The sequence below is a fragment of the Melanotaenia boesemani genome, chromosome 10 (genome assembly GCF_017639745.1).
Source record: "Melanotaenia boesemani isolate fMelBoe1 chromosome 10, fMelBoe1.pri, whole genome shotgun sequence".
NCBI lineage: Eukaryota > Metazoa > Chordata > Actinopteri > Atheriniformes > Melanotaeniidae > Melanotaenia > Melanotaenia boesemani.
The window spans coordinates 16,837,950-16,959,845 of record NC_055691.1 but is presented as its reverse complement, the minus strand read 5'-3'; the positions used below and the strand labels follow the sequence as shown (position 1 = coordinate 16,959,845).

Below are 121,896 nucleotides of genomic sequence, written 5' to 3'. Positions count from 1 at the left end.
TTTTGATCTTCATTTTTTTTTTACAGAAGTAACATCCATCCATTTCTATTTGAACTTGACTCTATCCCAGCAGTTCAGACAGCTATAAGAAAATAACCAGGATAATGCAAAATGAATCACTTGATTTAATAAATAACTAAAATAAATCCTAATTTCTGACATTTTCAAAGGGTTTTTTGCTCCTTGTGTATCTCATTCCATGAGCCGTCACATTATTGGAGCAGACTTGGTGTAAAGACACGGATCGCCTGCACTAAAACCGCCAAAAGGTGGCGTCAGAGTAAATGTAATGCAGAAGGAGCCAACGGCGCTTACACCTCTGACACGAGGCTGAAAACTCTGCAGCGCACCATCACTGACAAAGAACAGTTTGAGTTTACCTTCTTTCTCATGTGGAACCATTTGTTTATTCACCACAGGGAATCAATGGGATTATATTTTCTTTTCAATAAAATTAAGAATAACTAAACTTTACATATCTCGACAGTGGGATAAAAAGATAGGAAATGTTTAAAAAGACAAGTCATGTTACCAAATTTAATTCCAATATTGACTGTAAAATCTGTCATTTCCCCCCCATAATACATTAGAACTACTTAAGTATTTAACAACTTCTTAAAAAATAAATTAAATTTGTATATCGTTCTGTTTCAGCAGTTTCAAAATAATTTCTTTCTTTCTTTCTTTTTTTTTTTTTTTTTTTTTTACAAAAACGAATTAATCTGCAGTTATTTTGCATGTCTTTCAGTTTGTTGTTATTTCTGACACTTTTCCGTTTTGACGCACGAACTTAAATTGTCTTTAATAGTGGAACTTTTCATGAAGGTGCCACGTGCACGTTCACGCTTGTGCTCCTTGTCTAACTTCGAAAAGTAAGAAAAGGGGAAAATAAATGACAAAAAAATTAAACAAAGTACTTGTTTTTATGTGTTTGCAGAGAATGAACTCAAAGAAAGTGACACCGACGGGGAGAAAGATAAAAAAGCCAAGTCAGAAAGGGAGGGCGTGAGAGAGGGAGGGAGAAAGAGAGGCAGAGGAGGGGTTATGCTGCTTCTGCCTCTTTGCCCGGCAGTGCCCTGCACTCTCATCAAGCTTCTACATGCCGGACGGGAAATAAACCCAAAATACTTTTTGAATAATCTTCACTGACAGCTCCTCGGGCTCAGGGTCACTTCTGACACCGACACCCAAGTGTTTGATTTTACTTTCAGATCCCTGGCGGAGCGCAAACAGAGCAGAGGAGTTACCAAAGTCCCCCCATTGCACGCTCCAGCGATGGTGACTTTACGCACGGGAGTTGACGGCTGTTTGAACTGATTCCTGTCTCCGTATCTCCACTGTCACCCACTCACTGACAATCTTCACGTTTGGAAGAGAAGCGCAAGCGAATGTGGAAGAAGTGAAAGCAGGTAAGAGTCCTGTCGCATCTGTGTAGAGCAGCCCCGGGACTGCTTGTTTTTGAAAAGTAGGTGCGCACTCCGCTTATCTCCGCTTCATAACAAACAGCGGTGACAGCAGCAGATTGGGGCTGCATCACTGCGTCTGAACCTGAACTTGGGGACAGTGATTAGACTCGCAACCAAACCAACTCTAAGTTGTTTTAGACTTTTTCTTAGAAAAACGTGTTCAAAAAAAGGAATTAATGGCCTTTATAACTGACTTCAACTTGGATCAAGTCATAAAACGTCACCAAAGCAATTTTTAGAATAAAAACAATCAGTAATAAATACGACAAGTTATTTGGGTGCACGCACGCGTTTATTCTATTACACTTGCAAATAATAAGAAACATGGGTAAATTTTTGTCTGTGTTGAGCCAAAATGAGATTCAAACTGCACAACGTTCCAAATAAGAAAGAAAGAAAGAAAGAAAGAAAGAAAGAAAGAAAGAAAGAAAGAAAGAAAGAAAGAAAGAAAGACAGCTTTTCTAAAAGTTCTGATTTTGCTTAACTTTCATCTTAATGTGGCAGCTAAATAAAATAAATCTGTCAAATCGCACAAACATGCGTTGTAGTGTAACTTCAAAATTAATCCCATATCTTTTTTCCTTTAATGACTTCAAAATTAAAGGTGGTCAATTTAAGGATTAAATGTTTGTAAATACACTGAGCGAGAAATGGAGAAGCATGTCGTCCTCCGCTACATCCATTCACTGTTAACACAAAATACGCGAGTATCTCACTAAAAATGTTCAGTGGGTTCAGGGCGCATTTCAAAAAAGTTCCTGCGCAAGACTTGTTGCGTGGACTAACTATAGACCATTAAAAAGACATTTAAAGTCCACAGAACCTGTTTAGAATTTATTTTCAATACATCAAAGATCTCTTAAGTCATCCTACACTCAGACCCGCTCTGATCTCTTCAGTTTCTTTTCCTCTTCGACCACGACCATAAACACCAACGGACCTTTGTGGTCCTCTTGCATATCTCAGCCCACAATCAAGCAGTGGAGCCATGCGCACACACATGCATACATAAAGAGAAATAAGGCTGCAGAGGAGAGAACGAGTTGCATCTTCAAGGCCCAAGTTAACTTTCCCCTCTGGGGTCAGCGCGATTGACCCCAGAAGAATGCACGAGTCATAAATTAAAATAGACAGGAAGTCCTATAAGAGACAATACAGGACAGTGTCCAACGGAGCAGAGAAACTCGGCTGTAGTTTAATTTTTTTTACCATCTCACTTCTGATTTGCTTCATGTTGGACCTGCATGGTTAAATGTTAAAGGTGTCACTTCAGCCTCGCAGCTATGCAGCCTCTGAGCGGCAGCGCTGCTTAAGTGTGAAGTTAACAGCGGGTGTTTGAACTTGAGCCATGCGTGCAGGGACCAGATTGTAATCCCATGATTGTCCAGGCTGGACAATCAGCGTCTCCCGTGAGGAGGCTTGATGGGGCAGAGGGTACAAGAGGACAAGGCGCACGACTACGGCTTGGAAAAGAATGATAAAGCCACTTCAGGGTGTTCCCCATATTTAGAGCCACGCTACACCTCTTAGATAAGCCTCTGCCCGCCCGCAGATAAGAAGCTTTTGGAGTAACAGCGAGAGAGAAAAAGAGAGAGCGAGCGACAGAGATCACACACGCGTGACAAAAAAAAAAAAAAAAAAAAAAAAAAAAAAAAGGAGCCTGAAAAACCACCACAGAGGAAACGCAAAGTCTGGATATCTGTTTCAGTGATTTTTTAAATGTGTGTGTGTGTGTGTGTGTGTTTTTTTTGGCTCATCCACTCTAAAAAATTGCGCATCAAATCCCCCCTCTCTTCAGAGTTATGATTGCCCGACATACAGATCCTCCAGTTGCCATTTCGGGCCTGCCCACACCGGCCCTGCGCAGTAAATCACTATTTCCAACAAGTACTTTAATTGTTTAGACTCTGGCAGAACAATTTATAGACAACCCCCCCCTTTCCCCAACCCCCCAACCCCCCCCTCAACCTCCTCCTCTCTTGTAAGTGAGAGTATCTGTCTGAAAAACAATCCGAGTTTGGGGGGTTCGCTGAAGTTGATCTCCTATGGCATTTTGTTTTGAGCAGGTGGTGCGGGTTGTCCTTCCCTCATAAGGTAAAGTGGCATTAGTGTCCAAATGGCAGACTTATATATAGGCTGCCAATTCAGCACATTGTCCTGGGCTGCAAGGCTGCGCTCTCTGCGGAGAGACCTGCAGCCACCCCCCACCCCCCTGCTTTCCTCTTCTTATGGGAAGCAGCACTGACAACAGAACACCGGTCACTGTGTGGTCCATTACTTTTCTGTCAGTCACATAAAATCACTAATATGAAGTGTGCGTGAAATTTCCATTACATCTGGATAAATTTAGCCAAATATAAAATTTAATTAATTACTTGAAATGGTTGAAATCTTACTCATTTGTAGCCTTTGGGCCTGTATTTCCATCCTCTTTTTTAATGTTTTTTTTTTTTTTTTTTTTTTTAAATGATTTCATTTTATTCTGTGATTGTCTCACTTTGAATTTTCGAATCAATATTTTGTAATTCTTCGTATGCTCAGCATTCATACATGTTTAGATGTGTTAAAAAGATTTATATATATATATATATATATACAGTGATCTAGGATATATAAATTTATATATCCTATATGACTGAATCCTTTTTTGAAAAAAAATCTTCTTCGCCCCAATATAAAACTTTTCACATTGGTGTTAATGTAGTACAAGGCTAACCTCAGGATCTATTTCCCTGGTATAAAGCAGTCTCTCCGAGGTTATTCTTTTATGCCATATGAATTCTCTAAGAAACTAGGAGACCTTTTTCCTGTGCAGTGAAGTGGGGAGACTCCTTAGTACTAGAAATAATAAAAGTAGTACACATAAAAGGGGAAGATTACAGCTTCAACAAGAAAGATAGAGTTAGGTGAGGAGAGAGGCATGTTCTGGATCCCAGTCCATCCCGATGCACAGAAAAAAAAAACAAAAAAACAAAAAAACCTGATTTGACCAAATGTGTAGATGCACTGTGATGTTAGCAGTACTGGTGGTTTATTTATCCTAAATATTGAGGTGAACATATCTTTTGTCTGACTATGGTGTTGGAGATTTTAAGTGCTTCCAGATGTTGTTTTTGTGAGGATGTCATTCACCTTCATTGCAAAAAACTCCTCCGATCCACCATTTTAAGCTTGTGGCCGACCCAAAGAGTCTTAATTATTTGTTGTCGGGCTCTTTGAAAAAGACACCAGCCCCCAAATTGGACATGTGTTGTACAAACACAAATTAAACATTTAGCCCTAAGTATTTCTCCCTGTACCCTAAGTGCATATTAGTCAGCCTATACTTATCTCTGGCCAAACGGCACACCCAAATTGCAGTGTTGCTGCTGGAAAAGAAAGGTTGGGGCCTGGAGAATGAGCACTTGAAGCATGCTGGCAGATGCCCATAAGTTTCTCAACCACAATGCAAGCTTAGGTGTGTTTGTACAGCACAATGTGTGTGTGTGCTTGTGGATGTTTGCATCTTTTATGTTTTTTTTGTGAGTGTTGACAAAGGAATGTGACAAATGTGTGACTAATTGTGTGCTCTCGCTGGTTTTTAGTGCTTTTACTTGTACACATGTACAAGTGTTTACACGGATCCTGCACACACATCCTTGTGCACAGTTAGATGTTTATAGGATAAAAGCACTTCTTGGAGCGTCTTATGTTGCATCCTTGTTACAGATGTCAATGCTGAGTACCTTTTTCGCCTGCATGTGTGTGTTTCTTCTTTACTGCCAGTGTGTTTCCTGCTGGGTGGATGTGTTGCTCTGTGGATCCCTCCCCTGTTCTCAACCAACACTCAACCTTGGAAACAGCTTCCTCATTTTCTCCCACAGTGGAGAAAACGGGCCTCCATCTTCATTCTCCTATGTATTCACTCTTTTTTGTGGGTGTTAACCTTTCCTTTCTGCCGCACATTTTCCAGCACCTGCTCCCCACCATCCAGTTTCAAAGCTTAGAATTAGAGTTTACTTGACACACCAGCTCCTAATGACACCAGCGTCTCCTCTGCACACACACACACACACACACACACACACACACACACACACACACACACACACAGAGGTTTGCTCTTCAGTCCTTTTCATTTCTTAGCTTCACATACAGTATTTAATCATTGTTCTACATCATGGTGTCTACTCTGGTTAATAGAAGCAGAGGTTAATTCAGTAAAGTTTATCTTCTTTTGAACTATTTTCTCACTTTTAATGTCTTTATGTTTCAGCGTTGATATCCCTGTCTTCAGATAAATGCAGCCGTAACAACAGCTATCTTAAACTTGCAAAATATTTAGTATGCTTACTATTGTATGGCTCAGACTAGAGTCTTTGACAAGTGGTTGTTGCACTGTTAACACATTTCCAAATCTGGCATCCTGCCCGCAGAGAAAAATGACATGAGTTGGCTTGAATCCACATTTAACCTTTTTTTTAATCTAACATCAAGATCACTCAGAATGACATCTAAGTATCATATTTCTGTTTGTCTTCCTTCTTTACTGATTGATGTGCGTGCTGCTCGGCATGGCAACCTGCAGCATCACTGGCTCTGCCCTCGTGGTTTTTCTCAAGTGGAAAAACTCATCATCACACTCTCCACCGAGCTCCCGTCCTTCTGTCGGGTTGAAAGTCATGTTTGGAGATGTAGGAACTTAATAACTGAAGTAACATTAAATAAAAAAATCCTGGAAAGCGCTGAAAAAAAAGATCCAACTCATGGCGCTGTGGGCATGCATCTTAGAGGCAACACAGACTGGAGTTTTCTTTTAATGCTGAAACACTTCAGCCAGATCAGAGTTTGTTTATGCATCGTGAATGAAATCAACTGTATTTCTGAATCATTTGCAAAAAAATAAGGATGAGAAGCAAAGAGGAATGTGCTTCAAGAAGAAAACACTTTCATGTTGATCTGAAATGCCCCAAACAGCAAAGATGGTACTCAAAACTTTTTCTTTTAGTCTTTAAAACAAATAAAGGAAATATGTCCAGGTTCTGGTAGACTTCATGTTTGGTTGAAGAAATTATCTTGTCTAAATAATGAATGTTAACATTTGTCTCTAGACGCATATAACACTTTGGAAAAAAAAAAAGATCAAAAACTCTTTATATTCTTTAATGCTGCATGTAAAAGAGATTAATAATGCAAGTTATTATTCATTGCTGATTGCTTATGTAAATCTCATCTCTGTTACTGTATTGTTTCATTTTAAGGAGGCATTGTAAAAACACATAATTCACTCTCATTTTTTCCCCTGTTGCTCTAAACTGACTCTCATCGCTTTGCCAGACACAAGAATAAACATGAACTAAAAGGAGTATGCTACTTTTGATTCTCTATCAATTCATCTACATTAATTACAAGATTGAAGTGCTGTGGTCGCGTCTTTGGTCTGACCAATCAGGCGGCACTTTTCTTTTGTCTTTTCTACAAAGACTACAGGGTGACCGGGTGACTAACACAAGCGCTCCTCTGAGTCTTTTCCACTGTCATTCAGCTTGGATTGCAGCAGCAGCAGCAGATGCTTTAACAATTACACTGCTGCTGCTGATTTTATAGAAAAGAGACATTACATACGAGCATGTAACCATGTCCGGACAGTTTTTAATCCATTGATTTGGTCTCTCCAGTTTTTCCTTTTAGACTGTCATTTTTCAACTTTTACGTTTTAGATTACACTGAATGCATCCAAACTGAAGACAGAGAATATTTTTATCAAAAAATTTTTTTTTTTAGATAAATAGTATTTAAATATTACATTGTTCTAAACATTTATAGTAGCTATATTCACTTTTAGGGTAAATAAAACAAAAAGCTAGAAGGGACTAGACTGGCAAACTAGACCAACAAAGTTGGATAACTGTGTGTTTGATCCCAACACAAGGCTCAGATATGTTATTGCTGGTCTGTGTGTGAAGCAAGGGATCTGGTCGAATGCTTAGAAACAGGGCCGGTCTGACTGTTTATGGGGCCCAGAGCAGAACTTGATTTGCCCCCCCCCAAACTACCAGGTGCTTTCACTTTTACCAGCGCTTGATCATTTCATACACTATAAATGTAAGACACTCATTCATTTATAATATTTGTCATTATCTTACATCATACTGGTGCCATTCTGGCTGTTGTAACAGAAAGCATTATCAGACAAAACAAGACACATTTAGAGTAAACAAGAAAACCAGCTACTTTTTCTATCTGTTTTGAAAATCTGGTACAAAAATATGCAAATATGCATGAATAAAGCAATAATGCGGTTGCTCAGTTCGCATATACCCTGGGCTTTGCTTAGAATAGTTCCTGAGTGAAATGATCTGGAAGTATCTAAGAGGCAACTACAATAGTAGGTGTTTGAATTCTCTAATAACTTCCTTTATTATATCCTGTAACAAGAAGCACTGAACATCCCTAAGGAGAGGAAAGGAGATGCTTCTGTTCTACATCTCCTTACAGTGAAAACAATTTTCAAGTTAAACTCAGTGTTTTCATACAGCCCACTTACATGTAAGTGAATAAAGACAAGAGGGTGTATAGTTTAATGTAAGTGAGGTCAGATTTTTGTTGCAGCATGGTTGTCTTTTCCAAGGTCTTTACACATTTCTCCAATCAACTTTCTTCATCTCATGACACTGTGCAACAAGGTCAAATAAAAGTGCTTAGTAAAAGCCAATCGTATAATTCAGCAATTCTGTTAAAATTAGATTATAGAAAAAAAATCTTTGTGCTCCATGGTTATCCATGTGATATTTTCTGTAGATTATCCAAAACCTAAATAGTGATGACTCATCATTTAAATAACTGACTTTTCTCAACATAATGACATTATGCAGGTAGTCGGTATTGAAAGTGGGTGTTTTAAGCAAACATATCTTATAGTTTTATGCTGTTAAAAAAACTGATGGGTTTAGTTTCATAGAACAAGCAATAAAAGTGCAGGGAAGTTTTGATAACTGAATAAAGTATTTAAAGATCTTTGTAACAGTTTTTGTCTGTCCCAAACAGCAAAGATAAGCAAAGATTGTTTGACAGTCAAGCTTGCTGTCTCCGAATTGTCATACTATACCAACCGCACCCTTAAGGCACTCCCGGAAGGTTAACACAAATGAAAGATATTATTTGCACCCACTCTTGATTAAAGTTTGTTGTTGATGTTGTACAAATTACACGATATTGCCCTTGTGAAATTGATAGTGTAAGTAGTATAAGTTTACATGTAAAAACTCTGGGTGTTGTGAGTTGATCTGTGCAAAGATGGAAACAAAAAGGAAACATGTAAAAATGTTAGTGGCAGTAAAAAAACGTCTGCTGTGCTGTTCATCTGAATTTTTCTGAGATTATTTTAAGACAGCTGCAGAAAGTAGCAAATAGAACCCCTAGCTTTGGTTAGCATGGTGCAGAAAAAACTGTTCCTATCACTAATAAAACTGGTAGATTCCTAATGCCACCAACCAGTCGGGACTTGCACTAGCCAACTTTTTGAGGCAGATTATATGAGCAACATTTAATATAAATATGTCTTTAAATTGTTATAGATGTTTTCCCAAACAACAGGAACATTCTTTCAATAATCGCTCTTCTAACAAGGTACAAAATAACTTTAATAAACTACCTGATATTTCTGTGTTGCAAGGTATTTGGAAAATATACAAAACAGAAAAACCAACAATGGTTAATTAATTGTTTAAATCTGCAGTGTGTAACAAAACCAAAGGTTAATGACAGAAAAATTTCATGTATCATTAAAAACAGTTTCTATTGGTATCTAATCACTTTACTAAAATAATCGTTTTGCTTTTATTCTGTTATAATTGCTTTTCATATCTACTTGCACATGGCAGCTGCTATATTTCTGCCACCATTTTTACTATGGTGTCACTGAATGGACAAACACCTCTGTTTGTGAAATGAGAACTCAGAGCTTTTAAAGTCATGCCTTAAAGAAGACAGTACACACATACACAATTTTGAAATGGCTACCTGTAGTTCATTGCTGCAACTGAGGACATTGGATCCACTCACAGATGAAAACATTTTTATGTTTTGAAAAATTCTGGCCACCGATGGCCACCGTCCATTCACAGCTGTGCTTGGCATTTGAAGTCATTTCAATGTCCATCTTTACCACTAGATGTCAGTAATTATTACACACTGTAGCTTTAATTGTTTACTCTCAGTTTGTTTTATGCTGATTTTACACTAGGATCATTGTTTATGCAGAATGTCATGAGTCCTCATTTCAACTTGCACGCTAACAGTGTCCACATTGGCTACATGAGATGCACATCTCCGCTAAGCAGTGTCCTTTGGAATTTCACCTTGCTGCCTAATTTGACTGTGAAGTAAGCAGTTCTTGTCGCTTAGACATACAGCTTATCTGGTATGATGTGATCACCATCTGACCACAGACTACACAAAACTCTGTGTATTCATGGCCATTACCAGAGGCATTCTGCGTTAAAAACAATTGTGAAAGCAATTGTGGTGCTATAGCAGAAAGTTTAAATACAAACATGCAGCTTTGACAAAGGAGTTTAGCAAAACACATGCAATGCATGCACCATATTTCTGCTATAGTTGGCCTTCGGCCTTCACAACAGGAACCTACATGCATATAAATATATTCATATTTAAATAGCATTATTGGCATTTCTAGGTTATAAACTGCACTATTCATTATATATTTTTGCATACTTTGTGTTAAATCTTTTGCACAAGTTGCACTGAACTTAAAAAATTGTGATAAAATTTTCATTTTTGTTCAATTCTGACAAAAAGCTGATGTTTTTAAAAGCATGTAGACATGTTTTACTGAAACCACACTATTTGAAAAAAAAGTAGTCAATCATTCAGCACTTCCAACATTAAAAGAGCTGTATAGATTATCAATTTGCAGCAGGATAAGGTACCAGTTTCCTGCAAACAACATTGTCTCTGTTTTTTTTGTTGTGTGATGTAATAGGTCAACTGTAAAAAGCCTAATACTGACAAGCTGAAAAGGGGCATATTGCTAAATGTTGCATTCACACTTCTGTTGATTAAAAAAGCCATCTTGCGTCTGCTGATAAAGGACAGAGCTCACTGTTGGTAATTAGTGAAAACTAAGAAAATGTAAGATTTCTTTCAAGATAACCTTAAAAAAACTCAATAATCTCTTTCAAGTCTGAACAGAACAGCTGCCCAGTGAGCCTGTATATGGACCTTATATTTGCATTGCTTATACCTTGCTTTTTTACTTCTCCTCCATCTATAGAAGTGTCATGGTCCTCTAACCTTCACTTTACCACTTGTAGTGGTTTGGAGTAATGGGGCGAGGCAGCACGGTTAGGGTGCAAGGCCTCTGAAATAATCCTGTGGTCAAGTAGTGATGGCCAAGAAAGCATGTCCCACCCACAGGGCCAAAACCTGAATTCAACTGGTTGTCATCCAGCTTTTCTACGCAGGGCGTTTCCATGGTTTCCACGCTGTAAAGAAGTCTTTAATCGAGCCGTTGTCATCATGAGACAGTGGTGAGTGTTTGGACCCAGTGTGAATATGGACCGTGTGGCTCAGAATAGAAAACTATCATTTCATGGTTCTGCAAGCAGCACATCAGCATGAGATGCATGCATCAGGTTCATCCCCTGTGACATGAACATAGCCGGAAATGCTGCTGACAAGCCCACCATAGAACTCGCCTGTTTGCATATGGCATACGGTGTTCTTTACATGCTGTTGGAAAAGAAGAACGGTGTGTGATATACTCAGTGATGTGACGAGTGGCACTGGGTCGAGCATCCAGTTGACTGTGCTCAGACCTCAAGTTTCCTTCATGTGGTCTAACATACTCAAGATGGTCAGACAGGCAGCAGCATTGTGGCCTATTGACAGTTGTGCTTGCCTTTCTTTTTTTCATGTATTAGTGACATTTTGGTTTTATGTTTTAGTCTGAAATTATTTAACATTTGAAACAACCAAACAGGTCAGTCACACTGCTGTATTGTTAGAGGTAGTTCATTTGTCTTGGCCCGCAGCCGGTGCGTAACCAAATAAAATGGCCCGTTGCCACAGTCCCTCAAGTCGATGGTTCCTGCTGCTGCAGGAGGGGAAACCACTGCCTCAGCGGGCTGTTTAGTCTCATTCTCAAGAAGCTTACACTGGGTCTCCCTGTTAAATATGGGAAACATACGTAGACTGGCCTGTGATGTCAACTGTTATTGCTTGAGGCCTGCTATAGGAAAAATCTTATTTGCCTTTGTAAAGTACTGTAGTGAAAAGGAGCTTTTGTCATAAAGACCCTATTGTGACTGCTGCTGTGCTGAGTGAGTGTGAGCATGTATGTTTAAGTGTCACTGCTTGGACTCTTACATAGTTGATCTCACGTGTGTTTTGGTTGTGTTTGTGCAGGTTTGAATGGACAATAGTTTCCATACTTTTTGTTCACGGTGTGCACAAAGGGAGTTGAGGAGGCTTTTTGTGCAGCGGATTTACAAATGACAGATGCTATTGTTGTTGCCATGAATGATTACATATTTCTCCTTCTTGCCTCCCTTTGATTTAACATGTTCTTTGTTGTCGTGCAGCTCCATGACTTGCAGGAAGACAAGGTAAGATGATAACGGGAATGAGAAATGGAGTCATGGTTGGCTTCAGTGATGAGAGAGAAAAAAAAACCAACCAGCATGGTTCAATCCAAACACTTCAATTTGAAAACAGTTATTTAACATTATCAGAATAATAATGAACAATTTTTAAACATGCCTTTTTCCACATGTAAATAGGATTCTGCTACCAACAACCGTTTACTGGGGCAGCCGCACAAAGAAGGAACACAAAAATTTCAAAGGGCTGCAAAATACAGCTTAGTGGATTTCTGATCAATAACTGCTTCAGTCTGTACTTGAAGTCTTCAGCTGTTTAAGACCTTCAGTAAATGTGTACATGATTCTCTAGGTGCTGAATTAAGTATATGTGCATTTATTCTGCAGAAAAACAGTCACCACAAGAGCAGAGTGACACTGGGATCCAGCAAATGACTTAAACTGTATGTTTGATTTCTTATGAACAAATTGCAGAGTTACGGGGGGGTGATGGGGGTGGTAGAAGATTAAAATAATACAGATAATATTTATTGCCACCACAGTTGTCCCCCCCCAATTGTTTTTCTCCTAACGACCACCTCCTCCACCTCAACAAGTCTCCTCTCACATTCAACGTCATGGTGCTTTATAGAGCGGCAGATTTGTGCGCTGTCTTCTAAATCATTTCCCTCTCTCGCAGATTGCTCCCTCGCTGGAATATTGGCCTGACAGCCGTTTTTTTCCCTCCCTCTACTTCCCCAGTGGACTCATTTACATTTATGCACGCAGCAATTAATTACAGGCTGGCGCTGGCCTTGTAAATTAGAGAGAGCCGAGGTCGCCCTCATTAATTGCCCCTGACAGTTAAAGCCTTGTTTGGGTCGTGACGGTGTTGACTCTCGGCTGGGACAGCGGAAGCTGAGCTGAGGTTGGCCGGCCTTCATACATCTGATTTGACTTTATTGTGAATATCTGAACATGTTTCTCTCACTCAGAAAGAACACGTTTCTTTGTACTATTCTTCTTTTATTTTATTTTCTTTTTCTTTTTCATTTGGACTCAACATTGTTTTTGCAACCTTTATGTTCTTGGCAGCTTTAGCTCATCATTTCATCAGTCTTTGTGTTTTGTCTTGAGCGTAATGCCTTCTGTGTGCTCCTGGGGGTCTTTCATCCAAATATTCACAGAGGGGTTTTTTTCTATAGATCCAGGAGTCAGGCAGGCAACTTCTCACGGTACTGGCCTTTTCATGCGAAGACGCTCCAACTTTTTTCCGACTCCTTCCTTCACAAGGCCCTCCTTTCTTCTCTGTCACGCAGTGATGTGTTTGTGCATACCTCACCAACTTGACAAAAGAAGGGAGAGATCCTATTCACTTTTGCCTTTGACATTCACCTCTTGTTTTTACAATCTTTCCAAGGCGCACTGTTTGCACAGTGGAACAGGCTTTGTCTTGAAGAAGTTGGGACAATAGGGAGCACCATAATGTAATCTCTTAGGAGGAGTGAGCACAGGGGTGAGGTTTAGACGTATGTGCTGGTGCTTGCCCCTACAGCCCCACTATACCTACCTCCCTTCTTTACTCCAGCAATATTTCATGTTAACACTGACCTGGGAGAGAATGCAACTTGTCACTTAAGCCTCTTTAAAGTTCAGGTGGTTTGTGAAGGGAACACAAAGGTGCTGCATTCATGCAAACACCCCGTTCCCTTGTTCCACTTTTTAAAAGTATTTTGTGGCAGGATGCCCACCCACATGCATATCTTCCAGTATGTCTTCTTTAACTTACACAATCAGGAAACAGGATTGTTTCCGGTGTTTGAGCAGCTTAAACCCAAACACACATGGGATGCATGCAAGCCAAGATTTTAAAGGTAAATGTATTGTGTTCTGTCGGCACGATCTGACAAATCTTGTGTCACATAGACACAAACTTTGTCTGGTTCGTCTGTCCAACACACTTTGTATGTTTAGCCGAGGGGTCAGGACTTAATCCAGTAATCCAGGAAAAGAATATTTTGATGAGATGCTATTACAGTGCCTACAGATATTCAGCTGGTTGACTTGATTTGGACCAACAGGAAAAAATCAACTGATTACTGGGTTTATATGTGTGTTCTGGTTGTGTTACAAAGACTTTGCCTCCAAACTGACCAATTTTATTTACGTATTAATTTTGTTTGGCAGAAAAATAGCAAAAAAAAGGATGGAAATGGAGATGTCAGTGGTTTAAAAGGATCACAATGTGATGAAAAACTGAAATTGTTTAATACTGTTAATTTATTTTTTTTTTTATTTTTTTACTGCATGTTTGAGACTGGAATGGCTTTATGAAGGATCAATATTCTAATCGAGAGAAGCATAATTTATTGAATCAGAACAGAAACTAACAGTTTTGGCTAAAGACATGCAATTTTCCCGAGCCTATCTTTCTCTTTGCAAAAGAAATTTTGCGAAGGGTGAACTAACATCTAGAAACTGGGATCAAGGCACATAATTAACTAAAAACATGAGGAGTCTGTCAATAAGCCACAATTTCATGGTGTGAAATGCAGTGAACTAATAACTTAGTGGTAAAAGAAAGATACGTTTTTCACTCAAAAAACACAAAGAAATATACACATACATGGTACAACTTGACCTGTGGTCCCTTCTAGAGTCTGCTTGTGCTATAAGCTCATCATTTATGGGTCAAGCAAACCTCATTTTAGTTTAATTGCCCATGTGATTAATTGGAAGCCTACTTTGTTTCCTATGGTGCAAACATGGAAGTGGCAGCACAGAGCCCCATGTGGTGTTGCGTTTATCGAGGGAGCCTCTGTCTAATAGAGTTCCATTGTTCTTATCCCAGTGTGTCCGCGTCTACACAAGTGGCATTGACAGCTGCAACAAGATGACATTTGGGACTGTGCATATTTTGTTGCATGAATGCATGCATTCATTGTGCAGGTGCAGGCCTTGCTGTGAATATAATATAGCTTATCTTTGTGTCATGCATGTTATAACTCACCTTTCTCTTTACTATCTTGTAACAGTGTGATGCCACAGCCATGCTTGTCTTCAGGCAAATCGTTTGACTTTAGTCCTTACTGCTCCAAATTTCTGTTCCAAACAGGTGCAGCTAGCTAAACGGCAGCGTAACATGCTCTATTTTACAGCTGTTGAACAGCAGGCCAAGAAAGTAGCTATTCCCTACAGTTGTCAGCGGGAGCGTTGAATGGCTCTATTGCCTGGTTTCCCTCATGTCAGGTTTAACCCTATTCTGACATTTCACTGTCTGTAAATCTAAACTGCATGGATCACAGAGGGTTGATCTGCACATGGAGAGGTTGAAAATGTGAAGAAAACATGCATGCCTACATGAACAGCACACTAATAATTTAGCTGAATTTATACATGTGTGTGAACAAGAGTCAGACAACTGTCTCTCTGATTACTCTGATTACCCAGCATCCTCCAGGTGACGGACCTGCCATCTGCAGATGAGCAGTTGGGTGTGTGGAGAGGAGGAATTGGGGGAGAAAGAGAGGGGTGGTTGAAAAGAAGAGGAAACAGAATAACTGGTTCTGCAGACATCTGGAACGTGTTCAGACGGGTCAGCAAGATCTGCAGACTGCGAACAGTACACACAGGAATCAACCTCCATGTGGTTAGATTGCAAAATGTGTCTCTTTTAGTCCACGGCTTTTCAGATTTTATAGGGCAAAGAGAAAGGGAGCTGCACCTCATAGATATGTTTGCAGAGATATTCCACTGAAGTGTGTTTTTGCAAATTATTTATCATTATTATCAGAACTTCTTTGTATACAAGCCTTTGAGTTACTCTGGTCAGAATTGCCCTTAATTGTGCCCTGAGAGGAAAAATGTATCCAAGAGAAAATCATTTGCCTGATTAGAGACATGAATAAAAGATTATACATGCTTGGTGTTTGCTTTTTTCTTCATTGTTCTCAATTAGCCTCAAATTGCGGAATCAAAGACTTGTTTGTATTGCCGTTTTTGCACAACTTAGATGCTGTGTCAAGGCGCTGTCAGGATGCATAGTGCTGCTGTGCGGTGTTTTGTTGCTTGTTTGTGGGAGCACGGGCTCTTTCTTTTGAAGACTCTTTATCCTCTTTCTTTCTGGAATTAGTGACCTCCCATTCTCAATTAAGACTATCTCCCATCCTCTCTCAATTTAGGGGGCCCACAGCGGTGCAGTCGTGATCATGGTGCCTTCAAAGGGTTCCGTTGGCAGTCTGACCTCTTTGATGTTATTATTTGTTTTCTGTGACCCCCCCAGTTTAGCAAATGGCTGTTTGTGGTGTGTGCATCTGTGCGTGAGGCTATATTAAGGCTGACCCCAGGTTAGCTCTCCATGTAGGAGCGGACTGTTCAAGCCAGAGCGGCTCAAGAATAGAGAGCTGTCCATCGGATGAGAGAAATTATTTAACCTGCTTTCATTGGAATCAAGTTTTTGAAAGAAAATATCACGCATCGCTAATCATGTTAAGACCGATTGCGGCCAAATTTTTTACTTCAAAGCTGTGCGCAAGAATCAGGTTATTTGTTGTTTAGTAGGCTTTGCGTGGTATGCCGGTATGTGACGTTGTTTGCGCAATGAAAGTGCTGTCAGTGAAATACACTAATCCTCTGTTTGCTCTCCTGTGGGCTTCACACAGGACCTCTGTTCTGTCTCAAACATTGGCTACAGAGGGCTCTCAGGTGGACTGAGGCTTTAGTTCACTCCACAAACAGCCTCCATTTTAAACTTTTTAAAGATATAGTCAAATTTTAATTTATTAGCTGTTGGAATCCATCAAAATGGATTTTGATTAACTTGATGATGGCAAATAATAAACACAAAAAATATAAATTCTATTTACAATATGTGAGAAGACACTCGAGTCAGATGTTACTTGTAGATGTGTTTGCTGTGTTATAAACAAAGCTGTTTCTTTTGTTTTTCTCTTTTTCAGGTGACTTTCATGAATTTTAAAGTCATTCTTAAGTGAGAAGAGGGTGTTGGAGCTGAAGTCTCTAATTTCTGTAAGTTTCCCCCCTTATCGTCTGATACTGATGACAAGTGCTTCATGTTACTGTAACCCTGCCAGCTTCTTAGTGCTTCTGTGCCACCGTTTGGCACTTTGGATAATTGCTCCTATGAAAAGGCAGATAACAGGAACACGGCATTGTTTCTGCAGAGAAGAACAGCTACTTGTGCTGCTGTATGAACACTATTTGTACCAGTTGTAGCATTAGAAAGTGTGGGTGTGAATCTTTGTTCTTTTTAATAAAACTGTCTTTGACTCTTTGTATGTCCGTTACCTCTCGCCCTCTCCGTCGGCGCATACAGAAACACTTTTGATTTGTCTCAGAGTAAATGCAGACCTCCAGTCCGGGTAGTGTTCTGCCCTGTGCACCCTCAATAGCTGCTTTTACTTTAGTGAAGAAAGGGGTCTTTTAAAGGCTCTTGCCGGCATCACTCCAGGAACCTTTCAGCACTGGGACCTACAGTATGCCTTTTAATGGACTTTCTCTCTGTGAGCAATAAAGATTATATCTGGAGTCAAATAGTGCAGTAGGTAACACTAGCCTAAATTAACTGGCGAGTTTGAATCCGCCAATCTATAGTTTTAACAGAGACTAGGGGGAGACACTGGGAATGTACAGATGGGAGAAGTTGGAGAATAGAGTGATCTGACCATCTGGCTAATCCCCCTGTTTAAGAATACTTATAAAGGCACTCTCTGGTGACCCTTGAGCCGTGTCACTGCTCGGTCAGCAAGTGGTCTGTGTGATTCCCGATGGCATCCCTCTCTTTGACATCTTTCCAGCTGAACAACTGTGTGCTACAGAGCTCACCTTGAATCTCCAAAGAACTGTGTATAAGTCTGACTCTTGGTTTAAAACGTGTGCAGGAGTTCAGGATTACTGCAGAGTTGGTACAAGTTGTGGGCTGTAGAATTTTCTCGTTTCTTTTACATCCACCCTTTTTAAAACTCACCTGAGCTGAAAATAAAGATTGTACTGATACATTTTGCAGAATAATGATATATTTGTTTTTAAGATAATGTTTTTAATGTTCTTCGACTTTTTTTATTGATTAGTGAGTACATTTATCTTGCAAAAGAAAGTATCAGGAACGATAACAGAAAGAGAAAAAGCCGAAAACTAACTATTCATGTCACAATTTCAGCTTTCTGCAGAGAATTATAATCCTATAATTGTTGTGAAACAAATTTAGGTCCAGTGTAATGTGTGATCAAAAATTCTTTTAGGATTAGTTTATAGGTAACAATTTATCAACTGATTGGGCTGGAGTCAGAGGAGGAATTATATCAAGATTGGGGAAAATCCCACACCATTTGCACTGGCTTTTAATTTCATCACACTCCCTTAATTTCATCAGTTCTTCTGGAAACTTGAAATCATATTATTGTGTCTTTTAACATGCAATTACTTTTCAAATGTAATTACACAGGGGTAAGATAACAAGTGGATTCTTCTAACAAAATTATGGTCTTGCTGTCGTGACAGATAGAATTTATGGCATCTTTGTTTCACGGGACTTTGAAAGGAAGAGGGTGCCATGTGCTGGATGCCTTGCAAAATCAAGGCCTCCTTAACTTCCTGTACATTCACTAAATCTAAAAACAGGTTTACTGCATGTCTATCATCAGAGTGTAAAGAGTCAGGTCTTTGTACATCCAAATATTGTTATCTATATTATTTATACAATGAATGCATACCATAGCATTTACAGATGCAAGCGTTTTAATCTGAGCTATAACCTCAAAGTTAAATGCCTCTGTAACAATAAAATTAGGAAGACTTTGGGAGAATTATTCAGCCACTACATGCAAAAATCACAGCTGAATTCGTGGGTCTCTGTTGTTACACATGGCTGCTGTAATGGCAGTCATTTGCACAAGGTTAGAAAAATGAACAGACAGTAAGCAGCCGTTGGGATGATTTGTGGTAAACTAATGAGCTAATGAGCTAATGAACCCACTGAGGTTACCTATTTGGCTTTCCCAAAACAATTTCCTTCTCTGCTCTTTTTCTTCTTACTCCATCTTTGTATGTGAACTTCACTGTGATCCAGTTAATCGGCAGCATCTAACAGAATTTAGTGTTGTTTCTCGGTAGTTAACCATATGTTTACAACAATTTATCAGGTCCTCCGTTCAGTAATTGATCTGATTTTTCCATGCATATTAAATATCTACTCAGGTATACAGTGGAGAGAATACAGTGAAAGATTTCATTTTTGATCTTGGAAAATGAAAAAAGGCAGACTTTTCGTAATCTGTGGTAATATAATAGAATATATGTTCTTTTGTGTGTTATGCATTTAGTTGTTTGTCTTGTTGTGTCTGAACTAGGTTATTTGTTTTTGTGCTTGCATGCATGTTTGTGTTTTGCACACTCATGCCTCATCAACATCCCATCTGAGGCCCATCTGGTTTGCTTGAGAGGCTCATGAAGCTGCAGCGGCCTGGGTTTTAAGTCTGGGCCAAGCCAGCAGCAGTTCCTCCCCACTTACACATAAGTCCGTGGCACGAGGCCCTCTGCCAGTAACTGTATAGACCGACCCTTGTGGCTACTTCCCAAACCACCCAAGCTCATACCCCACTTTCTCTCTTCTATTGCCCTTGAAATGGGGCCTGCTCTAAATATTATCTCCCCTTGTGCTTTATCCCTCCATTTATCCCCAAGTCGGCAGCGAGAAGAAAGGAGCCGTGGGGCTGAGTCACTTTTTCCCCTCTCTTCGCTTCTTTTCTCTTCTCTCCAAAACCACAGGCAGCGGCAGCGGCTTCCTGGAGATGAGCACTTTTGTCTGTTCTGTGACCGCTGTGGCTTTAGGCAGATCCTCCTCTGATGAGGTAATGCACAAAGCTAGATGAGCAGGCAGAGTGAGAAGAGAAAGAGGTGTAGGAGGAGAGGAGCCTTAGCATGGATCAATATCCAAGCCTTAGATTTCTCTGAGAGAAAGCCACAAATGCCTTCTTTCAGCAACACCAGCAACACCATGCACGCACACACATCCTGCCGATAAGCTCCGCTGGGTTGTTTGCTGAGAGAACTTCTGCAGAGTTTAGCAACAAGTAATTAGAAGCAGTTTTGCCTTTGTTTGTGATTTGAGATAAATATTCAACAAACAAGTCTGACAGAAACAAGCTGATGAAGTTGGTAACATTTCAGAAAAAACTTCATAGAAAATGAGAACAGTCTGCAGAAATGGCGAGTGTGAAGACAGAAGAAGAACACAGTCTTTCAGGGAGGATAAACAAATTTTAAAAGCTAAATCAAAGCCCACTGTAATGGTTTATCTCCCTAAATTAAACTACATGTGCCCAAATAATTATTACTGTAAGTCTACTAATAACCAAAAAATAGACAATTTTGCACAGTGACTACATGTAAAAATCCTTTTCTGCTATTCTTCTTTTCAGTTGCTTTTAAATGCGTCGCACAGCTGACATAAGCCTATTTTTGGAGATTTACTTCAGTAGTAGTGGGAAGGGAGATGTAACGTTGCTGTTAAACATCTTTATATGATGGGAGTGAAATGTTAATATGTCATAACTTCTCATATAACTCTTTATATTTTAACCTTTGGATGGATGTGGCTAGAGATTTCAGTGTTGTGGAGAAAGACACACACACACACACACACACACACCCTGCTACACGACTGGGGGAGAAAAGTTGAAATATAAGATAGTTTGTTAAGATTTGTGCAGTGACACTATACACTGTGAGTAATCAATCATTACTTAATTACTGAGCAAATTAAGGAAACTTCTGATCCTACTAATGAATATAATGAATTGAAATTAAATTAAAAAAAGTTGTTTTTTTCCTCGTGCATTAAAGTCCCTTAGAAGTGTATCTTTTTTGCTCAAAATAGTGCATTTAGAAGTTTTTGTCATGTGAAAAATAAAGAAGCCATTTAGGGTCTAAAATGTTCTCTTTAATACATATTGATGTAATTCAGTCTTATATTTGAACCAGAGAGTGACAATGAAGGAAAAGCAAGAAGTCCACAAAGACCTCACCTTTAATGTAGGTAGTGTTTTGCAGAAATCCTCGGCCATTGTTAGTTGAGTTTTACTCATATCATATGGCACTTGCAAAAAGCATCTTATTGACAAACAAACAAGTAAAAACAAATAAATAAAAAAAAAGTCAAAAGTCACTCATTGCATTTCAGGTTCGTTTTATTTGTAGATAAAAACAAATCTAGAAGTTTTCATGTGAATTTATATGTGCACACAATGCACAATTTAATCATATAATTGATGTACTCTGTCTTTTTTTCCCCCACTATTTTGGTGACAACTGTTTTCAGCTTAGACCTCAGACCTCCTGTTGAGGAATGCCACCAGACTCGCTGACATTCAGAATAATTGCTTCCTGTTTCAAACCGTCATGGTACCTGGAGGTTAGAGGCCAGGGTCAAACTCAGCTGTCGCACTCTGTGCTTTAGAGAATGCCACCTGGTCCACAGATCATAGTGATCCAGCACATTATTGTCTCCAAACAATATGCCTCTTCACCTTTTTGCATTCTTCAACATGCTGTAGCTGGAAGAGGCCTTTTCACCAGCTGTTGAGCTTTCTTCAACACTTCATTTAAAGCATTTTTTAAGGAGACCGATTATGTTTGTTTGCATCTATCTATCTATCTATCTATCTATCTATCTATCTATCTATCTATCTATCTATCTATCTATCTATCTATCTATCTATCTATCTATCTATCTATCTATCTATCTATCTATCTATCTATCTATAGTTTTTTGGGATACACGTAACGAGAAAGTGCATCCAGAAAGTGTATGTATCTCAAAATGTCAAATGCTAGTATCAAATGAGGCCAAAGTTTTAAATAATGAGCAAAACATATGTAAAAGAGATTCCTGTCTGCTTGAGTAGTATTATAGGCATTTAATATACTTCAGCTCACAAATAACCATTGTTGGAGAAGCAACACAATTTCCACTGATGACAGCTACATTATTTTTGGTATTTCCTGAGAGCAGATGCTTTACACTTCTGTATCTTAATGCATTTTCCACACATGCACCAAGTAACAGACCAAATGTTGTTATCTTTCTTTCATTCCAGCTTGTGAATATGTAATAGTAACATTAGTTTATGGGGAAATTGTAGTAGTTTCACTATAAAGACTTCACTTTCATGTCTTACATCGTTATTTTAAAATCCCTTTAAACATGTCTGATTTGCATTTTGTGAAATGCAAAATGAAATGTGTTTATTACAAAAGTATATGGTCTTCTTAACAACCTAAAGCATACAAAATGGCCACTTTAAATCAAGGATGAAAATTGTGTCCATTTGTATGGCCAAATTTCACTTTCTGAAGTTTTAAACCAGAACTAGAATGAGGTGGTATCCACTAGAACTGGACTGCACGCTTCCAGAAATGGGCCAGTCACAAGAAAGTGAGCTTTTGGCATCATGTTAGATTTAGCAGTTTCAGGCAGACACTAGCCTCTCGGATAAAGATTTTTTAAACTCTGACTCATACAAAGTGTCTCAGTGTCCCTTTGGGCTTAAAGGCTGTGTTGTTCGATTAGTGGAAAGAAAGAACACGGGGCACAAACTCTATGAGATGTTCTCTAGTGCTGATACCTTCCCTTAATAAACTGTTGCCAGCTTTCCATTTGTGAACACTATTTAACTGACCATGAAATAAAAGCCCACTACCAAACACCAACAACATTACAACCTCATAATTACAGTATTCTCATTACTGTAAAAATCTTGGATCTCATTTTAAAGCCGCCATCAGCTAAAATTAACCGGCCTTAATGGTTTCCGATTGCATTCCTGCACTGGCCAACCCCCTCCTCCATTTTTACTGATCTGATCATTTAAGTACATGCTAGCATAATTGAGGTCTCTTCCTTGATTAGATTTGCACCAGCTTTTAACAAAGCCTGCTCGAAGCTAATCCAATGAGGCCCATTGTAGCGAGAGCAGGGGGATGACATCGCTCCTGGTTAGCTTCAAAATCAACCGTGTCAAGCAATTAGAGGCTGCAACGATAAAAAGGCTGGACAAATAAAGCTAACAACACTGTATTTCATAGCCTGCAAGATGACAAGTGGTTATTTAGTGGTCTGTATGTACAGGCTTTTTAGAATTAGCATTTTAATAATTCCAAGAATCCGATATGCTTTCAATTAGCCGAGTTAAGGCAGCTGCCTTCTTCTTTAAACTAATCTAGAACAACCAAAGAGATCATCTCAGTTCTACATTAAATACCGCAGAGCTTTAAGGCATGTAGAGATTTTACTCTGTAACAACGACATCATGGCCTCTGCAGAGCCGACCCAATAAGACTTGGAACAAAGCTGCTGGGGAGGGCATAGAAGTGTCGGCTTTCGCTGTGTCCTTTGGTGACACCTGCCCATCTATAATCACAGTTAGACTAAACCTCTTCCTGACCTGTGGCTGTATGTCACAGGCTCAATTTCCTAATCTCCTCCTTTGTTCTCTGTCACCCCCAATTAGTTGTGTACTAACAGTCATCCAGAAGAAAGTGTGTGGTGTGTATGTGGGTAAAACATGCCTGTGCATGAATACATTAATTACTCTTAGCTGCATGGAACATTTTTGCACCTAAGTTGTTAATTACAACAATGGAGTGTACATGTGAGTTGGTGCTTAAACGATTAGCCTACATAACAGAATTACTGTTTTGATGATTGGCTTATTTAACACTTTTGAAGCTAAAAAGTACCAACATTCTGTGTAAACTCAAGAAATACAATCAAACAATGTAAATTTAGACTAACAAAACTGTGATTTAAAATTTTCAAATGACAATTAGCCATTGAGAAATGGTAGTTTGAGAATGAAATGATAGCATGAAAATGTTAGCATACATTTAAAAAAGCTAATTTTAAACATCCTGATTACGCTTTGTCTTATTAATCCCATGTGATGAGTCTCTAAATTAAGAGTGAGAAGGGTTTATTTTAGTTAAGACGTTTCTTTCTGTCTGTTTGTTGTTGGTGCATGAACACTGTTCTATTCTTAATGATAGGATTTCACTATAAATAGATCGAAACATGTTGGAGCTCACCTGGTCAAGCTGTGACTAATCCAGAAATACTGTGTAGTTACCTGGATGTACAATGATCCGGACCTTAAGGTGCCACAGGATTAGCAAGCATGTTAATTTGTTTAGACAGAAAGATGTTGATAAGGGAAAATACAGAAAAATAACGGATTTTAAATTCGGGCCAAAACGTTGAAGGTACATTTTGTTAATGAAAAGCGGATGATCGTGTTATCAGGATATTTTTGCAATGCATTTCTGATGATGCTGAAGTCACTCTGCTAGCAAAAGATGTGGAGCAGGTCACTGGATTTTATGCATTTGTATACATACAACACACTAAGATGGTGTATGTGCACCACCTGATCTGGGCTCTGTTTACAAGCAGTAGTTGACAGGGAGAGTGGAGAGTGATAAAAACACTGATTTATGGGGAAAACAGCAATGTATTCAGTAGGCCAGGAACACTGACAACTATAGTAGCACTGATATGGACACAAGCCAAATATATGTGTTTGTGTTCAAGAGGGCAAACACCTTTAGAGTAGCTTTGTTATAGCTTTTGGATGAGGCTCGAAAATCCTTGGCTGCATCACTCGCTTATCATACAGACTCAATGCTGTTGCCCATTTGCTGTTATCAGATATGCATTTTAATATGCACTCAAAAAGTATGGCATGCAAGTCTTGCTTAAGGAAAAAAAATCCCAAATGAGAAGATTTATCATCTGGGTGTGATTAATTTAACCTATGGAGTCTTATTCAATAATTAATATCTATTGGCACACGACCCTATATGCCATACAGAAAAGAGAATGTCTCGTAACTATGTATGAGATCTTGTAGTCAGCTAATATATGGCTGAAAGGCCCAGAGACAAGCCCTTGGTCTTAATAAATCAGCCATATCTAATGAACCTGCTAATTGTGATTTACAGCCTGCAAGCCTGGTGCTGCGATGGAGAGAGAAACGGTTAAAAAGGAAGGAGTACATGGGTGACGAGAGAAGCCTAATCAAGTGGCAGCAGAATAAAAGAAACACTACTTTATTAAAAACACTGCTCCCTTCTAGCAACGGGGAAATTCTTGCACGGGTCTCAAGGGGTCTTTGTCCAGATATAATAGTCAATGCAACAGAAATCAAACAGTGGGACGAGTAACCGTTACACTCAGAGAACAAACAAAGAGTAAGTAGCGAGTCGTAAATCAACTTATTCTAGGTTCTTAATTCCAGTTGATAGACTGTGCTGATTTGCTTTTCTGTCAAATCAGATGTTGATGTCTCAGCTTTTGCTCAAGGTATTCTTCTTAATTGTTTTTCTACAGATCTTTTCCTATCTATTCCATGCTAAAACACATAGATCACCTGCTTCTGTGTCCTCAAGATTCTACCAACAAAGGCCGTTCAGAGCAGCAAACGTATAAGCTTTCTTATACGTTTTGTGGACTTGTCATGCTCAAAATTAGTGTTATTGGGCTGAAAAACCCCACCTAAGTTTTAAGTGTTTTCACTGATTCAAGGACTTAATTACCATTTGAATAACAGCTGCGGTGACTGGCTAGATTAACACCCTACATAGGTTGAAGTAAGGCCTTGTGCGTCACAAACAATGTATATTCTCTGTAGGACAATGGATACCTTGTGCAGCATGGAGAGCTTCTGAACCCCCTCTCTGCTGCACACACACACACACACACACACCTCTCAACACTCAAGGCTGTGGCTGTACATATGCACACTGTACATGTGTTTTCACATCCCTCGGTTTATGTCCAGATCCCAGAGAAACACTGAGCATGATTTATTCACTTTGCCGGCCTGTTTTTTCTCAGTTAGTCCAAACTGGCTGCTGAAGTGTCTCTTCATCTCCTTTTGCTCTACATGCGTTCATGCTCTCAAATGTTATCAAATACATTTTATTGACTCACATACAACTGTTTCAGATCATACAGCTTGTTTCCCAAGACACACGTACACCTAAAGCCGCTCTTCAGCACTGTGTAACGTGTGGCTTCAGTCATACCAGGGGATGCTCCGCAGGAAGGATTAGTTTGGATTGTGGCAGCTTTACATGCCAGGGGACACTGACATACCACCAACTGCCAAGCAAGACAACTGCTTCTGTAGTAGTGTTCAACAGCTGGTTCAGCAGTTCACCTCTCTCTCATCTCCACATTTAAATCAACCTTTTGGCAAAAAATGATGATTTAAACACACCTGAATGCTAAATGACATGCAAGTTTGCTTATACGTAACAGAGGATGTAGAAGATTGGGGCTGGGTATTGGGGCACAAATTGGATTCAACTCACAACGGCCTGATTTGATTTCGATTAAATCAGATTTGATTAATTTACAGATATTTATGTAACACCAATTCTTCTTAAATAGTAAAGACATTCTCAGATAACTATGTTTTTTTTTTTATAAAACACTGACCCTGATTACAGGACCATAACAATTAGATATCTTGAAGTAATCAGATAACTGCTAATGATAACGATATTTGAAAGATGGTTGTCTACATTTACTGGTCAGTGTTTCCTCCAGGATTACAGCCAGAAATGCTGCGATAAATAAATAAAAAAAAAAATTAGGACAGAAAACAGTTTTTAGACCGTTTCATTCAGTGGAGGTGCTGCAAATATTTTTAAAGCTCAAACCTTCAAAGAATACTGGATCCATTTTAAGCTGGAATACGACTCAGAAATTACTACGGTAGATCCCGCTTAGCTGTACACATTCCTGTGATGGGCATGATGATCTTGGTGTAACACTGGAGCAGGAGAAATACTCCAGGTGCTTCTCACTGGAGCGAGAGTGTTTCTAACTTCACCTCCCTCCGAGAATTTTAAAAACTCTCATAGTTTTGTCTGATGTTCAGCTGGTTGACATGTTTTCTGACGCAGTCTCTGTCCACTGGTGAAAATGTGATCACCTGTGTGTGTGCGCTCGTCTCTGTGTGTGGTGTCTTGGTGCTGTGAAGAAAACAAGATCAAAATAAATTGTCTTGAGCTTTTAGTGGGGATGATGTGTATGTGTGTCTTTTTATTTTTTAAACATTTGGTGTGGCAGAGCTTAGTGTTAGTTACTAATGTGTGAGGCGAGAAACTGCTAAATAGCTTACAGGTGAATGTAATGCAATAGCCATTGAAAAAAGAATTTGGCATTATCTCAGTGAGAGAAGCTGATTTTGGATGGAGGTGACGTGGGGAATCGTTCAGTTGTGCATGTTAAGAGCTCGCTGAGAATCGGTAAGTGATGCGGGAGCAGAGTGACTTGTTACCAGAAAAGGACAAAATAAAAAAAAAAATCTGATTTTTTATGAATTGATATTGGATTAATTAAATTTAAGTCAATTGAAATCGATTTTTTTAACTCAACTCTACAGAAGATGGTTGGATGCAAAGAGTATTACAAATGACTCACTGCTCTAAAAGAAAAGTCAGGTCTTTTCTCATCTAACTCTTTGTGAAACCAATTGGGTAAAAGTGTCTCATAAACTGAATATATTGAAAATATAGAGACTTTCCCATCGTCTTCATCATTTCTCCTGACAGGAGGCACTATACAATGCCATTACGAGTACAAATTGAACATCTGTCCACATTACACATTCACAATGGTCAATAATTAAGTAAAAATATGTTGTTTATTGACTAACCAAAAGTAGCTGGCCTCTGAATAATGCAGTCACTTCATGCTAATAAAGCTGAAGAAATCCTCAAAGCTCTTTCTCAGATAGGGAACAAAGCTCATTGTCAGAGGATAGAGAGGCAACTGGGATTACAACAGGGGCCTACAGTGAAATGTCTTGTCAAGCTTAATCTGGGATTAGCAAACATTCACGCCTCCCGGGTGCTCTAAAAGCCACCTGTTTGGATACTGCTGCACATGATGTTACATTGCAGGACTCCTTGTTTGATTCTAAGTCTTCTGTTTGCATTAAAGTTTAAAAAGAAGTTCATCGTGACACAATCTGTCACAGAGAAAGCAGTTGTGCTTTTAGATTTTTCTATCTGTGAGTTTGGGTCCTTCAATCTCGGTATTTACACTAATGTACCTTCAATACTCTTTTTAGATATTATCGTGAAGGGTTGTGACTTTCCTCTTTATTATTATTGTATGGCTAATGATGATTTTGCTGTTCAAGAACTGATATAACTCTTCTCAGACTGTTTCTCTATGAGTACATCAACTCCTCTGTGTCATGATGTCCTCTCAGTTTAATGTTCACTGAAATATTAACACATATCAGGGATGGACAAATGCAGTAAATCACTAAACATGGCCGTCTGATAATTGTTCTCAGCTTTTTTGCGAGATCCCTTGAGTTTCGTAATGACTTTCTGAAGCTCCCTTTTCCCCACCGTCTGCCTCAGGGCTGATGTGATCAGTCATGTGTGAGGACAGCTGGCACATCGCCACAAGCTTCTGTGATAACTTTCTACTGCCGACATCACCCTGAAAGAGACTTAACTGCCAATGACACTTAAAATGTAACCTTGTAAAAAATTAACCCACTTCCATCGGCTAATCTGCTTGATTTATCTAAAGTAGAACACAACTTTTTGTCATTTGTAAACATTTTTTTCCGGCACATCTTCTTCAGTCAGACTGAAATGAGTTGTTTTTTCAGTATAAGTCAGACAGTTGAAGTCGTTCTTCCTTGTAAGAAGGTTATTTATAGTTTCATCTATATTCTTAAGATAATAGGATTTCACCTTGTTTACAGCTTCTGACAACTATATGGAGACGTTGCAGCACAACAGGTTTAAAACTTGTGTAATAAGCTTATTTGTGCATCGTGGTGGAATTATGTTTATCCTTAAAGAGGTCAAAGAGCTTTAAGCTGACATGGATCAGACGGGGAAAAAGGTGACAAGAAAGAGAGTAGAAGAGAGGAAAATAGCTGATTATGCTGGCCCTGTTCTTTGCTTTGGATGCTGAAATATTTAAATGAATTACATATTTGTAAGTTTTTAAAAGTTTCATTTCTACTATGTGGTTTTGCAATTGGTACATTCAGCTGTTGGATGCCCGACTTGTGGCATTTTTACAAGGTTTTGGCTTGGTTTGGATACACACACTTAATTAATTTATTCAAATGCAAAAGTAATTATTTGTGTTTTTTTTAAATATTTTTTTACTTCTTTCTTAGCTTACTGTGACTGATCTGTCAGTTTTTATTCCACTGAAAAATTGTAACTCATGGTTTTCATAATTGTACATTGTTGTACTGATGATAGAGCTATATCACCATATATTCATTAGAATTCTTATCTGTTATATTACTATTATCTGCCTCTTTACTTATTTTATTTATTCACTTTGATCTATGGAATGATAGGAGTGCCACAAAAATGAATAAATCTGGAAAAGAATAAGAAAATAAATAAGGAAATATATAGAGAAACAAATATGAATATTTGAATATTTTTTTAGTTTATTTAATTTTCACATAATTTTATTCTTTTACTTTTATTCATTTATTTTTCCCCATTCTTTTCTCTATTTTTTTCTATGTATTCCATTATTAATTTTCCTATATATTTCCTTATTCTTCTTTCTATTAGTTTCCCTTTATTTTTTTTTTATTCTTTTCTCTGTTCATTTCCTTGCTTCCAAGCTGTCAATCATCTGCTTTGGGGCGGGGTTTCCTGTCCACACAATGATGAGAGTTCACTGTGCTCTGAGTCAATGGGATTTTAGCAGGAGAAGACACTCTAATAGACTTAACCCTTCATTTAACTGTAATCATCTACCATTAGCTGTTTTTGAAACTACTTTAGTCTAAAAGTAAGTAATATAATTGCTTAAGTGTCAGAACACCGGTACATTGCAGGATTCAGGCTGAGTCAGAGTCTTGCAGCTGGAGCTCATTTTTGCTAAAATACCTGCACTTCATTGCAGTAACAACAACATGTTGTACTTACCAAATTATGTTTTTAGTACAGTGATGAGCAACCCGACCCTGTACAGCTTGTAGTTAATTGATTTATTCCTGTAAATTTGTTAAGCTATTTATGTAACCTTTTCTTTTTCATTTTCTCTCATGTAAATTTTCAACTTGTTTCAGTGACATTTTGTCATGCTAGAAAAAGTTTGAGAACCACTGGGTTATTGTAACATTGCTCAGCTGATGATTGCAAGCAGTTATTAAAGTACAGTTATTCTGATCTAAGCTGTGCACCCTGCTTATGTAGATTGTAGTTAAGTGAATCTTTCCCTGAAATGAAATTACCTTTAGATTACACCAAGAAAGTTTTACATTATACTGAAGACTGAACCCTAATGTTACTAGAAAGTAGAGGTCCATTTGTTAAACTTCTTATTCTTCAAAAATCAGGAGGAGATTCATGACTTAGGCTACAGACTGTTTAGATGTGGTGAGCATCACTTGGTCAAAAGTTGGAACAAAGTTTGAAGGAGCAAAGGATTTTGTCAGTCAAATGCAATAAATTTTGCAATTAATATCATTGCTCAGTGCAATAAAAAATATGGGTGGTTCCGTCTTGATCTCAAACTGCAGCCCCTTTCTAGTAACATGGTTCTTCTTGTACTTTGTCTTCAATATACCATCTTTAACATCACCGGAACATGACACAGAGTCTGGGAAGTGGAATGGTGCTGGATTTATCCGAATAAATAAAATAATATAAAACTATCATTGTTGTGTAATCTTACTAAAAAAGGTAACTGCGTTTCAGGGAAAGATTCGCTTACCTGCTGTCTACATAAACATGGTATACAGATCTGCTCAGAATGACTGGACGTTCATGACTGCTTGCACTCATCAATTTTACAATAACCAGAAGTGCAATGGAGCGCTGTTTTCCAAAAGTTGGACAAAAATCTTAAACAAGGCGTTATAGGTTTATTGTGAATGACATTGCTTACTTTGGATCTAAAATACTTTCAGAAACAGATAATAGTAGATGATTAGAGTGAAATAAGTAAAGGGTTAATCTCAGGGCCCTTAACTCTGGTCCTCAAACCCCAGTGTCCTGTAGATTTTCTGTTTCATTGCTTCAACACATATTAAATTTATGGCTCTATAGCAGACTTGTGGAGAGCTTGTGAGTGTGTTGCAGCAGGGAAAACATGAAATACCTGCAGGACAGAGGGCCTTGAGAACTTGGGATTAGTAGTAGGAGTAGTAGATGCCATAAACTTGTGCTAAAATTTTATTTGCTCAGAGAACAGTGAGCTGCCACCAGCATGGGTGCAATGAAATAAATATAGAAAAGAACAAGGAAATATACAGGGAAAAAATTAGGATATATATATATATATATATATATATATATATATATATATATATATATATATATGTATATATATATATATATATATATGTGTGTGTGTGTGTACCAAATTTCTGCAAGATAATGACAAATTTGGATTTTTATGCTGTGAGTAATAACTTTATGGTTTATGCGTTAATGCACTAAAAGCAATTAATGTATTAATTCCACATCTCTTTGCATTAATGTGTTTATTTTGTCAGCCCTATTAAAAAGTATCTGTATTTGTACTGACGATACTAGCCCTTTATTTACTTAACGGATCGATACTGAATCTTGCAGTATCGTACATCCCTGAATTATATTAATTATTACACATTTAAGCCCATGGTTTTCTGAACAGATTTAGTCTCTTTCTATGATGGCATATTAAGAGATGTTTGATTATGAGACAAAATATTCATGACTTCTAACTGGTGTGAGGAGGAGGAAGCAGACAAACAGTCCTTTTGAGCCACTGTGTGTTGATTTTGGTCTTCAATGGTTTCTTCAGTGGTTTTCTCTGTATCGTTGCCATGAAGTAGATAAATGTATATGTGTGCTGTATTTGTGTTAGCTATGGGTGTGTTCACATGCCAGAAAAAATAACAAGCACAAGGGCGGGTATTTGTCAGTATGGCCACTTCTGGATTTCTGGGGGTCTGCGGTTTCAGCCCGGCAACATGGAGGCACAGAGCCTGAACACAGAGACCCCAGAGCACAGTGATGACTGTTTACACCCACTGTACAAATGATGCATTCATCCCCTTTTTTTCTTTACTGTTCCATCATTGCTTCTAATTGATATTTTTTCATCAGCAGGACTAATGTTCCAGGTGTCCAGGTGAAGGACAAAATCCTACTGATGGTCTTGTTGGGATTGGTAAGGTGTGATCCCCCCCTTTTATGGATTATGTAATCAGCAGTGGTGACTGCTGGGTTCAGTCTGCTCAGTCTCATCAAAAACTGAATAAACATATGTTTACATGTCCAAAATGTAACTACAATTCATGTTTTTTTTTTCATGTGACATGACAATAACTGTGGCACATGAATAGTAAAACAAGCAAGATTCCTGTGAAGATTTCAATAACTGTCTGACCTTTATCATCATTATTGACACAATGTCATGACACATCACATTATATATATGCTGGTCAGAAAAAAGTTAGATCAACTTTTATCGTGAGGCCAGTTTGGATGTTGGCATTTATTATAAATACAGTTTGCAGATTAAGCCAAACATTTGTTCATCCTCTCAGAAACAAACTTACTGCTCAGTTGCAGTATTAAAACATAATATTAAAAGGTTTTATCTGCAATGTATTTTTTTTAATAGTTCTTGACTAAACTCACTAAGTTAGTAATTTCTTTTGGCTGTGAAAACTTCTTTCAGAGAGGTATATACATAGAGCTTTTCAGTGTAACACACCAATGGTCATACAATGGCTTCTGTTTACCTGAGAAAGGTGGAAGGATTTGCCTGTGACAGCTGATTGATGTACTTTTCTTATGTGACCTGACAGTCGTGTGCAGCATCCGCCCTCTGCTCACCTCCCATTATTGTTCCTCTCATGTCATGTAAAGGTCAGAAATACTTGCAGTTGCCTGTGATAAGCTGCTATAGCTTTGAAACAGAGCAGCTATTTGTTGGCTCTGCTGTCCAAACAGCCACAGAGCTGCTTTGGATTTTTAAATTTCAAACATAACAATAACAAAACTGCTTTTCTGGCAATTACCTGCTGCAAAATAAGCTGGTTTTTGGGGGTGACTGGCAGTACTGGAGCTTTTCTATTTTGGGAAAAAGAGGCAGGGCAGGGAATCTCTGGGAGAAAACAGGGCAGCATGTGTGTGTTCACATTCCACATGTCTGACCCATGACAGTACCCTCTGTTTGGAGCGTTGTGTGATGACCTAATGAGATCACAGACAGATTCAAGATTTAGATGTGAGGAAAGCTGTTCACATACAAGGCCGATTTTTCTCTTTTCCCTCTATTTATTTATCCAGGGAATTAAACTGTGCACACTTATCTTTTGAGCAACGCCCTGCTATGCATTCACACCCTAGTCATTCTCTCTTTTCCATTTGGTGTAACCTACAAATCAAGCGTGTTAAACTTATGTGAGGTTTACACTAGCTGTCCTTCATTCTGCAAACACAACATGTACCAAAACCAATGTTATGATACCTGGCGTGGCAGATGCTTTGGTGCCCTTTCAGTTGGTTGTGCACCTGCAAGCTTTTGTATCCTGTAAGGAAGGAAAACATAATTAGCAATATTGCAAACGCTGCTAACAAAAAAACAAAAAAATAACTGGAGAGATTACAGAAACAAAGAGATCAGTATGCATTTTACATTTACCGCATGACTTGTTCTTGTGCTGCTCCAATGACATTTCCTCTGCGGTGACAACTATTCTTTGTGATGAAGACTGCAGCATGTCTCAAGCATTGATATATTGTATATTGTTATGGCACTGTCTTGAGATCACATTTTACTGGTTCAATAAATAATGAGGTGATCAAAATCATTGTGGATCTTGTGTCTAACCCTTCAGGACTGAGATGTTTTTACACCATATTGTAGCTGTAATCGTTATAAATAGAGATGATCAACAATACAATTAAGTTTAATGTCATTTTTCTCTGGGATTTAACTTGTGTTGCTACACGGTCTGCATGCTAATACAGAGGCCCTCTGTGTGTCCCCTTGAAACCATCAGTTTGCTCTCTTTCACTTCATTTTCTTGCTGGGACAGTCCAAAAGACAAACAATTCCAAGGAAAGTCCTCTCTTTCTTTTCCCCCCTTTTTTTCTCTCCTGTTGTTTTCTCTCTCTTTTTCTCTTTGCTATTTCCCACTTCCTTAGTTCTATCCAGCTGGGACGGCTGGAGATTTTACACCCAATTGGTCCAGTTGGAGGCCTTTGTCGGAGCCCTTCTCTCACTCCACAAGTGGCAGAAGGGACCTGGGTTGTGAATGGCGCTTTGTGTACTGTTTTTCTAAGAGGGGGCCCTCTCGCTCCCACTCTCATCTGTCACAGGTCCCTCTCCGTCCACGCTCCACAATGCCTGATTGTTTTTGCCAAGTCGCCAGGTTCCAGGCCAGATCCGAACAACGCTCTCCTGCCAAATTCCGACCCTGGTTTTCGTTTTTCTTCCACTCACAAAGGGATTCTAAGTTACTGTCCATATTTTTGAACGGGAACTTTGCTTGCTGTGCAAAATCAACACTTTGTTGAGTCTGTCTCTGAGCTGAAGGCTGTAAATATTTCCTACAACAGACGAAAGAAGAGAACTTAAGCCGAAATGCTCAAAGAGAACAGTAAGTAACGACTGAGTGTGTCTCTATTGTGATTATTAATGACAGGAGTTATGAAATAAGCATTCAGCTTAGATTTTATCATGAAGCTGTTACTTGTCGGATGACCTTACTCATTTTTAGCTTCTATATATATATAAAAAAAAGAAAACAAAAACTGTAAATTGCATGAGGGTGAAAAATGAAAACTCCTCCCTCGACAGAGTGTTCTCTGTTTAGTTATCAAGCAGACAATCTCACCAGTATCAATTTCCCTGAAATATTGTAGGCAGGACGACTGCTTTCAGGAAAGAAACCTTTTTTTTTTTTTTTCTTGATTTTGTTCGGAGAGCCTCAGAGTGATGTGAGTGAAAATGAATTTGTTTTTCAGATATCAAAGTAACATTACCGTCTCGTACCTGTTTCCTGAGACTCTCACTGCATCGCCAAACTCATATGTCTATCTGCCTCATTGGGAGGAGGTTATTCAAGCTGCTATAATCGCTCAGTTTCTTCCTACGTCTCAGTGGGGACACAGCTTATATTGTTAAATGTAAGATTTGTGGTCAGAAAAGCCCCAGCTGAAGTTATGAAATTTTTCAGCTCCAGCTTTTGATTGACCAAACATAGCAGATCATTACAATTAATAACCAATGGTTTGGTATTGTTTTTTTCCCTGCAATGTCTGATTACTCAAACAAAGAAGTCATCACAATAGCAGTTATTATGATCATTTACTTGAAGATCAGAGCATGAGGCATGCTGTTTTCCTGGTCCAGCCAGCCACAAAGGCCTTGTGGCATGCTTTACCAACAAACTCAGTGCTGCTACACGGTGAAACCCTATCAGTGGCAGCAGGTTAAGAGGCTGGGCATTCCTGACCATATGAGACACCAGTTCCAAGAAACTAAGCCTCAAGCTGTCCCATAAACACAGCAGCAGCAATATTGTCAGCTAAATATAGGCTCTCTTCTGTCGTCTCCTTCTTCCCCACTGCCTATCCATCGCTCCCATGTGGAGGTGATCATGGATTAGTGATTTCTTTATTGACTGGAGTCTTTCAATGGCAAATGTCCGCACTGCTTTGTAAAACACTAACCTCTTTTTTTTTAGTACATCATATCAATCTGTCTGAAGTTGACACCATCTGCAAGTCATGAGGTTTGATAAAAATTAAGGCTTTAAAGTGCTTGAAACAGTTAGAAGTCACAAAAGTAAACACCTTTGGCACTAGATTTTGAAAAATAACAATACCAAGTATATAGGAAACTTTAGGTCAAACCTAGATTTCTCAATTCATTGCAGACTTTTATCAAAAGATGTAATTTTTAATTGAACTTAGATTTTTTTTAAACATACTTTTGGTTTACAAACTTCTAAAAGAACTATTACGTATTTTTCCTTGTATATTGCAGCGTTTTTTTTTCTTTTAGCAACAAATTACTACTTTCACTGACATGACAGCATTGTAAAAAAGACAATAAAAAAGCCAAGGTGGCATGAGAAGTAAAATAGCACCGTTAAATAAGAACTTTAAAAGTAGATATGTTCGCTTTAATAAGCAGAATACTTTCCAACTGCCAATACTTGCAAAGTTATGTGATACAGGGTCAAATGGCACCGAATGGCAAAATTTTTCTTTGATTAGAAAGGATTTGTTCTCTAGATGTTGTTGCATGATATGTCGCAATGTTGCTCTATTAAGGGTTCTGTAACATTTCAGGTCTGCATTCCAGCAGCAGCAGTAAAAAGTGACATTCACAGAACAATCCCCCTCCCCTTTACCTTTTTCTCTCTGAGTTTAGTTCATGTGGAAATTAACTTTTGATCAGCCAGCACAGCCCTTATTAACGTCCCTTTACCTCCTCACACATGCAGAGAGATATCCAGCTCATTGCACTTTGATGCAGGGTCAGACATGTTTAAGGGCACCCTGGAGGTTACATATTTCAGACAGACTGCTATGATTTACTGAATGTTAGCGTCGAAGTGGCAATTTGTTTTGCCTCACAGAAGTTTTGTGTGTTTATGTGTGTGGAGAGAAGGGTGGTGCTGTTTTTAGTAATCAGAGCAAAAACAGATCCACTCTGATGCCGTTTTTAAATGCATGCATTATCAATTACCACCTAGCAAGTTTTGTTTGAGCTTGTTTTCTTGTGGACATTTTATATGTTTGTGTGTGTATATTTATTTGAATTAGACTCATAAGGATGGAAAGTAAAATAAACTAGATAAACTAGCTCTAGGTCACAGGAAAGGAATTTTAAGACGACAACAAGCAATGAGGAGACATCGTTACAGTAAATGATATTTTCGTCTTATAGCTCTCTCAGCCTGAGGTTTATGTTTAAGAAAATGTCACATTCTTTCACTCAAGTCATCAACTCTGTGTCTGCTTCTTTAACAACTCCAAGGTGATAAAAGGCATTGGTGCTGCTTAATAAATCAATAGATTATTCCTTTTTTATGTGTGTTAGAGTGTAAGTAAAAGTCTACATGGAAGCTGCAAGTTGCTCAAAATAAGTGTATATGTATATGCCAAAAATATGACATATACTTAAATGCTCATGTGTGTGAACTTTACTTTAATTATATCTCATGCCTTCATGTCTCTGCATTTTAAATAAACTTGTGGCGTTGAATTATCTATTCAAATGTTTGGTTGTAAAATCTGCAAGTGTTTATTATGTGCTGTAGCTTCTATGAGCAGTCAGTGGTGGAAACATAAACCTAAATGTTATTATAGAGAAAGTACAGCATGCTAAATTATTTGTTAGCAATGTACACATAATGATAGCTTGAAAATATTAAATATATACTGCAAGTGCCACCAGTATATGCAGCTTTCTGCATCAAAAGCATTTATAATAAATGAACAAATGAAGTCTATGGAAGCATATAAGGTACATTAAAATGTACTAGAGGTGTGTCTACATTTTTCTATGCAGAATTTTTAATCTGATTAAAAACAAGGGTCGTGTTTTTGTGTTGAGTGTCTCATAGCCAATGGCTTCCAGGAAGGTTTTAGTCTGACTGCAGTGTCCCAGTCTTTCTCATCATGAGATCAGAGGCACCAGTTTGCTTCTGTTCATGTGTCACTTCTGTTTGCATTTATCCTGGCTGACAAGACTGGAATTCACTGAGTGCAAACTGAGACCATAAAAAAAAAAAAAACTTTCATTTTTCTTCTTTTTTTCCTTCATAGAATGATGTCTTCCATGCAAGCAACGCCTCCTTTTCACCCACCGTCTGAAGAGGCGGAAGTGATAGGTCAAGACATCGCAGTCTGGGCCGGTGACGAGCGAGACGACCCAAAGGAGACGGCGTCGCCCTCTTCGCAAGATCAGCCCCACCCTGATGAACTTCAGCCAGCCAGAGAGAAACCAACGGATGCCGAGTGGGAGAACGTCGGCCCTGCTGTGATGGTAAGAAGTGAATTACGCACAGAGAAGAGAAATCGGCCATATCTTATCTTGAGATATGCTGCTATAACTCAAATCTATAAAACAAATGTGGTTGCTGTGTGTACACAGTGTACACACTTGGGCCACGCAACTCATAAAACACTTATGAAATACAGTACATGCAGGGGCACAGAGGGTGAGCAAATTCTCATGCATAATGATGATCGTGCACTCTTGAGTGCAAATGCATGTGTACAGAAATCTATTCAGTGCACACATACACTCACACAACAGTAGTTGTGTCTGGGATGTTTGCTGCAGGCAGTGCTGTAGGCAGCCCAGTGAGGGTCCTCCTCAAGAGAGTTGTACCCCTGGCTTCTTCTTATCTCCACAGTATGTGTGTGTTGAGTTACTTGGCTTTAGCTTTTGTTGGACCTTAATAGATGAGGCAGGTTTGACTTGAACATCTGAGATCAGGAAAGGTTTTGGAATAGTTTTCCATTCGTATTATCACTGTAGCAAAACACACTTCATGTTTCCCAAGAAAGAAAAAAGAAAGGGTTTTAGTGTTCGTCAAGTTTTACAAAAGTATAAGTATGTATGTACTCTTTAGCCATTTCAGAATAGTAATTTACTAACCCAGAATTTACCCATTAGTGCATAATAACCCCCATTTTTTACTTAGTCTCAGTTTTGGGGTTTAAAGTTGCCTCAAGGTCAAAATCGTTCCCAAATGATAGGAACCTATACAAAAATGTGTTTGGGGGATATGACAGTTTTTGGTAAAGAAAAATAACCTAGTGCATAGATTTAGGACTGGAAAATTATGCTTTCATGAAGGGAACCCCCTGCTCCGTCGGATAAATGGAACTAAATAGGACATATGAATTTGGCTTCACTGGATTGCAGTGAATTGGATTGATTGGACTGCATCTCTAAGAATGACTTTGTTGTAAACTAGCACAATACAAATAAAACTAAACTAAACTGAGCTGAGTGCTAACTGTATTGTTTTTCAACCTAACTAACTAGTTTTGATCTATAACCCCAAGATTCAAATGTTGTAGCTGAAACTCAACCAGGAAGTGACAAAGTGCCATCGTAACCTGAATGCATAATTAACGGTTAGTGACTGGGAGACATTTCTCCCGGCCAGTCCCATATGCGCTCATGTTTTGGTTGTATTTACCCACAATGCTCTTTGCTTTGTAGCCTGCTTTCTACATTTGGTATACTGGAAGCAGACCATGTTAGTAGTTGGACAGAATTATCTTTGATAAGAATCAGAGTAAGTTTGTGCACTCATAATGCTCCAAATGAAGCAACCTTTTCCAACAAATGAACCAGGGTTCGAATCAAAAGGACTGGTGTGAACATGTCCTTAGTCTTTTCTTTAGACAAACTTTGATGTTTGTGTCAGTGTGGAAGGCTCCATATAAGTTGTGTTTCTGTCCTGCAGCCTTAAAGGGTGGTAACTTCAGAGCACACTATTATCAGGTTGTTGTGATTGGAGGTCTGCGATTCACACTGATCAGCTTTCATCAGTATTGATAATAGTGGTATTGGTATTAGAAACAGAAATAGCCCAATTGGGACTCAAACCTGAGACCTTTACTTTTATGTACCTTGCCCCTTGCCAAACTACAAAGCAATGCTGTGGTACAAGCACTAGCACAAATTCTCACTGGTGATTCTGGGAACTTTCAGAACCTATAAGCAGACTAATTAAACGTGTACTTCTTAGATCCTGAAAAGTGATTCCTATTATTTTCTGTTCTGCCCAGTCAGTCTAGATATGCCACGTCTGCAATAAGCATGAAGTTCTTGCACCTTGTTGGCAGATTATGTGCATTGTCACATATATACTACCTTTTATATAAAAATACATTACTTCCAACAATAAATATTTAGAAACATCAATTTTAAATATTTTCCAACTCCAATCTGATCAAAGTAATTATTTATTTTTGACATGCTGATGTTGTAACCAAATCTCCAACGACTGAAAAGTGGGTAAAAAAATCTTAGGTGTGCAAACCATCTTACATATTTCCAGCTGTTTGTAGGATATAAAAATGAACTTTTAAAGTGAATAAACTGAAAAAAACCCTACTTCAGTAAAGTGAACAGTTCAGGTTTCAGTGCCTTGCTTAGTTGTCCTTGGGCAGGCATCGGGCCATCAGATCCTACTTCCATCATTCTGCTTGTCTAACTCCTTGTGTGCAGACTTAAATATAACAAAAGATATACACCTAAACAATCCATGAGTGACACACAATCTCCCAATCCTCATTACAAAAGCATTTTTCTGCTTAAAGACAAAGTGCACAACAGGTCCTGCTGGAACCATTTCAAGGGCGTCTAAGGAACCTGCTGTTCACCAAAGCCCCTTGTCTTTGAAACATAAGCCTGCTAAAGTTCTTGTAGACCCCCCCCCCCCCCCCCCCCCCCACCCCCACTTTGTAAGGGGGCGGAGGAAGCATCCAGAAATAGCACCGGTGTTAGGACACCTGTGCTGAAGTGTCTGTTGTGTTGGACAATGTGGTCATCTCGAAAAGCTTATCTTGATGATAAATATAGCCTCCTTGTGCCTCTTGCTTAACTCGTAACTCAACAGAGCAAACAGCAGCTCAAGCAGTCCAGTTATGCAGCACTAAATATATACACAAAAAACCCCATTAAAAAAGCATTTTATATCTTCAACAAGTTTAAAATTACCGACCTTTGGGTCACAGAGACAAGAATTCATCAGCAGTCTGAAGAAAAAATGTTTAAGAAAGATCATGTCTCAGATATCCACTTGAGTATTTCTGGTGTATAAAAGCTATCCCCCTTTTCTTGTGTTGTATTATTGTTGTCTTTTACTTTTCATACAAAATCACATGTTTGCCTTTAGCATCTTTAACTGGGTCATAGTTTCACCCCACTGTGGGCTATAAACAACTGACCCAAGCAGGATAAAGAGACGTAACGGGACAGCACATGATGACAGATAGATCAAATGCTGTAATCATCACATTCTGCCAGTAGCAAAAGGCAATCCTTAACTTGACATTTGGTGTGTCATGCCATTCAGCCGTGCCAACCTTAAGCACAGCTAAGCAAGCATCCGCTAAATCCATAAAAAAAAAGTACCATGGAGACATAGAGGATGACAGAAGAGATGTGGGTTTAAAAAAAAAATCAGCGATTATTTAGTAGATCAATTCTTTGTAAAGTCTAATCTTTAGAGTTTTCATTTTTCCTGTTTCTTCTCAGGAAAATAAGAGCAGTAAAAGCTGCTCAGTCTACTCCTACCGAACAAACTCTACCTCTCCGACCAAGCCAGAGGAGTGTTCCAGGGATCGTGCAGAGCCAATGATTGGCCTTGCCTTTGGGACGCCGGAACGCCGCAAAGGAAGCCTGGCAGACGTGGTGGACACACTGAAACAGAAGAAGCTCGTAGAGCTGACCAAGACAGAACAAGACGGTGAGGAAAAATCCTTAGCTCATTATGCGTGTGTATGTGTTTGTGTGTGTAGGTGTGTGTGTGTGTGTGTGTTTTATCTGCCTGTCGGTAGGGGAAAACAAGGCACAATCCAAGCTTCTCAGCCTTACCGTTAGAAGCTGGAGGTGGTACACTGTAGCCATTCTTTGACTTGACAACATCACTTGTTAACTGGAGGACAACTTTATTAGATCTAAGAATACTAGCGCTGTGTGGGTTGAACAGCAATGCACTTTTGGCTTCATTTCAAGGGCTTTCAAGAATTTTTTTTAGCTTGCTATGGGGATATTAACCTGTCTTTAATCAAGAGCGTAAATGTTCGATTTAAAAACAAGATTTCTTGTTTTCATGCTCAAATATTATTTTGCTCTCTCTCAAAACTGCTTTTACATTCAAAAAGTTCCTTCTTGCTCTCAAATACATCGCTTTTTCTTTCAAAACTCTGCTCCTCTGCCTAAGGTTAGTGTTGCAGGTTCAAGCCTGGTCTCTTTCCCTCACACTCAGACATGCTCTCTCAAAATTTCTGCTCTTGGATATTTTTTCCTTTTTTCTTGAACTGCTGAATGAGCTGTCTGTCAAACATCCTCCAGCCAATAGAATACTAGATAACTGCTGACCGAGCAAATTGTCCCCACCTTCTTCACCTTCTTTGGTTTAGAAAAAAAATGATATCACCCTGTGACGGAGCATATCACCTTTCAGTCTGTTTGGAAGCCATCAAATTAAGGAAATTTGATCAATTTTTTCATGGAAATATCACAGTCCCAAGTTTAGTACTTAAAGAGGACATAGTTTCATCGACATAAAGGGTCAGGGAAGCATAGACCTTTAGCTTCATAATTAAAAACAAAACAAAAAAAAAAAAAAAAAAAAAAAAAAAACTGAAGGGTTTCTGTTAGATCACTTTATTGCCTCACATTTGATAGACAAGATGCTTGTTTTCCTCTCTCATAAAGTAAGAACAAACTTCCACTACCTGGCTATTTTTTTTTTCTTTCCTCTTCAGAGGATCTTTGAACATCTGAAATTACAACTGACATATCCTTTGCTCGTTAGATCACAATATCAATCAGTAAAAACACAGGTTTCCCTTTCGCTCCTGCTCCTCTGATCTAATGCAGGAGAGCTGCTCCCAGCATGCCTCGGCATGCCCACCTTCCCTCCCCAAAGCGAGCCCAATCTAAAACCATCTAACACCCCTCTTTACTATAATGTGCAGATAGTAATCGCAATGATATCAGAGGATCGCTTGATCTCGCTCATTTAAAGGTTTTACTTTGTTATTGATACAGTAAAGTGGGCTTGAATGGGACAGCCGGAGGCAGAATACAGCACAGTGTTTAGTTGAAAGACAGGTAGCTCTGCCTCTTATCTGCAGCACGGAAACTGACTTGAAAGAAAAATGGTGTATGCTTGTGTGTGTGTGTGTTCAAAAGTTGTGACATCTTCTTGTCAAATCAAAGGAGAGATAAGCGGAAGTAAATCTAAGAGACCACTTTAAGCGTGGAGTGCTCATTTTTTTATTTTTATTTTTTTTCCCTTCATTTTTTTGTCTAAATACAAAAAAACTTTACTTATAATGAAATTAACTTGAAATCAGATTTAAAGAGGATTAAATCTGATTTGGGAACAAAATGTTGTGTTTGCTGCATGTTTTAAAAAGTGTTAAATCAGGATTAGTTTTTTTTTTCTCTAGAAAATCCTTCTCTAGAAAAGTTTTTCATATATTTGATGAATTTCATGCTTTTCCTTCTCTGAAAAGTATAGCTTAAAAAAAACAAAACAAAACCAAACAAAATTCCTTCACAATTTTCATCGTCTTTGAAGCCCTATATTGAATTGGGCTCTTCCTTTGCTAATTAGCGTAGCTTCTATTCCCCGAGGACTAACAAGAGGTATTGATCGAGCTGCAAACACTTAGACAAAAACAGACGAACCAAGCGTGTGCAGTATAAGCAGTCACACTGAATTGCACAGCGTTTGCATGAGTGGGGCCTTGCCAGTGTTCATGTCGATTGCTGCCACCTTGACGGCACACTGTTAAAATGTCTTTCACACAGCTCTGTTGTCATTCATTTTTAGTATAACAAAACTGAACATAAGCAGATTGACAGGCACGCCAGCTTTTTTACTTAGTCAAAGTTAGATGAGGTGATCAATAGATGGCTGATGCTGAAACCTTCATTAAGTGAGTTCCTCTTCTGTGGCTTTTAGAACAAACTCACTTTCCATCCCTGATTTCTTAATTTGTTTGAATACTGCTTCTTGATTTAATTAAGTCTTTCTCTTCTTTATCCCTCTTGTATTGTTTTATATTTTATTTTTCACCTGATGAGGGAATCTTCCTCTTGCTTACATCCTTTATTCGAAGGATCTTTTCAAATTACACTTTTTATGGATTCCCTCTTAAACAGGTGACCTTGCACACATCCTAAATTAAGGCTTTGTTAGGTGTTGCAGGTAAAGGCAAAGACTTCCAAACAGATTTGACTTTTTTTTTCTCCTCTTCTTGTCTTATTAAAAGAATGTGTAAGACACAGGAGTGCAAGGCCGACCTAATAATGGACCAATGTTGTTGTAATTTGACAGAGAACAAAGATCAAACAGCAACACAAAACGTTCCTCACTTTTTTGATCTTTGACTCTTCAGCAGCCTGTATTTTAGTATGCTTAATCCTACAATGTAGTTTGTTCAGAATACATTGATAGCAGAATTAATTATCTGAGGTCAGTTGACAAACACAGTGAAACATGAATGTTTCAACCCCGTGCTTCATCCTCAGCCTCCTCAGTCAGCTGAGTTCTCCCAGGTTTAATTTACCATATGATTAAAGAGAACAGACTCTATTAACCACTGAGCCCTCACTTAGCCTAACATGACTGATCCCTCTGTGCACTGTAGCCTAAAGCTAAACAGTGGAGGATTTCGTTCTGAGCCTTCGAACTGCGCTCACCCCCTGTCGGCACGCTGTTAGCAGTCTGCTGCTCCGAGGAACCCTAAGTGCCTGTGGCAGTTCTAATGAATAGACATGGCCTCGCTTTACAAGAGTGGAAGTTTTTGTTGTTTTTTTTCCTTTGTTTCCCTCTCTTCTTTAGCTTTTAAAAGCTTTATCGAGAACTCTTTAAGGCTGTGTCAGGCACCTGTGTTATCACATGACTGGTTTCTGAAAATATCTCCCTTTCACCCGAACTTTTACAAAACACAAGCCAAAATGGTGAAGGTGAAGGTGAAGGCCCGGCGTTTTCTTGACAATTTTTGCATTGATGCTGAGCCTTGCTGGTGTTGTGTGAAGATTTAGACACAAAAGGATGTTGAATATAAAAGGCTCTCTCTGTGCTGTTAAAGCACTTAGCACTTATTAGGCTGGTTGGTTGGTTGATGAATAAAATGCTCAAGGCCTGGAAGGGGGAACGTCGGAAGAAAAAGTGTGAGCCTGGGAGTCAGTGTGGAATGGAGATGCTTCTCCATTCTCTGTCATTTTGCAACTAAAAATAAACAATCAAGAGACTAAAAACAAAAGCTGAAAAATGAGCCAAACAATAACTTGTGTCCCATTAACAGTAATTAATCCAAATTCACCTTGTCTCCTGGAGCCCTTCATAAACAAAAAAGGGGAAAATAGACAAAAGCAAGCTCATTTAAGTGACTGCCAAACCAAGCTGCTCTGGGATGCTGCCCGATGGACTTTAAAACCAGTGAAGGGTGCAATCAGGCTTCCTCCATTTTGATGAGTAAATTATGATTATCTGTATTGTTGCGCCTCAAGAGAGCCGACCTGCTGTTAACTGGGCCTGGCAGAGGCACTGTGCCCTCATGCCAACTTAGTCAGCCATCTAATGTGCCTAGTGTAGCTCTGGCGCCTGGCAAACACTTAAAATCACTCTAATCCCTGCTTACTGCAGAGCCCAGATGAATTACTGTACAATTCATGGGTTTCATTTGCAAATGAGATCAGGCTCAATTACAGGCGCAACACTCTGCTGCAGAGACACCTGTGTGACTTGTTTATTAGTTCAACCTAAACTGGAGGTTTGAGGAAAGAACCGTCTTTCCTCTACTCTGAAATGAAGTACTCATAAAGTGCTCACTCAGGTCAGAATTTTTTTAAATATTTAATCTTCCATTATAACAATATAATCCTTATATATCTGCTTTAAAAGAAAAACAAAACCGATTCACTCAATTCCTCAAGGCACACATTAGTTATTCATAAAAACCCACACCACTGATGCTATTTCAGATTTTCGAATGCCACCAAGTGCCCCTCCCATCATATGGAAACAGGCAGAAGTGCAGCATCCAATCTGGCATTAGTGGTAACGGGATGATGCATTTCTAGGATCCAACAAACCCAGTGTCTTTTCATAAGTCATCATGACTGTCTTGATTGACTCATTTTTGTGGAAACTTGAACTTGTAACAGCTTCTAATTAAGTGTTAAGTTTAAAACACGTTCCATTTTTGTTCAGCTGAACTCCTGCACGTTTCTGTTTTAGTTTAAGCGACAGCTTTTGTCCTTTCATCTGAAATGTCTAATTAATTTATGTGTTCTGTTTGTTACTGGTTTGAAATGATTTTGCAGTTTAATATACAAAATAAAAAAATTAATAAATAAAATGAAAAAGCAAACAAACAAACAAGCAATAAAAGGGGGTAGGCCTCGAAAAAGCCTAATTTATGCCTACTTCTTTTTCTTTTATTGACCATGAACTTTGATTCCGTTTATTGGAATTTCCTCTGCTCTTTTTTTATGTTAGAAAAAGAAAACGAAAGACTTTGACAGCTGAGAAGCTTTTCTGTTTGAGCCATTTGAGTGTTAAGCTCTTAATAATATTAATAATGAAGACGGAGGGCACAGGGAGGCCTTCCCCTGATCCCCTTTCTTGGGGACAATAGAGACATTCTGCCAAGCTTTACTTTCCTCTTCTAAACTGCTGAAAACTCGTCTCCGTGTTTCTGCTGTTATCGCCACTCAAACTGTCGGATGTACAAGACAATCTCCTCTTTGGGGCTTTGAGATTCCTCTTCTGTTTCAGCAGCAAATACTGAATTCATCCTTCCTCCAGTTTGTAGCTCACCTTGGTCACCTGTGTTTTCTGTCTGTACAATCTGTAGCCCCCCCCCCCCCCCCCCCCCCCGGTTCCAGTGAGCGAATCTATCAAAGCTTTGTGTGACCCACTCACCTGGTTTGTGTGTGTGTATGTGTGCGTATGTGTGTGTCAGTTAGTTGCGATGACAACTTAACAGGCATGCATGTTCAGCCCCATGAGTTAATCTAATTGGCTAATTAACAAAGCCTTGGCGGTGGCACTATGTTTGCCTTCCTCTATGGGATTGGCAGCTTGAGCTGTGATTGTGTGCAGGTAGGAACTTTGTCTGTGTGTGTGAAGATTTGCATTTGAAGGCTGATTAACAAGTTCTGACTCAGTCTATCTTATGGCAAATAAGACATTGCAGGCAGAATTAAAGCAAGATGTTTCATCTATTTTTTGATGAACATTTAATTTGTTTATACATTTATTTTTTTGCTTTTCAGGCTGAAACAAATTTTTTTTTAAAATTAAAATGCTCTAACAATAAAGCTTTTATGACTTTGATATGTTGTCATTATATAATGATAAAATACAAATACTTGTTTGCCATTGAGGACATTTTCATATTTGCTTTGGAGCACAATGTGCTCCTTGCATCCTTGACTCATATGTACTAAGAAGGGCTTTATATTACTTTGATTTTCTCATGTTTGTTGACAAAGTGTCCATCTTGTGTGTTTGCATTTTCTCCACCATGACACCTTTTTTCTATTTGGATTTGCATTTCATCTGAGTTTTATGGTCAGTTCAGATCTCCTCGGCTCCCCTCTGGGTGTCTTGTGGTTGCTTTCAATCTATTACTCTGTAATTGATAGGCGCTCTCTTTACTCATGATGAGCTGCAGCCTGTGGGTCAGTGGGATATGCCTGGTAGTCCTCTCTCTCTCTCTGGCTGCAGGCCAACCAGCATATGGTACGGCAGCATGCAGTGCGATTTGTCAGAATAGTTTTGAACGTCATCCAAAAGAATCACATAAAAAAGTGATTTTATCAAGTTCTCTTTTTAGTGCGGGTTCATTGAGAAGTGAAATTGCTCCATCACTTTGGTGAAGGCCAGAGTGATGTAGCATAAATAAAGATAAATGAATAAATGAAAAAAACACTCAGACAGGTCATGTTTGAAGCCAGAGGAGTGTGTTTGACACAGCTGTTCAAAAATGATGACTTTAATTATTTAAAAGATTTCAATTAAAAAAAAACCTCTACTGAATTTTTGACAATCATATACAGTATTGTGCAATATTTACTCTAATAGTTAATTTGCTTAAATCTGTTACTTTCACTTGTTTAGAAGAGCAATTGAAAATGCGTTAACAATTTAATAAAAAGACTGGCACTCCATTGCATTTCTATTTATTTTGCTTTAATGACAATGCATTGTTAACTGTAACTAAGGCTTTAGACTCCTGTCAACATCCAATAGTTTTTATTGTTTGAAGAGAACTATGATTATGCAGGACTTTTTTTTTTTTTTTTTTTACGTGCACTGAATTAATTTTTATGATAGAAGTTGCATTATCTGATTCCAGCTGCGGCCTGACTATAAGACTACATGTTTATTTTGGCGCTACGACGTCTGGATTCTCAGCGATTCATCACACTGCGCTGATTTTAATTGCAGTCATTATTTTAATGCCAAACTGTCATATGGACATGCCAGTCCTGGATGAACATTGCAGCTGAATGCTGATAGCACCTGTTAGGATATTATGATTGACGATAACTCATCCAATATGTTGGAGCAGCTATGCCACATGCAATCTCTCCGTCCCCATCTCATCCTGGTTTCTGGTGTGGAGGTGTCCACAGGATTGGGGATCAAATGTGCTACTTTGGGGGTTGTTTAGGTGGCCATGTTGCATCTGGAGCAGTTGTTGACTCAGCCCAGACCTGCTGCCGGCTGTCCTTACTGTTATTTGGCTCCCTGATCCCCCAACCCAAATCACAGGCTCCGCCCTCCCTGGCTTCCCTGTGGGCCCGACCCAAAACAACGCTTCTATTGTGTCTGAACCACACATCTCCCTGTGTCTGCATGTCTGTGTCGATGTGTGTGTGTGTGTGTGTGTGTGTGTGTGTAAGCAGGGTATGGTTTCATATTTCAAGACTAAAGTGGAACCAGAAGCTTGGGTCTTGAACTGGTGTTTTGGGAGCATGTGTTTGACAAAGAAGCAATTTTGGACCCTGGATGTGAGTGTATGTAGCTAAAAGTTAATCTGTTGTATCTGAAAATAGACATTTACATTTTTGATGACTGAAGTCAAAGTATTTCCAGCCTCAAGATTAGATCAAATCATGTTTTATTTTCTCTGTTTTATTCATGAACCGCAGCATGCAGTAAAGTTTGAGCCCCAGTGTGTCACAAATGTTGTTGGCTGCTGTTCAGCTTTACATTTTACATGGAGCGAGTTGACTTTTTGTTACTGGGATGGCTTGAGACTCAGCGGTCAGTCTTGCTAGATTGTTCTCCACCTCTGATTTGACCAAATTACACAGACACGCTGCCCCTTTTATTCCTAACAAGCAGCAGCTGAGGAATGAAATCAGTCAGTAATGAGATGTGTCATCCATCCAGGTTTTCTGCGAAAAGTCTCTGGCGTGAGAGCACTGTCATCAGGCTGCGGACATATCCTCAGCTTTGTGGACAAACTTTCACCTGGTGGTTTCCTAACAGTCAGGCTGCAGTGGTTCTTGATATCAGTGCTGTAATGCAGGGCAGGCCTGTGGCTGCACAGCAGGGATCAGCGCTCAGGCTTTTCTAGTATTAAACACACACCATCAGTGGAAACATTATACTTTTTCTGATTCAGAGCTTGGACAGCATGCTGACTTTATATCACTGAAGTACTTCACTGCTGTCATAGAGGGGTGTTTTATAACATCAATGCGACTTAAAATCTATCCCAGACAATGTTGGAGATTGTTTTAGTATGATCAGTTTCACTTTAAATAAGTAATTATTGAACTTTTGTGTTGTTTAAAAGTAAAACAAACAAACAAACAAACAAAAAAACATGGTTTAATGTCCTCCCAAGTGAACACAGAATGAACTTTCTGTTTATATAAATGTCTTTAACTATCTATCTGATCTGACTGGACTTAAAGCAAATGCGTGTGTGTGTGTATGAGGGGATGATGCATGTAAAAGGGGCTACATAGTGCTACTATCTCTCATAAAACCGAATCAGCAGGCCTAGCAGCTTTCTCAGGCCATGTTCTGTGACAACAGAGTCCGGGTGTCGTCTGACAGATGAAAATAGTGTGTGTGAAATAGACACTGTGCTAACACGCAGCCAGGCTAACTTCTCTGCAGTGTAATGGTTTTACAACACTGAGGGAGGTGAGTGGTGAAATCCTTTGTGTGTGTGTGTCTGTGTGCGTGTTTGTTACATGGGTGTTATATACCCCCTCTGCCCAATTAAACATCTCAGCAGTGTAGTGGCATTCTTTAATCAGTGTGTGTGGTGTGTGTGCGTGTGTTTTAAGTGCTTCACAGTGCACTCAGTCACATCTATGTGTGTATGTGTTTGTGGATGCGTGTATCTCTTTCCTTCTCCTGGCTGGTCTTGTCTCCTCATGTTTGGACATATGTTGAGTTTTATTTCACTGAGACATCAATCCTGCTGGCCAGCTGTTCGGACAGCTGCTCTCTCTGTTCCCCTCTTGCTGTATTTCTATTTTTCATTCGCTCTGGCTCAATCTTTCCTCTTCTTTACTTCGGTCTTTCTGTTTCTGTTGGTCTGCCTCTCATGCTTCTTTTCATTCCAATATTGCTGTATGTTTTTAAACCATTTTTTTTTTTGTTATATTTATTCCAGTTGCTGTTCCTTTGCTGTTTCTTCCTTCTTCTCCTCTCCGTCTGATGCTGTGGGGTCTGCAGCTGAAGTCACAGCTCTGACATAAATTTGGTAGTGCAAAGTGTTGCTGTCAGCTTCCATTTACTCACGTTTGGCTGCAAAGTGAAGAAGCAAAATGATTTTTTCAGCTGCGGGTGTGTTATGCAAACATAAGGCACCCAGTATGACATCGGCCTTTGTTATCTTTAACATTAACTCATTTTTCAGATTAATGCCTTTTCTCTTTACCTTGGCATTTATCTGCAGACTTCTGAGCTCTGAGCTCTTGATCTTTGGCACACTGCAATATGTTCGCTTGTGTAAGAGACACAGAAAAAATTGATGAGACTTTTCAGGTTAAATATAAGAGAACCTGTGAAATAAAACCAAATAGGAAACGAGAACTGAAGATGATTTATATCCCACAATACATGTAAAAACAAACAAACAAGCAAACAAAAAACACTTAATTTCACACCACAATCTGATATAAACCCAGCTTGAAGGCTGCAGAAGAAAGTGAACAGTAAAGTGTTAATTTTGACAATCGTGGAAACAAATGACATTGCTGCTTGAAGCTACTACAGCTGTGATTAGCAAAGTCTATGGTTTAAAAACAATTAAGCAATAACCGGTGGCCAAGTTTCAATCAGAAACTGAATACAAAGAAACTGAGAAAGAGGAGGATGGAAAGAAGGGACTCAGTGTTAGCAGAAGCCTGTGGCAGACTGTATATTTCTTGGCAGTGCTTGTTTAGGACTGTTGATTCTTGCCCGCCACATGCAAAGCACACAACGGTGAAGCACACTGTAAGTTGCCTGTGGCTCATGTAAAACACCCAAAACACTGTCTCTTGGCAGGTTGGTGTGGGGACAAGCGATAAAATTTTGTTTACCCAAAACACATGTCAGCTCGCTGGCTGCTAAAGCACTGATTTACTCCAACTGTCTTTTTATTCTCTTATCATCTCCCTCACCTTCCTTTATCCTCCACTCCCTGTTTCTCTCTGCTGATACTGAATCTGTATGCATTCATTTTGAGTTAGTAAAAATAATGTAAAGCCAAAAGTGGTGCAGCATCTCATGTAAAAGAGAAAATACATTCCAAAGTAAAGAAACAGTATGCTAAAAACTAAGTGCACCCCAACTGCTTTTAATTAAAGGGTATAGCTTCAATGTGCCGTGCACTTAATTAACTGATCCTCATCAATGTGATCTGCTCTATAAAAACAGTTTAACTTGTTTGCTGGTCTGGATCATTCAAACACGTGTTAACATAATATCAAGGAGGAAAGACATCAGCAGTGATCTTAGAGAGCTTCAGTTTTTACTACATTTGGTTGAATCCAAACACAGCACATCAACGTGACTCTCAAACATGGTGGTGGAGGGGTGATGATGTGGGCTTGTTTTGCAGCCACAGGACCTGGACACGATATTCTAGAGACAAATGTGACGCCATCTGTTCTTTCAAGAAGTTTTCTTCAAGTTCTTGCTGATTAAGGAAATTATGTGTAGCTTTTCATTAATGACACTGTGTATATGCATTGTAGTGTTGCCAATTGATTGTAAGACCTGGTAGACACCTATTATTATTTTTATTGTTATTATTATTATTATTATTATTATTGTGTATGGTGTACTTTCCTTTTCAGGACCGTAAATATTCCTAAAGGGCTGAGTCTTTCTATTTAAGTGGGTCGAAACTTTGAAAACTTTGGGAATTTCATCATCAACGGTATATAAAAGATTCTGAGTCTTGAGAAATCTGAAAAAGTCTACACATGGCAATCAGCCATAAACCAATAGTGAACGGCTGTGATCTTCGTGGCCTCAGGCAGCCCTGTATTAAAAACAGACACCACTCTGTTGTAGAAGCCACTACATGAGCTCAGTGACATTTCTGAAAGCTAGAGTTTATTACTGCTTCCATCAATAGAACAAAAAACTTTAGTATTGACATGGTTTACATTTCTACCATGCCTGTGCCTGTGTTTAATATGTGTTTTCAGTTAAATGTATTCTATTCATGCAAAGACTCTGTTCACCAATTAGCTTTATTCATCCCGCCTGGGCTTTGCCTAACTGTTCCCTGTGTCACCTGTGTGCAACACTACATAAGCTCTCTCCAGTCTCTGCCTCTTTGCCAGATTAATGAGAGCTTTGTACCGGTAGATCTCCAGCACTCTTTCTTTACTCTTCTTTGTTTCAAGTTGCCAACCAAGTTCCCATCGCTGGATTGTTCTCTCCTTGCCGTGCCCACTGCGGACCTCTTCTTCTTTACGGTTACCTGGACATTGACCCATGCTCTGATTCTTGAGCACCGATTCTCTCCTATACCCTTGTTAGTATTTGGATTGGTGCTTTAACTGGAGTTTTTCAGTGTTCCAAATTCAAACTGTCCTACTGGATTACTGAGCTCTATTTTTTCTTCACTTTTTCCCTTTACTTTCTCAACTGCTTTGACTCATAGAAGTTAATAATAATTTACTTGTTAAATGAGAAACAAACATTTCCATCATCTTCATCTCAGCTGTCAGCATCATCTGTCCTACTTAACCTCCTACCTTCCCCACCTCTCTGACCACTTTTTTCCACGTGGCTTTCCTTACCTCCTTAGCCCATTCACCCTTGTATTAGGCCGTCCATCTTCCCAGCTTTTATCCCACTTGATAAAGGAGTGGACGTTCAGACGGTGAGGAATTTTTATCCACCTTCCAATCTAAACAGCACTTGAACTCTGACTCAGTTGCGGCAATGGAGCCATCTAGGGTAAAACATCTCCCTCTCATCCCTCTTTTCTTTTCTTCTTCCGCTTCCCCCTCCCCACTGACACCCCACTGTCTCCTCATCGGATCTGTTTATCTGTGGAAGGGGTGTAAATTGTGCATCGGAGTACACACACGGTTGACTTATGCAGATGCATCTCAGAGTTACAGGTTGTATTTTCCTCTTCTAAGTGCTGCCATAAATTGTGCTCTATGATTTTGTGTGATACAAAGTCACTGAACAAATGCAAATGTCTCGTAGTGATGAAAAAAAAAACATTCTGTCCCTGTTTTACAGCTTTCCCTTATATCATTATTTGAAACATTTATAAACACCTGTCTGGTAAATCTACTGTATAAAAAATGCATTACTGTACACCAGCATGGGCTACATTTCTGGAAAAACCCATACTTTTTTCACTAATATAAGAAATCACCACCAAAAATGTCAGTATTTTTTAAAATGGCAGTTTCTCTCATTGCTATTGTCTCCTCATTGTTGACATGGACCCCTTGTGATCTGACCCATTGCATTAGCTTATTTACAACAATCATAATCCGACTGTAAATATGCAAGGCTTTAATCGACTCAATGAGGAAGTTGTGCTCTGCTAGCGGAAGGCATCTCATGACCGCACAATGTGCCCGTACACACAAACTAAAAATTAAGCCATTCACAATAGACCATGTGCCGTTATGAGTGCCTATAGAGTCTTTTGTCAGGATAAAGGCACCACAAATGAGCTATTGTCTGACTTAACCATTCTAAATCAGGCAAGCCCTCAGGGGCATGTTTTCCACACATCGCCCAAGAATGTCTCCTTTTTCTCTCTCTCTCTCTGTGTGTGTGTTTGACATCCGTGGAGACTGAGGCTTTGGCACAGAGCCCTGCATGGCCCTGACACCATCTGCAGCGCGTACGCTGGCATGAAAGCCAGAGTTTGCACATATACTCTGCAGACATGTGTGATGCAGTCACAGGAAACCCTTGTAGGTGCTGCATCCCTCGAATACACAGGAGGAGAGTTAATTTCATGCATGGAGGTATAAACTTGAGGATGAATCTAGTTGAGGTGATCTCTCGTTGCTGGTGGCTACTTATAAACAGTACTAGTCAAAAATTTAAACCTATCCATTGATTTGAATGAGTATGTGTGTTCAAACTTTTGACTGGTACTGTATCTCTTGAATTTAATATGTCACATTGTTTAAATAAAAAAGAAGCAAAGGATAACTGTCAGCAAAGTTGATAGACAAAGTAATCCCATGCAGGTGTGTAAGCTGATTTTTGATGTAACTGGCTGAAGTGGAGCGGATTCTGCTTTTTCTGTGCAGGTTTTTAGCAGCACCTCACATTTATGCAGTTACACCTTTTGTTTGAGAGTCCTAATCAAACAGGTGTAGCATTAAACAGGGGAATCTGGATTTAACATTATGAAACCTGACAGTGTCTAGCTGCTTTGCCTCTTTTTGGTCCCACAGAAACGCTCCTGCTTGCACATGTGCAGTTATCTGCCTCTCTGTCTCTGTGGTCTGCTGAAGAATTGAAAAGTTCCCATTGTTTAACTGAAGTTCACAGCAGGACTGCAAATGAACAAATGGGACTTTATGAATCTTATGAGACCACGTGTCTCTGATGTCTGTTATCCTGAGGCTATGAGACACATTGTGAGAAAAAAGGACAGACACAAATAAGACCCCATCTCTGAACAATGCACACATTCTCATTCTGGTCAGCTGGATAGCTGCTGCATTTCTTTCTTTCTTTTCTTTTTTTTTTGTGGGGGGATAAAAACTAGAGGAAAATTTGTTATCTAACAACTCTTTAGGGGACCCGAGTTGTTCTTACTGTTCTTTTCCATCTTCATTTTGCTCATGTTCGGTAACAGTCTGTGGATGACAATGAGGAATCTTTAGATGCTGTAAATATTACATAAACAGGTGGCACAAAGATTTCTTTCTTTTTTTAAAATACATTCAGTAGGATATATAATTTGTCATAACCATGCAAAAATATACATTTTTCTTTTATTCTTTTGAGATTTTAAACCAGATGAACTTTATTCACAATCTAATGTTTGAAACAACTGATTTAACTTTATGTCTTCTCTCCCTCTTTCTCATTGTAGAGCCGTCTTGTATGGAAAGGCTCCTTTCCAAGGACTGGAAGGAGCGTGTTGACCGCCTGAATGCCAATGAGCTGCTTGGAGAGGTTAAAGGTGAGAGTTAGAGAGATTTTATCTTGAACAAGTTCCCCATTTGCGCACCTATCATTACATCTGCATTCAAAAACTTTGTTGAGGTTTAGTGAAAGCCGGTAAACGCTGGTTATGTTTACACAAAAATTCAAGCTGCATATAAAATAGATGGTGAAAGAAAGAAAAAAGACAGGAAAAGAAGACCATGATAAGTAGCACCTTTCTGAAATCTGCACGTCTTCAGCATCTGAAGCTCTTTTTTTCTCCACTCAAAGACGAACAGTGTTATAAAGTAAATGGCAGATGGTATGTGTACAGAAGAAAAAAAAGAAAAAAGAAAAGAAAAACCAGAGCTAAACTCAAGGGTAAGAACCAGTCAAATATGCGGTAATTCTCCTCTGAATGTGTACACTTTCGATGTGTTTCTGCATATGAAAGCCAGAGAGTAAATGGTCGCCCGGCCTACCTGTCGCGCTTTAAACACTACAAGTTGTAATTATATGTTTGATTAAAGGTTGTGTGTGAGGGGGAAAGGCTGCACAAGCTCCAATATTTTTGTCCGCATCAGCAAATAGTATTTATGAGGCTGTAAATCTCACCCAAGGGGAATGTATTCCTGATCTGCTTTAGTATTCAGATGTGAAAACAGCAGCATTGTGAGGAGATCTTATGTGACGATTTTATTTAACAGCAGCAGCACGAAGGAGTGAGATGCGTGTCATAATTTTTAATAATAGCATGAAAAAACTGCATGTTTTCTGTTCACTTTGCCTATTTAATAATATATTAAACTTTTCCAACTGGTGAATAGATATTAGTTATCTGCATTGCTTTCAATACTCAAAATCAGAGAATATTACACATGTTTATTTAATTTTTATGTTAGAGTAAAGTGCCCTAGTCAGTGACTTCATTTTAATTTATTTTGTCTTAAGTTTCCTGAAGAAAAGAAAATGAATGAGGACTTCTCTCCTGTTATGGACACGGGTGGATGTTGTTTTTATGCATTAACATTAGTCATTAATGTCCGAGCCGTGCATTCGAGCCGCTCTCAGTGAGAGGAGCTCGTTATGATGTTCTCCCGCCGTAATGGCAACTATTTTCTCTGTGGAAAGAAGGAAGAAAAGGAGAAAAAATAGCCTTCTGCAGCAGAACAGCTCAGACACTGAGCCTCATTTTAGGCCAGGTATCTGACTTCTTCCCTTTAAAATGACTACCTCCATCTACACACCCACCCACACACACACATGCACATACACTTCCATCTAGAAATATTAAAATACATTTTGCATAGCTGTAATTGCCTTTTTGTTTGATATAGTTTTTTTCCACTATGTTTTTTTTTATCTTTATATTAGAATCACAACTTTAAATTTAAATCACAATCACATTTAAATCCAAAAGAAGACACAAAACCTAAAATTGGAAGAGTTGTGGACCTATTTGTAGAGCCAAATTAAAAGTTGTGTTGCCAGTTGAAAATGCAAGAAGTCCAGTGGAATAATCTTTACTTCTTCTGTTTTCAAACCAAAGTTCTTGACATTCACTTGTGAGTATGGATTTTTCAGTATGAGTCACTTGATAGAGAAATGTGCTGCCATTATTTATTACATTAATTACAAACACAGGCAGGCGTCTCTGGGGTAAAAGTCTTGCATTTTTTTTCTTCTTAAACTTTGCATGAAGTTGCTTTTCTTTTTATCTTCGCAACTTCATCTCTTTAAATACAGCTGACTGCAACTTAGCACAGACAAGTCAACAGCATGCTTGACCTATACATTAATTTGACAGTGTCTTGTTTGTTAAAGACACTAAATGAAAATGTTCCAGTACATGAGTGCACATAAACGATCACATGCTCAAAGATGTCTCTGTCCCTATGTCCTGACATAAGCAACGCTCTGATTAAAATCAAGCGTTTCATTTCTCGATGCTGGAGAGGAGGCCCGGTCTAGCTGACCTAAATACACAAACACAACTGTCACTATGTCTTCTCACACAACAACCTGAGCCTCCTCGTTCAGTCGCAGCTATTTTAAGGGTGAAGAAAACTGATGAGCCCCTTTAATTCACTCAAACATTCATTACTGCTCCCAGCTTGCAACATATACAGCCAATGTATGTCTTCAGCCCTAGATTGTGTGAGGAAGATGTGTGCTGTATGAGAGGCCCAGCTCTCTACCACTTGAACATGTATCACTGTCAAAAAGAAAAAAACAAAACCAAAAAACAAAAAGGAGTGTACTAACTAAAGGAGCTTGAGCATGATAAATGCAAAAATTGGGTGGGATTTTAACACTTCAGTTCTGGGATTATTTGCTTTCTTAATCGTCATTGTGTTGTTTCCTGACACCACTTTTAATATAACCATAATCCTAAAGTTTACCTTCCTCTCAGACACTGGCAATACCTTTTTTTTTATTTAATTTAGCATACAGGTTTAAGTGAATTATATTATTTTTTCTTTGTTTTGTTTTCTAAAGTGTCTTTTAGGTAGCTTTTTAACTTCATGGAGGTTTGTTGTGTAGCATTGTAGCATTTTGCTGTACTTTTGCTGACTTTTTATCATCTTTTTTTTATAGTGTTTGACCTGATATTGAATTGTGGAAATACAACAATAATACATTTAAGCAAAACATGAAAACCCTTTTGACTAAAATGTAATATTATAACAGAAATAAAACAGTGAAATGCCAAAAAATATCTTGGGAGATTTTATGGAACATTAAACAAGAAGCGGCTTGCAAAATAACAGCAATGACACAAGTTACTTTTATTTCTTTTTCCATTTACAAATTATGACTTTTCCATCATGCTTCATTGTGAATTGGGTATTTTTAAGATTTGTAGCATTTATTTTTTGTTCTATTTTTTCCAATTTAAAGTGAGAAAACTCATAAGAACAGATGGATGGAGTGTGTCTCATTATAATGTTAGATTCATGAGCTGGCACATCTGGCAGCAATAATCATATTCACATTCAAGAGTCATTTAAATCCAGCATCTTTACCCGTTTCATCTTTTTATTTTCCTTTTTAATTTTCGCGTCCACATGTGCTTCCGTCTGTCTGCAGGAGTGAGATGGCATCAACATGCATTTTCAGTTATTATATGTGAAATCTTAGTAACCTGCAGCCCTGATTGGCTACAAAGGTTTTGACAGGATGCAAAGACGACGGCCTTTTGTTGTCTGCTGGTGAGGAGACGGTTTAGTCAGTAAATGCTGGAAAAAATGAGGGTTTGGCAGAAACTCACATCTAAGTGAGATAGTTTGAGCAAATGGTGTTTGTGTTAGTGTTTCTGTGTGTGTTAAAAGGGAATCAGACGAGACACCACTGTGTCATGTTGTGTGACTTCATGTCCAGTCATTTCCTTATTAAACACTGTGTGCACATCATGAATCATTTTTAGTATTAATATCCATTCTATGGACATACTTAAACCATATAAACATGAGTGGTTTAATAACATACCAATTCCAGTTAATGGTGTAACATAAAGTTAGTTTTCTTAGATTATAAATGACAGACGGCTTTATTATCTTAAAAAAATTGAACGACAAACCAAAAGAAAGCTACAGTATTAAACCACATCCTCACCATGTCCAAACTTTTTGAATATGGTGGCACTGACATTCAATTCAAGTTGAAGAGGAAAGAGTTCTGGTAAATTGTTGGCCAACCATAAACTCTCAGTTCAATTGCTCTGTATACATGGCTATAGGTGAAAACAAAAAGCACTATACCACACATACAAATCATTTTCATTAACTAGAGTCACATGCAAGATAGAAAATATTGCTGATTTATCACGATGATCAAATGAGTTTAACACAGTGTAAACAAAGCAAAGCTTCTGGGTAACTTGTCACAGATGAAAAATAAAAATTCCTTTACCCAGTTTTTCAACTTTTGTTTTGAGTAAAAAATCAGAAAATAATGGACAATGGTCTATAATTCAAGTTTTATGTTGGTTAAGAGAAATTAAACCACGTAAATCCACAAAATTACAATAATTCTGGATGTTGAACAGGTAATCTATTGAGCAAAACCCTACTTAAGTGAATGTGTTTCTATATTATGGAGAATAAAAAGAAGTTTGTGTTTTAGAAAAGAGAAAAGTTAGCTAAAACAAAGAAAAGAAAGAAAGAAAAAAAAAAACAAAGCAAAAAAAACAAAACAACAAACAAAAAAAAAAAACAGGAATAACGGACAAATGAAAACAACCAAGGTCAAAACTTTATAGGTGTATAAATGAATATAGGGAGGAGCGAAACACTAAATTTAGACATAACGTTTCAGGAAATAGAGATGAATGCCTTATGATGCTGTAAGCTGTAAAAAGACAAAAAAAAAAAAGACAAAAAAAACAAAAAAACAAACAAACAAACAACAACAACAACAACAACAAAAACCCCATACAATCTGAGTAAAACTTTTACATCATCCAAACGGAGTGAGAAAACAGTTGATGACTTTCTGTTTTGGCTGGTACCCTCAGCAGGTGTCAGGAATAATCCTGATAGATGGAAAACTGAAACTTCTCAGATGGTTTTCGGTGCCAGAAGTGTTGAAGGAACTCAAGGCGTCACGTTTGGTATGCTCAACCCGTAATCCACAAAGATGAATCATGGAGCTGTAATCGGAGTTGTTACTATTACACAATAAGTTTTGCTTCTTAGCAAAGAATGTGAAGAAATGGGAAGATGTCTGCATGTAAGTGTGTGTGTGTGTATTTTCAGACATGACAGGATTATAAACCATCTATAAGTGTTGCAAGACTAAATTGGTCAAAGACACTGGGGAGGAGTGAAAAAGTGAGGAAAAAAATAAAAACGGGGCTGAGAGAAGTGGTGATAAGAGCAGAGGGGAAGAGGAAGGAGTTGTTGAAGGGAGAAAAAGGAGGAGCTGGAGGAGAAATTCTGATAGCTGATAAAAAAGAGGGGAGGAAAAGTAAAAAAGGAAGCTGACAAGTGAAGATTAGGATGTGAATTAGGTTAGCAAGAAGTTGTAAAAAGAAGTAAAGAATGTAAAAAATGTAGCAGATACCAGTGAACAATTGATAAAAAGTTTGAAAAAATGGGGAGGAGAGCTGAGAACATGGGAAGAAACCGAACTTGAAGGTAGTGTAACTGATAGGGAGGTCTTTTGGGGAAACCTGAAAAAAAGGAAAGAGGAGAATGTTGCCTTTGATACAGGGGTGCTGAGGGGTAATTTCTGTGTGGGTGTTTTTTGGGGAGAGTAGTCTGGGGTACAATAGGGGGCCTGACAAAACAACAATGGGGACTTTGTTAGTATGCAGGTAGTGTTGGGGCCACCCTGCAATCTCCCCACATGGCCCCAGGGCAAGACCTTACACACACTCATTCAGAAGCAACACACACTAAAGAACAAGAACTTTTCAACATGATAAACTTTGGTGTGGATGTTCATGACTTTATGATCACAGCATCCAGACACACACACACACACAACTATCACAGTAACTCAACGGCTAGACAGTGTTATCTGTCCTGTATTTCACATGAATTCCTCTTCCTTTTTTCTAAGCTGCTTTCAGACAGCTAGAGAAACCTTCTATAAGGAAGGTTATTGGACATAGAAATTCACTGCCTTTAGTGGCACCAGATGGATTAAAAGAAAAGAATAAAATAATATGCATACTTTTTTGAATAAGGTTTCCTTAGAAGTACTTATGAGTACTTAGTGTCTTCACCTGCAGTAAATGACACCCAGAGTGCTCTCGCTTTGGAAATAACTGATGCAGAAATGAGACGGTGTAAAAATGCCTACATATAACAGCTATGAAACGTTTATACATTTTACATGTTTGAAAGTATGGAAATTTGCTCTTTTGATGTCTCAAGTCTGTCAGAATTTCTTCCTGATTCTCCAAACTGAGAGTGTTCTGACCATTGCTAGCTACTACATACACTTCCAGCTAAAAGAAAACTTGACTTGACTTGTCCATTTAACAAAATGCAGTTCCATTTAACAAAGAGTACCTGTTTCAAAGTTTGGACACACATATGCATTTAAATCAATGGATAGGTGTGTCCAAACCTTTGACTGGTATTGTATATTAATATGCAGGAACATCAAACGCTATGATTAGAAAGCTTGAATTGGCATCCTTGGTAACTTGTGACAAAAGGTGTGGAAGTTCCCCTGCACTCTGATGTGGAAGAAACCACAGTTATTCAATCAGGAAAAATCAAGATAAAGTTAAACAATATTTATAACGTAAAATCAGTTGCATGTGTCATAGATTATTGCCTCTAGTGAGTTCACTTTTGGATAATTTAGCAGCATTCTCTCTGTGTTTTATGACAACTTCAGTGTAATATATTAACTGCATGGTATAACAAAGATCTTAGTGGTGTCGGCCTGCAAACCTCCCAAGAATGTCTTAACTCATAAACCTGACAAAAGCCTGTAACAGCTACTTATTTTCAGAGGTTAACTCAAAACAGTTTTATTGTTCTTGTGAACAGGCACTAGGTGATGACATGTAGAGACAAGGCAGAAGATAATAAGTAGTAAGATGTAACTACAAGCCAGATGATTTATGGGAATGAGGAATGAGTTTTTCATAGGGCGTGTTTTTTTTTTTTTTTTTTTCTTAAAGTTTGTAAGCAATCATAAATAATTGCACAAGTTTGATACTATGGTAATTTCAGTAAGATCTGAATATTCATACTTTTAATGGGCCAGTGCTGCCTAATATGTCCTGCTAATTGTAAGATTTTCTTTCCTTTTTCATGTCCAGGTACCCCAGAGTCGCTGGAGGAGAAGGAACGCCAGCTTTCCACCATGATCGGTCAACTGATTAACCTGAGGGAGCAGCTTCTCGCCGCCCACGATGAACAAAAAAAGATGGCCGCCTCACAGCTGGAGAAACAGAGACAACAGATGGAGTTGGCTAGGCAGCAGCAGGAGCAGGTAGGATGAGGTCTTAGTAGGTATTTGGTGGGAGATGCTGGTAAATTTTGAATTGAAGCAGCTGTTTTAAAGGAAAAAAAATTTTGTAGGTAGTTTATTGTACAAACCAGAGCTAAATTTATTGATTGGGTGAAATTACTTTATTGCATTTCTACATTGGGAATAACATGGTGTGTGGTACATAATAATTATAAATAAATAAACATTAGTTAATTAGTTAACTTGTCTTTATTCTATTACTTTTTGGATTGATGTAGTGCAACAATCAACTTTTTGTTGATGTTTTAATTTATTGAGGTGTACCTGTGAACACAGCTGTGGCTCAAAGCTTTGTAGAAGAAAACAGAAGTAAAGCTACTACAAGAAAGTGAAAAACCAGAGGACAAACTACACTCCAACAAATGGGATTTATCAGGCTAACATCTATGCACTTACACTTCTTATATACAAACAAGGACCTCATAAACAGGCTGCAGCATAGTTGAAAAAGAACCACGGAACTGGGTTTAGATACCGAAACTATGCTGAAACTATGATGATGTATTATGATGGAGAAATACACCTTTTAATGAAACAACAACAACAACAAAAACACCACTTTTACCCATTGCACTGAAATGATAAAGACCCAGGGGTCTCATAGAAAGCAGGAATATGTGTCACCATCAGAGTTAGCCAGTGCAAACTGCAGACTTCACCTGGTTTTACTTGAGATAAATCAGGTTCTATCTGCTTAATTTTTCTTCTTCTTTTCTTTGTTTTTTCATTTTATAAATATTGCGTAAAGAAAGCAGCGTGATAGGCGGTACAAATCCTTTGTGAGAATAAATTCTGATGTTACAAACATGTTATTTACACAGCTGAGCTCATGAACAATCAACAGTTTCTGTCTATAGTCATTTTAATTGATTTGGGGAAAAGAAAAGAAAATGTGAAAAATTTTGAGAAATTCAGAAAAATCCTGTTCATAGAAAAAAAAACTTCCCTGTTTTTATTTATTTTTTTAATCTTAATCCAATAGTTACTGGTTTTAGACCACTATGCCTTTTCCTCAGCTCATTGCAGCAATATTTAATTTAGAATACTGTCAACAACACACAGTCAAGTTTATTTGCTGTTTGCTTAGGATTTGATCAGCAGTTAAAGCCTTTGTATGCAAGTTTGTATTTTTTAAATATGTCTTTTTTTCATTCAACAAAAATTGTTGCCAACAGAAAGCTTGAACACTGAGTCCGGTATGTTTCATTAGTCCATCCATTGCTCACGTTTGCATTATAACTAAACAAAGAAAACCAAACATTTTCCCAAAATTTCCCCCCTTTTTTTTTTATTAAACTTTACCTCACAACAAAATCCGAAGAAAAGTTGAGACTTTTGGAGGTTAGAGTGGATGACGTTATGACAACTATTTGGCCATAATCTAAGTGGAATTTTGAGACACGTCCAAAGAATATTAAATCATATTTTCCTCATTGTTGAAGTGTTAATCATCCTGTGACCCCCCGATTAGTTTTGTGAATTCTTGTGTGGGTCTTAACACCGAAATTGGAAACCATTGGAAGTTAGTTTGGCTGGACTGGGATTTGCATGACAAACTGTTTGCTGACATTCCTTCTTCTCAAACGGAAGTTCTGCTTTTCTGTTTCTTCTTTCTACTGGATCTGCATGTCAGAGAGTGGCTTCTAAAGTTTTGGAAAAAAAAAAAATGTGTCTGCAGATGCAAATCTTCACGTCAGACTGAAATTACAAAAAAAAAAAAAAAAAAAAAAAAATAGAAGAAGAAGAGAAATGCCAGACAGAAGGAGAGACAGAGCCTGAGCAGAGAAGTGTTTAGGTGAGCTGCTCTTTGTTTTTGCCGTTTGTCGACACGTCACTTTAGGTCGGCATACGACAGGCTGTGTTTGGACAAGTCCACACCTCCCATCAAAACACATACCACCTTTCACAGCTTCACAAAGGAACAGGCAAGATGGGGAGAGTGAAAAGAAAGACGGATTCCAGTATCAGCCAGTCATTTGGCTGTTGAGACTTGATAGGATAATGCCCTACAGACAAACCCTGAGAAATCTGCCTTTAATGAAATATGACATGTGTGCAAATGGGGCGCCGCCTCCCATTCAGCAGCCTGTAATTACATTTCGGAATAAATATACTAAACGACTCCTCAAGAAAAAAAAAGAGAAGGCAGCAGTTTGACTTTTTCTCTCTCAAGATGAGTGGGAAAATATAAATGATATGCTGCCCCTTTAAGGATTTCAACTCCTCGCTCTGCTGTCCACCATGAGATGAGGCTTATGTTAACACTTTAACATAAGATTTTTGATAGTAGACAATTTTTCATCAGAGAGAATTGGGAGAAAAGATAGCTCACCATGTTAGTGTACAGTGGATCCAGAGGCATGCTGGGTGTCGTTGGTTGGTGTAGTAAACACGTCAGTCTCGCAGTGTTACTGTCAGTCGTGAGACACACTCAAGAATTTTCCAAACTACTAAACGTGTGAATTGGATGCATCATCCATCTCACTCGGCAGAGTCCCTTTAGAGATAATAATCTTAGGTCAAGCAGACATGTCAGCACAGTCCCACATCAGAATGTGAAGAAGCTACGTTGGTACGCGGCACAAAACACTGAAGATTCACAAAACTGGAAAATTTCCACACTTTCAGGGCCAAATTATATCACACCTAAGTTTTGCATTTATAAAACTGTCACATCTGCTTAAAAATAGTATAATTGTGACATTTTAAGGCTTCAAAAACACTTGATGCCTTTCTCTTTAAAAATTTAGAAAATTCTGAAAAAAAATTCTTTAAAATAAATGAAGTACAATTTGTCACAAATGGGATATTGTTTGAATTTTCTAATATTGTGCGACAACTGATCTTTTCCTATTTTGCTATCAGTTGATATCTGTTAGGGTTAGCCTTAAAAATGCAGAAACAAATGAATAAATAAATAAAAGTCCAATTGTTAAATAACTCCTAACAGGTTTGCATAATGTAGCCTTCATCATGCAAAACAAAGGCCAATGAAAAAGATTCCCATTGTTTTTTTTTTTTTTTGACTCAAGTATGTTTTAGAAACGTGTACGGAAGCTGAGAATGGCATGCTTAGAAAAATTTTAACATCAAGATTTTGAAAAACAAGTTAATTATCTCAATAACAAAGACTGTTTTCTGTCCTGTTTTCTGATAACAGGTTAATTGCTTCCTTTTAAAATAGTGATAAAAAAGAGGTCATTCTTTTTCTTTTAGTTTGGGAAAAACCCTGGAAGTCACAGGAAGCAAACATAACATATATACCTTAATTTCTGTTGCAGATTCTGACCAGTTGCAACAATTACAAGAGAAAAACTGGTGCTAACCGCTCATTTTCCAACTCACCTCGATCACATCGTGATCTTTAGAAAACAAAACTCATCTTACTGTGTGATAACCAGTTAGAGCAGGTGGTTATCTCAAGAAAAGCAAAGACCGATTTCTCGAGCTAAAGAGAACAATGAACTTTGTGCTGCTGAGGAAACAAAATAAGTAACAGTTAACAAGTGACCCAGTGATCTAACGATAACAGCATAGAAAAAAAGATAATTGCAGAAATGTCCGCTTTAGGCTTTCATACATGTGGATAAACTTATTGCTCATTTTCTTGCGAGGCTGGGCTGGACATGTACTGTCGTTCACTGCTAGTATACTTTTCCATTTTATCATGCTGCACTTGAAACATACTCGTCTTCACATCCAATTCTTAACAGTACAGCTCAGACTTTACTCGCTTCCTTTTAAAGGGCTCTTTCGCCCTGATCATGATCTTAAGTGGCATTTTAAAGTGTTTCCACTTTAATATATTTTTCCATTGAGAAATTTTACCCATTATTGATGCAGCGTTTTTTCTCATTCTCTGTGACTGTTTCTCTTCAACATTTTCCAGTAAAATGTTAGATTTTTTAAATATTAGATAAAATTCTTCCCAGGTCAGTTGCCACCATAAATCTAAAGGTTGTTTCTGACTACCACTCTGCAAATTTAAGAGAGAAATGATAAGAAAAATTATTATTTTGTAACAACACCATATTGTTACTAGGACACAAAGATAAACAACAACAACAAAAAATCACAATAATGTCAAATAGTTTCACTAAAAATGAACAAATAAATGTGTTTATTGGCATGTTCATGCTGTCTTTTTGTGTTCGTGCGTGCAGATTGCCAGGCAACAGCAGCAGCTTTTGCAGCAGCAGCACAAGATCAACATTCTCCAGCAGCAGATTCAGGTTAGTAGACAGTCTCACCTCCTCACTCTTCCTCACTTTATACTTGCTACTCCAACCTCCTACGGATACCCCTGACATCTCCCCACCGCAGCAGTTTCTTCTGCTTTGTCCATCCCTTCTTTTAGCTTTGTGTTATCGATCTTTCAGCATGGATAATCCAACTTTCCTCCAGCTCCATTATCAGTGTGTCATGTGTAATTGGAAAACAATAATAACACAAAGGGTCATGACCTTTCGTTTGCCAAGGTGCAACACCAGTAGCCAGCACAAACACGTACAATGGTACATGACAGTGACCCAGTAATTGCCCTGGTTATGGCTGGATTATTCACTGTTGCATTGATCACTCAGTGATCAATAATCCAGTTTCCCCTAGGCCCCTAGGCCCCCTCACACTCTTTCTCTCCCCTCGTCTATTTATCAGAATGTGTTTCACACTCATCATTTAAACATGCACCACACTCATTGTTTTCTAATGCAGAGTAAAAGAAGTACATGCTGAGGTACATGTTGCAGTTTTTCAGCCTGACAAGCAAATATAGATGACTGACATGCCATGCATCCAGCTGCTCCTTCGTTCTTGCCGTATTCAACCGGCTTTTTTGCTCTTTATTTCTCGTTTTATTTGTCTTCTTCCTCTTTTTCCTACACCTGTTTCATTTAACCACCTGATGTACTGAGATTCATGATCCATGCACTGTATATACATACAGACTTACCCAGAAATTGCCACCAGCTGTGAGCCACATGCTGGCAAATTTGTGCGCTGTGGCTGAGAGTCATGTGGGAATTTAAACAGTTTTGTATTTGATCAGTTCATTTATAATTGTTTTTTTAAGAGATTGGACTGCTGCTAAATGAAATCAGCTCAGGAGACAATCTACACCCACTTGTTACCCTGTTTACCCCCCATTGTTCCAGAGCTTTGGATCTCCCTGCGGTCCTGAGGTGTGATGTGGTTAATAAGGAGGCTTGTAAACCCCTTCTTCTTCTGTTTTCTATTTTTTTTTTTTTTTTAACAAGACCTCCCTCTTGGATCTTAATAAAGCTTGGATCGGACTTCATTAGGCCTCTTAGCCCCAGGGGAGAGCAAGACCATAAAAACCAGCTCCTACTTGGATCCTCTTCCACGCTGTGAAGCGATGGATACTGTGTCATGTTTGGTTTTAAGGTTGAAGGGATGTGCATAAAATAACTTTCGAGAGCAGCTTGTTATCAAGGGAAGAGCTTTGGAAACACCATCAGTTGTAAATACATATGAAAATCTAACCCAGGGTAACGCTTGTTTTACACTTATTTTCTATGTTGCATTTAAGTCAGAATGTCCACAATTATTTGCAATTGCAACTTAATAAAATTGCAGAATTATATGTAAAAAAAAAACAAAAAAAAACAAAAAAAAAAACTGCATGGCCACCATAACTTCTGGTCATTTAAGTAATTTACTAAACAATAGCATGTCTTGGTAAACAAACCAAACTTAGCAAGAAACATATGGTATATTTACTGTACAGAGGTTTAGGATTGTTATGGCTAAGCTCCAGGTTTAGTCACTTGGGTACAGGGCTGTTTACACTGTGTCAGATGTGTGTTGGCCTCAAACACACAGGCAGTGCTACACCGGTCTGTTTCCACTTATCAATTCCAGACCTGAGCTTCTCTCAGGCCAATACTCCAAGGAGCTGACCAAATGCTACTGTTTCAGCTGAGAAGAATAGGCCTCAGTGTAGCGAAACCACCTTTTTAGAAGTGCCAGTTGTTGTTCTCATCTTAGTTTGATATGCCAAATGTTGTCCAGATGGAACAAATAAGAAATCAAAACAAAGTTTCTGCCAAAAAAGTGGGAAAGAGTTTTCAGCTTCATGCTGTGAAGTTTTCTGCAGACAGACGTTCTTATTGTTTGCATCAATACAGCAGATACATATAATCAAAGTTCAGTGTTTTATTAGTATTACTTAATTAAAAAACAAAGAAGAAAGTATTACTTAATATCTGGAATAGTGAAGTAAGATCAGCACTCACAGTAGTTGATTTCTAAACGAAGGCAATAAAATCCCACCAGAAGCCCATTTTTGTGTTTCAGCATCTTTCTTCTCTTGCTTTACTCTCTAGATGGTGTCAGTATGTTTGTCAGCTACTATGGTGGGGGAGCATAGTTCAAAGTGACCCAGGTTTCCTGTCATGTGGTTTTAAATGGTGTGCGGAGCCAGTGGGGGATGTCCAGGGGTTAAAGAAATGCTTCCGACGGCCTCATTCTGATAGATGTAGTTACGCAAACACACATATATACATGCACACACAAGACTGTAAAGACATGCAGCGAGCAACCAATATAAACAGATAAAATGTGCATACTTGAATTTTAGGTTCACACACACACATGCACATATATATATGTACTCACACAATAGCAAACAGCAACACAGGGATCTAACATTAGCTTAAAGAAGAGTCACTTGACATTAATGGATAATCACACACATATGGACAGTTTGTGCATTACTCTGACACAAACACACAAGCGCAAACCCACAAGCATGTGTACGTACAAAAAAATGCATACACACTTGTGGAAAAACTTCTATACAGGCGCATACACACATGCGCGCACACATGCATGCACACAGGCAGGGGCAGCGGGCCCTTTGTGTGCCGTAAGCCGAGCGGCCCAGCCCAGCCTGGTGGCTGACAGGCATGTGTCTTTGTTAAGTCAGATCTTATAATGGCTCTCATATGTGGACCATTTCCTTCAGGCCCACAAAGGCGCAGGCCCTAACCACACCGCCCAGGCCCTAGCTAACGGGCTAATTAATGGCTGCAAAGCCGCACTTCTCCTCCTCCTCCTCCTCCCTCTTTCTGTTCTTCATTTATAACTTCGCTGTCTTCTCCTTTACGCATCCTCCTCCTTTTCTGTGTTTGGGCTCTTATCCCCCAATTGTTGTTCTCATACAGTTTATATTGTTGTTCTGTTATTTCCTATTCCATGATTTAAGTATGCTGACCTCCTTCTGTTTTGGCTGTTTACATTATGATTGATTTAAGTGACTTCAGCTAACATGCTGCATCTTAAACTTTGGATGCAGTACTAGCAGCTGGTGGTGACTAAATAAGTTTTAAAAGTTATTTTTAATTTATTCTTAACCTGTTCTCTCTAATTCTGTTGTTGCACTGTCTGAATCAGTGCCAGGAATGTTTCCTCCTGTCAGGATGCTATCTCAACGCAGACACAAGCACACGATCTACATACTCACATAAGGACTATTGAGCAAGCAAAAGGCTGTTAGATGGATAGGCAGTTCCTACGTCAGCACATACAGCTTCAGACACAATAACTTGGAAAGCAATGGAGTGCCCATAATGTTGATTGGGTTTGCTGGCCGTGGAAAATGGCTGACTCCTGACTTTGCAATGGCCCTCCCTCCACTCCATTAACCTGCATGTTAGTTAGCCTAAAAAGAAATGCTATAAGCAGCAAAAGGTAATACACCTAATCTTTCACCTAAAATTAGTCATTATTATGTAAACATTATGCTATTATGCTACATGGGCATAGCAAGACAGTGAAATAATGACTGTAATAATGCTATTTTTCACTAATAATACAGTGACCCTACAAATACCTTTAAGTAAACTGTGTACAAACCAACAAGACAATCTCATATTTACACATCCCTAATAGGTGTAGCTACCTCAGCCTTTCTCACCAGGCTTCTCTAAGCCAAGTATCATTGCCTTCTGTGGGTAGGAAGATGTTTGAATTTAGTGTTATCCTTTAAAGTCAGTCCAACGTAGGGTTGGCATGATACTAAAATTCCAAACTCAATACTGATACCAAGGATGGTCTTTGATATTCTATACCAGTTTCAATTCTGTACAGGGGGGGGGGACTTAAAAAACAAAATCAAAACAGTTGCCTAAAACAAAAGTCACTAGAGGGGTCTGAAAACTTGCTAAATATTTCGAGAATTTCTTTCAGTGAACCAGCAGACAACACAGTAACATTAAGGTCACAGTACCAATGCTAATTAATATCTAGCTGAATTTTACTATTGATTAGTATCTAAAAAAACTGATTTTTTGACAACACTTGTCCAACATATGGAGGAAGGAGAGAAGCATTAGCTGAAAATATTGTAAATATAGTGTATGCCTGACCTGAAACAGTGAAATAACTGTAAATATTTCAGTTGAAGTCATTGAAGGCCTCAGACAGAGCTATCAGACAGTCCTTGCAGAAAAGTGCTGTTGACCCTTTTTGTTAACATTAATACCACCAGACTCCTTTGACAAAAACAATTTGACCTTGCAGAACAAGTTTCTGCTCCATCCTGGTCTACTTGTGTCCACATAAACATGTCATAACACTTAGTCACACAATAACATGTACAACACTAATGTGTCGGGGCAGCAGTGAACTGTAGCAGATGGATGAAATAACTGTTTTGTTAAAGAAGTATAGTGGCTTCAAATTAGACATTCAGGTATAAACCTAATCAGATAGATAGATAGATGGATGGATGGATGGATGGATGGATGGATGGATGGATGGATGGATGGATGGATGGATGAGACATGAGTATGTCTTTCTTTTTTCTTTCTCTAGCTCAACCTTAAAGGGACCAGGCTGTTCTTTTAACACAAAGCAGTAAACAGCACAATGTCTCTGCACAATGAGACATAACTTACAGAAACAGTCAACTTTAAAAAAAACTATATATATGGGAATCTGTAACCTAGTTCTAAGACAGGCCTGTAAAAAGGTGTCAACTTTAAAATAAATAGAGGTAGCAATAAATATCATAAAAATGACATATAATGTGTATGATAACTTTACATTACCATTGAATCCAGTGATTAGCACTCTTTGGTTGTGGTTCTCTCACACGATAACATGACATGACACAGCCTCTCCCATTTAGTAGTTTCTGCTGAGTCTGCGTCGAACTGCCTCATGTGTCTTTCCTTTAGATTTCAGATGATTCAGCAATATGCCCGTAAAAAAAAAAAAAACAAAAAACAAAAAACATGCAGTACTTTTTGTGAGCAGGTCTATCTTAATGAAAGCCACTGTTTTGTTTGTTTGTTTGTTTTTTCAACTCAACTGCTTGGTTTAAATGTCGTTCATATTCAAAAACAGAGAAAATCACAATCAAAGGAAAGCATCAATAGATAATGTTTGACACAACCTTATGAACTTTTGTGAGACTGTTAGCTTAAACAAGGTACAACTTGTAAAGAAAACAACTGATAACCACTTACATTATACTGATATCAAGTACCATCCTGCACTAGAAACAAATGTATTATTGTCACCATGTATTATTGACAGTGTTTTTTAATTATGATTTATGCCAAACGTCTGGATATTTTGTGAAGCTGGTGAATGCTGTACCTGTGCAGATTTGCACATTCCTACCTGAAATGAAGTGATGAACAAAATCAGGCTCATACAAATACACGTGTGTGCATACCTGGCAGATAATGATATAATTTTCTTTTTTTTCTCTCCTCAATCACATCGACATTAAGACGCACAACATACATCCTCATTGCCCCCTAACCTCACTGACCTCACACAAGAGGACCATTAATTCTGAGTGTGTGTCTGCATGTGTACACATGTTCCTTGTTGCCAAGGTGTGTATGTCGATGTGTCTGGTGAGCAGTTAGGAGGAAGGGGACCTTGTGTTTTCTTAGGGGCTGAGCAGAGGGGGCCCCTGCAGCACCACCTTCCCCCCTCCATTCATCGAGCTTGCCCCCCTCCCCTTGGTAAAAGGAGATCTTTGTGTGTTTGCGCTGGTGAAGCAGCCCCAGTCAGTCCCAGTGTTCCCAAAGGAACACAATGAATGGGAGCATTTTGTCCCTCTCTCTATAACCTCCACCCCCCACTTCTCTCCTCTTCTCCTTCTTCTTTTTTTTCTATAGTCCTTCGGACACACAGACTTGTTTTTCTTCTCTCTTTATTCTCTTTTCTTCATGTCACAAGACGAGGGACCTCTTGTCTCTGTGTGAGTGTTTGCAAGTATGGGAATGCTTCTAAAAGTGCCTCCAACTAGCAGTGTGTAATGTTTGTGTGCATTTGTGTGTTAGCTGAGGCTTTTTAAAGAGTGTGACCTAAACAACATTGTCTGAAGAGCCAGTCAGGTGATGAACACATGTATCTCCACACAAAGGCAACTGCTGACAGTACTGATGCACATCATCACTCATACGCAACCTTATTATAACCTTTATCCTGAGACCTAAAAAGTATGTCTTACTTTATATTTTCAAGGTGTAAATCTGACTGGTTCTTATAAAGACATTCGGACTAGACGGGACCACACATGCACAGGCACAGGCAGACTTTCAGCTGCTTGCAATATTTTTTTGATGAGCCACAACCTAATTTTAGAGTTAAATAATTTGAATTTATAAAATAGTTCTTTGACACTCCCAATTTAACGATGTGACATGCTTGAAAAATAAAGCGTGAAGGTAAGGACGATGTTGATAGGGATGAGGAGGGAGACAAATATAAAGACTAGGTTGAAACAAGCATTTAAATGCATTGCCCCTGGGTATAACTGTGAGGTTTACTATTTTCTTGAGTTCTTTAGTTTGCTTTTCTTTTAGCTTGTAGATTAAAATGGATTTTTTCATACCAAGTGCTTTACATAATTTATGAAAAAGTGACATTGCGGTCCATTAATTTTCTGTTGGTTCTCTTATTAATTAGTTAATCATTTTACTGCTTCAACAGACACAAACAAGTCAAGTACGGTCCCATCATCTGGCTCTATCTCTCCATTTAGTCATGCTCTTTAAACCTCCCTACTACTAACCCTTTAACCCTCCCTCACACACCATAAAAATCCCAGAAGACAGTCATCTTATTCAACTAATTCTGCGATGTAACTCTGCTTCACCAAAGCAGAGCCATAGTGGGATCACGCAACATGCTGACTGTAGAAGTCTGAGCTCTCATGATGAACTGTCCCAGGAGGTCAATGTGGGGGGTGTGGGGCTGCAGTATGGTTAATGAACTAGTAGTAAAGGAGATGAATACACAAACGGCACTGAAATGAGGGTAGAAATGAAAAAGAGCTTGGGAACAGAGACTGTATGTCTTAAGTTATAAAAGATGAAAGAAAAGAGAAAAACTGAGACAAAACCCAAATAGAGTTTCAGAGAATATTTAAAGTGACATAAAGAACTAAGAAAAATGTAGATACAGAAAAAAGACAAAGACTAAATGAAGCTTGAAGACCTGAGCAATAAAAAAAATTAAGTAAGTTCAAAGTAAGTGACTGAAAAACTAAAGCTGGGTACACACATAAGGGTTTTCTAAGTCTGAAGAGATATTTTATCTGCTCAAGACCCCACACATGAAGTGTGTGGGATTCTATCTAGCAGATCTAGAATATAGCCAGAAGTCTCGCGTGATCAAATGTGATCTAACAAAAACAAAGAAGAAGAACCATGGCAACAACTGGAGAACACAACACTCAGCATGGCAGTGGACATACATGGCGAAGTAATGATGGTGGTCTTGCAACTATATTTAACAAAAAAATCTCAAACTAAAAAATAAATAAATAACAGACTGGAGACAGCGTGAACACAGACTTTATATCCCTCCTTGCTCCCCAGGCAGCTCGCTCTCTGATTGGCTATGTTCCATTCCACGTCCCAATTCACAGAGTCACACCTCAGGAGTGGTCATCTATCTATCTGTCTGTTTGTATATTATGCATTTTTTAGGTTATGTGCTCATTAAGCTAATATAAGTTACCCTCCCATCTTTGTGTCTGGTTGTGTCTCTCAGGTCCAGGGTCACATGCCTCCTCTGATGATCCCCGTGTTTCCACACGATCAGCGGTCTCTGGCTGCAGCCGCTGCTGCACAACAAGGCTTCCTCTTCCCACCCGGCATGTCCTACAAGCCAGGTATCCTTATGCACTTTCTCACACAAAAAGTGGGATCCGAATCTAAGTTAATGAGGTGTGTCAGGTGAAGAATGTTCTGGAAATGAGCGGGGAGATTTACAAGCCCTGGTTGTTCACTCCAGGATCAATGCATTGGACACAGTGAGAACTGGAATGTCTCTTTCATGGCACACTGAAAGCAAGTCAGTTGCACTGCACATCTGCAACATGGAATTTCACACATTTTCACTCACAGTCTCACACACATGCATGCATACTGTTTCTCTTGAGCATTTTCTCCTCGTACACATGGAGCGAGCAGTGTCCACAAACAGATGATGCTGACAGACAAATCACTCACACTTTCAAAAATGCACATTAAAGAAGTTATATATACTGGATGTTCTTTTGGTAGTCCACATGGACTGTAACAGGTTTAACCAATATTTTGAAACCACGCCTAAAGAGCGATACACAATGCACAGTCTTCTTATTTCAGGATCTCTGCACCACTTGCTTTCTCTGTCTCCCTGTCCTTCACACATTCCTCACTCCCATGCATTCATCCAGGTGCTTGCCTGACACAGGGCAGCACCGAGCCTACATACTTAATACAGACTGATCTATATCTAATCCTTCAGCACCAGCACACACTACCTCAAGTCAGCAAAGAGAAGCAGAAAAATACAGAAAGGAGTTAAAAAGCCATGATCAACCCTTTCTTTTGACTTCACTCTGTTTTAAACAGAGACCTGTACATGAAAAGCCTTTTAAGGACAAACAGTGGGGGTTATACACGGTGCTTGTGCATTACTTTGTGAGTGCATCCAATTGAGCGAGCTCTGCTCGGCCTGGTCTCTAAAACTTCTGTGCACCAGCAGTGACTGTTATTAACCTTTGAGTAAAACGTTTGTGACCCCCTCATGTTTCATATGGGGTGAATAAAAACGTAAGAGTAAACAAGGAAGGAGACAAAGAGAGAGCAGCTGGTTGAAGGTAAAGAGCAGGTTTGTTCTTGTGCTGAACTCTGCCTCCACCTCGCTCTGTAATGTGTGTTGTTTTGGTTCACCAGGTGAGAATTACCCAATGCAGTTCATTCCATCGACAATGGCAGCTGCAGCGGCGTCTGGACTCAGCCCATTACAACTACAGGTAAGAGGAAAACACCTTTACACTTAAGCAAACCCAAATTTAAGTACAAGGTTTATTAAGCTTGTTATAAAGCATGAAATATCTTCTTTTTTCTAGACAAAAAAAACAACTAAAAAGTAAAGTACAAGTAAAACTGCTCAAAAAAGTGATTGAAGAATCTCTGAAAGTTAAAAGATTAGTCACTGAAAAAAAGAGATTGTTTGACAATGAAATGGTGACAAGTAAAGGTGTGGAGGTTTGTGGGTGTGTGTCATGTGTTAGATTTGCTTCAGTTCAGCCTGAATGCACCCAAGGCTAAACCTGACTTTTTTTCTTTTTTGTTTGTAAATGCATTTGTAAAACCTTTTCTGGTGTAGTAACAAACCTTTAGATCAGGGATCTTCTCTTCTCTTCTGCAAGGTTTCAATGTGTCCCTATTCCAACATACCTGAGCCCTGGCACCTGACACCCAATGATGCTCATTTATCAACAGCTAAAATCTTTGTTTGTTCTAAATTCAGGGAAAGTATAAACACTGGTCATGAACACCCATTCGCTTGAATGATCATTTAAAAGATTACAAGCCTAGAATTCAAATCAACATATGATTTTCCTCACTGAAAGGGTCTGTAATGACTCCAGGCTGCTGCACACTCGAGAACACAACAGTGTTTGAACCCATACCTAATGCATGAAACCTTTAATCATTGGCATGAAATGTTGAGGTTAAGGCTATTGTGAAACTCGTTGAGCGTCTGATTAACTTTTCATGGGAAGAGCCTATGGCAACAGCTGCAATAAAAAAAGAGTGGAACTTGGTATTTTTCATGAAAAGTCATAACCATCATAACACTGTGAAATGCTGCAGTCAGTAGGTTAAAGTTCAACAGAGCAGACAAAACATCATGCTTTTATGCGTAACTGGCCAATATTCTAAGCTGTAGTATGTTTGCAATGCATAGTATTTTCATATATATAAAGAGTGGGAAAATAAAGCTGGAGCAGACCCAACATGCATGATTTGGCTCAGGCTCCAGGCTTTCTTCCTACTTTTGAATTTTAACTAGAGTTACAGTAACTTTTTTTAAATAGCAAAACATGACACACTGGTTAAAGATGAAGCACAGCCAATTGACGCTAACATGCTAGGCTGCTTTATCTGCTGCCTGTCAGCTGTGTCAGACAAAAGCTGTTATGATGAATCACAGAGGAATTCCGCCCCACCAGCACAACACCTGGCTTGGGCAATTCATCAAATATTTTATTGCTGCTTGACACCTGTGGTTTGAGAATAGCACATATCCATAATTGTTATCACAGAACATGTTTGAAAAGAAAAGGAAAAAATAGGGAAATAGAAAATAGGAAAGATGAATGAAATCCTAACTCCCTGAACGCGGTTTGGAATTTCACAGTATGACCCCGTCACCCTTCCTGATGCACCTACTATCAGCTAAAAGGACAAAAGCCCTCAAAGGCTTTTTCACTTTCAAACAATGTTGCTTCATCATGTCAGTCATTACCATAGCATGGCTTTTAGATGTTACAAGAATCTTTATCTCAGTTTATTCAATTTGTATTGTGGTTCTCACTTATCGAAACCCTCATTAGCTGCTATTGACTTAGCAAAGCGCCTTGCTTCGCTGAGGGGGGTTGGAGCCTCCTGTCTCCACTCCTGGCTTTGAAATGATCAAAAGAGCTGCACGGTGAGCGAGAGGTAAGAGGACAAATGATGTCAGAAACGCAAACTCTTTCACATTCAAACGCTGCCTGAGACGTGCATAGAGAATGGAGAGGCAGCGCGGAACCTGAATGAAAGAGGAAGTTTCTTATCAAGGCATTAGCATAGAGAAGGAGACAGGGAAAATGAGTGAGACAGAGCATTGGGAAGTGTGGTATTTCATTTTGCGAGATAGAGGCACTGGTTTTCAGCATGTTTAGACGTTGTGTATACAATAATGGTAATGCCAAAATCAATCATGATTTGGTTTGGGGGAGCAGAACCTTTAACACAGATGTAGTAAAAACACCTGCACACTGTTGTGGGATTCATTATTATTTACACATGGGGTGAGTTTGTTTGCATGCCATACAAGCGGTCTCATATGAGAGTGTTTTTCTTCTGTTTTGGACACAAATTTAGGCTTTACTTGAAAAATTTATTTGCTATGTGTTTTCTACTTCTCCCAACTGAGAGTCTGACAGACCCTGGTGCATCTCATCTTATCTGTTTAGGCCCCAGAGAACTGGAGTTTAACACCTGTGTCCTATAGCTTTTGCAAGAAAACAAAGCAGACAATCATTAGGAGTACCTTTAAGAAAACAAACTAAGGAAATCATTTAATTACACTCATTTAATAAAAACAGTCCTAGCAACAAATATACACAAATGTAGCTTGATGATAAAACCCGCAGTAGAACAAAGTGATCATATAATTTGACATTTTCAACCTCACACACGCAGATGGAAGTCAAATTTCTCTTCTTTGTGAACTCAAACTGGCCTCTGTGCTCTGCACATGCTCCTCAGTTCCTTTTCAGGATTAGACCACAGAAGTAAGAGAAGCTGTCTCAGAAGAAGTAGAAAAAGTAGATGAAGAAGAAAAGAATAATAATAAAAGTAACAAGTAAACCAGAAAAATATCAACACAAACAGGATGAAAGGGGTAATATCAACTACTATCATTGTGAAATTAAACATAAATTTAGTCAATATATCCATTCTCTTCCCATGCCAAGACAAGGAAAACGGTTGGTTAACAATGTCTATTTGCATCAACTGAACCATTCTTTTTAACTGATGCTTCAGCTTATTCAATTTTTGCGACTGAGATGTTTCACACAACTTTGACATCCCTAATATTAATATGACAATCTTATGAACAAATCTAATGGTCTTGTTTGATTAAATGCTCTCACTTCTTAGTTTTAGATGCACCTCAGTATGCAATTAGCCTATTAAAATGTCTATACATAGACAGTGATACCATGTTAGCTATATCAGCAGTCCCCTCTGATAATATACATCCTGTGGCCAAGTATTTATCAGCTGGTATAAAACTGAATTATTGTCAGACCTCCACTTAGTATAGGATAGACAGATGTTGTAGCCAGACTCCTCCAGATGTTTCAAAGCTATGCCCTGTAGCTGTCTACAAGACAACTGGCCAGCACCAAATGCTCATTAAGTGGCCTATAGAAAGAAAAGAGTCTGAGGCAGTGAACAAAAACCTGTTGCCACAGAAAGTTTACCATTTCTTTGTTTTGCTAGAAAAAGACATTAAGAGTTCAGAAAATAAAGTTTTATACATTAACTCCTTGGTTAGTTTATTAACTTAAGGAAACTAAATCAAATCAAACGCAGCATAGCTGAGATATTTGGCTGGAGCTGCCATGCTGCGCTTGACCCATCATGACCTGAAACAACAATTTTGATAGTGCAAATGTTGTGCTATTGGCGTGGGAACTTGATCTGGCCAATTGTTTCCAGAGCCTCGCAGTAGACCCCTTCACAAACAGTGGATTTCTGCTGAAGAAAGACCCCCTTTGTGTGCAGCTAATGCACGGGAAATACAGTTGCTTAGCAGACATTCTTGTTGAAATCATATGACATCCTTCACTGTCTCTGTGCTCAGCTCATTTCTGTTTCAGTGTCTGAAGCACAAAAACAAAAGCAAAGAGCACACTTTTGTCCTCTTGAGTAACGATTTTGATGCGTTTAGCAGCATATGCCAATTGAGTCTTAATTGTTATATCCCTAATGCTGTAAGGACAGTTAAGGTACATCTGTTAAATAGAAAACCACAGAAAATGGCATAATGATTGTCTTAATGTAGGCTGACTCTATGTATGTCTCTTTGGATACTTGTGGGGTAACATTTAGTCTCTCTTCTCAGTACAGGCCAGCTGATCCATTTCAACTTCTCCTCCCACCATAAACCTGCTGAAAAAGAAAAAACCTAATTTGTTTTGAGCACTCTTGAAATCAATAGCAGCCCGACACAAATACAAACAATGAAGGAAGCTGACTTCAGTGCAGCAGAATAGACCTATAGCACCTTCTCACTGCTTTCTTTCAGTTTAAAAACAAAGTTGGCTGGAAAATCGTCTGATAATCACAAAGGTCAGAAATGACACATTTTAGTGAGATTAGCACTAAAGGCCAGTCAGACATTTTGGACAGCTGAGGTTCAGTTTAAAACCCTCTTTGTCAATTTGTAATTTAGGAAATTGCTTCATTGTCTTCCCTTGAGAGTTGATTGCATGGCAAAAGCTCCAGTCTGTGTTGTTTACGATGCACATTAGCCAGTCAACAATCAATTGCTGAGCATCTTGCAGAAACCAAGAAAAACTAAGAAAAAAGCTTTTATCGTCAGCCTGTTGTTTGTTCAACAGTTCTCTCCTCTTATTGTTGACAGAATTGCTGCTACCAGCACAGGAGTGGCGGGTGTGTCTGCAGAAAATACCCTGAGTGTGTGCGTTTGTGCAGATGTGGGGGAGTGTGTGAGAGCCTAACTGTGTATTTTACCTCAAAGACTCATGTGTCAACCCGAGCCCCTGTTCCTTCACAGCTTTAAGAATATCAGGCATCACCAGAAGTAACTCTGTGGTCGACTTGATTGACGCGAGAGGCCTCACCACCAGCCATTCAAGGCACATTCTAACAGGGGTCTCATATCGCCAGGGGTTGGCCCGAGAGCTCCTGGTACCTTCCAAGGAAAATAAGCGGCGTGACATCAGGGCTTTGTTTCAGTGGCGAGGCCCCTTCTGTTTGTGTTTAATATCGCTCAGAAAGAAGTGGAAAGAGGGCCAGCCAATTTCTCTGGCCCCGACTGCTGAGCCTGGCGCTTTGGCGGTGAAGCGACGGTGGTCTCGTGTGTCTGCAGCTCACAAACCTCTCTCTCTAACTCTTTTTCTCCATGGCGCTTTCTTTGCTGTTGGATCTCTGGTCCCAGGAGACCTCGCAGTTTTGACTACGGGGAAATCAGATCTCACAACACTGGGGGCCACTTTAGGTTAAAGGGCCAGAGAGAAAAACAGAGATGGAGATGGCAGGGAAGATATGAAGAATCATTTCTGGAACAAAACTAAGAGAGTTAAAGGGAGATCAAAAACGCAGTGAGTGAAACAAAGACAGGCATTTGGAGAGAAGGGGAGCGTATGGATGAGGTGAGAGTAACAAAAAGTGAGAGGAAAGCAGAAAAGAAAGAGAAGAGGGAATTTACTGAGGGCCAGCTACGTCTGGGTGGTTTTCCTGAAGACAGGCTCTTTGATACTCCAGCACTCACACTCCAATGCATTCAGACAGGGGTTGACAGTGGTTTCAGGCAGCGGTTTGTCTGGCCAGCGAGCTTTGATTTAGAAGACCCTGGACTCTGGGTCGAGTATGTGACTCTTTGATTTTTGTTAAGTACTTTGGATGAAAAGTCAGTACCTTTTTGCTTTCATTCTTTTTAGTGTGTTTGTCTAAATCAAATACTTAAACTTTCCACGTGTTTCTCTTTACTTTTGTTCTGTTATTTTTATGCTATTTTCAATTTTGTTTAGTTGGATTACATGTCCAAGTATGTATAGTATGATTAGCCTACACTTATTTGAAAGTGACTGATATTTCCTTTGATTTAATGTTGCTTAAAATGCTTAACTCTTTTTTTAGTAACCAGATCTGTCTTGAGTTCTTTTTTAAGACTTTTACTTTTGTTTCAAATTCTAATCAAGTTTAACTGTATCTGTCACCATTTATGGTTATAGCTCTATTTAGAAAGACAAGATTTAAGGTTAAATACTTAGGATCACAAAAACTTGATGATGCTGTTTCTAATAGAAACCTACTTTATAAATAAAAGGGGAAAAAAATAACTTTTGCATAGAATATAAATGTGTGTTATCCTCACTAGCTGCACTAGTCCTTAGAAATGAATGCTAAGAGTAATCAAGATGCAATGTGGATGAACCCAGCAGGCGCACTATAGAGGCTAGTGATAAGGGGGGGTGGGGGCCTTGATTCAATGGTTTCAAATACCATTTTATAATATGCGGTTCTTGTTTTATTATATAACATATGTTTACATGTTTACATCCTGTAAATCATGAAGTTCTGTATAGTCTTAGTTTGCTGGAGGAATCTGCCCATTAGCAACGTAGAACATTATAAGTATGTGAATTTTCACACCAATAATAGAGACAGCTACCAACATGATTACAACACAAGTATATTCTTGGTTTTACCTTATAAATGCTGCATATTGAACTTGGCTCATCCTTCACTTCTCATCAGGGAAACACTACTTTGTATGCACCTTTCAAGTAGGAAGTTGAAACCCAAAGTCACATCATTTTCATGATGAAAAAACTTTTGTATATATCGTGTAACCTTTCTTTTTTTTTGTTTGTTTGTTCAAAAACCTTACCTGTGTCAATATCTAGAAAATCTAACTTTAGGATCCCCCCCCACCCCAGCAATTTTCTCTCAATGCTTTTTAATTCATAGGAACTGAAGACGGAGAAAGTGTGAAAAATTTGGTCCAGAATTTTTCTGCAATTATAGTTGACATGAGCAGCAAAATATTTTATGAATGTAAAGAGTTTTTACAGCCAAAACATAGCAAAATGAACACAAGTAGGAGAAATACATGCAACCGGCTGGGCTTCAACAGAGAAATGCACCACTACACGGTTCATTCGGGTCATATAACATGACTGAGAAAGATAACTTTGGTACGAGTCATTGTGTTAAACATTCTGCTTTGTTTAGTAAGTTTCCAATTTTGTTTATTACAATACACATACAAGATTCAAAAGCATCTGTTTTTATTTTCTGGTTTTATTTCTGGTTGGTAATAGATGTGCAAGCTGCTCTCAGCATCTGTTGAAAGAATAAGTGTCAGAGATGGATTGTAGATCATCTAAACTAAAAATGTTCTTCTGAGAAAACCTTCCTGATAAATACCTCAAACAATTCTCCCACACATACATTTGTTTTCATATGAGTTTGTGTTCCTTTGGCTCAGACATGCACCCATCAAACCTCAGAAGATGCAAAGAAAGAGGGAGGAGATAAAAAAAAGACAACAGGATCATGGTTGTGTGTGTGTGTGTGTGTGTGAGGAAGAAAAAGAGAGGAGAGAGGATGAAAGAGGAAAGCCACTGACTAGCTTCTGGCGAGTGATGTTAATAGCCTGTCGGTTTTGCTGGTTTCTTCTCTTTTTTTTCAGCAGCTGTATGCTGCACAGCTGGCAAGCATGCAGATCTCACCAGGAGCCAAGATGGGTCCCCTCCCACAGGCTCCCAACTCCTCCGGTCCTCTTTCTCCTTCCACTCTCAAGAGCGAGAAAAGAGCATCCAGTCCTGTCACTCAGATTAAGGTAAGTGCATTGCTGCAAATGTTGTTAAATGGTTTATGTTGAAAGGCAATTAAATGATTCAACAGGATACACAAGGGTAAGGGGTTAACTGGGTTACAAGATGATCTGTTTTAACAAGAAATAGTCAGTAGTCCTTCAATATTTCTCCTGTAAGGAAAAACAGTGTATTAACACGTGCAAAGACAAGAAAAAAAGACAACATCCTAAAGGAAAGAGTGAGTTCAGAAATGGTGTGATGGGAAAATGCTTAAAATGATGATCATCAAGAGTCAAAGTGAGAGGCTGGAAATTTGGAGTTTGTTGAAACAGTGCAGTGCGCATGGCCCTGTACTCTTCACCGTCAATTAGTAACAGCTTATTTAATAGTCACACACTGATACACACACACATGCACACACTGACACTGGCGCAGGCTGCTGTTTGGCAGGAGCCCAGACCCCTTCACTGGAGAGAGCGTACGCCTCATCTTTACTCAACAACGAGGCAGTAATGGGAAGCACGTGTGTGTGTGGGGCACAGCTGCAACTGGCGTCACAATAGACGGGCGTCAGTGCTCACCACACTCAAACAGTAGTGCTGTGCCCTACAAATACCCCAGCCTCTACTAACCTCTGTGCATACTCTTCTCTCTCTGGCATGCCACCCGCAGCCTAACTCCCCCTGACTGCCCCCCACTGCAAAAACCCCTCTCAATACTTCTTCAGCTGAACCTCGGCTTCGTGTCAGAGCCATGTTCATTATGTGCTTGCTGCCACCGTAAGAGCTGCAATCAGACCTTGCTGATGTGCAGGAGTTTACTTCTTGTCCCACTAACAAAATTGCTTTTGTTCAGATGAGAAGGTATTTTCAACTTTTCTTTTTTTTCTTCCACTTAGTGGAAATCATCGATTGACTTAAAGCTAACCGGCTTAACTGATCAGTTTGTGGAACTGCAACATAAAGTGTGAAAGTGAAAATACTTAGATATGATTAGACAAAATTGAAAACAAGCAACTGTGTTTTGTTTTTAAGTAAAATTGAACTACAAATAAAAGTTCATAGAAGCAGGGCATTCATTTTTGCCAGAATCTGATTGGAACAAATTTAGAATAATGACATGATTATTGTAATGTAATTAAAAATCCACACTTCCTCTCACACTTGTTTGATGAGAGTATAATGTGACTTTTTAAGGTTCCAAAAAACCCTTTTCTGAAATAGCAATGATGGGCCATGGCCAAATGATGCTGAACACCTGTAGCTGTCTAGCAAATATGTGTTGCTGTGTGATGTGAGTGTTATTCCATCAAGAAACAACAGATTTATTGTTGTGCGCAAAGACAGCTGCTTTTTGAATTGTTACCAAAGAGCTTTATCTTTATTTGATACATCACAGTTTATAGTATAGGACTTAAAAATATTCCCTATTTTCTTCATATCAGACTGTTGCGAGACATGCTTGTCCTCTAGCGCAAATGTGTCAAACTCAAGGCCCACGGGCCACATCCGGCCCGTGAATGAATTATTTTTGGTCTGCATGATCATATTTAATCACTATAGTAAACGGTGGAAGAGTTATTAACCCTTTAAACACCAGAGTTTTAAAAAGTTTTTAAGGCAAATTATAAGTGAGAAAAATGTTGAATGTGAATCAGAGTTTATGATGGCAGTAAAATTTATCATCAAATTTAATATTGTGGCTTTACATGTATATGATGAAAACTGAACTTTAGTGTAGTTTAATTTGGATTTTTCTCTTGCTGTTACAGGATATTTGATTTTTCAAATGAGTATTTTACTTTTGCCTGTAGAAAATGTTTTCACTTGAAATTACTCTGAAGTAGAAAAGCGCATATAGAGCCATAAGAAATAAATGCAACAGACTTGAACAGAATTTTTTAAATTTATTTAATGAATGATGTTGTTTGATTGAACCAGTCCGGCCCTCAACTTGTTTCAAATTTTTAATTTTGGCCCACTATGAATTTGAGTTTGGCACCCCTGCTTTAGCGACAGCTTTGCTTACTAGTATGTTCCATTTTCTTAACATCAAGGCGAAGGTCTGCACTCTCAGAGTACAAATTCCATGTTACAAGAAAAAGGTTTTCTATCATGATAAAAACCCCTTTTGGGTTAGTCAGCTTGCAGGTCTCAATATGTCACTGTATTACAACAGAACAAGTGATCAGTGTTCAACTTTTACTACAGATTTATAAAAAGGTGGCAAAACAAACTTTTAGAAGTATGTAAAATATGTTCTTCAAACTCTGTTATGCCAACAGGAGGAAGGATCCACACAGCCATTGAACCTCTCAGCCAGACCTAAGACAGCCGAGCCTCTTCGCTCTCCAACGTCTCCGACACACAGTCTGTTCTCCGGAAACAAGACCAGTCCCACCAGCATGGGCAAAGGCCGCATCCCCAGTCCAATTCCCAACATGGGCAGGAACAACTCTCTGGGTAGGTGACACGTACATGAGATATATAAGGACTGTTACTGACATTTTTTTAGCAACAATCCCAAAGACAATGACAAAATCTAACGGGGAAATGAAACCTATTCACGCACAAACAAGCACTCATGTACGTTCACACACTACTGCCTTGCTCACATCTGTACTGTACATCCACCCAGAGCAGCCACGTCCTTGCTATAGCGTAAAAGGTTGTCTTCCCTTTAACTGGAAAAACAAAAACAACACCCACCCAAACACCCCCCGCCACCCACAGACAAACCGAGCAGCGTTGCATGCGCCTGAAAGCCTGCAGACACCTCAGCCCCATGAGGAGACCTGTGTGTGTGTATTCTGAGTGAGTGTTTGTGTTTTACAGGAGTCCAAAGCCCTGTATTTAGCCCCAATGAAAACCCCGGCAGCGGAAACAGTGAAACCCAGCACACGTTATTTGGTTTTTAAGAGCTTCCTCACATTATTGTCTACCCGCGCTAGACCTTTTATGCCCCTACCTCCGCTATCTGTTATTAAGGCCAATCTAAAGCCTCTCATTATATCCCCCAGAAAACAATTTCACCAGCTCCTCTGGAGTGGCTTTGAGGACGCAACACTTGTGTTTCCTGCAAAGTTATTTTTTGCCCATTTTAACGGCCACCCAAGCGTACAGAGCTTCCTACTTGTCTGCTAATTAAATGAGGAGGGAGACGGAAACTTTGCATCCTTTTATTTCTTTTCTTTCTTTTAATTCTTCAAATCAACTTTAGCTTCAAAAGTGTGAAACACATAAACAAGGAGTAGGAGATTCGGTCATGTTTAGGCACAAGTGGACTGAAAAACAACACATGTACCTGCTATAATATTGAATAATCCCATTCTTATAAAGTTGCTCTAATTAAATTTGTAGCAGCAGAAGATTAAAAGGTTGCAAAATCTAATATCAGGTTATATAGACACATTTTAATGCAAGTTAATTCAAATTATATATACAGATTACATGATATCAGGATACGATGACATGCAATTAAGCTATCATTAATCATATCTGATCAAATTTCTTTGAATATACCCTTTAAGACCTCCTCATGTCCTGTGCAGACATCCTGTCCAGCCTCAACCCCACAGCACTGTTTGGGGACCAGGACGCTGTGATGAAGGCCATCCAGGAGGCCAGGAGCATGAGGGAGCAAATCCAGAGAGAGCAACTCCACCATCAGCAGCAGCAGCAACAGCAGCAGCCGGGACATCAGAGTCTAGAGGCCAAACTGTCTGCGCTCAGCAGCATGAGCCTCAACAATGGCAACAAGGTAACTTGTCATAAGCGGATGTGCATGAAGATGCACACACTTCTCACTGATATGTTCTATTAGAATCACAGGGATGATTGCATGGATGGTTTTCTGTCATGGTAGATATGAAATTTTCATCCACTTAAAGAGTAAGTTCACATAACACAAAACAGCTCTGTTTTTAGCACTAAATATCTAATGCAGACTGTGTTTTTGATTCTGGGATTGTGATCAGCAATTTCTTGTCCTTTTATGCCTTGTTCTGTAAACTCCTCATTCCTGTCGTATTTTCTACTATATTACCTTGGCTGTGTGTCCTAGGTTTCTCCTTAGCTAGCATTTCAGTTTAAGGAATATTCCTGTATGATATTTAGTCATTTGGCTCGGGCTCCAGCTCTTAAGAACTTCTCAATTCTCCTCTCATCTCCACGGCCACCCAGAAGCCAACAGCTTTGAAGAGGGAGCAGCTGGGCCAATGACAAGTGATGGCTTCGGCATGTTAGTGTGTATGTGTGAGTGTTTGTGCGCCTCCCTTGACTGAGTGAGTGTTTTTTTTTGGAGAGGAGATGATGTTAACATTAGTGTGTGTCCATGTGTGTATAATGGAGTCCATCTCTCCACTTGGCCTGGAGGGGGGTGGTCTTAGCCCAATTAAAGGCCCTTTCTCAGGGAACGAGCCTCCTCCCCCTCTGCTCTCACCTCTTCCCCTGCTCATCTCTTCCTCTTGGGTTGAAGGAGACAGGGCCTTTGTACCCAGACCTCACATCCACAGGGAAATGCATATTCCAAAACATCTTCAATCGGCCCTGACCAGCCAGTTGTAGATGCCAGGGATCAGACATTCAGTAAAAAAACATAAGGAACATGATTAGACTGGCTCTCCTGCGCAATTGATCCCATGTTGCTTGCAAGGATGAGGAGAAGGGGGAAGGAAAGGAGCTCATGAATATTTCAGGGGCGGAGACTTTGAACCCACCAACCCCAAGTAGGTCATGATTGGAGCACTCCAAGGATGGACTGTTTTGAATTTTTTGCACTTGTTTGCCTTGCATCTTCAGGAAGAAAACATCCAAAAATTTTTTGCTGCTGCACTGACTCTCAGTCCCAAGTTGATCTTTTTTATAAGTCATTATACTAGTAAACATTGAAAAACTCATAAATATAAATTATATAACAGCTTATGCTGATTTGTTTATTAAGGTTTAATGTGAGTTGTCTGGTGCAAGTCCAGCAAAAAAACAAAACAAAACAAAAGAAAACAAAAAAAACAAAAAACAAACAACAACAAAAAAAAACCAAAAAAAAAAAAAATACAAAACAAAACAACAAAAAACAACAACAACAACAACAAAAAAAAAAAGACCTGTTTATGCTTAAAGGAGTTTTTTTTGTTTGTTTGTTGAAGTTAACTTTGAAAATAATCACTCATTAAGGTGAAGGTCTTGCAGGGAAATCCGTATATATTCCTCAAGCCCTATATTTTTCAACTTTATAAGAACAAAAGCAAAGCAATGCAGTAATTTGGTTTATGGCTGCGTGCTTACTAATAAAAAGCTCATTTGGAAAGTTTCTAAGTAATTGTTTCCGGTTTAACGATGACAGCAGGCCTTGGTGTTTGTTGTCACTTTGTTGTTCGTTACCTAACAACAGACGCTCAAAGACTCTTTCATTTAAGCTGTGAATGCATCATTTTTTCACCGGGATATAGGAGTTTTTCTTTTTCTTTTTTTTATATATGTGTGTGTTTTTTTTTTGTTGTTTTTTTCTTCTTATTTTTTTCCCTGAAGAGCTCAAAGGCTTTGCTCTGTCTTAAACAATTCATGGATGGAACTTGCTGGAGACTTGAAAGTGTGACTCACCCTTTCCACCTCAGGAGGCAACGGGACCAGCACTTTTTTCTTCACCTTAGACTTGTGTATAGTTTTCTATTCGTAAAATAAATCTTCTCTCCCTCATGGCTCTGCCCAAGTCTTTTTTACGACACCATACTAACACAGCATATTTGCCTTTATTGCAGGGAATAAGGCAAGTGCTGTAAATAATATCTAAGTTCAATGTTGAGCTATTTATTGCTCACGCTGATTCGACTCTAAAGGACGTGCTGTGACGTCTGACTGTGTATGTTTGTCTTTATTTTGCTGTATGCTTGTGTATTTTTGTCCCACAGCGTTCATGTCAAGAATTGGCTACATAGACATTTCCCTAAGAGTTGAAAGTGATCCCCTGCTCTTTTGTGTGTGTGTGTGTGTGTGTGTGTGTATGTGTCCTGGCTCTGCATTGGCCTTGGCCATGTTAATGTCATTATAGCTGGTGTACAGACGAGAGGCCTGGCCAGTTCGTGGCATTGTTGAGTATCACCTTACGCTTACGTTGCTTCCAGCTGGCCAGCGGCTGCCAAAGCTCACCGAAATAGCCCCTGTGTACGACTGTGTGGGTGTGTACACATGCGCCTGTGTTAAAGACCGTGATCGCTTGTGTTGAGCTTTTTCATCTCAACAGTCACAAAACACTCTATTAGCCTACCTAAGGGAAAACACTGGGGCTGTAAAGGATTGGCACATGACTTAGCTTACATATTATATGACGACAAACTAAAAACATTCATATCTCATTTTACAATATAACAATTCATCTATACATTTACTTAAATTGATACTCAGTCGCCCTGCATGTTATAGTAGAAAAATAAAACCACAGGGACTACTTTTTCTGTTTCCATAGGAAATGATGGGTGATGTTAGTTTGAGTGCAGATAAACATGCAGTAACTTAAAGGGTAATGCGAACACTTTTAGTCCAAAATCTGTTATCTAACTTTGATCAAATTGGCCATGCAGACAGTTAATTAATAGCCAAATCTACATGCTAAGAAATGGCAATGCATTAATCTCTTTTAGCATCTCTGCTGTTCATATTATTCAACCACTGAGGTTAACTTAAAGGGATCCAGCATATATTTAGTCTTTTTTTTTAATGTGGGATTGTGTGAAGTACTTGTGAGTAGTTAGTGTCTTGGACAGCAGTCAGAACACACTGATTAAAGAATCAGAAAGGAACCTGAGAAGAGCACATTTTCATCAAAGACTTATTTGATATTTACTGGAAACAAGATATTGCAGATTAGTATCTTTTACATAGTTGTTTACTTTGTTACTGAAGAACATCCGTGTTGCTGTGCACCTGCAGCTCCTGGACAATTAACTGATAAACTGATTAATTTAACTGATCAGCTGTGACTCACAATTCTGCTGTTTTAATCTAAAAACAACAAGACAATACAGAAAAACAAAAAGCCTGGAAAAAGACAGAAGGATCTTTTAAAACTCTGCCTGCAAAAATAATGGTTAGCAGTGAGCTAGCCACCACCTATTACACAATGCACATATCAAAACAGACACTCTCTGGTTAAGAAAATAGTGACAGTGAACAAATAACTGCCAGATGCAGAAATCGACGCAGTGTCAAACAAACTAATTATAGCATCAGATCAAACTGCTATGACATTTTGTATTTTGAATTCAGAATATTTTCTCTTCTGTGGCCCCATTCTTAACAGCTAGCCTCCCTATCAGAAATCCTCCTTTATTCTTTATAAATCTCCCAGTAGCTGTCTACTGTCAGTAGGAAACTGACAACTTGTAAGAGCTCAACACAAAAAAAAGAAATCAAATGTTTTTTATTTATTTATTTGGAATGCAAATGACAATGCAAATAGCAAGAGAGGAATTAAATACAAGCTAATGGTATCAATTGTACAAAATGTAAGTTTTCAGGCCTGACCCTGCATGAACAAGCTTGTTACGCTTTGTTTTGGACATTTTCACATGTTGTTTGAACAGTTTTTGAAATTTACCAGGTCACTACGTTTTGGGGTCTTTGTGTATTTTATAGACTATTGTAGAGAAAAGTAATTTAGTCTGTTCTCAAGGCTTAAAAATGAGGGAAATACTGATTGTTTAGAAGCTCATACTGGCTCTGCTGGTAAGTTTGTAACATCTTTATAGGATGCACGCCTGTGAAACCAACAGCTCAGGCTGTTCCAGTTCTTGATTAAAGACATGATGTTGCTGTATTTGAAGCCTGGATGATGAACTGCATTATTATAATGTATACTACAAAGCTGAGTCTGGCACCTGCAAATACTAACTGTTGAGTGTCTATTGTTTTGGGAAAAAAGACCCCAGAGGAATGCTGGAGGGGTGTTCAGGGTTTGCATATGAGGAACTGTGAAGAAGAAAAAAAAACAAAAAAAAAAAACAAAGAGGGACGGGAAAAGGAAAAACAGGACAGGGAAGACTGACAGCTCTATCGGAACACAGCAAAGTGTGGAGAAGGAAAGAGAGAAAGACAAAAATAGGAGAAGAGAATAGGGGCTGTAGGGGGACTGAGGAGGTTGCCAAACTTGATTGGTCCAGGAGGAGACAGTAAACGGTTGCGGGTCAGCTGGAGACAGGCTGTGCTGGCAGAGGGCGAGTTGTAACTGTGGTAATGAGCTCAATACAGTATGAATTAAAAGAAAAGGAAAAAAAAAAAAAAACACAGCAGAGTTTGGAGTGTTACCCTAGCAACAGTAAAGAGATGCAAACGCCAAGAAGAGAAGAAACCAAGCAGAACAAAAAGAGTCGGGTGACTCTTAAATTTAGAAATATACATGCAGAAGCAAGGCATGCAGAAGCCAGTGAAAGCAATGATGTGTTGAAACTACTGCGGCAGTACTGATCTGATTTGTTGCTGGGGTACTTGTTTGCACGGATTAATTTTTTAAAAGCAAGTGGTATGCCTCCCTTTTCAGCTTTTTGTGCTCAATACAAATGGAGTCCACCGAAAGGAAAAAAAAAAAAAAAAAAATCTATAGTAGTGCTCCAAGAGGCAGCAGTCCAGTTTGAAACCAGCAGGCATGCAGGCCAAACCTATTTCAAACTTGACTAAACAAAAGAAAGACAGCTCCTTATTGCATTTGCCACAAGAACTTTTAAGAAGACCAAAAGTAGACCAACCGCAGGGAATATTTGCAAATTTTGACCCAGGTCTGCTGTTAATCTGTAGTTTGGATCCTTCTACCACTATTGATGCTGTCTTAGACAGTTTTCCAAAACCCCAAATCTCCTCTGCATTACTTTTCCACCAGTCTCCTCCCATTCACCAGGAACAGTCATACATCTCTAGCTACTTAGGTTGTTTAGAAATTATGTGACATCTGACATCCAGCTTTTATGACACGGTGCCAAACTTCAGCTCGCTTCCAGAAGTAGCATCATTTGAGGCAGCTTTCAACCGACTATCGTATCCCACTTCATGAGCCTAAAAGTAGATTGTCTGGACTAGTTTTCTTTTTTACCTCTTCTTTTCTCTTTTCTTCACTCTATCACTCTCTGTTCTTCCCTCCCTCTTCCTTTTCTTTAGTCCTTTGTTAGGCGGTTGCTTCCTGCGGTGAGCATGGCACTGCCCAGGCACATGTTCTGTGGTGGGCCTGATTACAGTCCTGCTGTAGTGCTGACATTGGCCCGCCCCGACTCCTCATCTATAAACACGCACACACACACACACACACACACACACACACACACACACACACACATACACGCTGGCCTCTAAGTTCCACCAACTCTGCCAGCGGCTACCGCGGCATGACTTCACCCGGCAACCATTCTTTGCGTCAAACAAAATGCCTCTGTCACCAGAAAAAGGAGTGGGGCTGGGAGGGAGGAGAGAGGTAAGAAGAAGAGGAGAGAGGAGACGAGAGAGACTGTGGATGAGCGGTAGCTTTGCAGAGGGTTTCAATGTTTTCAGATGCAGTTTGGAAGTGTGGTGGGGTAATTTTTAGCTGGAAGGCGCCAAGGCAAACTGATTGTAGAAGAATTTGTCTTAGAAGTGGAGCTGCAAGCAGATCGGCTGAAGCAAACAGAGCGATTGATGATCAGAGGCTGGGAAGACACCAATGCTAAGCATAGCCTCAAGGAGGGAATGCTTTGAATATTAGTTTGTTGCATTAACCACTTTTATCTGTTGGTGTTTTAATGAGATTCTCAGAAATAAAGATGAAAAGAAGAGGTTGCTGGAATTTCCTTTGTATGCCATATTCAGCCCATTTTATTGCCATTGTTGTCAAAGATGTCCATAATGACTCAACTTAAAAGATACCAATATGATTCAGCAACTTAAAATGATCTGCAAATGCATTTGGTTTTAGCCCAGGTTATCCAACCCCAGACTTCTTGGGCCAGTGTCCTGCAGGTTGTAGATGTTTACCTGCTGCAACACACCGGATTCAAATCAAATGGTTCTCCAAGAGCTTGTTCTGTCAAGTTCTGCATAACTTCACGATGATTAATTTGAGTCAGATGTTTTGTGGGAGGGAAAAATCTAAAACCGGCAGAGCACTGGTCCAAGAAGTCTGATGTTGGTGATCCCTGGTTAAGCTCATACACATCACATTTCTGTGAAATGTTTGTAGTCCAGTTGTAGTTCCAGATTGCATTAAGTAACTCTAGAAACACTTCTTACGTCACAGGAGCGGCTGCACTATGAAACACTGAGCCAGCACCTGGGTAAGCTCGGGGAGGATGCTGGGAAGATGGTCCATCGAGTCATTGACCTCACAAGACCAGAGGATCTGGATGGTGAGCCCCTCTGTTGTATCGCATTTCCACATTTTCTCACACTTTTCTTTACTTTTCTGATCTTCCATGTTAGTTGCTTATATTCTCTGCAAACTGGAAATTTATTCTTTTTGTTGGAAAATAGAAAACAAAGAAGGAAGGGTATTTTTTTTTTAAAAATGAGCCCAGGCTAAACAGACAGAGAAACTAGTGACTCCTAACCCAGTGAGTCATATTCAAGTCTGGTTGAGCATGCAGGCATCCATGCTGCATTCAGCAAATGCAAATATTTATTGTGCTGCTCAAGAAGTCATAGTCAAGGACGCCCACAACAGCTAATAGGCAGCAAGTTCACTGGAGATAATGATCAAAGAGTAATAATTATAAAAAACATGGCATATAAGTATGACATATTCTGGTCAATAAGTAGAAAGTATAGCATAAAATACTTTCACGTAGTATTGTCTAAGTACACTTCAACCCTGACCCACCTGTTTCTCATAAAGCTTCATTGTTTACAGGCAGTGAGAAACTGTGGAGTACTTATCGTGGTTTCGTTTAGTTCAAGGAGTAAACACGGGAGCAAGCAAACTGACTACAGTGTACATATAGTTCCTGTTTGTTTGTGTCAGGATAGGGAGGGCATGCCGGTCAGACCCAACTGGACTTTTGTTATGCTTTTGTTGTACATCCTCATCCCAAAAAATGAAAAAAAAAAAACTAAGCCTCATAAAGATAAAAGGAAAACAACTCATCATTGTTTTTTTTTATATATATATATGTTTAGATAAACGAGATAAATGATAAATGTCTTGTATCTGTTACTTAGGGAGTAATATTGCAGAGGCACGAGTATTCAGGGAGGCACGGGGCAGGAACAACAACGAGCCCCACATCAAGAGACCTATGAACGCCTTCATGGTGTGGGCCAAAGACGAAAGGAGGAAGATCCTGCAGACTTTCCCTGATATGCACAACTCCAACATCAGCAAGATCCTTGGTGAGATTTTATAGATATCCTTTTAATCAGTAAACTTTTGAAAAAAATCTCCCTTTATTTATATCTTTTCCTAACAATGATGTTCACTTTTTCTTTCACCAAGCATGAATTCATATGCATTTACAGTTAAAACAGACTCTTTATGAAATATGGATATTATTTATCCAAACAATCAGGCTTAAAGTGTGTGTGTGAACTCCTTATTTGCAGAACTCATCAGCATAAACCAATTTGTGTCCCCCCTTTCCTCCATCAGTTTCACATGGCTCTATTTAAGGTGAGCCTGTGTGCTCATTAGGTTACCCTCCCACAATATTCCACAGTTCACAGGGTTTCTTACCAACAAGCTGCAGATTATGAGAAGGACTAATGTGTTTTTCAGCCAGGAACACTCCACACACAGAGCTCCACTGTGTCAGCTTGACTGGTGTGATGGATGCATTCAGTTAAAATCCGTGTGGATTCTAACCTCCTCAACACAGATATCCATTCACACGGTGCTGAGCATAACGGTTGTTCGTGAAACGTTCCTAAGACCTCCACTGTCCGACGCAGAGTTGGAGTAAGCTTGAGGGTTGCTGAATATAAACGCTCCTCCTGAGCATCATGAACAAATTGCGTTTTCTTTAGCGAGTCTGTGTTACTGACTTGGAATTTTGAATGGGAGTCCAACAAAGTAGCGTTTTGTTTCCTTTAAAACGTTTCCTGAATTCACAAGATAAATGTTTTTGCTTTTAAAATTCCAGTGATGTTTGTCGAGGAATTTAGTTTCAAGTCATATTTTTTAAAGTCCTTTTTTTAATGAGTCATGACAGTGAACTTGTTCTAATTAATGTAATGTTTGATGTTAAACAGCAATAACTGACAGGAACCTCTACAAATAATTTTTAGGATCTTTATTAAGCTTTTGTGACCATGCTTGAACAAAAAATAAAATTGTGTATGTTTATATGACGGTATGTATACAATGCATGTCCCTCCAGTGTAATAACACAGCTGGACTCTGGGTAGTGGGTGGGTGGCTTGAAAAAAAAATTCTCCTGTGTTTCCTGTGTCACAAAAGTACAAGAAGAGTTTGTGATAAACCTTGATAAACAGAGAAGTGAGGCAGAGTGTGTATAATCATCTGTCAAAGTGCTTCACAGATGTGCTGCGTTCCTGCAGTAATGGCCCTGTCCACTTGTTCAGGAGGTCCTCTTACCAGGGAACATCAGACGTACACAATGCATCATTCTTCCTCAGCCAAGAGGGAGTAGAGTTATCCACTCCTGATTTTAAACAGACTCAATGGTGTCTGGTCACATTAAACATCCTAGCTTTAGAAACCACTAGAAATGCCAGATTTATGACTCCTTTGTATGATTTAATAATGTAGAACACAAGCATTGACAGACCACTGATTCAGGACTCATTCCATCTAGTTAATGACAATCTGAACCACTTTCATTAACAGAGTTTGGAAAAATACCCTCTTTGTTGCTGCCCAAGATACAGTACCTTTAAGTCTGGAGGTTTAAATTTTTGTCACTAAAGTCATTAAAGGGCAACTTGCAAGTCAACAACCCAAGTAAGTTAAGGTGTGGGAATAAGTACTGAGAACTAACACTTCTAATTGATTTAACTATTATTTTTACATTTAATTTAAAAGCTACTGTTCAGCAGAGATAGCATAAACAAGAACAGCAAAATTATTAGAACCAGCTTAACAAGAAGCAATATAAATCCAAAGAGGTCTCAACGCTGTGGAGATTTTACAATGTAAATGAACAAGCACATGACAGACCACAGTTTCATTACATGAGCCCAGGAAAGGACAAGGATTAAGGTAAATTAACCTGTTATCAACACTAGAAAATGAATCTTAACTTTGCTTTAACAGTACTGTAAAGTTTGCCCTAACATATCAGAGTGGAACAAAATTAAAGATGGTTGTTTACAACTGGAGAATTAAATACGACTCAAAACTGCGCCAGGTAATTTATAAATTTTAAAATAACGCAAAGCTAAATCACAGTACAGTTTGGGCAGGAGAGGGACGATAAATCAAGACCGAAGTTAAAGGCAAACTATAAAAGTAGAAAATTAGTTTTACAAGGTGAAGTTACCACCTTCCTTTGGCTGTATTTCAGTTCCATCAGAAATTGTACCACAGTTTAATACACAGCTGTTCTGGGAGCCTGAAGGAGAAATCCAGTAGAAACACTATCTGCTTCTAGTCTTACACAGTTCTGGCTTTTGTATAGAATCAAGCATTCAATCAGATCTCTGAGTATGTGATCCTTTGATCTAAAACGAGCTCCTTGAGTGTTTGTTGTTACACAGGCATCAGTGAAGTCCCATTCTTCACCTGGCAGGAAGGGCAACTCTGGGGCAACGCTATCTTTTGAGGGGCCATCTATCTTTATCAGAACAACAAAATTCTCATTGTCACCTAAAGTAAAGACAGCAAAGGAGCGAACACAAATCCCCCACTTAAAAAATGATGTATTGTTGAAAAAAGAAAGAGAAAATAGTTTTTAGGAGCACAGCTTTTCTTACTTTTCTTCACTTTTGTCTTAAAAAGTACACTTTGTTAAACTTTTCAACCTTTGTGACACTAAAAACAAATTCCAATCATGTTCTTCAGGCTCTCGCTGGAAAGCCATGACTAATCAGGAGAAGCAGCCATACTATGAGGAGCAGGCCCGCTTAAGCAAGATCCACTTGGAGAAATATCCCAACTACAAGTACAAGCCACGGCCCAAGAGAACCTGCATTATCGACGGCAAGAAGCTACGCATCGGAGAGTACAAGCAGATGATGCGCTCACGGCGTCAGGAGATGAGGCAGTTTTTTGTGGGGTGAGCATTGACGTTGCAGTTTTAAAGGCTGACTGTGACAGCCACAGATGTTTAAATAAAAGGTGCATGAAATCTTTAACTTCTATCAAAGACTTGTTAAACGTAAAATAAGTAAAACCTATACTGTTATATCCAATTTGTACTTGTGTTGAATATGCTATCTCCATCTTTCATTCAGTTGTCTCAAACATGTGGAGCAATACAAAATGCTGCCATGGTGTAATTAGGAGGTGCATTTCCAACTTATTCAAATCAATGCATCACTGTGTTAAATATTTGAATGACTTTGGGACATAAGATATAGGTAAGCAAAGGGCAGGTTGTATAGATGGAAATGACAGAATTTATAATATAAATAATTTTGCTCTCAAAATTCCAATAATGTTTGTAAAAGAAAAGCAAAAGGCAGTTATAAGGATGTAAATGAAAAGACTAATATGTAACCACCAGATACATTACTGTACTGCTTCTTGGAGGCATTTCAAGGACAATTTATTCAAATATTTCAAAAGCAGTTGTGCACTTTGTGAGGTCTTACTTCTTTATATAGGCTAGATGTTTGTGTAGTGACCATCAGGGTTTATTGACCCTTTATGAAAGAACCTACTGTGGTTCTATCTGTAATATGCTTTAAACATTTCATAAAGGACTTTATATTATATATTTTTTAGTGTAGTCAGCACATGAAAGGGAAAACAGTGGCATTGTCTTAATACGAACCAGCATTGGATGTGTTTAAAGCCATCATAGCGGCCTGTGTATGAAATGGATTTACCAGCGGCCACAACTTGAGTAGGAGCGATTTTTAATAGCTTGTCATTTATTAAATTAGGACAATGCTGGGTGCTTGCGGGCAGTGAAATTGGACACAGACAGACAGAGTGGAATATGAAATGTAAGCAGATGTTTGAGAGGGAAGGAGAGCGAATCAGACGTCACAGGCTGAATGCCACATTTACTGTGTGTGGTCAAGTAAATGCAAAAAAGCTCAGATTCTCCAGGCCTGGACTTTCAGTTAAAGCTGCGCCAGTCTCTGGGACACATAACTAAACCAGCGATGTTTTAGGGCATCTAATGTGAAAATGAGTCTGTCAGAGCATACAACAGTGTGAGGAGACAGAGGAGGGAAAATTGTTAGGTGAGAAAGGCGACTGCAATTTTCCTACTTTATGTGGTTCATTTACGAAGCTAGAGGGTCTGTTTGAGTGATGTGCATTTACCCTCATTCTGTCTATATCTTTACAGGCTAATTAGCTGATCTCTCTGTGAGCCGGCAGGTCTCCATGTTAGCACATGCTCGACCTGAAGCTTTGCTTTCAGTTTAAATGCTTTAAAATAAATGTTTTGCTTAAAGCAGTTATTCAGATGGTGATGAATCAATAAACATCTATCAAGTTCTATCTATCTATCTATCTATCTATCTATCTATCTATCTATCTATCTATCTATCTATCTATCTATCTATCTATCTATCTATCTATCTATCTATCTATCTATCTATCTATCTATCTATCTATCTATCTATCTATCTATCTATCTATCTATCTGTCTATCTATCTAACATTAAAAAAAGCACTAATGTTGCAGTTTTTATTGTTTGTGTGTTACCATGCTAATAAGTAGCAAAGGACTTTTTTTTTGTCACAGTTGTTATTTTTATTTCTTTAAGTTGTTGTCACATGCACGTACAAGATGGCAGTGAAATGTAGTCGTGCATACATCCGAGGCTGTGCACACTCATTTTACACCAGTAAAAAAACAACAACATAGTAATAAACTATAAATACATAATAAATATGAATATAATAAACCACAGTGCAATAAATGCTGTGGCTCTAAGAGCCATGCTCACTTTCATCTGCTTAATTTTCATTTCATGTTCTTAAATGTCTGTTTTGCTTGTTATAGGTTTACTTCTGTTTAATTCCATATTTTCTTACTTTTCTCTTTTCCTTGATTCTCAGGCCTCAGCCACCAATTTCTTTGGGTAACAGCCCAGGAGGTGTAGGAGTTTACCCAGGTGCCATAACTATGGCAACAACAGCGACACCATCGCCACACCTGACTTCAGACTGCTCAAGCAACTCAGCCAGCCCTGAACCCAACATCCCAGTTATTCAGAGCACGTATGGAGTGAAGTCTGAGCCTGGTGGGGGCAGGGGCAGCAACGGAGGTGGGGTCGGAGCACTTGATCTGCCCAGTAACCCCACCAATGGAGACGACGACATGGACATGTACGAAGATTTTGAGGACGAGCCCAAGTCAGACTATAGCAGTGACCATGAGACACGGGAGGCTGTCAGTGCCAACTGAGCATGCCCAGTGTGTCAAATGTAAAAAGACAAGAACAACTCCCAAAAGACAGAGACAAATCTTGATGACACAGTTCATCACAGAGACCTTTAGGTACACTTTCAGGTCTTGTTGTATCCTGTACTGAGCATGTCCAGACAGGACAGAAATTCTACAGACATGCTCAGAAAGCTCTTGAGCAGCATCTTGACGGATGCCCTGTTGTAGAAGAGGGGGAAGATGGGGGAAACATGGCCCACAAACACAACCTGAACAATCATTTAGACATCCAGCTGATAATGAACTTCAGTTTTCTACTCTTTGACAATCTTAACAGGAGTGAATAAGAGGTACGCAAGGAGAAAGAAGACGAGAGAATAAGACAAAGAACAAATGAGCTACGAACACATCACTGTGTGGTTTGTAAAGAGCATGCATGGGTTTTGAGGCATTGCAAATTGCTCTTTGACAGCTATTTGGTCTTAAATGTTTAAGGAGTGTGTTAGTTTTATCGAAATGTATTTACTTTTTTGTGTTTTTTTTCCCTTTTTCCTTTCTGTTTAATTGACTTATCTGACAGGTCACTGCCTGTACAAACTCTGGACTGTCAGAACTTGAAATTTGGAATGATTTTAATATAAATGCTAGCTCTTGTAATCTTATAGTCTTATGTTTTTTTTCTTATAAATACAGTGCTACATCTTGGTTTTTCCTGACAAACTGCTTACATTACATTACTGTTAGATTTTTCCTTTTTTTTTTTTTTATATCCCGCTCAGGTATGATGTGCCAGCTTGTGAATGTGTTTTTCTGTTTGTTTATTTGTTTGTTTTTTTCATATAAAAAGAGTGATAGGACTTTTAAATTTCAATTAAATAAAGGGAGTAAAATCCCTTTTATTATTATTATTATTATTATTATTATTATTATTATTATGTAAGGAAGTACCCAGACATTGTACAGATTTTCTTCACATGTGCCAAACATTCACATTTACTTGGGATGTTGTAGTCTTAATTTCCGATGCTGCAAAAAGTCTTATACAATCAACTTTTTCTATCTGATGAGATGGTTTCTACTTAGTAACTGCTGGCTCTCCTACTGGCCCAATCACAGGCAGCGCTCAGGGAGGATATGTCTTCATCACACTCTTTCACACATGCACACGCACACTTTGTGTCACCCTCCAGCAGCCTCTTTGGCTTTTATACGTAATAAGTTGAGCTGCATCGAAGGCACCCGTTCCTCTCTCCCACTGCATCGGTGCTTTCATAAACCACATTGCCCTTAGTTCCTTGAGGCCAAACACTTTTGTAGTAAGTGCAGTGCAGAACCAGCATTTGAGTGTGTCCCTTTAAATCTGGCTAAAGGTATATAGATGCTTTTCAGCTTAATTTCACTTCAAGAATTTCCTTTGTCTTGAAAGTGTACTCTGAGCTTTGCTCACTTGGCATCATAGGAAATGGCTGGGAGCAGCGCCAGGGAGACGCTACTGTAGGATTAGAGATTCTAATACCCGGGAGCCATTCACTGTATTGTGTTTTGAATCTTACAAAAATGTCCAAAAGTGTACTTTTTTTTGGCTTATTAATTTCTAATATCTTCTTAGCATTATGTGAGAGAGATATGCCAAACTAGTCTTTAAAAAAGAATTTATATAATTGCAAAAAAAAAAAAAAAAAAAAGGCTTTTTTAGTCTGCTATTTCAAAAGGTTCCTTTTTTATTTTACATGCATATTTTGAGGACAATTAAATTCTTGAGAATGGAAAGTGAAAAAGGTGCATAATTCTCAGTCCCGGCAACTCCAGCCAGAGCACAGTTGTTCCAGTCAGACGTGCGATGTTCCCTTTTCCTCCGAAGCACCACGGCGCTCAGCACTATCCTCAGCTTGCATGATTTTTCTCTTCTTTTTTCCTTTTAACTCAAATCTCACATTCTTTCTCTGAAAACATCTTCTCTCTTCTTCTTTTTCTTTTAACTGTCTCTTTTCATTGCATTCTCTACAATTTCTAATATGTTTCCATTTACGAAACCTGTGACCTCGGGGGAGTTCTGAGTGCTCTGTTTAGCTGCTTCAAGAGTCTTCTGACTCCAAATTTCTCTTCATCACCATATTTGGCAGTTTTTAATTTGGAAAATCATCACAAGCTGGGATTGAACATTGAATTTACAGGAAAAGCCTCATACATGGTCATTTTTGTTGGTGTCATACATCCTAAGCACTGGATATTACTTCTATGTTGTTTCTGGGGTTTTTTGTTTTTCTTAATTTTTCTTTTCTTTTTTTTAAGTATTGACTAATGTGAAGTTGTTTGACTTAAAACATGAGAAATTAGTCAGTAAAAAGTCACATTTTTGGAGCCTTGTACACGGCAGGCACCAGTAAATTGCCATTTCTTTAGAAGCATTTCATTTATTTAAGCAAGTTGTTTTTGTTTTTACAGCTGTAGTGCCGCCTGAAGGGGTCACATCACCTCTTATCTTTTTTAAAAGGTAACCTCATGCTCTTGTTGGTTGTGACCTGCAGAGGCATCATACACATTTCATGGTCACACACATTTTTTTTTATTTTTTTTGTGATGAATATTGTATTTGAAATTCAATTGTGCGTTTTAACATTTCATTGTATTTATTAGCCAGTTATGGCTCTAAAAAGTGTCAGTACAACTTGGTGAGAAAGACAATCCAAAAATATATATAAATAAAAAAAGTAAAGACTTGAGCTTTTTCTTACCAATCTGTCCTTTCATCATTGCTTTTTGAGAGTTTCTTTGATTTTTGTGAACAAACACTGAGTAATTACTAAGGTGTTCATTTATAGAAAAATGCTTATGTTGTGTGCTCTGAACGAAAGCACAAGATACAGGTAGTGCTGCATGATTTTTTGTTTCCATTGCTCTAAATACTGCTCTAACTTTCCAGGGATCTAATAATTTCCAACACAAGGCTTTCTGTTTCCAAAGCGGAGCTATTCCACTTGGTCTTTATATTTTGGTGGCCCATTACAGTAAATGTGGCCTATTGTTCCATTGTGTGTGTGTGTGTGTGTGTGTGTGTGTGTGTGTGTGTGTGTGTGTGTGTGTGTGTGTGTGTGTGAGGTAACACTACACATTCTGACTGCTGTGGTGTATACGCCACGGCGCCGGTGCTCACTGCAGCCAATCCCAGCCTTGCAGAGAGAGGAACAGAGAGCTCAGCCATATGCAGCCACATCATAAATCTAATTGTAATTCCCAAATCAACTGTAGCGTCACCCTGAGAGGGGCGCCGGCAAGTTTGTCACACTCCTTTGTGAGCATTTGTGTATGTATGTGCGTGTGCTGTGCTATAGCTTTAGTTGGGAGGGGTGTTTGAAATCATACTTGTGCTGTTGCCATGCTAATCTCATTAAATAAGTCATCATAATTTACATTTCCTTTTTCCCTTCTGCAGGATGAACGTTGAGCTGTTTGCAAGTTGACAGATTGTGTGCGTACAGTTAGTGTTAGCCTATGTAAAGCTTTCAGCACCTCAACAACGGATTGTAGTTCATTACAGTGCTGTCAATGTTTCATAACTGCATACGCTTGTATGTGCAAACTTCATTAGAACTGAACGGAAAGTGACGCAATTTCCATTCAAGTCTACAAGATGTTAAAGCTTCTGCTAGCGAGATGCAAAGATATTTAATTTAAACATAATGACAATCAGAATTTGTTAATATGCTCTTGAGATCCAGTTATTCACAATTTGAACCAAATATCTCCCGCCTCACTTTTAAGCTTATGTACACAATGTTAGTTGGAAATGCTCATGCGCTACATATACAGTATATAATTTACAAACAGCCTAGTGAGGCAAAACACAACAGTGTGGGGACAAACCAACACTGAATTTACACTTTGTGTCGCTGCAACCAATTTAAAAGGGTGTAATGTTTCTACCCAGTTGCACAAAATATTTATGTACAGTAAGACATTGGTCCACATGTCTAACATGTCACTATAAAGGAGAAGAAATTGTAAGTTGGTAACATGTTTTATTCCCAGTTTTTTTTCTTTTTTTTTGACAGACCAACATTCGGGCAACATGCAGCAAATAACCTTGTGTTGTTTTTTTTTTACATGCCTGACCTCTTGTTACAACTGAAAACAAAGTAGAAAAGTACAAAGTCTTTGAGCAATGTTGAGTGGAAATTAAACTTGCATGACAGTCTATGTATTACAGTCCCTCTAGTATTTTTGTTATCGTTGCTACCCATAATTTCTGATTTTGCAGCAGCTTCTATGAAACGTTGCTCTAAAAGTTGCAGTGGCTTTTAGTGCTTTCGATTTTATTTCAGCATTTGCAGTGTGTTATAAAATCCACCATGATGATTTGACTTGCTAGTTCACTCATCTCAGACATTCTCTGATGATGCTTTGCTGTTTAAAACTGTGCATCAGTTGAACACAGTGTTGCAGGTGGTAAAAAACAGTTCACCTCCACTTTCATGCCAAACACTGGGAAAGCGTTATCATCGCTCTGTAGCAGTGACTTTAGACAGCAGATGTGATGTATTTCTTTCACGCATGTCTGCAAGTACACAATCAGAAATGTGGAAACAAAATTCATGATGTGCATATATTAGGTAACGTGGAGGACTGCTGCAATTTGTCACAGTTGTCGTGGTTATTGAACAAAATTGCAAAGACCAGAAATTGATGAGAGATGGCTGAATTGTTATTGACAGTTGTGACTGCAGCTTGTGAATTCCTTGAAGGACATAAAATCCTGAATTTCTCAGCAACTGCTCTGGCAATATGAAAGCATGCATGCTGTGATGAGTCAGAGGACGTTCATTTCAGAGACCCAAGTTAGACTCCAATGCCTGACTGTTATATTTCAAATTATTTTCCCCTTCAACAACATCAGGAAACCATTCTTTTTTTTTTACATGTGTCCTCTAAGCTTTTAAAAACAAAAGAACTAGAATAAGTTTTGGACTGAATGCAGCCTTCAAAAACTCTCCTGTGCAACAAGCTACAGCGTGTGATGAGGTCAGTGTGACATTGCAGTCTTTTGCCTCAGAAAGATATGAATGTCTAGTGTGTGTCCTTCACCTGAGTGGCACTTTGCTGCATGTCATGCTCCCCCCTCTCTCTGCACACTTTCCTGCCTATCTCTCACAATAGTTAATAGAAGCCACAAGCACCAATAAAAAAAATAAGCAGACATGGCTAATCTCTTAGGGTAAGAAAGCATGCACTGTGCTTACACAGTGATATATGGAGCAACCCTGTCTTTCATTGATTAATCATTAGTAAGCAAACTTACCTGAGAATCTGAAGTTCTACAGTTTGACTGCCAGGCTGTTTAACATGATGAGGGGAAAATTGAAATAAAGTTGGAAGTGATTACATCCACTTTGAATGTACCCTCTTTTTTCATGGCTTTGGTGTGTAAGGATGAGGCATAATGGCATGCTTTTCTCCATGAAAGACCAGGCCTGGCTGCAGCCTGGAGGCAAATTCGCTGTTTGATTTTTTTTGTTTTAAACTATATTGAAGAGTAGAGAGAACCACATCATTTCTTTTTTTTTATCTTCTCCTCAGCAGTCAGGCATTCAGATCAAGAGAATTATAAATTGTTAACACAAAGGAAGAGCCCCCTTCAGACGTGTTGAAGAGGCTCTTTCAGGGAGGCATCAAAGCCACCCATAGAATGATCATGATGCTGCAGCACCTTACTGTCCTCTTTGAATTTATGATGCTTAATCAATCAAATGCTCCTGATTCAGAAGGAGACTAAATGACCCTCACACTTCAAAATCAAGTGTTTATCCGATAATTTTTATGTGATGTTGCAGGTAAAACAAAAACAATAAAGAAGTTAAATTTAACTGGGTGTGATTTTATTTCTATTTCCTTGTGATTGTTTTGACAACACTGCAACATTAGGCAACATTTTTTGGGGGAAATTTCAGTCTTTTTGGAAATGGGGTGATGGGAAGAACCTATGAGTAGTCATTGTCTTACCAGCTGTGGACACCGGATAGAGCGCGCACAGTTTGGAAAGCACCAAATGTCGGGTAAGTCATGTAGCAGTTACTCAGAATGGGGCCACAACAGAGAAAACTTTTGCAATCAAAACAACTTAAACCTCAAAAATTTCTTAGCAATTTGAACGTGGTGTATAGTTAAATTTACACCACTTCACCCTCACACCAGATAATTGTTGATATTGTTGGTATTTTCTCAACTGTATAATATTCATGTTGTTCCGCGTCATGAGATGCACATCCTGATAAGCTGAGGCATTAGTTTTCTATATTTTTCTTTCTGTCTCATAGATAGTATGTTTTGGGGAATAAACCAGAGAATCAAACCTGATCAGCTAAAGGATGTAATGGGACCCACAGTGCATGCAATGAAGCGCAGCAACACATTTTGGAAAATACTACACAAATGTCTGGTGCAAAGGTGACCCTGTATAAATAGTATGCACTTGAACTTCTACAATATTTTTCTAAGTTTAAACTGATTTGGATGTTCTATTTGCTCTTCTGTTGCTTGTAGTGTGCAGCTCCTAGCTAGCTCTCCCATCAGAATTCCTCCATGATTGTCTAAACTGAGAGCATGCCTCTGTCTACCTAGACGTAGTTTTAAGTACCTCATAAAAAAAAATATATATATATATATCTGCCTAAATAAAACAAGGGTTAGTTTATTGAAACAGACATCTACTTTTTCTTAATAAAACAGTTTTCTTTGTACATTAGAAACAAAACTATGAGCTGACTGCTGAGATACTGTTTGGATGTTTGTATGCTAATATAGCTAATTAGAGATGCAATGTATGTCTGAGGCTAAATCAAGAATTGAGCATATATCGATCAGTTTATGTTGTGTTTTTCACCATATGTGTCATGTTGTCTCTCTTAGTCCTGTCATTGTACAGTGTGTTTTTTCCTAAGGTCCCCAGTTCAACCCACAATAACATAATAACATAAGTCTTTGACCCTTGGGAACCATCCAACTGATTTCTTCAAGCATACGTCTTCTCTTTTGAAAGAAAGACAGTTCCTCACTGACTGTGCCAAATTACGCTAATACAGAGCAAAAGTTTTTCAGGTTTCCATGATTAACTGTTTAGAATTGTGAGATAGGAAGCAGGAAACATAGGAATCAAGGCTAATGTATAACACCAGCTCAAGTCGTGTATACTTACAGCAAGTTGTGAAAACAAGCAGCATTAAACTCACTTTAAGATTTTTTTAAAAATCTAAAAGGCGATAGGTTTTTGTTTTAAATGCAAAAATATGCATTTGTTTGACATTAAATGCAAGTAAATTATATGGTAATATCCACCCTTGATTATCTTATTGGATACGTTTTTTAATATCTTGATAACAATTGCAAAATGGGAGGGGGAATTATTAGAATTTTCAAGGGTTAGCAGCCTTGGGAGGCATTCAACAATTACTAAATGCTAAATGCAATACCTGAATAAAAAGAAATCATATTTAAAAAAAAAAATCCTTTGAGAGAAATTGCTTTAGCAATTTCTGGATTTCCATGTCTTTGAAACATTGCATAAAGGCATATACTTCTTTTTTTATTGCAATTAGAGGTGAAAGGAAAAAAAATCTACTACAGTTTTCATGAAAATAGGCAATGGACAAAAGGACAATTTTTTCCTTTTTTTGAGGCCAAGTCCTTGGGTCTTTTAATTAGTCCTGCTAATTAAATATTATATGTTTAAGGAAAATGCCAGCATAAAAGCAGCTGGATTGTTTGAGTCAAAGACATGTCTGCAGCCTTGAGAAGTGGAACTGTGTGTGACCATGAGGAGGTAAAGAACCCTATTGTTGCAAGTCTTCCCCTCATTTGACCTAACATAATTCTTTTTGATGAGTGCACAATCACTCTTCCTTTTGTACTTTGCTCACAGATAAAGACAGTTATGCAGCAGAGAGGACTTGTCCACAGCTCTGAGCACGGTACACAAAACCCATTCTCTATTTTATGTGTTAATTTTTCTTTTGATAATGACAAGCCACATTCATCTAGCATACAACTGAACAGCTATGAATCCAAACATAATTTACTGGCAAAATATTACACTTGAACTTTCCTCAATTGGTTTTGACACAATATTTTAAAATGTTTTTGAATCTTGTCATGTAGTCTGCAAAGTATTTACCTCCCATTCTCCAGAATGCCTGAAGAGGTTTTACCCTTCAGCCTGTACTTTTTTCTGTTCTATAGTTCTGTCTCTTAGAGTTATGTACATATTTGCCCATTCATATTACATCTCACAATATCCATACAAGGCCAACATTCAGTGTGACTAAAGCAAGTAGCGTGCTCCCTATGCTGAGTTTATGATTAGTTTCATCAGGGGACACTGCATAAGCTGCATGTTTGAATCCCGGCAGCTTCACTGCTCCCTCATCCTCTACACTGATTGCAGGTTAGTTAAATTTTGGCAGTGCTTAGTGACAACTGTACACAATAACTGTAGTTACACATAAAACAGAAGAAAACACACCTTTGATCTTTCCGAAGCTGAGACATAGCACAATTGCCAAAAAATTTTTTTTTTTTTTGATATTAAGATCAAGCATTAACTTCTCTTTTTCTGCCTTTGTCATAGCATCCAGGCTTAGCAACTAAAACATGATTTACGGCTTTATGATTATGTCAGGCAACTTATAGCACTTGGTTGAGGTTCTGGAAATACTGTGGTGGTGGCAAATACATCAATAGACTTTAGGCAACCAAAGTACTTGGTTAAACCTTGAGTAAAAGTGTGGTTTTGGTACAATATTAAAAAAGCTGACACTAATTTGAAGGGCTGATCATGATCTCATGAGTTTTGGAGCTTCCACCATCTGCTCCGCCTGGTCCCTACAAAGCAGAACCATCAGCAGCGAGCCTAAGGTACTGATTGTTTACCTTTAAAAAGTACCACAAAAAACTAGTTGTGCATTAGGATTATTAACAGTAGACAGGGCCATATTTATGACTGTTTACATGTGCTAGCATTCCCTTCAGCTCTGTCTTGTTTGATAATATGCATCTGTCGATTCAAGGTTATGTTAACTGCACTTACCACATGAGAAACGACTGTAGCTCTTTTGATCATTGTGAGGCTCTTTCAAACAGATATAAAGAAAGCTTGTAATTTCAAAAGCTGAAAACCATCATGCAGGAAAAAGTTAAATGTGGGATATGCTGAAACTATTTATCACACCCCTCGTTTCTCTCTCTTTGTATGCAGTTTAATACTACTACTAATAACCTGTATTTTCAAGGATATAATGATACCAGTATTAATATTAAAACACTCACAGATGCATGTACACACTTACATACATACAATATAATACAATATATAAATATTTCCTCTTTCCCCCTGTTGTCCTCCCTCCTTTATATGCTCACAATCGGATAAAAGTGAAGTTTTGATGTGATTAATTTGTTTATTAAGGCTGATTATAAAGATAACACATTACAACAGTGCAGTATGTTTCCATAGCTTTAAGTCATAAACTCATCTATAAACATTAAATGCATAAACAGAATCCATTGCAATTTAATGCAGCCATGTTTTTAGCCCCTAAAGTTGATCATGAGCACACCAGCTACCTAAAACAAGCACATCAATTCACCGCTATATGGTTTGTGTTATATTTAAGGTACAATTAAAACAATCAACTGTCATCCTTTTCAGTTCCTGCTTTTAACAATTAATTTTGACAATCTAAATACATCCTGAAATAGGAGCAAAAGTGTAGAATCTATAATTTCATGCAGTTTCTTTAAGTCATCTTTAAGACTTTTATGTTGGTGTGATAAGAGCTTTATAGCAAGTTTTGGGAAAGAGAAAGGTTTAGAATAATATCCAACTTTGTAAGTAGAAATAAAAACTTGTTTTCCATCAGAACTGCGGTACACACTCAATAAGCCTGCAAATAACCCTCTTATGGGTTTTATGATCAGGCTCAGTTTGTGTGGCTTTATGCGACTTGGCTGAATGTGGGAACAATTAATGCTTTTCTGGCAGGGGCTTCGTCTCAATTTGCCAAACAGGCTTATCAGCATACTGACTGTGGTAAAACAAATATTCTAAAAATCACAATGATAGCAAAACATATTAACTCTGCCTATAGACTGAAATAACAAACAATGGGAAGCACATTTACAGGCCCACGGTATTCCTACTTCACAGTGGTTTACCTTGTATCCTACAATGTGACCAAAACAAAACATAAAATAAAAGAAAGAAAGAAAGAAAAAAGGATGGATCACATTTTTCAAAGCTTTTCTTCAAAATTTGAGCAGGTTAACTGGTTCATTGTCAATCCAAAATATTCCTCTTTCTTCTCAAAGTAGTAGTTGAGTCGTGCCTTGGCATACCTGGGAGGAAAGCAGACGACCGAAAAGAAGTGATCAGGAAACAACAAAATCCAATTTATTTTTGAAATCTGGGTTAATACAACATGTTCAAAATCTTTGTTGTACATAGTCATCATCTTTCATGTCTAGACTCCGGTAGACACAGAAATCCTGCAACCTGTCCTGTGAATGTTTACTATGTATTGAAGTACACTGAGACATACACAGTGTATATTAAATAAAAAGTGTTTGTGTTGTGTTGTGCAAACTTGTCTGGTTGAATGTGCAAGTATGCACAACCAAGACTCTGTTGTCTTTTACAGCATTTTAATAAAAACTGGTCCCTGTACTATCTAGTCATAGTTTACCTTCAACGACATTCTACCAAATGTTTTTTTTTCAGGCTTTAGAAAGTTGTTTTTCAGGCTTTAGAAAGCTGATACAAGATCTTTTGGCTCAGGAGGTTTGAGTGGCTCTTCAACTAATCAGAAAGGTTGATTGTGTGAAAACAAATACCAGACTTGTTCAAAATTGCTTTGTTGTAACTCATTTCCTCCTTAGAGCAGCTGATGCAAACACTACATTCATTTTGCTGGAGGAAGACATGTTTTTCACCTTTTTCACTACTGTATCAAAGATGAACACTGCTGGTATTTCGTGTGTTCTCAGGTTGGTGTTTTACTGTCAGCTGGATGTATTAAATAGTCCGATTCAGACAGTAAAGAGTGATTTCTTCTTAGAGCTTTTATGTAAATTGACAAACAATGCTCTTGAATAAAATCACATTGATCAGAACACAAAACATGTCCAGCCTTGAAGCAGATGGGCTGCAGCAGCAGAAGACCACAATAGGAGTCACTCCTGTCAGCTAAGAACGGGAAACTGAGGCTACAATTCACACAGACACACCAAAACTGGACAATAGAAAAATCTGAAAAACATTGCCTGGTCTGATGAGTCTTAATTTCAGCTGCTACATTCAGATGGAGGGTCAGAATTAGTCATAAACATCATGAAAGCATTATTTATCCTGCCTTGTATGAACAATTCTAATGGCTACTTCCAATAGCATAATGCACCATGTCACAAAGCTTGAATCATCTCCAAGTGGTTATTTGAGCATGACAATGAGTTCACTGTACTTCAATGTCCTCCAAAGTCACCAGATCTCAATCCACTAGAGCACCTTTAGGATGTGGTGGAACAGGAGATTCTCATCATGGATGTTCAGCCCACAAACTTGCAGGCACTGTGTGATGCTGTCATGTCAATATGGAGCACAATCTCAGCTCAAAAAATTAGATAATAACAAATTGAAAGTAATAAAGTGGCCAGTGAGTGTAAAACAGGCTCAGACGTACTAACTTGTCTCTAGTTAAATTTAAAAAGATGCTGGATACAAAACTTCCAACATGGCAACTACATAGGCTTTTTTAAACAATATTTGCCTGGTAAGTAAAGAACTAGTTATATTAGTGTATAATACATGTTTTATGTCTAACAGTCTAAGATTGTTTTAGCCCAAATAACTTTGTAAACTTAGGTTGTACTGATTTGGGCATTAACACTGTAACATCGCCAGGCAATGCTTTACTGGAAAAGAGCAAAGAGAAATTGTTTGAGATAAATAAAAAATTGTAATACTGATCATTTTTATATCCAGTAATATTTAGTTTGTGTGAAAGGTTTGCTGCAGTACTATTTGAACTAGCAGCAGCTGGAGCAGCATTCAGACTATTCACATAACTGAGCCGTACTTATAATATTATTTATAAAAATCTGGTCCTATAAGGGTGACCCCGCATAATATAAAATACATAATGTAAAATATGAATTGAACAAAGTTGGTTGAAAGTTAATACATAATAATTCATTCTGTAAGTGTTTCACAACAGTTTACAATAAACATGCTGTTAATAGTTCAAGGTGGGGGACTGTGTTTCTGCTAAACTTGCATACCAATATGCATCCAGACCCTTTACAATGAAGAAATGAGTCTGAAAGCATAAGTGCATTTTAGAACTTAACTGCGAGAAAAGTGGTTTTGTTTTCGTTCAAAGCATATTATCCAACATCTCAATAAATCTGATGTCTGAGTATGCTGTTGCCCTTGGCCATTATACCATACTCTTTGGAATTTAGTGAAGTTGCAAAAGCAAAGCAAATGGAGTAACAGAGAGGAGTTTGTCCTTTAATTAGTGCTTTCACTGAACTCCTCTGTGCTGGATCAGTCTTCTCACTCTTGCTGCTCGGCGAGACAAAAAGATAATTTAGACAAATGCTTTTTAGTTCCTTGTATTTCATCAGTTTTTCCCCACGTACATCTCTGCTTAAAACAGCTCTAATTGTTGTCAGTCGGCCTCTTCTGATTGTTTTGTTCCTTCACTGAAAGGAGACGTTTAGATATAAAATACACACCTGCAGCTTGATAGAAAAACAGTAGGCGCTACGGTATAATCTTTGTCTAATCTTTGCCACTGGAAAAATATTTAGAGGAATAGAAATCTGTGGTGTTAGCCTGGCAAAAATCAGAAGACAATTTTCACTTCTCTCGTTGTGGTTTGGCAAAGCTTGACAGCGTTTTTTTCTCCGGACAGACTTAATGTGGGATAAGCTGTGTGATTCTGTGGATGAATGACAATTCTTTCATTCACTCAGACTACAGAGCAAAGCTTCCTTTAAGAAAAAAAACTGCTTGGACTGTTTTTTGAAGTTGACAATCCTCAAGAATTAGTTTGAAATGACTAGTACACAAAAGATGAACAAAACATTAACAAAATCTGTTGATGCAGTTAAGATATAGATTACAAGATTACTACTAGGAAATATTAAGTCTTTTTTTTTCATGAAAGAACCTGCATAAGCAAATAAATTATGCCAATCAATCCAATCATTCTCTATAATCTGCTATAGGCTATCATTAATTATATATTTCTATTATATTATAAATGAGCTGTTTTTTATTATGAATTGGCTTGAATTGATTTGTCTGTAAAGTGCCCTGAGATGACATTGTGAAGTGGTGCTATACAAATACAGCTGAACTGAATTGAATTGCTGTAAGAAACCTGCAAGAGATGCAGCCTGGCTCTCTTTTACAATCACTGACTCCACAGAATAATCAGTCACCACATAGGTGGGTAAGAATCTAAGTGTATGAATCTGAGAAGTCTTCAAAATTCAGATGAAAAGACTGCAAGACATTTATCATTATACCAGCAAAAAGGCTGCAGCTCTTTATCCACCCAGAGTCTCTCGTTCTTAATGACGGCCGTTCGCATGAACTGGGGTTAATTAATATTAATTCTGTGTGTAACTTGGCAGGCCAAAAGGAAACTTTGCTTTTACTTGTCAAATAATGAACTCTACTCTGTGACACCATTGTGAGCGCTGTAGTTCCAATACACCCAATACAGAGAGGCTTTTTCCCAACTGGATCACATATGGAGGCACGTTCTTTCAGATGAACCTTGTATAATATAAAATCAATAATCTAATTACATTTCCTTCCCTGTGAAAAGATTTTTCTCAATCATATGGCTACAGCTGTTATTTAAAGTTTAGTAAATCTCTATTTTAACTGAAATATTTAATATACCCTAATATAAATATTTGGTTTGTTCAAATAAAAAGCAAAAATAGAGCCGCGTTTAGCTTATGCAAGAAAAAAAAAGAGAAAAGCATTTTGTTCTGTTAATCTAATTATCCATCACACACACCCTTCATAAGTAAAACTATATTTGGGTATACCCATTAAGAAGAATAGCTAGCTTTACAGACGCACTATTCATCTCTATTTTTATTAAGGCCGACTCCTAAAACTAGCGTGCTTAAAGTTTATCATCGTCACAGATGAAACTGAGAGGTTTTTGTATTTAGCTGAAGTGGGGGGGAAAATGAACTCTCGCCAAAGCAGGTATTCCATTTCACAATGTGCTTTTGTGCACAATTCCTTCAATTTTGAAGTCAGGCTATTCCAAACAGTGGGCCTCCTCCTTGTTCATTTCCTCATAATAATGTCTTTGTCAAATAACAGCTGGCCCTTCCAGGATGTCCACAAATCTAAACCGCTGACTTGCAGACACTTTCAACACATGAATAAAATCATATAAGGAAAGTAAATATGGACGGTAGAAGGAGGGCGGGTTTGCATTCCCCTTGTGGCTCCCTATTGTCACATCTACATCTGGCCCTGGTTAAAGCACAAGGCCTGGCTGACGCCTGTCACTCGTTGGGAAGTCAGCAGAGATTTGGCTCTGGGGGATAAGAGTGGGAGGAAACTCTGTTTTACACGCATACATACACAGACACATACACATCTGGGGTTTAAGTCTGGTTTCTTATCATTTTCCACAAAAAACTTGTTTATTACAAGCTGTGCATTTTGTGTCTCTATTTCTTTTCTACAGGAAATTAAACAATTTGGTTTCTGAGGAAAGGTTCATGATAATGACAAGTAAATTAAAGTACCACTGCATTTATATTCAACGTACATTTCAATTTTATTTGATTGTGCCATTTAAACAAATGACAGATAACAGATGAAAGCAGGAGAAACTTGACCCTTTGCCATCCACGCTGTCTCTTTTTGTACTGCTGGGATAATGAAAGATTTTGAACACAGTGAATGCACATATGTGCATGTGTGTGTGTGCGAGTGAATGAGTGTGCACTGAGGGAGGGCAGAGGTTAAGAGAACAGCACTGCTTTCATAGATTAGACTTGGGTCTCCACAGTTACTGCTGCTCTCAGAGCTCCTTTCAGTTTAACCTTCCAGTTAAAGAAAGGTAACTCAACCCTCTCTGTGCACTTTAGGACAACCTCAGCCGGCGGCTTAAAGGAGCAGACGTCTACGCAAGGCGTACATGTAAGGCAGGGCCGACGGCAATGGAACAATAGTGCCTCTGTGCCTCGGCACCCCTCTGGATCACATTTCCTCCGAGGTCCAGATCGAAATGCGGTGGGGGCCCTGTTGCTGATCTAGCAAGCAGGCAGAGAAAGCCACACAGAGGGGAGGGTGCCGTATGTCAATAGTGATTAGGATCATGATCACAACTGTTGCTGGTGCAGGGTACAAAGAGAAGGGAGACATAAGAGGAAAAAGTGGGTGGGTGGAGGGAAACATTTTTCCCTCCTGTACTTGACTGTTTGGTTGTTGGTAGTGCGGAATGTCTGTTGGACTTGTTTAAGATAAACAGCCCTAATGTAGATTGTTATACATTCTAAAATAAACAAGATTCGTTTTCATATCCTTCCTAATGAAAGCTGCAGTTTTCATCTTATCATGATGTGTGGGTGTAACAGTGAGCCAAAGCAGACAATTCAACTAGTAAATATTTCGTCTCCATCGTGAGGTGACAAGAACAGTAGAAGTTGTTCTGCTAACAAAAGAAAGAAACAAACTCTCTGTGCAAAAGAAATAATTCAATGTTGCACATTAAAATCCTGTTTATCCACATATTTCACTACTTTGTGCATCAATTTATCATATTTTTTAACGAGTGAGTATTTAAGCAATACATGATCATGTTACTGTACAAGCTCTGATGTGTTTCATAAAATCTGAGCTGAAAATCATTAATCTTTTCATTTTTTAATATCAAACACTTGCTGAGCTTAATAGCTGCACATCATTTAAAATCTTTACAGATTTCTTGATAGATAAAAAAAAGCTAAAATTTTTTTTTATCTATTTTTGTATGCTGATAAACTTTTTTTAAAGCTTCAATAAAATGTACAAACCTTTGAAAGTCAAAATCAATAGAGGAGTAACGTGATTGCAGGATGGCCCAAAGACCCCAGAAGAAGTTGGATGCCTGGTGGAGGAGAAAAAAAAAAGTAACAGAGGTTGTGTTGATTAGTTTTGATTACACATTATGGTATTTTACCTTTTCTCAAGGCACCGATTACAAAGTAAGAAAAAAAACTGGAAACAAATGAATAAAAGAAGAGCAAATAAATAGTTTAATAATATGACTTTAATATAAAATGTGACAGAAATATTAACTAACACCATATAAGTTGTTAATAGATATTTTCATCTTTCTATAAAAGGTGTTCCACACTATTAACTGTGGGCTGCCACAGGCTGCAAGCATGGAAGAAAATGACCCAAAAGTAGCTATAAAAACATACATACACATATATTTCATTAATTGCCTTACATCCAGTTACATCCACTATTTAACTGTTCAATATGCTTAATAAGATGTGCTTGCATGGTCATATGTTTTTAAAGAAACGGCGCTATTTTCATCTAATTAGGTTGGACTTTCTTCCATAGGTCAGTGTCTTGCTCAAGAACACTTCAGCAGGACAAATGCATGCAGAGACTGTAAGACTGGAGCTATCTAATCGAATCAATAGGGTGTTAACGACACAATACCGTCAAGAAACTGGAAAATTTTACTGTATAAAATGTATATTATGCTTCTGGTGGATATTTCCATTGCAGAATCGAGGGCTGTATTTCCATGTTTGGTTACATTTATTCGTTCCACAGAGCAGAGCTGTAAAAACACACTTGTGTGACCTCTAGTTGTTGTGTTGTAACTGCTCCCAAAGCTGCTGCTGCATGCCAGTTGCACGCCGCTCAGTCAGAATGACAAACCTCTGTATTGAATGGTTCCCTCCTTAATGGCTTTGCTCACTTAGGCTTGTGGACTTCCATGCCTCCATAAATTTCTGTTGTTCTCCACCCTTATTGTAAATCTTCATGGTAAGGCCACTAATAGCGAGTCCTAATAAGATCCAGACAGGCCTCTGTTCTGCGGCCCAGTGATATAATCACATTTTTATTTGATAATCAAATAAAGGGTGGAATGAAATACTTGAAGAGCAATGTGCGGTTTTCCCTTGGCTTTTCTTCCACCCTCTCCCTGGCAGATTTTCATCTCTAATCTCTATCTTTAGTTGGGGAGGGGGAGATTGAGCGTGTTTCCATTATGATTAATAACTGTTCTCCATTAAGAGAGCATTAATCTAACGCGGAGCGAAGACTGTCGGTGACAAGGAGCTATTGAGAGAAAAGGGGGATGAGAGATGTGTGGGAAGTGTGACATCACAGAGCCACAGGACTTAGCATCGACATAGCGGGGGATCCCTGCGGAGGAGAAGACGAGTCAGTCGCAAAGACCCCACTGTGTCTTGGCATCGTTTGCCAAAGATTTAGACTGAAAGGAGGCAGCTTCACTCCGCAGAGCTTTGGCAACTGGCCACACTTTATTCAGGTCTAACAGTTTCCTATACTGCAGTTTTCTGTGTTTTTAACAACTAACACCAAACTAGCAAAAAATCAATGCAATTACAAGTGATGGCTAAAGCTCAATATATATACACACATATATATATATATATATATAGCTTTACTACTTGGAAAACAAAATGGCATGGAATTAATTAATTGTTGGAAATATTCCAAGGACTGTAGCATATAATCAGCTTTATCATATGGTTACACCAGATGTGATGTGAATCAAACATCAGTATTGTTCACTGTGTAACTTCTGATGGAAAAGAGGTTATGCCTGAAAAAATATTCTTCAATTTAACATTTGAGTTCTTAAATATCTATACAGAAAACTTGTTTCAAAAAGATGCTTATAACAGCTCCCCTTTGTCTTTAACCCATGTTTTTTTTCTGTATACCACAGTAAATAAAATCTTTTTTTTTTTTAAGTTAACCTTAACAAACAGTTTGTTATCAGAAGTAATGCCACAACACTGTAACTGCCAGCAAATACAATATATTAACTGAGCAAAATGAGGCCATTTGTTTTTCCATGCAGGCTCAGTATCCCTCATTTTGACAGACGGCTTGTCAAAATAAGTTGGGCTGGAAAACCTGGCCTCTTGTGTGTCAGTGAACAATGTTTCTCACATCCTTCCAGTTTAGAGTCATCCTCTTTTTGTCGCAGAAAATCTGAATTCAATCAATGTGATGTTATCACTCCTCCTACTCCTTTCAAGGTCATATTTCTCTCCCCTCCTCCTCCATCTAATTTCTCCCTCTATGTTTTTTGGGCCAAAGCACAAGTTATTTTAAAAAGTAATATGCTTCCTCATCACTTCTGGGCTATTTCAAGAGTCATTCACACCACCCCAAAATTGGCCGAACAATTCTGCATATTGTGTTGAGCTGTGAAAGCACTTTTAGACAGATAGACCAGCACCACTTGAGCCACCAAAGAATGAAAATTGTGGTCATAAGAAAAATAATTTTGGCTGCTGTCTTTCATTTTTCTCCCTGCGGTAGTTTCTAATCAACTCAGATGGAGTCCATCAAACTTTGAGCGGTGGTGGGTCAGCCACTGATGGTATGGTTTTCTTTGGGGGGAGGTGCTGGAAAAGTAAATTGTTAAAATGCAATGGTGAGGTGTTGCCATCCTGCCATTTCAGAGCTCTGCACCCATAAGAATGTTGTTGAAATGCACACACTAATCTCATAATACGGAGTCTGAGTCCTTCCAACAGAACTTAAAAATATAAATAAATAAAAAAGAAATAACTGTTGAGCGGTTTGTCGCTTTCCAAAGTCTCTGAAGATTTGAGCCACCACATAATGACATATTTCAACATTTCAACAGAGTTGGGGGGAGCAGACACTCACCAGTGAGAATTTGCAGACCTGAATGTGGAGCTGTGTAACTTCTGCCTCTGTGACTGTGACCTCACAACCCATGCAGTGCTTATAACTCTCCAGATAGGCCGTAAGCCAGTCCCTCTGCAGCTCCTGGCTTGGATAGAGGCTGTAGTCGACATCAGTCACACCTTCAACCCAACACATGTGCAAATGTTAGTGGTACTGCTGTCAGTGTTGGAATTCAACATAATGAGTGAAGAAACAGCTTGTAAATTCATTTTTAACAGTAGTGTTGATGCACAAATGACCAGAAAGAAACATAGACTGAAGATCTTTTAGGGAATTCTGATGTAATTGTTTTTTTCTTCTTCTTCTTCTTCATTTGGTTCTTTTACATATTTTTTCCCCTTTTTCTGCTACTTTTTAAATTATTTTTAACTTTTTTGTAATTTAGTACTTTTCCTTTTTTTATTTTAAATAAAATATGCATAAAATGATTGATTCACTACAGTTAAGAAGAAATTACACTTTTACTTTGTAACGTTTTATTTTGTCACATTTTCCTCTCACTCCAATCTAAAGGGGAAATAATCTGTTTTTTCCTCTCTAAATGCAGGATGTATTATTTAATATCCATACAAATCCAGTCAACTTAATATGCATTTGACTGCAGTGGCTAATTGCTGCATAATTATTAGACAAGCAAAGATAATCTGTTAATGTCATAATTTTCACATGAACTCGTTTCAACAAGAACCAAATACTACAGATAATATTTATATATTTTTTATTGCTTTTAAACAATTTTGCTAGATGTATCTCATTTTCAGATGTAGATCACATTGTAGTCATTCAGCAGCTCAGTGTCATCAGAAAACATGTAACAGAAGCAACTGTCCACATAAAGCATTGAAATTGAAAAGGGAAAAGTAGATGAGCAACTGTGGATTTGAACTTGGTTCTTTAGTGTCACAGAGTGTGAAATGCCACCATCTAAACCTAAAACGTCAACTGTGTTTTTAAATACGTCATAGTTGTCCAGAATCACATTTGTGACAGTTTCACCTTATAAAATGTGAGCTGGTTACGATTTGCACAGGAAAACATAGGCATGCAATGTTTTAGGAGCATATAATGTCCCAATTTGTGATCATGAGACCGTTTCATGTAATGAAAAATGTTAGCATGTTGAAAGTTGAAGGCATGTTATGATTTTGTGGCCCATAAAGAGTAGCAGTTTTACAAATTTTGAACCACCGTAGAGATTAAACATTTTGATGGGAGAGTTAGTTGAATTTTAACTGCATGAAATGTATTCTAAATAAAGATAATGAAAGTTTGATTGACTAACAGATAAACGACACAAATTATTTAATCTTCAGTTTCTTTGGATAAATAAAAATAGACAACTAATTTAATGATCCCAGTTAACAGTCAAGCTGTCCTTAATTTTGACATTGGACTAGAGGAAACTGATATGGACATTTATGAGAAATTGCATATTTTTATCTCCTTTCATTACTATTTTCACTCTATTAATATTAATATACTACAAAAAAAAAAAAAAAAAAAATCTTATTTTAAGTATAATAGCAAGCAGAATGGTGGTCTGGCTGTTGTGTTGTGCCAAACAGATTCCCTTTGCTAAGAGGAGCTTCATGGATATAATGCTCTTCTTAATACTTGAAGTATTATTCTTTATTTTTAAAGGTGCTTATTGCTGAATTTACAGATTAATGCTTGACCTGACAGGGGTGCAAAAGGAAGGAGAGATTGAACAGAAAAGGAAAGAAAAAGGAGAAAAAGATATAGCAGACAGAAAGCAGCCGCATCAGTTGTTGAAACAGAAAAACAGGCAACCAGCTGCTACACCTGGAAAGAAACAGAAAACGACCTACGGCCTCTGCAAGAAAACCAAGGCGATAATCATCAAGAGCACCCTTAAAAAGACAGACAAGTTGAATAAAACATTAAACATAAATCATAACAACAAATAACAACCAAAACACCAACACACACACACACACACACACACACACACACACACACACACACACACACACACACACACACACACAAAAACAAAGAAACAAAAACAAATAAACCATAACTTCCGCTTCTGGGGAATAAACAAAGTGACTGTATCAGCATGCCGGTTGGTAAAAGTGGGAGCAAAATATCAGGAATGACTCAACACATGAGCGTGATCAGAGGCCAACCAGTAGATGAACAGCCACCCCAGAGCATGAATCCCAGCCAGCCCATCACTTGGACGACCACGCATCCGTCCACACAGATGTGGGCAGAGGGCAGGGCCCCATGAGCCTAGACCAGGACCAGGCCCCCCGGGACGTCTACCCAACACAGGTCACCATGCCCCAGCCAAGTGCCCCGGGGACCATGGCAGTGACATATCATCTAATAAAAATGAACTTCATGACATTTTGCAAGTCACGACTTGAAAGTTAAGTAATCTCAAAGTGTAACATGGGACGACTGTTCCACAGATGTGTCACTAGCTGCGCTTCCATTACCCCTAGAATTGCATAAAACCTAAATTTTGCAATTAAAAAACTGGTAATGGAAACACCTACATTTAGAAAAAAAACTCTCAAATATTGCTTAAAAGGTTTTATGCTTTCATGAAGTGGTTTTTTTAGACGTGTCGATATTAGAATATTGCAAAAGTGTAATGGAAACACTTTTTTTGCATTTACACATCACCGGATGTGACGTAAGGGGTCATGTGACCAGTTGATTTCAAGTAAAGATGGCGCAGCATGTTTGGACGGAGGAGCAGATGGAAATCTTTTTACAAATAATTAAACAGAAAAATATAACCACTATCCTTGATAGCAAACAACAGTGAAATGCAGAGTTTTGAAAAGGAACTAGAAATCTCCTTCTTCCTCCTCAAAGTGGAGTCTCGCAGGACGAGATTTTATGAGAATTATGGCTTATGCATTAAACACCATTCAATGGAAACACCTGCAAAGATGTACTTTGTCAAATTTTAGAAATACCGCTTTTATTTGGCAAAAACTGTAATGGAAATGCAGCTTCTGTCAAGTTTTACTGTGACACAGCTGCTCCATGAAAGCCGCTTTAATCACTATGCAGAATACTCACTGTATGGAGCAATTACTTTTGGCCATTTTACAGGAAGGACAGTTTCATGGCAATTTATGGAAAGAAAGATAAAATGATTGGTGATCAGTCAAAACCCCAACCCAAAGAAAAAATTATTTAAAATGTACAGCAGTCAAAATTCCATCTCAGACAATCTTTTTTATTATTTTTTTTAAAAAGGAGGAAAATTGAAATTCAACGCAACACAGACTTACCAGCAAATTCATTGAAGTGATTGCCAATATCGAAAGCCTGGTAGTTGTAATCGGC

General features: G+C 38.5%; 2 protein-coding genes across 4 annotated transcripts in view; one reads left to right on the top strand and one right to left on the bottom strand.

Annotated features, from left to right (window-relative positions):
• The first annotated feature begins 1,048 nt into the window (after positions 1-1,048).
• Positions 1,049-102,277, top strand: LOC121647935 (transcription factor SOX-6-like). 3 transcript variants are annotated; one of them, XM_041997762.1, is made up of 16 exons: positions 1,049-1,409; positions 17,005-17,074; positions 37,916-38,135; positions 41,373-41,583; positions 55,424-55,513; positions 62,261-62,433; positions 66,636-66,704; positions 74,512-74,632; positions 75,684-75,763; positions 82,957-83,106; positions 85,368-85,545; positions 86,613-86,842; positions 93,335-93,443; positions 94,252-94,422; positions 97,049-97,262; positions 99,227-102,277. In XM_041997762.1, exons 3-16 carry the CDS (start codon positions 37,917-37,919, stop codon positions 99,573-99,575), a joined length of 2,364 nt encoding a protein of 787 aa, XP_041853696.1. In that variant the 5' UTR covers positions 1,049-1,409; positions 17,005-17,074; position 37,916; the 3' UTR covers positions 99,576-102,277. The 3 variants fall into 3 exon arrangements, with proteins under 3 accessions (XP_041853696.1, XP_041853697.1, XP_041853698.1); XM_041997763.1 differs by lacking the exon at positions 17,005-17,074; XM_041997764.1 differs by lacking the exons at positions 1,049-1,409; positions 17,005-17,074 and adding an exon at positions 19,898-19,914 and having other exon boundaries at positions 86,634-86,842.
• Positions 102,278-109,565: 7,288 nt separating this feature from the next.
• zgc:113516 (uncharacterized protein LOC541449 homolog) overlaps positions 109,566-121,896 on the bottom strand; it is a 25,705-nt gene continuing 13,374 nt past the window's right edge. The window contains exons 5-8 of the mRNA XM_041996496.1: positions 121,842-121,896; positions 118,525-118,685; positions 115,659-115,732; positions 109,566-109,937 (exon numbers count right to left, since the gene is read on the bottom strand). The exon at positions 121,842-121,896 is cut by the window's right edge and continues 29 nt beyond it. Coding sequence (XP_041852430.1) covers positions 109,835-109,937; positions 115,659-115,732; positions 118,525-118,685; positions 121,842-121,896 — 393 coding nt within the window. The 3' untranslated portion in view covers positions 109,566-109,834. The remainder of the gene's footprint in view (positions 109,938-115,658; positions 115,733-118,524; positions 118,686-121,841) is intronic.

Bases quoted from the DNA above. Each gene is read 5' to 3' on its own strand.
- LOC121647935 (XM_041997763.1), top strand. From the start codon at position 37,917: ATGATGTCTTCCATGCAAGCAACGCCTCCTTTTCACCCACCGTCTGAA. The intron at 66,705-74,511 runs GTTAGTAGACAG...TGTGTCTCTCAG, and splicing joins TTCTCCAGCAGCAGATTCAG to GTCCAGGGTCACATGCCTCC. The intron at 83,107-85,367 runs GTAAGTGCATTG...TTATGCCAACAG, and splicing joins GTCCTGTCACTCAGATTAAG to GAGGAAGGATCCACACAGCC.